The sequence below is a fragment of the Drosophila bipectinata genome, chromosome XR (genome assembly GCF_030179905.1).
Source record: "Drosophila bipectinata strain 14024-0381.07 chromosome XR, DbipHiC1v2, whole genome shotgun sequence".
In the NCBI taxonomy this organism is placed as follows: domain Eukaryota; kingdom Metazoa; phylum Arthropoda; class Insecta; order Diptera; family Drosophilidae; genus Drosophila; species Drosophila bipectinata.
The window spans coordinates 16,068,547-16,179,188 of NC_091735.1; the positions used below are offsets into that span (position 1 = coordinate 16,068,547).

At 34.6% G+C, this 110,642-nt stretch overlaps 2 protein-coding genes across 4 annotated transcripts; one reads left to right on the forward strand and one right to left on the reverse strand.

The window, feature by feature from the left end:
- Window positions 1–3,765: 3,765 nt before the first annotated feature.
- AstA-R1 (allatostatin A receptor 1) lies at window positions 3,766–103,569 on the reverse strand. 3 transcript variants are annotated; one of them, XM_070276401.1, is made up of 11 exons: window positions 103,537–103,569; window positions 56,130–56,244; window positions 41,631–42,241; window positions 19,593–19,782; window positions 19,421–19,516; window positions 18,357–18,507; window positions 9,476–9,594; window positions 7,630–7,705; window positions 4,567–4,722; window positions 4,387–4,495; window positions 3,766–4,112 (listed from the first exon to the last, which is right to left on the reverse strand). In XM_070276401.1, exons 3-10 carry the CDS (start codon window positions 42,031–42,033, stop codon window positions 4,391–4,393), a joined length of 1,296 nt encoding a protein of 431 aa, XP_070132502.1. In that variant the 5' UTR covers window positions 42,034–42,241; window positions 56,130–56,244; window positions 103,537–103,569; the 3' UTR covers window positions 3,766–4,112; window positions 4,387–4,390. The 3 variants fall into 3 exon arrangements, with proteins under 3 accessions (XP_070132502.1, XP_043069059.1, XP_070132503.1); XM_043213124.2 differs by lacking the exon at window positions 103,537–103,569 and having other exon boundaries at window positions 56,130–56,397; XM_070276402.1 differs by lacking the exons at window positions 3,766–4,112; window positions 4,387–4,495; window positions 4,567–4,722; ... (1 more) ...; window positions 9,476–9,594; window positions 103,537–103,569 and adding an exon at window positions 18,052–18,233 and having other exon boundaries at window positions 56,130–56,397.
- On the forward strand, window positions 43,572–44,401 carry LOC138925584 (angiopoietin-4-like). The gene is made up of 3 exons (XM_070276403.1): window positions 43,572–43,629; window positions 43,688–44,186; window positions 44,323–44,401. The coding sequence occupies exons 1-3, from the start codon at window positions 43,575–43,577 to the stop codon at window positions 44,378–44,380; spliced, it is 612 nt and encodes a 203-aa protein (XP_070132504.1). The 5' UTR covers window positions 43,572–43,574; the 3' UTR covers window positions 44,381–44,401.
- Window positions 103,570–110,642: the final 7,073 nt, after the last annotated feature.

A 110,642-nucleotide genomic window follows, 5' to 3' on the forward strand; every position in this document is an offset into this window, starting at 1 on the left:
AAGTTACAGAGTTCAAATTTGACATGAGAGCATTTTTTGGCAAAACATTATGACATGCCAAATTTCATAAGGATCGGCCGACTATATCCTATAGCTGCTATATAACTGAACGATCGGAAATGACCCAACTTTCGTGTTTTTGAAGATAGAAAGGTGGAATTTAGTACAGATTCTATTTTTGGTCAGTTGATCCAACCTACCAAATTTCATTAGGATCGGCCGACTATATCCTATAGCTGCCATATAACTGAACGATCGGAAATGACCCAACTTTTGTGTTTTTGAAGATAGAAGTTTGGGACATTTTTAGGTTTGGTTTTTGTATTATAATAAATTGGGTTATATAATCATATTCTCATAAGGATCGGCCAACTATATCCGATGTTTGCGATATATATCCGGTTTTAACTGCAAGGGTATATAAACTTCGGCTCCGCCCGAAGTTAGCTTTCATTTCTTGTTTTTAGCAATTTTACTAATTAAATAATATAAGATTGGCAAAGGAATGTATTTTCAAAAAAATCCTTATAATCCTTGAAATAATACTTTAAATATTATAAATTTCTAGAAAAAACCACCTATATCCTGATAAAATTTTTTTATTTTTCTCCTAGTGTGGAACTTGTTGCTTGGCTTCTTCTAAACCAACAAAACATCATAAAATTCAGCAAGTTACGCTGTTGTTCCTTTTGTTTGCCTCGTAAAAAGCGCCGACTGCTCAGCACATGTTTTTATTTCGAAGTTGGCATAAATTTTCCAATATTTGCACGAATTTTAATACGGCCCACACGTCAGTAGGCAGTGGGCTTTGATATGATGAAAATTGGAAGCCAATTTAAAAAAAAAGGTCTCTTTTCTTCGTAAGATTTCTATACATGTTTTTTTAATTTTCTCTTACATGCGCCAAAATAAATTTGTTTCATAATAAATGATATAAGTTTCAAAAAGTTGAATAAGTAGTTGAATGGTTTGAGAATCGAAATGTAATTTTTTCAATTACATTATTGTATTTTTGATTCTTTAATGTGACCAACATTTAATGTAAAAAATCATTATGTTATATCAAAGATTATAAAGTACCCGAAAAATTTTAATAAAAAACCATAAAGACGCTATAAGAAAGCATGGGTCTGGGAGAGACAGAGTACCGGATATCATGCAGTTTTTGATAAAAATTATAATTTCCTATTTCAATAGCTATTTAAGGAATCGCTGTTTCATTATCCTGACCCAATGTGCAAATGGTAAAATATAAGCAGACCCACTGACCACCGCCCACCACCAAGCAGGTGAACGCCCACTGGTTACCGCCCCCAACACACACACACGTGGGCAATAGCCTAGCTAAATAATGTCACTGTTTACACATTTGCCTCCAATTTATGTTACACCGTAGCTGGCAACCCTAGCAACCGCATCTAAGTCCTTTTTTCCCGGCATGTTTTCGGAATTTTAGTTCCTGGATGACTTTGTCAGTGGTTGGTTGCCAAGTAGAAAGAGCCCCAACGTAATCCCCATTTTTGTTCAAGTTTAGTGAATTCGATTTAGCCGAAACAAAAGTGTACATAATCGATTAAAAACCATTTACAATTTCAAGCACTTCCACTCCATTTTCTATTTATTTGTTTTGTTGAGCTATCAAAAGCAAACAATCGCAAATCTCAGAGCCAAAAAAACAAATAAAGTGTCAAATTAAATGCAGGCCATTGTAAACATGTCGGCAGGGGCTTCGCTTTAATTAAGTTCAAAATAAATAGTTTAAACTGATTTATTGTGTGATTATTTCATACTTTTATTCCCCGATCCTCGCCGCCCACCCAGAAAAAACAATCGGATTATATTAGTGTACACAGAGTCATCAATTTTATTTAACACAATGAACAAATTTTTGTTTTATTGTACAGAAACATTCATATACAAATACAATAATTTGCAATTTTGCATTCATTTCTTAGACTACGCATTGGAATTTCATTTTTTAGTTTTGCTTCTTGGACAACTAAAAAAAATAATTCATAAACCTCTTAGTTGTTCCTTTTCTTGACTGCAAAGGTGGCTAGGCGACTAGTAAATAACCTACACTTTGTCAAGCGGCCACAAAAAAAAAAGCTTATCATCTAGTCATCTATTTTGAAGTTTGTTCTTTGTTCAATTTTGGTTGTTTCCATGTTCATGTTTCTAAATTCAAATATTGTTCAATTCCACAACTGTGCTAGGAATGCAGTAGGATATACAAATACAATATATATCTATATATAGTTTTTGCATATGCATTTGACACACATATGTAAAAACGCGTAGTATATACTCGCAACTCTATTTCACTAAGATAGTTATTTATTTTTATAGCTTTAATCAATTCATCTTAGGTTACATTTTAATTCGGCAAGGCCGAAGCAAAACGAAAAAAATGATGTTTTAATTTAACAAAAAAGGTTATTTGTTTTCCTTATTAATAGTCAAATATGCAAATTTAATGTAATAATATTTCATTTACATCATTAACTTACGTCATAACAAAAAAACACTTTACACGGCCAACATTTTATAAATAATTTAAAGTTAATTGAGTGGGAGAAGCACACCCAAAAAAAGAAACATTATTTTATCAATTACCTATTTAATATTTTTTAATACAATTAGTGTGATACATTTCCAGTATTTAAGTAATGATAAGGAATTGTTTCGAGTGAATATTGAAAAAAAAGTACTTGACCAGAAGTACCAGGTATCAGTATTTGCAGAGATTGTTGCTCCTGACAGAATATTTTAACTAAAATTCAGAGAACGCTTTTGCAAAAAATTATACAGCTTTTACTATAATTTTTTTTTTGTTGGCAAACCTTTTGTTATTAATATTCACTTGAAACAATTAATTATACATGAAATACTGAAAATTCGGTATCAATTGTCTATTCAGCATATTAGTGCAGCAATCGATTGACTTTTTTAACTTACTTATTAATAAAAAGAGGAAAAAAGGTGACTTATGCATAATTTTCATTTAATGGAGAGGGTTTTATGTTTATGCTATGGAAAGAGCATTTATTAAATCATTTTAAGCCAGCTTACATGCCGAATAATCCAGGGATTACATCGTTTTTGGGGACAGCTTTGAAATTAGCATAATAAAGGGGGACACACGAGATTATGAGGGTTGCCATATACCTATATATTTTTTCATACACGTTCAGTTGAGCTTTACTAGTATGTATTCAAGGATCATTACTAGAGAAATTTGTAATTAGCGCTTAAGTGTTAATATCTAGAATTACAGTTTTTCAATTAGTTTGTAAAAATGTTTCAGTTTGGTTTTCTGCCACGCTTGTGAATGCAATATTTGTATTTTTTCAATTTGCCATTAAAACCATTTCCATTAGTTTTCCAAAATGTTGTCATTTCAACTCTCTGGTGCATCATTGGCCTTATTGTGGCTATTTTTTCCAATTATAAATTTCTGCTATAAATTCTTAATTACTAAATGACACACACATATGCACCGAAAAAACAACACGTACACAGATACAAGCAATTGGTATTTTTGGTTTTAATTATTTTTACTTTGTTCTACACATTGTTACTGGAATTTCCACGTCCATTAACGTGGCTTCACTTAATCCTGATCATTAATTTGTATATCATCCTTTCTGCCGCCAGCCAATCATTAATTTTCTGTCAAATGGAATCATTTTTACTGCCGATTTTTATTTCAAACAATTGTATTGTAAGCTTATTTATTTTTTATACAAAATGCAATTACCTCCTAACACTTAAGTTTTAAATTAATAACTTTTTGCTTGCTTAGGTTTATACGGTGTCTTAGTTTATGATCTCAAAAACTCAAAAACTAAGAAATCGCTCAAAAACCAATTGGGAAAACATAAAATCACATTTCAAAAATTCGGAAAATTATATTCTCCTTTTACACATAAAATTATACATTTTCTTTCTACTTCTTAAGTTAACTTATAAACGTTTTTATGAATACATATTTTTGTTCGATTTTATTATGTTTACTATTTAAATTCACATTTTGCCGTTTTTTTGGGATTTTTCGAAAACCGTCTTCAAAAACGATCCGACGACCTCCAAGTGCAATTCAATTTAATGAGCTGGAAATGAGAGAAAATGGTTTTAGTTTAATGTTTCGATAAAATTTATATATTAAATATCAAAATTCTAATATCTTTAAATTATTTAACTTCTTCAATTTAAGTTAGCATTCAGACTTAAAAACATTCTTCAAAAATTTTAAACAAATTGTTGCTATTTTTCGTCGTCGTAAAAAAATAAATATATTGCTATTGCTATTATATTGTTATTGTTATTTTGCTCAAAAATATTGTTTAAAAGTAACTCAATCAAAATCAAAAAATTATCTCATACCCGCTTAGAGCATTTCAATATTGGACGTTCCATTTCCAGTTGCTGTTCGCGTGGTCTTCGTCACCTGTTGATTGGTCATCAACGGCGGTGGGCTGCCACACCATACCACCTAAAAATGATATTTTAAAATTTTTAAAATAATTCTAGAAAACTTCAAAGCCAATACCAAGAAGTACTAACCTTACGGAACGCTTTGCGAAAGTTGTCGGACAAAAATGCGTAGAGAATGGGATTGATGCAGGAATTGGTGTAGGCCACCACATGAGATATGATCTGGATGATGACCGACAAGTGACTTCCGCCGTACAAATCGAGCGCCTTTAAAACCAGGATGACCTAAATGAGAGAAGGAAAAAAAATATTGAGTTAGAACACCACAGAAACAAAATCTTCTCTTCAAAATTCTTAAAAGTAACGGACTAGAGTTCATGAGTTAAGCCACAACTACTTTAATATATGTATGAAATATATAATTTCTTACATAAAGCTTAGCTTAAAGAAACCTGGAAAAATAATATATTAAATTTATATTTGCAATAGAATAATAATATGTCAAAAACTTTACTTAGAAGATTATATCACTGTTTTGTAAAAATTAATTAATCAAATAATATATTAGTAACTGTATTAAAATAATAATACTGTTAATATCGATAATGAAAAATATTTTTACGATAAGCTTTGTATTAAAATCTTTATATATGTATGTACATATGAATATACATAAACTTAACTTAAGACCTTCCTCAAAAATATTTGTTAATAATTAAAAAAAAAGGTATTGATTGTAAGCCTTTAAGTTTTTAGAATATGTACTTCATTAAAAGAAAATTAACGCTGTGACAAATAACATAAACTTCTATAGTAGTAAATGGTAGTTGTAAAATTGTTTCGAGATATGTTAATGTTGGAAAATACTATCGATAATATTTGTATGATTTTTAAGTTTTCAAGCCTGAACACCTGATTTTCATTTCCTAAAAACAAAACCTATTGGCCCCAAGTTGTTATACAAATAAAATAGCTAAATTTGTATTCCTTAGATTTAAGATATTATATTTATACCTTAAGATAATCACGACTCATTTCTTTGTCAGTGCACTTGGACAGAGCATATGCTGGCATTGATAAATGCAATTTGCACATCTTGCACATTGAGTGTCTGATTGTGTAATTGTAATTTCGTTTGTAATTTGTGAGCACATTGATTTTGTGCAAACACTTTGAGCTTCCAGCTTGAGTTTGAGTTTAAGGAGCTCCAGAAGTAGGGAAAATCAGCAGCAACAGCTGCTGTTCTCATTCCTCTCCCCCCACCGAGTTATTAAACAATTGAGCAAATAAATTCAGATATGGCCAATGGAATCGGAAATGTCAATTTATCGCAACTAGCCGAGAGTGTCTTGGCCACTGTTTGGCCCGATCCGGCCCCCTTTTCGGGACATTTGTCAGCACAGCAGCTGCTGCAGTTGCCAATTTAAGCTGCTGCTCGAGTTGCGAGTAAAACTTTAAGCAAATCGATTATGTCCATAATGCACTTGAAGTCTTAGTTCTCGGTTCTCAGTTTCAGTTGTGAAATTACTTGGAGGTCATTAGTCGGTTATAAAGTCTTTACATTGCTGTGCTTCCTAAGTACGCATGCCGACAGTGTAGCCGCCTTTAATCTGAATTTATAATTGCCATAAAGTGGATTAGGAAACTTTAACAACCGCTCTCATGCACTGGACAAATATGCATACTTTATATACATACATTTGGGATGTACTTTGAAATTATTTTTTTGGTTTTATAAAAGTTTTTGGTCAAATAAAATTAATACTTCAAAAAATCTTAAACACAGAAATATTGTTCTATAAAACTATATTATTACTAATAATAATAATTATTAACTAATTGTTTTGTAGAATATTTTGTAGATATTTCAGAATATTATAAAAAAAATATAAAATACCATACCATTACCACTAATCTGTAAAGTATAATTATTATAAGTTATTATTTAAACTATATTTTAAAAATTAACCAAAGCCCTGAAATATTTTTGTAATTTATTCCCTAAGACAAATGATCTAGAATTTTTTGACTAGAATGGGTTGTATATTACATATAACATGTAATATACATGTATATACATTAACATGTAATTTCTAAAATGTTGTTATACCCTTGCAGAGGGTATTATAATTTTGTCCAAAAGTGTGCAACGCAGTGAAGGAGACATCTCCGACCCTATAAAGTATATATATTCTTGATCAGGATCACCTCCTGAGTTGATATGAGCATGTCCGTCTGTCCGTCTGTCCGTCTGTCCGTCTGTCTGTCTGTCCGTCTGTCTGTTTCTACGCAAACTAGTCTCTCAGTTTTAAAGCTATCGTCTTGAAACTTTGCACACACCCTTCTTTCCTTTGCACGCAGTATATAAGTCGGAACGACCGGGATCGGCCGACTATATCCTATAGCTGCCATATAACTGATTGATCGGAAATGGTATAACTTTGGTGTTTTTAGAGTTAGAGAGTTCAAATTTGACATGAGTGCTATTTTTGGCAAAACATTACGACATGCCAAATTTCATAAGGATCGGCCGACTATATCCTATAGCTGCCATATAACTGAACGATCGGAAATGACCCAACTTTCGTGTTTTTGAAGATAGAAAGCTGGAACTTGGTACAGATTAAATTTTGATCCATCCTACCAAATTTCATAAGGATCGGCCAACTATATCCGATGTTTGCGATATATATCCGGTTTTAGCTGCAAGGGTATATAAACTTCGGCTCCGCCCGAAGTTAGCTTTCCTTTCTTGTTTTTTTTTTAATATTCTAACAGATAATGAATAAAATATTAATATATTTGAAAATTATAATACAAAGGAACATAATTAAACACGATATTCGCAGAGTTAGAGTGTTTTAATGTAATTTTTGTATCTTCTTTTATAAAAACTTTTGAAATATTTCTTCTTAAGTTATGTTCCAAATATTCGACATATGAAAAATAATATCCGAGAAATTTCCGTCCTTTTTGTGACCTTTTCAAAAATATTCCATGCATTTAAATGAAACCATTTTTGCAAAATCGCAATAATTGTTAATAAGAATTGTTCACGGCCATCTGTCAATCGGATGGCGACAAACTAATTAACCAAATTACAAAATTGACAGTAAAGTGAATGTTCATTTATGTTGTGCACTCCTGGAATTTACAAATGAAATATATAAATTAAAATTTTGTCGGACTTACATGAATGGGTAGCCAGCAGATGGCAAATGCCAATACGACGACAACAACCATTCGTGTGACGCGTCGCTTTCCCTTCCTAAAAATACAAACACACAAATATATATATGAGGAAAATAGGAAATCAGAAAATATGAATATCCAGAGTTAGCCAGATATATACACAGAGATAGAGATAGAAGTGGGGGTATATAAATTATGCCGCAGTTCAGTTTCTGAATTTTGCATTGCCTGCTGCTCTTTGATTTATGAACTTTGCGTGCGAATTGCAAACTCGACGCATTGAATTCATTTCGTTTCCAGTTGAATTTTTGGCTTAAAAATTTAAAACAAGAAAGGACGAGTAACCCGATTATATGATACCCAGTACTCTTCGTTTTCATCCACACCCATTCTTTTTATAGTTTATTTTTAATTTAACAATAATTTTACAGAATAAATTAACAAAACATCGATGCACCAAAGCATCCATTATTTTATATTTTCAAAAAATATAGAACTTGGGATTTACAAAATAATATAGAATTTGGGATTGAAAAAAATAAAAGAGGGTGTAACTGCGTACTGAAAGTTCTATTTAAAATATATTTTATTTAGGACTTAGCAATGTATTCAAATCAAGGTGTAAAATCATTATAACCTATTTTAAAAAAATATAAAATGGGATTGGGACAAATTTGATCACAAATTGAAAAATAATAGAAATTTAGCATAGCTTAAAATAATTTAACCTTTTTGAAATTAAACCTCAACCTGAGGTTTTTTTATTTGAAATTCTTTTTTTGAAGGTTTTGAATATGACAACTTCTGTCCTCTCGGGAAGGAATATCCATGAATTTATTAGAATTTTTTAGCTTTCGCAGTTAATCTGTGTTGCATGTGTTCGCATGTATGCATGGCATATGAAACTAAGACGGTCAGAAGGCAGAAAAAATGTTGCCATAAACTTGATCTGTGTAAGTATAATAGGAGTCTACATGCATAATTTTATACCTCTACATTTACATTCCATGAACACAATACACCCTTGTACGCTATGGGTACCGGGTATAAAAATGAGCCGGTATAAATTCTATACATATATGTATAAAGAAATTAGAATATATCAAAGCCATAATACATTTTTATAGGCCATTCGTTTGGTTATAAAATATAAAAGACAGGCACTGCATTGGGTTCGATATTCCATTGTCAGTTTCAATTAAATTACCTTTTAGGAAAGTTTCCTAACATTTTATTTATTTGAAAAGTTTTCCATTACTGACTGAGTAAAATTTAATAGTTTTCTTGTATGATAAAACAAAACAAACTTCTTGAAAGTATTTTCAAAGTTCGGTGGAAAATAAATACGTTCTTTAATCCCTTTCCCCTCGTATAAGTTTAAGTTCAAACTTGAAATTGATGGTTTGCTGACCTCGAACACGTATTGTAAATATAGATTTTGTTGTGGTTACTTTAAAGTATAATTTTTGCGGAATTAAAGAAAGTATATGGCTCAGAGATATGTTTTTTTTTTATATTTTTTGTTTGTCCCCTACAAATTCCTCGAGGGAGCAACGTTCACATTTTTCACTTCAGTTTCAGTTTCGTTGACCCGGTATACTGGCCACTTAAAAATGCATGAGCCAAAGCTCATGAGCTTTTCTCGTTGCCTAATAAAAAGACATTCATCATGGTCCCAAGCAACAAAAAGCAAAAGCAACAGTAGCCGCAGGTGCCACATGGCGTATACGCGATATTGTTCTATGTGTTTGTAGGTGGTTTGTATTTTCTCTTCTTCGTGCTTTCTAAATTTTTATATATATTTCACATATATATATAAAATATACTTATTTATTTTTCTACTCACCGTGACTCAGCGGAAGGTTTGCAGCCAGGAGCACTTTTCCACAGACGAGCCAACATACCCATGTAGAGGAAGCAAATCAGCGTCAAGGGTGCCACATACGATGATAAAAAGAAAGAAACCTGCAAGGAAAAATCAAAAACAGAGACACAAAATAAATAAAAGACAATTTTATTGAACAGTTTCGGTTTGGGTGAAAAAAATCAAAGAAAATTTGTCGGGCGACACCTCACAACGCAAGTTGTAATCTCATTGAATTGGACAAGTAGGATTTTTGATAATTTATCGAATTCATGTAGACAGATCATACTTTAGTTTAAAATATATTTTTACTCCTTAAAATTAAAATGGATTTAATTTTTTTTTTTACAATGAGCTTAGAAATGTTCAATTTGGTATAATCATATTCATTTCTTAGGGAAATTAAAATGTAATTATTATAAAACAAGAAAGGAAAGCTAACTTCGGGCGGAGCCGAAGTTTATATACCCTTGCAGTTAAAACCGGATATATATCGCAAACATCGGATATAGTTGGCCGATCCTTATGGGAATAGGAATATATAATCCAATTTATTACAATACAAAATCTAAAAAAAGTCCCAAACTTCTATCTTCAAAAATACGAAAGTTGATATTTCTACCAAATACCATTTCCGATCGTTCAGTTATATGGCAGCTATGGGATATAGTCGGCCGATCCTAATGAAATTTGGTAGGTTGGATCAACTGACTAAAAATAGAATCTGTATTAAATTCCAGCTTTCTATCTTCAAAAACACGAAAGTTGGGTCATTTCCGATCGTTCAGTTATATGGCAGCTATAGGATATAGTCGGCCGATCCTTATGAAATTTGGTAGGTTGGATCAACTGACCAAAAATAGAATCTGTATTAAATTCCAGCTTTCTAGCTTCAAAAACACGAAAGTTGGGTCATTTCCGATCGTTCAGTTATATGGCAGCTATAGGATATAGTCGGCCGATCCTTATGAAATTTGGCATGACGTAATGTTTTGCCAAAAATAGCTTACATGTCAAATTTGAACTATCTAACTCTAAAAACACCAAAGTTATACCATTTCCGATCAATCAGTTATATGGCAGCTATAGGATATAGTCGGCCGATCCCGGCCGTTCCGACTTATATACTGCGTGCAAAGGAAAGAAGGGTGTGTGCAAAGTTTCAAGACGATAGCTTTAAAACTGAGAGACTAGTTTGCGTAGAAACAGACAGACGGACAGACGGACAGACGGACATGCTTATATCAACTCAGGAGGTGATCCTGATCAAGAATATATATACTTTATAGGGTCGGAGATGTCTCCTTCACTGCGTTGCACACTTTTGGACAAAATTATAATACCCTCTGCAAGGGTATAAAAATAACTATGTATACAAAAAAATTATTTTACAATTGATGAAACAAAATATGAATTTTTTGTATGCCTATTATTTAAGGCAAGCTTATTACCTTAGCTAGTTTTGGTTTAACAAATCAAATAATGTAAGCAATTTGGCTTTCTCTTAAAATTTAAAAAGTTTAAACCTAGTTTAAATATAATTATATTTTATGAAAATGACAGCTAAGACCCACAGGAACTTCCCAGGAAGGCCATTTAATTTTCTTTGAAATGTTCACACCGTTATTATTGAATTAGCCCACAACCACACGAATGTGGCAATTTGCACTTGGTCACTTTGACTTAATTAGAAAGTAGTTGGCCACATTTCAGTTATGCCATTTTGTGGTCAAACTATTATTTAGCGTAGCCGCAAGGTATTTTAGTTGAGTTTATTAAAGAGGCTTAATAAGTTTTACTTAAACAACTAGTTTATTGAAAAGTGAAGGACTTGTTAAGTACTTGAAGGATTTCTACGTAAGTATTTAACCCTTTTGCTTAAGAATATTCTACGATTTTGTTTCCTATTTTTTTTTTTATCTTTTATATATTTTGATACCAGCTCATTTTTTGCTTCTGTTTCTGGTCGAAGGTCTTTCCTCAGCCATCTGCTGCCATGTCAGCGGCTTTTGTTTTTGCATGGAAATTGTCAGAAGCGCTGACCCGTAATGCTGACCAGATACCAGATATGAGTACCAGACACTTTTTCCCCATTTTCCTGCCCATTCAGTCCAGCTTGCTCCACCAGCTGCCGCTTAGCCTTATTCCCAATAGTCAGAAAAAGATATATATGCGAAAATATATACGTATTGGAATTTAGATATCTTTATATATTTATATATTTGCGATGGTTACGCTTGCAAAAAGCTGACAGATAATACTGGTAGTTATGCTGGTACGGCTCTGAATGGTCATCCAATTGCGTGGATATTCGCAAAAGTAACAATATCGGTTTTTAAAAAGTATATCAAGTATAAAGTATATTTTATTACAGCGGCTGAAAATGTACTGATGGAGACTCTCAAGGGTCAAGATTATATAAGACTCGATGGGAGTACCATGGATTTAAAAGTATTTATTTATTTTCAGTTAAGTATGGGCATAATATTTTGATGCAATGTGACCAAGATAACTTAATATTACCTCAGGGTGGTCATGCACTTTATCAAAAATCCTCATTATAAATTCAATAGAAGATATTTATTTTTTTATAAATGCCTTTTCAATAGTTTTATAATTAAGCTTTAATATTCGACTCTATTTTATAAAAAAATGTATTTTCATCTGCGTTTGCCATTTTAAACAAATGCATAGATTCCCAATTAATCAATGAAAATTCAAATATATTTATTTTTAATTTTATGGCTGAATAATTTTTGGAGCATTTTAATCGCTTCGCTGGAAAATGAAAATACCTTCATTTGCAGTAATTTCTGCCTTTCAGAACTTCTGTGAGTTGTTAATCCATTGAGTTCTTTGGACCAAACTTTCAAGAGCCGCTAGCGTTTGGCATTTAAAGTATTCATAGTTCACTTCGCTCTTAGGGTTTCAAGCCATATTTTTTGTTTTTTTAATTTTTTGGTCTGTGCATTCATTTGGGATATCCAATGAGCTGCAGGCTTAAAATTCATTTGGCGGCGCCTCAACTTTCGAGTGGATTCTGTTTTTCTTTGATTGGGTACGGCGGAGTGGTGGGGTAGCGCCGCTAGAGATGGCATTCAGCAGCCAAGTGTAAATGATTAAGGGGCATCCCCGAGCATTTTCCCCAGGTCCGGAAAGCGGAAAACAGGCAATGAAAACAATAAAGCACACGCGGCAAAGCCAAATATGCACAAAGGTGCAAGTCGAAAAAAAATATGTACATATATCAATTGTGAGCCGTGAGCCTTGAAATGAAAGCAATGAAACGGAAACAGGACGAAGAGAATACTGGAAAAAATATTGCAATTGATTTGAGGAATTTTTAACCTCCGGGTATCTTTAAATATTATTTTAGGAATATTATTTTAGTCCTAATACAATTTTATTCAGTATTTACAGTCTTATAGACGTCATTATCTAATCTTATTATTATAATAGTTATTATCAAACCCTAAACATATTTTAATGTTACCAACATTGCTTAAAAATATGTTTACAAGATTTTCGAGAGATATATATATTTAATTTTTCAAGAATTTCAAGCTTTATATTTAGTACATAGGTATTTCATACTATTCAATTAAGTGTGGCCATAGTTATAATTAATTTAAATCTTTCTTGCAATGTGACCAAGCTACAAAATAAATAATTTTTGTTTTAATGTGACCAGGTGCCTAAAAGATATTATTGTATAGGGCCTAACCTCCAAGGTAATATATTAATATGATAATTATAAGGTTAATCGATAGATCGTTTTCCTCAGTGCATCGATGAAATCGCGTATGCCACAATTGTTAATAATCGCTGCCACGCCTTCGGATTCATATTTCAAGGGGCGGCCAAGAAACAAGGGGGCGGGGCAGGGCCCTGAAAATGCCTGACAGCTATGGAATCGAAATCACTTTGTTGGGATTACCCGGCCGTGGCCAATGAACATGTCGTTTGTTATCGACAACGACAACGAAAACAAGGACATAGCAGGGACACAGGACGCGAGGACCGTAGGAGGAGTGACATAATCCGCCATGACACTTCTCCGGATCCGGGTGCGAATGCTCGGAATCTGCTTTCCTTACCCATTAATTTACCCAAATCAAAAGGGAACATCGAATTAATACAACTCCACAAAAATTATAAAAGTATTAAAAAATATATAAGCTATGGTTTTAAAATGTAAATCGTCCCAAAAATAAAATAAACACATCACTATTTATTTTTTCGATAAGTACCATCGATATTTAATGGCTAATTATCTTTCGAATACTTTTGTGCATCCCGGAATAACTATTATTTTATTTGCAAGAGTTAAGCAGTTTACTGAGGCATTAATTAATGCAAGAATCGAAAAGGAAATTACTTGTAGTATCACTCATCGCAGCGTCAGTGATAATAATGGCAATGATATCTCTGGCAAATTCTGCAATTTATGACACATTCGCAAGACAATGGAATTTATGTGTCACCTGTGTTATTAACATCTCCTTATTTTATTCTTTCTCCCATTATCCTGTCATTAGTTGATTGCCACGTTTATTGAAAGGTAAAGTAAAGTGCGAAATTGGTTGATGTTTTTTGTAAGTTATTATTTGGAACACATATACCAAACACATCTTTAAACTAGAAGGTTTTATAGAGAAAGCAGTTTTTCGATAAATTAGGAGCTTTCGAATTTTAATGATTAATCGTATAAAATTTTTAAAAACAAAAAAATATCGATAAATAAGCACTTATTAATCGTTATATATTCTATATAAAAAGATTTTGCTGAACGGAAACCTTTTAAAGTCTAAACTTAAAGCTGTGATTTGCAAAATTTTCTTCATTTAAGTTAACTTTTCTTTCGGCCCAACTGTTTAGGAAAAACTTTTAAAAACTTGTGACCCAAAAACGATCTCATCTGCTTTTAGCAAAATTGCCATTTAAAACTAAAACAATACAAAACTGAAAGTCATTGGTGGACAAAATGATTAGCAAACATTTCAAAATGGCTTTTCTTTAAATTTTTTGTCCAATTGACGAGCCAGAGACTTGAGATGTCAATAAGGCTTGTCGGATGTATGAGCAGACACTCATCCAGAAAGGGAAGCAGAGTTAAGAAACTATAAAGTTTTGGTTATAAAACTTCATTTCACGACTGTCCTCACTTAGGAAATAGGCGGCGATAGAGAAGATACAAAGATACTCCGCCTCGGAATGCAGATACATGGATGGCCATGAAATTTTACAACACAATCGCAACTGAAGGGGCGTGCCATAAATAAAAGTTGCCAAACTTGAGGGAAACAAATTTTTTTTCTTGGATACTTTTTTGTTTTTTTAACTTTATGCGGATCCTAATAAAAAGCCATAAACTGAAGTGTGTGCCATATGATAAATGGTGTGGGGTGTCGGGCACACATATCTCTAATACTCGCCATGACCCAAAAATTGCGCCTGGGATTTGTCCATAAACGCAACTGCGGCGCCTCTTCAGACACTCAGCGAAATTAATCAACTTGCCACAGGCTCTGATGGTCCGCTGATGAGTGCCACTCCTCCGCCGCGACCTCCTCCTCTCTTCGTTTCATAAATTTCCCTCATGTCTTGTGGCAAAAAATAAAAATAATCAAAATAATAACGAGGATTGGAATTATGAATTGGCTTCAAACTGGTAAGATATGGTAAGCCGCAAGGCTGAATGGATAAAGCTTTAATAAAATTGGAGCTTCCAATCTGCCAATTGGCACTCTAAAAAGTATGGAGTATAATATTTGTTGTGAAATTTCTACTAAGCGAGGTAAGCCAAGTTTTAAAAAGTTCTTGGCTATAATTGTTTTCTATTATATTGTGAAAGAAGATGGCTTAAATGGCTAGACTCTTAAAAAATCCAACAGCTCCGTACAAAAACATACAATAAATTATTTATAAGGAAGCTAGAGAGCTAGATTTGTTATTTTACAATAAAATATATACAATAAATTTAATATTAAACCAATTAAATTTAACTTAAACTTAAATTTTATAAAATTCTGTCAGATATTCGCTGTAATATATATTTTTGTGTATTAAAAAACAAAAGGCTTATTACTTATACAGTTATTTTTAATAAATATTAAAAGTGCTACAGTAATAACAAGAAAAAATGCATTCCCTACTAAAGTATCATTAAATTACCAAAAGGTATGAAATAAAATTAAATAAATGTAAAGAAATCTCCCATTAGGCTTTGAAACATATATTTTTAATAAATTTGAAAACAAAAATATTTTCCTTTTACTAATTTATTTTTAATTGGCTGCAAATTATACGAATAGTTTAAGTACCAGCTTTAAATACTTTAAAAAGAGTATTGCATCTCTGCATGGCTTAGGCTGAGAGGTATATTTAAACAAAAAAAGTCAACTACCTGTATCCTAAAGGTTTTGTTTTGGATTGTTTATAAATATATAAAAACTTTAGTTTAACCTCTTGAAGACACTGACTTTTCTCATTTTCAACTCCCTTTTCCAGACTATTTGTTTTATTTTTATGAGTTCTTTACGATGACAACCATTCGGTCGTTAGTTTCGTTGTTCGTTTTGCTTTGATGGATGTGTCGCGTAAGTTTGATCCATTTTTATTTTATTGCCCGACAGGGCTCTAACTAACACAAATATATTTTATCTATATAAATATATATATATTGACCCTGGCAATGGTGATTTTCAGGGGAGGAAAATCAAAATCGCACTAAAACCCGACATGATGGTACGAACACATTTTGCTTTATGGTGAGATGTTTATGCTCTTACTTTTTCTCTTTCGTATAAATAGAAAATCAATTATAAGAAATAAAAATAGGTATTAAGCTTTTTAAGGAACTAATAAAATACGTACTAAATAAAAAATTTCAGCTTTTAAAAATATCATTTAGAAAAGTCCTTTAAAGAGCATTTCCTAATTTGACTTTGTCCTAAGTTGTGGTTTCCATTTCGTGCTTTCCAAAGCGATTTATATGCACAGTCCTGGAGTTTTTTGGGGGGAGGGTTTGTGGGGGACCGGCGAGGACATCCGTATCTGTAGCCGTATCCGAATCCGTATCCGTGTCAGTGTCGCAGAACCGGAGCGATGCGAACCGTGCAATTTGCCGTGCCAGGTGGCTTTTCGAGGGTGTGAGTTCAAAGGAGATGTCACGGGGAAATGGGAGTGGGTGTGAAGAAAGCTGGTTAAAGCAGTGAAAGCGGGAGAAAGCCATCGGAAGAGTGGGGGAACAGGGAAACGAAACTTGAAGGGTGCATATTAGCCAAAGATACCGCACAGCTCTGGGAGTTTCAGAGTCAGTCAGTCATTCAGTCAGCAAGTCACTTACGCACACTGAGAAAAAAAACCGACACAAAAGAAAATATAAATACTAATTATAATACAAAAACCAAGAATAGAAAACTTGTGAAGAATATTGAAAAAAATATTCATTAAAAAAAAAATTATTTATAATATATGAAAACTTTTTAAAAAAATTGACAAACGAATTATTCTTAATTTTCCTAAAGTTTTTAAGCAAGACAGTAAAAAAAAAAAGTTTAAGTTAATTATAACATTACTAAACATAATGAACGTTAAAAATAATTATAACATACATCAACTAAATTATTTCTCCGAGGATTTAAATATTAAGAATTAGTTTCAAAGTTAAAAAAATTTAAAAAGAGTGTCAGATATAAAATTTTATTTTTATTTATAAAAGTTTAATTTCTTATTTATTTAATAAAAAGGCTGTACCCAAAAATTTTCTTTCAGTGCAAATTTACTCATTGGATATCTAACTGTGAATAGACCAGACGACAAAGCTCCCCTGGCCACCCTCCAAAATCCTCACGACAAACAAACTTCCGGCATGAAATTACCCTCTTTTTGAGCAGGGGCGTACTCTACTCGGTCCGGAGAGGGGCTTGCCGAATTGATTAATAGACAAAAGTTCAAGTAATAAACATAACAAACTCGGGTTGGATTCCCTCCAGAAAAAATAAAAAAAAGAATAAAAATGGGAATAAGACAAAAATATGAGCAACTCAAGCGAACGGAAAAACCATTTTGGGATAACTCTGATCTATGAGGATGGAATCGGGCTCATAATGATGATGGAATTGCGTTTGAGTAACCTTTCTCGAAAAAGGGAGAATATAATTGCAAAATACTACACTGGACTATTTAGTAACGAAACGAAGACTTAAATTCGTCTGCAATCAGAGGGCACAGTGTGCCTTTGACTCTTTTCATTCTTTTTTCATTTTGGAATATAATATGGTCTATTCATGGTTTTAGAAATGAGAAAAACTATTAATAAAATAAAAAATTAAAATAATAAAATTTAAATAAAATAGTGTTTTACAACTATAATTTAATTATTACAGTAAATGGATAACAAAATAAAACAAAACTTAATACTTATACGTAGAGTTGGATTAATACTGAAAAATAAGAATGTTTTTAAAAAACGAAATCCACTTTTCTTGCTTTAAAATTATAAAACATAAATATAAAACAAAATTCACCAAAATCGTAAATAATTTTTTAAAGATCTGCCCCAGTGTTCTGCAAAAAGCACACATATACGTAGTCCTTTGGCTGCGCTGATATGTCACTCGTCCTGACAACATGTCCTCGCAGTGGGAAGCGTCCTTGTCCCTGGGTCCCTGCAATAGCTCCTGTGTTAAGTAGCAAATATATTGCAATCTTGGCGGGCAAGTGCTGGAAAATATGACTTGATTTCAACAATAAGAGATCTCCTCAATTTCACTCAAATTTCTCGCACTGGCACTTTGAGTGAATGTTTTCGGGGACTACGGGGTACTATGGGGGAACTCTAGAAAATCAAGGTGCTCACCTGGAAACCGACGAGACTCCATACCTCCTCATCTGTGGAAAAAACGCAAGCGGTGCCAGCGGCTCCGTGGTACTGATAGATTCGCACCGAGTGTGAAAGTGCCACCGGAATTGCAGTCGTCACAATTGTTACCCAAGCGCACATGATGGCCCTGTGAAAAATAGCACAGATATGTATATATTTTTACACAGCCATGTACTAAATGATTAATTTTCTTAATAGGATTTTCTTTGTAGTCCCATCAGCTTATCTTTATGGCTTTTGTCGTTGATTCCTCAAGTTTTTTAATCAGGAAAAGTATCTTATCTTTTCAAGAATGTTTTCTCTTTAATGAAACATTTTTTTTAAAGAGGGTTATGTAACATTAAAGTGATACCTCGAGACACATTTATGCAACAATGCCAGCTAGAAGGTTAAAGTTCACAGGCCAACAAACAAGGAACAAGGCTTGTAGGTAGGCAAAGCAAGCTAATTACACAGCAACGGCAAATTGATGCAATTACTCTACATGATGTGGGCTGTGGGGGTAGCAGCTGCTAGGCACTGACAAAAAATTAAAGTGTTTTTGGGGAAGTTAAGGTTTAGGAAGGTTATGGATTTAGTTATATTTCAGATTCGAAAATTTGCTGATATATTTGTAAATTGTAAATTTGAAAATTTGTAAATTTCAGAAATCGAACTTCCAAGAACCATAGACTTGACATAAAGGGCGGTATTTTTAATTAGGTGTGGCTCGAAGGACCAATTATTGTGCATATTTTTAAAAAAGGCTTTCAAAAATATAGACTTTTCTTAATTCTATGTTTATTCACAACATGGGTAACAGTTTCTAATGGAAAACTATGATTTATGAGAAAATTTAAAGAACCGCTTACTTTATTGAGTTGGCTCGAAGGACCAATTTAATATATACATATATACATAGATTCTTATAAAAAAAAATTCTATCATAACAAAAGAGAAGTTGTAAAACAATTTAGAGCATTATCTTTAATTTTTATTGATTTTTAGAAAATCTTTTTTCCGTGTACTTGGAAGGCAGTCTGGTTAGATGATGCACTTACAATGTGGCATTGCGTTCCGTTCGCAGAGACATGCTCGTCACAGGATGAACTACGGCCAGGAAGCGATCGAAGGACATCAGGACCAATGTGTAAACACTGTTGGAAAATCGTTGTGTGAGAATCAAGTATCTATATAGATATATACATATATATATTTTATATGTAAACCCACCTGCAGTGGCATGTAACCACAATCATGTACTGAACGAACTTGCACCAAATATTGCCAAACGGCCATTCCGGCAATACGTAATCGGTGGCTGTGAACGGAACGCAGAAGATTACGAACAGAATGTCCGATACGGCCAGATTGATAATCAGCAAGTTGGTGGTGGAGCGCATCTGTTGGTTGGCCACAACCACTGTAAGAGCAAGAGATTTAAAGCGTTAATGATGTGTTTATTTTGGGTGATTTCTTCTTATTAAATTTAGGTGTTTAGGTGTTTTAGTATATTATTTTGAATAAAACTAAGTTAGACATTAATAGCTAAATTTTTTTCTGGATCTAAAATGAATTCAAAGTAATTTGATTCTTTCGATTAAAAAAATTATAAAAGCAAGCATGTTTGGCGCTTCATACAATTTTTTTAAAATTTAAATAAGTTTTAATATTCTATTGCATATTCATTACCCAACTTCTATTATTCCCTTGTTATTTTATGAAATATAGTATCAATAAATTTATAAAAATGTAGAAGTTATTCAAAAACTCTTCTGATGCATACTTTAAGGCATATTACATTTTGCATAAAAATAACTTTAAACTATTACATATTGACCTTTTATGATGGAGTGGAATTCCTTCTATGTTTCATAAACTGCATATATTTAAAATCAAGTACACATCTATGAGGACATGTCACGACATGTGCTGCTTTGTGTGCTTCTATTTTTTTGTTGAATGTGTGCATTCAATTGTGAGCTTTTCTTAACCAAAAAGGAAAAATCATAATGTGAAGAATCTGGCCGCCATGGCAACAGTTCAGTTTTTTACTTACTGCTCTGGTTGCAACATCCTGCCCCCCCCCCCCCCCACCGACCCCACCAAACAATTTTCTTCATCCCTCCCCCACGGCCCCCACCGTGGAAAACCTGCACCTTTGCCCTCTGAGCTTTTCTTTTCCACCAATTACGTGGACAAAAGGCAGCAAACAACGAAGACCCCGGACGGATAGGTGGAAGTGGGCAGTGGCGGTACGCAAGGGGTTGCAAAACCACTTCATTAAAAATGTATATTGTATACACACATATCCACACATATGTATACATATATGTATATGTATATCCTCTTGCTTGCTAATTAAATTAGAGCAATTAAAATTAGTAAAGCATTAAGATTTAAAAATTCCCTTTGACGAATTTGACACGCGCCACTGAAGCACTCCATATGTGAGTGGGTGTGAGTGGGGGAGTCAGGGCATGGGCGGGGAATTGAAAATTCTTAAAGGGAGTCTGGCATTGTTACCAGTTCGCCTCTTTGTTCTCGCTTTCCGCTTTCGCTTTCTTCACCCACTTTCTTGCAAGCTTCATGTTTTCTTTTCTTCGCTTTTTTAACAGGGGAGTCCCACTCCCACCCCGCCTGTCGTTTTTTTCTTGGCCAAAGGAGCCACTTGCAATTAGCCAACAATTTATGTTGGTCTATAGAAAAAGCAGCGTGACAAAAGAACAGGAAAAAGCGGACGAGACCAGAAAGTCTGGGAGTCGACGGTGTCGGACTGTAACAAAATGTTCGGAAGATGCGACGAGTCCTTGCCAAGGGATTGATGGCGGGCCCAAGAAGGGAAGCCAAAGGAAATATAAACTCAAAAGACCAACAATCATTTGAGTCAAAAAAACGGAGGAAGTCCTCCCACCTACTCTCCCACAAAAAACATCTCAGGTGGGTAAGTTAAAGAAAGTGGAAAATGTCGCGAATAAAAATAGACTTTAAGAAAAATATAGCATGGATTATTAACTAATATAATGATGTATACATAAAAACTTTCCTTAAAAAAACAAAATTGATTGGAAATCGCAGCTGTATTCTAGTACAAATTTTATAAGTATAAAAATATATACCAAAAAAAATTTTATATGCAAAAATAAATTATATAATCGTTTTAATTTTTGTAGAGTTATTTTAATGTAGTTTAATATTTTCATTATATGGGAAACTCTTCCAAAAAGGATTTGACTCTTAAAAATAATAACCCAAAATTAATTAATAATTAATAATTAATTAAGTGAAGTTTTGATATTTTTTTCCATTATGTTTATCCACTGGCCAATGCATTATGGCCACACAGTTATTTTTTTTATTTTTATTTGTTTTTAAATTTATTTATCATTATAATCAAATATAATATTTCCTTTTTTTTGGATCAAGAAAATGTTAAATTTTAAATAAAGTATCAACAAAAAATATAAAAAGATATTAAAAGTTATTAAATAATAATTGAGCTTAGAAATTAAATTTGAAAATTTTGTGGTATTTAAGCTATGACGTGAAGTCATTATAAAATAATAATATGGTCACATTATCAACCCATATATTATTTAAATTCAAACATGAAATTTAATATATTAGATTAACGTACTCCCGTTTCTCTGAGTGCAACAATTGAAACAGCGAGGCGAGGCCGCAAATCAATTTCCTTTTCAAATATATATTTAGCGCAGGATGTTTCAAGGTAAACAAAAACCGAAACCCCTCCCAAAAAAAATACAAATATATATAATATATAAAAAAGGACCGCAATAGAGTAATAGAAAAATATAAGAATAGAAATGGGAATTGGAATAGGAATACCGATGGAACTCAAAATGCGAATCAATAGTAATGGCAACAGGCGAAGGCCGGCAACAATAATAACAATAAATACCCAGGCACTAACTTTTTTGTTTAGGCTATATAAAAAGTATATACACACATTTACGAAATATACATATACATATATATATAAATATATACATTTATTTTATATATCCGTAAAAGTAGCAGATGTGTCCCAGGCATGAGGTGGCTCAACTGCAAGTAACCCGTGTAAGCCTTTGCCAAAATATTCATTGTTTATTGTCGAATCGGAGACAGCACAGGCTGCTGGATAGTTTTTTGGCAACAGATTGGTAACAAATTTGAGCCATTTTGGCAGCAGAATTTGCATTGGATTATAGCCCGAAGTTGCCAAATATTTTATTCAAAATATTATAGGGTGCGCATTAATCTAATGATGGTAAGAAGTATTCCTTTGAATGAAAGGAGGAAATTGTTTTCAATGTTGAGATTTGATTAGAAATTTCATACACTTTTAAAAGTATTCAGGCACTTCTAAAAATTTATATTTATTAAAAACTTGGCTTTTGAATTTATTTTTTTTTATAACATATACGGTTTTAGTTTTATATCTTTTAAAAAGTCTTTGAACATTTTTTTTGTTATTTTATAACGAACATATTTCAAATAAATAAGTAGAAGTCCATGATAGCCAGTACTATTTTATAAAACTAAACTATTTAGTCTGGCCTTGATTTTGAATAAATAAAAAAAAATCAGATTATTATATTTTTTTATATTATATTTAGTTTAATATTTTTTCCTTTGGAACTTAGTTGAAAAATATACTTGGTTTGTGAGAAATATAAGATTTTATTACAGTAAGAAGTATATAAGTAATATATGTTTTAGTAAAGCTACATACTATCTATTTTTTTACTTTTAATTTTTTTCTAGGTATTTTATGAAAATATGCTTTTCTTTTATGTTAAATATATTTAAGCAACCGAAAAAAGCACCAAAACTACCTTTATAAATCTTGATTCTGCCTTTGACCCAAAAACACGTATTAAACGTATTTATTTGCTACATTTTTCGCTGGCTCTCGTTTTTTGGGTCTTTTGTGGAGGCCTTTCCCCATTTTAAATTGGTTCAGTTGGAAACTTTTGGAGCTTTATCAATTAACAGAAGGCGGCAGCAGCCAGATATTTGTGTTGGTTTATACTTTTATAAATACATACATATACACTAGGCCAGTTGGCTAACCAACTTTTTGTGGGCGCGATGTTGACACACAAGGAGCTTGGCAGGACCAAAAAATAGGGGAAAAAAACGGAAAGGGTCCGAAAAGGGATCTGCGTTGGGGCATTAACTTTTTCCTCGCCATTAAAGAAAAAAGTGTGCCAGTTTTTGTTTCTATTTTTTGTCTGGCTGGCATTTTACAAAATAATAAAGTGTAGCATAATTTATGGGGCATGGCAGAAAAACGAGGCTGTGTGCGAAAAAGTTCTTCAAGCGCAAAAAACGCTTGTTATTTAATGCCAGCAGAAGAAAAAAGTATATCTTATGTATAAATAAAAAAAAAGTTAAAAGCAGGAGGCGTGGTCATGAGCAGCTTACAAATAAACAAATAATCAGGCAACACTCTGGCACATGTGTGTGTCCTAGACAGGATTTCCTGTTCACTCGCATCGGGGGGCATAAATTCACTTTTATTGAACTTTAATGTCACTCTAATGCCTACCCATTTCCTTTACCACGCCCCCCTCCTTGTCAGTCCTGCCTCCCCCTATTTTAACTTTGTTATTGATGCACTTCAAGTATGTGTGCCTGGGTCGACGTGGCGTATACGCAATTTGAGTCCTGATTTAGTGGGAAAAGCTCGAGGAAAGGCTCTTAGGATCCGCATATGTAAGTGAAATTAAGAATTTAAAGCAGTGCTTGCTTTTAATATTTAAAATCAATTTGGATACATTTTTAAATTATTACCTATGGGTGATACGTGGCGTATATTCGAGCTCTGATTTCGTATGAAAATCTGGCGTAAGTTCTTACTTGTTCTCAATTTAATATTCTCATATATTCTAGTAATATATTTTCAAAGAATATAATATAAATTTCCAAAATTTTTTTAAATTAACAACAGTTTTGAAATTAATCAACAAAAAATACGAAAGTTGGGGGATGACAGTTCCATTCGGAACGTTCTGACGGCTGGTCACATATAAGCACTTTGCACTTTTTATACCCTTGCAGAGGGTATTATAATTTTGTCCAAAAGTGTGCAACGCAGTGAAGGAGACATCTCCGACCCTATAAAGTATATATATTCTTGATCAGGATCACCTCCTGAGTTGATATGAGCATGTCCGTCTGTCCGTCTGTCCGTCTGTCTGTCCGTCTGTCTGTCCGTCTGTCTGTTTCTACGCGAACTAGTCTCTCAGTTTTAAAGCTATCGACTTGAAACTTTGCACACACCCTTCTTTCCTTTGCACGCAGTATATAAGTCGGAACGGCCCGGATCGGCCGACTATATCCTATAGCTGCCATATAACTGAACGATCGGAAATGACCCAACTTTCGTGTTTTTGATGATAGAAAGCTGGCACTTGGTACACATTCTATTTTTGGTCAGTTAATCCGACCTACAAAGTTTCATTAGGATCGGTTGACTATATCTTATAGCTGACATATAACTGAACGATCGGAAATGGTATTTGGTAGAAATATTAAATTTCGTATTTTTGAAGATAGAAGCTTGGGACTTTTTTTTAGATTTTTTATTGTAATTAATTGGTTTTATTATGATGTAATCATAAGGATCGGCCAACTATATCCGATGTTTGCGATATATATCCGGTTTTAGCTGCAAGGGTATATCAACTTCGGCTCCGCCCAAAGTTAGCTTTGCTTTCTTGTTTTTTTTTTTTTTTTTTTTTTTCCTAAACTGTCAAAAAAAAAGAGAACTTTCCATTTCAAAAGTTGCAACTTTGCAACATCGAAGAAGATTCTGCATAGCCGGAGGAATTTCAAAATTTCATAAAGGAGTGATTTAATATTATTACAACGGGAGGAAATCCTCTAAAGTCAAAAATGCCCCACTCAGCCAGGGCAATGACCCTGCGCTCTGATGCGGCTAATATTAAAAAAAGAAAAACATCGGATTCAGAAATTTCTCAAAAAGTTCAGGAAGAAATGGACATCTTGGAGTCAGAAGAATCAATGATCAACGAGCAGGATACAAATGTCATCAACATCAACGACAATGACAACGGCGATTCCTCCAAACCACAGCAAGTACCGCTTAGCTATAAAAGCAATCATAAAGGTCCTTATATGGTTTATATTGACAAACTCACTAACGGGGAAAGTAATAGAGAAAATCGTGAACCTATTAATGCGCTTGAATTAAACGCATCCATTTTTAAGCTTAAAATCAAAGATATTTTAAAAGTCAATAAAATAGGCTACGGGCGTTGTAAGGCTGAGTGCAAGACAGCTAAAGCAGCGAATGACTTATTAAATTCTGATTTAAAAAAAGAGGGCTACGACCCAAAAATTCTTAAAAATTTCATTTTTAAGACTGGTATAATCTTTCAAATCCCAACTAAATTTAGTACGGATGACTTAAAAGAATTTATTTTATCCCCAGTGCCCATTCACGAAATTATCCGAATCAATAGAAAAAATGAGAACAAAGAATTTGTCCCCACGTCCAGGGTTAAGATTATTTTTGAAGGCTCCCAGATCCCAGAGGAAATTGACTTCCTTTACACAAAGATTAAAGTGGAACCTTATGTTCCTTTCAGCCAATGTTTTAGGTGTTTCAGATTTGGGCATTTTGCTCAGCACTGTAAGCAGACTGAAGAGAAATGTCGCAATTGTTCCCTTTCTCATCCAAGAGAAGAGACTTGTACGACACTTAAATGCATAAACTGCAACTTCTCCCACACAGCTACCTCCCTTGAATGTCCGGCAAGGAAAAGAGCGTTTGCCATACAGAAATGTATGACATCGCAGAACCTATCTAGAGTGGAAGTTAGAATAAGATATCCGGCTCTCTTTGATAAACTAGCTCCATTCACTTCTGAAATTTTTAATACCTCCGAATTCCCTATACTACAAGCCCCTAAAAATTCTGCAATTCCGGTTTTGCAGGATAACACTATTATTAGCTTCTGAATCTATTCACAAGTATCTACCTTACAACAAAATAGCTAAAAATTATAAAAACAAAACAATCGAAGGAAGAAAATCGCAAGAGACGATGTCCAACTGGAAACAAATTATTAAAGATCACGAAATATCCCTTGAGGAAAGATTTGTCCCCTTGAAAGGGTACAAACAACCGGCTGACTCCGGCTCTATTCCACCTTCAGACAGTCCTTATCAAAACTCAGCCTTGGAAACAGCTGAGAACAGTTTAATTAACATTTCTTCGGAGATTGCCTCCTTCCTCTTAATAAACAATCCGAACGACTCATCTAATACAAGATCTTTTCTCGAATCCTTAAGGGATATTATAGCCAAAGCCAACTCCGAAATCGATATTAAAAAAATGAAATCTTTAATCTCTAATCATGATTAAACATATAAAAATACTTCAATATAATATTCAAAGCTTAACTTTTCAAAATAACAAGCAGTTGTTGGAACTTTTTTTTGTTAATAATAATATTGACATAGCAATTCTTTCTGAAATTTGGGTAGTAGATAATGCGATGTGCAGCCTTGCTAATTTTAATTTTGTATGTAAGCCCCGTAATGACGGTTATGGGGGTGTAGGTATTTATATAAAAAAAAATAATAAGTATAAAATTATTAACTGTGATACGGAAATTGAAACCATTGGAATCTCTACAACACAATATTAATGTTTTCAGTGTATATTCTCCCCCTAGTACCAACATAAATGACTTTGAGAAAGGTTGTAAAGATACACTTATGACGGCAACGGCTCTTGGGGGACTATCTATAGTAGGTGGTAATCTAAATGCTAAGTCGTCTATTTGGGGAAACACTACGCATGATAATAAAGGCCAAATTTTAGAACAGATCCTCATTTCTGCAGGTTTTTCTTGTTTAAATGATGGTTCTCCCACTTATTCTCCCAATCCGTCTTATTTTTCTGCACTTGATTTAACTTTTGCAAACAAAGACAACCTTTCCCTTTAATGGTCTTCATTAAATTCCAAAATTTCCAACAGTAATCATTTCCCAATAATATTAGAATTGTCTAATTTTACTGCTTCTACAAATAGAAATAAGCTGCTACAGTCTAAAATGTTGGATGATTTTTCCAAAATTAAAATTACTTCTTTGAACAATCTCACAAATACAAAAACAGCATTTTAAAAAGAAATACAATTAAAATTAATGAAAATAACAAATATATCCCAAAAAAATACTGGGACGAGAATTGTGAGAGACTTTTTAGACTAAGAAATGCCAGTAGACAAAAATATTACAAGACTAAATTATTATCGGATGCTTTAATTTTTTTTAAATATAACAAAAAACTAAATAACTATTTTTATAAGGTAAGAAAGGAAAATATGGAAAAATTAGCAGATAATTTGACAAACCCAAAGTCAATGAAAGAAATGTGGCAAACTATCAAATCTTTAAAATTTTATAAGCAAATTAAACCCACTAGTAGTCAATATAAGGATTCTGATCACACCGCTTTCCTACATCAGATCTCCTCAGCCCCAGATACCCCAGAATGTATTCAAAAGGAATTTCCCTCTTTTGACATTCAAACCTTAAATAGATTGTACTTTTCGGCATCTGACCTCACTAAATTTTTAAAATCACGTAACCCCAATTCTGCGAAAGGTCTAGACAACATTTTCATATAGCATGCTTTTCTCCTTACCCCCTGACGAAATCCAAAATTTAGTTTTTATGGTTAATGAAATTTTTAACGATGGCATAGTACCTGATTCTTGGCGTAGAATAAAAGTTGTTCCAGTTCCTAAAAAGAACACCGATTCGTCAATAATTACAAATAACCGTCCAATTTGTCTTTTAAGTGTTGTGCTTAAATGCTTAGAAGGTCTTATCAAAGTCAATATGGAGATGCACATAGATAGTTTTAAACTAATTCCAAATCGGTCTTACGCTTTTAGAAAAAATCACTCTACAGCTCACTGCATTAACGACGTCATTAATAATATAGCTAATCTAAAAGCTAAAGGTTTTCATGTCACAGCAGCAGTACTAGATATAAGCAAAGATTATACAGTACATAGATGGGACATCTCATACAAAGAAAAATTTTCTATGGCGGGTTCCAGCAGTGGAACCCGCTGGAACGAGCGGGTTTCATTGCGCGACAAGTTAAGTTTGAGAAATTTTTCGCGCGACAAAGAATGAGGAATAGCCGAGTGGTAGAGTGCTTGGCTACTGTGCAAAGTAAAACGAGTTCAAACCAGGCTCGGGAAGTCCATGTTTTTTTAATTTTAAGTCTATTTATATTATATTTTTATTATTTTAATTTATTTTTCTAAATTTATAATCCAATAAAAAAAAATACAAAATTGTAAAATAACCCTAACATCGTCTCAGTTCGTAGTGGAACCCGCTGTAAAAATGTCTATAAGTGCGGGTTCTACGGCATTTTGGTCATGGAACCCGCTCTCAAATATTTTCATTTTTTCCGTCGTGGAACCCGCTGTAATAATGAAAACATTTGAGAGCGGGTTCCACGACAAACGGCTAGCAGATGAGATAGGGAGAGAGAGAATTCTATTTTTAGATCGTAACATCTTTGGAACGATGAAAGTTTGAAACGTTGTAATCGAACCAATGTAAGAGTAAAGAGATCAGAAATATCTTTTACTATCCTTACTCGTCAACTCTGTTTTTGGTATAGATTCTAGCGCCTCCTTTAACACCAATTTGAAGTATCATAAAATCAACTTCAAGGGTAGCCTAGATGGATAGTGCGTGGTCCTTATTCATAGGGTCCTGGGTTCGACTTCATTAGCGTGCGGTTGTTTCGATTTTGATAAAGTTTTAGTTTTATGATTCTTTTTATATTTACTTTTTTTTTATTATTTTTTTTTTTTACTTTTAATTTTTACGTTATTATTATTATTTTTAATTGCATTCTATAACAATTAAAGTAAAAATAAGTGACGGACGTGTCGGATGACAAAATGCCGGAAGGACTCCCTTGAAATTTTATTAGCCGGACATAATGAAGAACAAAACAATTTTACAATTGTAAAATTAAAGAAAAATATTATAATTAAGGAAAAATAAAAAAAAAATAATTATAAAAGAAAGAAAAAGTTCAATGTCCTTACGAGGATTTGAACACAGAAAAATTACACAAAGAGTAACTACTCTATGCATTACGCTACCATCCTGTCTCGATCTGCGGCGATCAAAAATACTATTTGTTCTACCAACTACCACATCGGCGCATCGAAAACAGAAACGAGAAATTGAAATTGAAATTTGGAAGCCAAAACATTTTTACTACGTCGTGCGAGCAGTCACATATACACACATAGGTTCACATTTTTGTTGACGGATACATGGAAAGAGTTCTAAAAATAGAATCGTATGCATGTGCGTTCCCCCCTCACCAACAAGCTCGACGCAAAAAGTTGACCGTTTTGGGCCCTGATGTCCCATCTATGTACTTTATAATCTTTGATATAAGTAAAGCAATGTGTGTGCAATGTTTCAATTCGATAGCTTTAAAAGTTCATAGAAACAGACAGACAGACGTATCATATCAACTTAGGAGGTGATTCTGATCAAAAATATATACTTTTAAGGGTCAGAGATGTCTCCTTCACTTGCACACTTTAGCACAAATTTATAATTCCCTCTGCAAGGGTATAAAGGACTCTAAATTATTATTGTTGTAGGTCTTTCAGGTATTTTCTTAAACAGCTCAATAATAACTAATAAATATAAGTTTATTTATCTTAAATACTCATATGTACATACTTATTTTTCAAAGATAAAGTTACTTCTACTTACTTATGTGTATATGTATATACATATATAAAATTTCTTGATGCTAACAACTTTTCAGAAATCTTAAAGCTCCTGTAATCAGTTATCAGTGCCAATTTACAGTACATTGACTGCGCTCGCATGAATACTGATCTGCTTATCAGAAACAAAAGCTCGAGCTTAATCTTAAATCCGAGAATGACTTAAAAAGCAGCAGACCTAAGCTTCGAAGCAGCAGTTGCAATTTTTCCAGTGAGTTTTCAAGAAGAAAAGTTGGTCTACAAAAACATACAATTTAAAAAACATGATCCTTCCGGTGGTCGTAATTTCTGTCATTTATTTTATTTCTGCCTCTTTGGGATCGGAAGAAGTAGTAGTCCTTTAAAGTGTGTTTATATACAAAATATATTTATATTAAAATTCCTCAGTCGTGCTACCTATCGGAAGAACAGGAAGACGAGTGTGCTGCTGTCTGTTACCCCATTGTAAAGCCCCTTCTGTGATATTTTGAGAAGAGCCAAGAAAAAGAAGCTCAGGCATCACAGTGCCAAAGAGATTATTTGGAAGTGAAAAATAAATTGCAATCAAAGGATCTTGAAGTGGATAGTTTTAAAGCTGAAATAGACAAGAAAAATTTGCAAATTGATCTATTAAACGATAAAATTGTTGACCTCAAAAAAACAAGTGAACTTAGGGTGCTAACAAATCAATTCCGCGAAGACATTGCAAAATTGAGAGAAATAGTAATAAATGGAGATATTTCAAAGAATCGTGAGAATCAAACTCAAGAAAAATTGGAAGAAAATAAAGTCAAAACTTTAGATGGTCAGACGACCGAAGGTTAGTTTGCAGAACCGACAATTGGCAAAATAAAATTTTGATTTCTAATTTCTTTCAGATCGATGTCCACGAAGCCAAAAAGAAAACAAGGTCGTTCAAGAAATCCGTATCCCAGGTTTAGATCCATTTAAAGTAGTTTGTCTCTCGAACGAGTTAATTGGATCTGGTTGGATGATGGTGTATAATAATTACTTTGGGTTAAATAAATTTAATCGCCAGTATGAGGAATATTCAACTGGATTCGGAGATGCCGGAATGGAGAATGAATTCGTCATCGGTCTCCAAAAGTTGCATCTTCTGACGAATGACAAGCCTCACGATGTCAAGGTATTCTCCAGTGAAGGGCATGAAACTTGCAGAAATTTTGTTGTGGGCAGCCAAAGCGAAGGATATATGGTGAAAAGTATTGACCAGTGTGATGGGTTCTCAAAGCTGGGCCTAAGGCAGGGCTCCAAATTCACCACCTTTTATCAAGATGATGCTGGAAAGCCTTATCGTAATTGGCCGGAGGAAAAACTTTATGGCTGGTGGTTCAATTATAAAAACAGGTGTGTCTTTCTGTGTATTCCTTTTTACGTTTTTTTGTATCTCCAACAGAATTTTTTTCAAATAACTTATATAAAATAATAATTTAAATTTATATTTTCTTTGATAGAACTGATCTCCGTGCTGATGATATTATCTTGAGAATGTATATCAGAAGAATAAATTGAGGTTTGCAAAATTTAATAATTTTGATTTATTTATGTATATTATTTATGTTTTTATATTTTAAATGAAAACAAGAAAGGAAAGCTTGCAGTTAAAATCGGATATATATCGCAAACATCGGATATAGTAGGCCGATCCTTATGATTACATCATAATAAAACCAATTAACTAAAATAAAAAATTTAAAAAAAGTCCCAAACTTCTATCTTCAAAAATACGAAAGTTGATATTTCTACCAAGTACCATTTCCGATCGTTCAGTTATATGGCAGCTATAGGATATAGTCGGTCGATTCTAATGAAATTTGGTAGGTTGGATCAACTGACCCAAAAAATATAATACTATACTAAGTTTCAGCTTTATCTTCAAAAACACGAAAGTTGGGTCATTTTCGATCGTTCAGTTATATGGCAGCTATAAAATATAGTCGGCCGATCCTTATGAAATTGGGCATGTCGTAATGTAGCCAAAAATAGCTTTCGTGTAAAATTTGAACTCTTTAACTCTAAAAACACCAAAGTTATACCATTTCCGATCAATCAGTTATATGGCAGCTATAGGATATAGTCGGCCGATCCGGGTCGTTCCGACTTATATACTGCGTGCAAAGGAAAGAAATTATATTATATAGGAAATTATAGTTTAAACTCATTCGATTAAGATCAAAGAATAAGATTAGATTTTTATCTATGATCTTATGAATCTTTGAACAGGTTCTTTAAAAACTATGGAAAAATATATAAATAAATTTTCAACCCATAAGCATAACAACCTAAGGTTTAAGGAACCTTAGGAGTCTTATGTCGTATCCTAAGAAATTAAGACTCTTATCTAGTCACATTTTTTGTCGATTTACCTTTAGAAAACTTAGAACCATTTTAATGAAATAAGATTTAGAATAATCTCCACAAATATCTTAAATAATTAATAACAAAAAATAATTCTCATCATAAACGTTAATTAATTGCCATTCAAACCAATGGATACGTATATATTTTCTTGATGATTTCTTGGCAACTGAATCACCAGCTTGATTGTTATGAGCCCACTTTTACGCTTCAAACTAAATTACGGATTTTAAGACATAATTAAATCACACTGCCTGATTATTTGTAAATAATTTTAATGACTCTGAATTGAATTCGCAATTAAAATTGGGAGTTACTCGCTGAATTTGAGATTCGGTGGGGTTTTTGTTTTATGATCCAATTAAATTCGGGAGCCGGTTAGGAGCAGTAAGCCTTTCCTGCTTAGGTTCGGACCATTAAGTGCATAAATGATTGCCCTTTGGGGCGCAGGATATGCAGGAATATTTTGGTAATGCAGTAACCTAAAGTACAGTTGCTACACCCATAACTATGGCAATTAATTTAAATTTTAATGCACCAGACAGGACAGGCCCGAGACCGAGAAAGGTAGAGACATCCTGTTTTGGCACATGAATATCCGGTTACAAAGGACCTCACCGGACCGCACCGCACCGTTCCGGACCGGACCGAACAGAGTCCTTTGTCCATTGTCCTTTTCTTGGCCCATTTGCTGGCCGGTCCTGTGCAATCTTTAGACTTTTTTTCGCCCACTCCAGGCCGGCTTCATTATTTTCGTTTCGTTTTGTTTTCATTTCTTTTATTTGTATCATTTGGCAGCCTATACAAATAAATTTTTAATGTCAATGACAAACGCAGGAGCAATCAAAGGAGGGACTGAAAATATTCCTGGAACCGAGAGTTCATACAATACCATAAAATATGGTAACAATTAACAGATAAGATTTTAATTACGTTTTGGAAATGACCGAAAATAATCATTGGAGGTTTGAAATCTCTCATTTGAGAGCCTGTAAGTATACAACGTAAATATTTGTAGCATGCTTTTGGATGCAAACACATTAGAACACATAAATAAATCACATCTCCCTTGCATAAGATGATGACAGGTAATCCGGAAGCTCATTGAATTAATTAATATTTGAAATTCAATTAAATACTCTTATGACCTTAAATAAAATATCTTTGACAAGATGCTTAAATGATATTAAAGGCTTGGCCAGAGACTCGATTGACTGTGAATTAATTTAAATACCTGTGAGTCTGCATGGTTGTATCTACGGTGCACATATTGTATAAGAGGGAGAGGACTCTTCTGTTTAACAATGCCATTTTACCCTTTCAGAACGACAACAATGGCAGCGCCTCCGAAAATCAACATCAACATTAACACAGCCAGCCATCAATGTTGGCGGCCGTATTGGGGCATCATTACCATTGACAAACAAATGTAAATCAATCAGACAGCCAGTCAGCCCGACACAGAAAAATAATATTCGGTTTCTTGAACTACAAGAAGGAATTACCAGGAGACTCGTAATCAACGGCTGGTTTAACGGCTCAATGTTAGCTCGACTTTGTGAATGAAGCTTTGCTTTTTATATTCCAACAAACCTACCAGTATGTAACATTTAAAATAATTTTTCTTCAGTGAGCCGATTTCTTGCGATTCACAAAAAGGGTCTCATCTTGATGGAGCTTATTCCCTTGTTCGTCTCAGCCATGAAGTATTTTAAAGAAATGTTCCGCTCTTTTTAATCTAATTTCTTTCTTTTTGTACTCTAACATTCTTTTGAATGGCGCTGCATTGTTGGATTATTGATGGGATTTGCATCAGGCGGCGGACGGATATAAAATCTATGGCCACTTGGCAAAGGGGGCCGACAGCCCAAGGACACGGGGACTGTTAGGGCTGTTAAGGACACCTGGCCGGCGGTAGCGAGAGGCACATCCATATGGCGAATATGTGTTGACAAGAGGGCGCCACAAGTGTCTAAGGACGATGGAGACATCATCGCCATCGAAGGATACGTCGGGGTCTGGGGGTAGTACAAGGGCGAGGAAATAGGGGAAAAGAATACAGTCGGAGCTTGCTAGGCACACAAACAAGAGAGCTGGCAAATAAAAACTATAGGTGGACGTCAAAAGTTCCATGTTCTTGAAAATATAATAGAAAAGCAAAAATGTTTTGAAGCTGAAAAGTGGGAAGTGTTACTTGCCCTACAAGATTTTTAAACAAGTGTTACATTGTTTTTTATAAAAACAAAAAACTCGTTTTAGAAATTTGTTTAAAAGAAATATTGGAATCTAAAGGAACCGGTAACATATGCCGTGCTGGGTGTTGGAATTTATGCTGGTAACTATGCAAAAAGATATTTTAGTCCGCTATGTTTTATTCCAGGTATTGTGATTCTATAAAGAAGTACAATTTCTATATATTCTATACTATACAATTTTATAATATTGGCAACATTTTGGTTTAAAATTTGTACAAAATAGTAACGATAGTAAAATTTTTGCGCTAGAAAATATGCAATAAAAATGCTTGCTAACTATACATACATATATCTTTAATCTTCTGTTTTAAATTTACGTTTTTATTTTAGAGCCAACTAGTTAAAAACAGTTTAAGTTTGCGACTTGAGTTTAATTTAAATAAATTTAAATTAATTTTGAAGCTTAATTTTTCTTTAAAGTTTTAAAGTAAAATAAAACACTTTAATGTTACTCCAGAAGGTATGATAGTGAAATTTGTATTTGCTTTTATTTAAATCTCAAATGTTCTACAATGATTTCTGTGTTAATTTGTTTGTTTTAAAGATTGTAAAAAAAAAGTTATTTATTTAAAATATACAGGATACTTTCAACGCCTTCCATAGGGTCGGATTATCTGGAACAGCATCGCTGCACGAATATCATCGGGCTGGAGGACAACTGTTGTCTGGCGCTTTCTACCTGCTTGGTTAGCGGCTTTGTTCTCCACCAGCGAAACTGGTTTATTATTACTTTTGTTGTTTTGGGGTCCCAGGCTATGCGGGGTCTGTGGGCGTTGGCCCCGCCCTGTCGCCCACACACATATGCATACGCACAGGCCCCGACAGACATTGCATTGAAAAGTAAAACAATAAAATTGTACATGGCCCATAAAAAAACATAAATATGATGAATGTACCAGAGTGTGAGAAAGAGACAGGTATTGTGGTGTAAAAAGGACGGCAATTGCCTGGGCATTAGTGTGTGTGCTGTGTGTGTGTGGCCCACTTGGGCATTGTTTGTCTGTTCCTGGGTTTGTGTTTCTGTTAGCATTTGTATTGCCTGCTTTTAGGCGCTGTACTCAATGCTGGTTATAAATTTTATCACTATCAACGCTGGATAATAAATTTGTACGCCTTGTGGATTTGTGTAAATTTACCCAACGCACACTCGTACCCCCATGCACCCACACACTCAAACACCCGCACACACCCACACACGCACAAATACTTTCCATATGCTGCTTAAATGCTGTTTCATAGCATACTTTTGTGCGTACGTTTTTACGGGGCAATAGAATGAAGAGAAGAAAAAATACCAAAAATACCCGCATCTGTTCCCTCAAATTGCAACTACGTGCAGCCTGCAACATCCTTCAAGTGTCAGGATAACAAAAAAAAAAAGAATTTATTGGGAGCCAGGACCAAGTTGCTGAAGGGAAAGCTCTTGAAAGATTGAAGCTTATCCAAGGAGTGAAGTGCCCGGCATTCTTCGATAATAAAGTGCTCGACACTGAAAGCTCACAGTCCTGGTCTATTAAACAAGGTTCGAAAAAAGGCAACAGGACCTGGAACAGGTGTATCCTTCAGTTGTACACGTGTATGTTATGCTTCTATTACGAGCACTTTTTCCAAAATCATCAAACAACAACAAAGAAGTGAAAAGAAAATTCTTGCCAAATTGTATCGGAAGGGTTTTCCTTTTTGAATTTGGGCACTCAATATAAGCTTTAAACGAGGAAAGATTTGCATTTTTCTAATTCCTATTCCTATAATAATTTTAATTCCCTGTGTCATTTATCATATACATAAGAATTATCCCTAACCTACCTTTACAAAAACTTTAACTTCAAAATTGATTACATTAAACTAATCGGAGAATCCCCATGGTGATGTTTACCTTCGATTCGCGTGAAAATCACAAATGGGAACCGGAATCGGAATCGGGAATTGGAACAATATGAAAGCAGGAAAAACAGGGAAACACCAAAATGCGGAAATGGGAAATGCATTTTCCAGCGAAAAGCCACAATAACAATTCAAGTGAAAGTGCCAACAATTTATGGACCATATCCCCTCTCACCAGGTGTGCGGTATAGGACATCCATATATATATATATGAAATATATATATTTTTATTGTCACCATGTCCAGCTATCAGCTAGCCCTGTAACCCTTTTCCGGGAGCGATCTGGGTCGCTGGGAAATCGCATTATGCTTTCATCTAAGTTGATTTTGTGGTTCCATCTGTCCTCCGAGCCTTGAATCAAAAGGATACAAGTGCCGAACGGGCCAAAAAAAAAGGCAAAACTGTGTCGAATGTGAAACATGTTTTGGGTTTGGGACCAAATCAAATTTGCCAGCCCTGTCAGGACAGCCACCACAACAGGAGCTGAAGAATAAAAATGGCGAAAAATGTTAACACAAAGTTTGACAAACTGTGGGAGTACCTAGTTTTTTGTTTTGTGTTTATTTCTTTGAGGAAAAAAATCATCCATAAAGAAATCTATAAATTGTAATTAAAAAACTAAATATTTTTAAACTCTGTATATTTTAAAAACAAGACATTAAAAATAAAACTAACAAAAACTAGGAGAATTCAATCAGTTAGTCACATTTTATAAAAATGGCGAGGTACGTTAAACAATTTGGTCTCACTATTATTTAAGATTATCACATTTTTAGGTCGTATATATAGTAAGTTATAAAAACATTTTCATCTCGTACTTTTTTCCATATACCCTTTTCTACAAACTCAGCAGGATACCAAAAAAAAGTGCTACAAAAAAGTGAAAAAAGTACAAGAAAAATAGAGAGAAAGGATTATGCTTCGGGGACGAGTCACGTTCCTGTTTGTCTGGCCAATTACAATTTTATAACAAAATTTTGTCGAAAGCCAAGGGCACATTTTCAGCGAGGATGTTCTCCCAGATATCCTGAGACTGCCTTTTCCAGTCCCCTACTGTCCTGGCGAGCTTAAAACTGTGAATCGAGTGCTGTCAAAGCCGGAAATTTTGACAAAGGCTAATGCAAATTGAAGTGACAATTCGGTTGCCTGGAATATGTATGTATAAACATTCTTGGAACATAAATTATAATTAAGCAGGATTCTGATTGGGATTCGTGTTCTTTGTGTATTTTGTATTTTGCGTATTTTGTTGCGGTTAGTCCCGATGCCCCAGATTTACACAAATTGCTGTTGACAGTCTGTGCCAGAGAGTTGTGAAAACTTATGCATATATTTTGGGGAAAATAGTATCGTGTTGCCGTTTGTTTGACTTTTGGCGAATCGCCTGTCGGATTAGCCAGAGCCAGCCTGGCAAAAACAATATTTAAATTACAAATTCAACAATCGCCCACTCGACGCCAAGGACGACTAGGATGAGACGCCTTCATCTATCAAAATCCATGGAAAATTGACTTGCCAGCCATAAAGTGCAGATAAAATGCACACATACACCTCGCTCCTTGGAGGCGAAAACGATTATGTTCTCATGATCACACTTGGTCTAATCTTTCTTCTCGAAAACCAGAGCCGGCCATGTGTAATGGCATTTTGACAAATTATCCATCCATAAGCCATAAATACACGCCTGCACTTTGCACTCGAGGCAGCTATATCATGTGCTTTAAGTTTTTAAAAAAGGGTGTTTAGGCTTTAAAAAAAATTATTAATTTATTAAATATTTACAAAGGCAAAGTATTTGAAAATATTTATAAACAAGGATTTTAATTTTTTTCTATACAAAAATTCTGTATTGGAATAAAATATACAAAGTATCCACATATCCAAACCACCCTTATGCGAGGATGACTTCTACCGGCCTGACTGAAACTAGGAAGTTATCTCAAGTGCCTCTAATTTTGCCTTCATAATTTGCCATAAAATCCACACGTTCATTTACAAATCATTTATCATAATGCCGCCAACGCAGCTGACAAAGTGGCTTTCCACTTTCCACCCAAGTAGCAGGCACAGGGGCAGCCAAATCGAGGGGGTGTCTCAGATAATACTAGTGTACCAAGAAAAAATATTTTAAGAAAATGGGTCGCAAATGTTTTGTCACACTTTTGAAAAATATTAGAAGAAAGCTATTAGTTTCTTCATTTATTTTCTAAGCTATTTTCTTTCTTTTTTGGTGTGACCAGATTATGTAGAAAACATATAAATCCCTAAAACTTTTTGAATTATCAAGTTATCTTCATATATTGGGTTTTAATTTACTTTTCATTTATAGTGGTTTTTATATAGGACTAAAAAAGTAAATTGTTCCTAGCTTTTTAAAACATATCTAACGCATTGTAAACGATAAAATACTTGAAAAATTTTTCGTATAACCTTTAGAGATGTATTTAGAAAAATATTTTCTGCAATTAAATTAAAATATAAAAATGAGAATTTTCTCCAAGTGTCAGTGGTGTTGCGGATATGTGGGTGTCTGGCAATAGGATGCCTAGTGCCACTTGCGACTTTAATAAAACTTTTCGCTCGGCCTGACAGCCCCGAGAATGGAAAGCGAGTGAGGGAAAACCGACATGAAAAACACTTTTCACGACGCGGAGTGGGCGGGTCCGCCTGCACTCTGGCCTTCTCATTTGTTTCTTGGATAACTTTCAAGGGGGTCCGGGCCGGCTATTTGTCTCCAAGCGAGATTCTTTTCCAACTCGGAAAGGAGACTAAAATAGCTCGGTGTTCCAATTACTTTTCATTCACAGTGTTTCTAACTAAAGTCTATATTATGCGATTATTCAAAGAAAAATAAGCGATTTCTTGGACCTTCTTCATGCAAGCATTTAAGACTGTAATAATAATGTTGTCTTTATAAGACTTTATTAGTTCATTCTGTTCGCAAAAACCAGCGCTTGAGAAAAGTCTTGAACTAAAACTTAGTGGTATGGTGGAAGGGGTCTGGTGGGTAAAGACACTATATTCTTTGTTTTTGACGTTAGCGGCTATTTTTTTGTTACAATCCCTCTATTTTTAGCATGTTTCAGACTTTTTTATCTCATATCTCTTTTGTTTCTGCATTGTTGTTCCGACATATACAAATGCAGCAACAGTCTAAAGTAAGTGTGGCTTGGAGATGGCATAACCTTTTTCTAAAAAAATATTAACAAAAAAAGTCAAACATTTGATTAATTTTTGATCGAAATGATCGGTTATTGTTGGTTTTCATTTAAAAGTTAATAAACTTTTCCCTCTTTTTACTCAGCACAGTTATTATTTATGTTGTGATTTCGATAAGAAATATTTTTGATTTTAGTACTTTTTAATTTATTGATTGTTTTGTTTTCTCGCAGTACACTCTCATCTCTAGTGGCATCTCAGGTGTAATGGCTTCTGAGACTTTCACGCCAAGGTTGCAGAAAAAGGAAACAAAACTGTAGCAAAAAAAGACTGCATGCAAAATGAGTTTGCTGTTGAGATTCAGTCTGCTGGGCTGCTGATAGGGCACACACACAGAGCCACAGTCATCACATGCATTCAAGTGTTTGAGGTAAAATTTCCCCACTTCCTCTTTAACCTTTTTTTTTTGCTAAGCCTCTGGTTGTTTGGGCTGTAGCCTACTTTTTGGGGCAAGGGCAGAGAAATGATTCAATTATTTGCCTTAAATTGGTTGTGCACGAAATCAAGTGTTCTAGAAAAACAGGCGTTTTACTATAAAATAATTGGATTATTTTCCAAGAAAAAGTCCTTCGAATAAAATTATATTCAATGGAAAATAGAAATGTTTATCAACGATATTAGTTATCTTTACACTTTATTTAACTGAAATTCCTTCATTTACTCAATTTATTAATTAGCGACTTATGAATTGCAGCTTAATGTGTATTTTTGCCAGCCTATTAAGCTTTTTTGCAATACTTTCAGAATTGCAATCTTAACGATCTGAGACTCCCCACTTTCCCTGGATTTTGTGCGCTTTTTCCTTCCGTAATGGGATATAAAAAATCAATTAGCTTCCGCTTGAATGCTCAGCTCTTGCAGTCGTTTTTATGTTTTTATGGCCTTCCCCCCAGCACCCGGCTTCATTTGCAATTATTACGCATAATTTGCCAGAGGTCGCTAATGAAAGCGCTGGTCGGATGCGAGTTTGACTTTTTTTTATGGGGAGCGGAGCGCACCGCCCACCAGCCAGGCCTGCTCCCACACAAGAAAATTTTTGCTTAAGCCCAGATCACAGCTTTAATATATTGATGGAGAGCTTCGTTGCTAGTGTATTTGTGTCTGGATTAATTTTGTTTTAGGGCTGTCTTTTATTTCTTAATTAAATATGTGTTTTTGGTTGGTATTTGAATGAGGAAAATAAAATTGTTAAGGTTCTTGCGGAATTAAAATCAATTTGATTTGTGGGCTAAAAAGGAAAGGTGCTTTTTATAGGGACAATTGGAGTGTGACCATGTATTTTCTTTTAAGATAGTGAAAGTGTGAACAGAGAAAATATTGAAAAAATTAAGTTTTAAAAATAAGTTTTAAATAAAATATATTTTTTTTTGGTTGTTTGCAAAGTTTAGGCACTTTGTTTTAGGGGATATTAAAAAGTGTGATCAGGAGTAAACGATATACTTTGCTTTACAAATTATTAAACAATCCAGTAAAAAAATAATAAAATAATAATTACAACCACGGCCAGATTCTATTTCCTAAGTTTAGGTTTTCATCCTTAAAAAATTTCCTAGATAGTTTTTTTGTCATCAATTTTTATTAAGGATGTGATCTATATACATACATATGTATATTATAAAGAATAAACAATTCTAATTTTGGAAAAATGTTCTTAGAGAACCCGTTTAAAATTAAATATGATTTAAATTTATTTTTATATATAGTTTTCTTTTAGTGTACTCACCCAGTATGACCAGCCCGTTGCCAAGTAGTCCAGCGAATCCGATAATGCCGAAAAATACGGGCACTATCGTGGACACAATCCGCTCGAGAGCCACACTCTCCGGATCGTACTCCATCGAATCGTTGGCGTTGTGGTCGGAGGAATATGGGAAATTATTCCCACTACCATTTCCATTGGCACTGCCACTGCCGCTGCTACTGCCAATCCCATTTCCATTTCCATTCGCATTCCCATTTCCATTTCCATTCCCATTGCCACTGCCATTCGCATTGTAATTGTTAGTGTAGTTGCCACCAGTGGCATCCACTGGGCTGCCGTTCTGGCTTGTGGCGGCCAAAGAGGCTCTGGGCCAGCTGCTAATTAGGATGGCCAACAATAGGGCCACCACCCGAAGGTTGCCCATTTTTGGATCGATTCTTTCAATATCTCTATCACTATCTATCTTTGGACAAGTGCGTGGATGGGGCAGGGTGTGGGCTTTTTAATTGGGCCCCTGCCTCCCAAAACGGCTCGCTCTCGCCTTCTAGTTTTATCGATATCCTTTGATTGTATCAAATGCCGGCCACGCCCACCGCATAATTTGCATTTCCGTGAGTTATTTATCCGTCCGCCTGCAAGAGACAAATAGGAGTAGAGCCATAAATAATTTAGATGCAGATACAGATGCCGAGATACGGATACAAAGATGTGCAGATACAGATACGTGGCCATAGAGGCAAGGCAAATAAATCCCCATCTCTATCGGGGTAATAAATGGACGAGAACAGTCAAGGCCAACCTGCCACCCACACCCCCACGACCCACCCCATGTACGTGGGAGGTTGTTTTGGTTTGGTTTTTATGTTTTCAAAGTAAAATATTAGCCACAGTGGGTTAAGTAATGAAAAGTTGGGCTATTTATAATTTATTTATCATTAATTAAGTTTCTTTAAATTGTATTATAATTTAAAAGTTTAATATCCTATAGTTGCTAAAATAAAATAAAGTTTGCCCTTTTTATTAAATTTAAGATTTCAAATTTTTAAAGGGATTCAAAGGCAATAAAAAGATAGATTTTGAAACCACATTTGCAACACTTGGAAAAATTTTAAGAAAAGCAATACAATGTAATATTCAAATAATTATTGAAATAAAACAGAAAAAAATAACTAAAATATAAGGTTATTGAGAAACGACACACTTAAATTTTTGGACTTTTCTTGGCCGGTTAATAATTTAAATGTAATAAACATGTAAAATAAGTCTAGGTCAGTTTTACGTTATTTAAATAATTTAAAAAAAAAAACCATTTTGATAAGTGTACATTCAAATATTCACTAATTAACTAATATTACGGCCATTATATAGCGAAGTCACCAAAAATCATATAAACAATTCTTGTGGCTTATCACTAATTTTTTAACCTTTGACAACACATCCGCATGCGTTCATTTTTGTAGATGCTAGGAACCTAAAATAGAAACTTTTAAGCTCGGAAATTATTTAAAACTCCGAAGCCACAAGTTTCAAAGAATTAATTTAAATGCAATCAGTGGCTCGTAAACACAAAACATAAAACCCTCGTTTCGTTCAATCAAAAAAACAAAAATGATCTGTCCGGTAGTTTTCTTTTTTGGAGTTTTTTTTATTTCTGCCTCCCAGGGAGACGAACACGAAGTAATGACGGCTTAAAGTGTGTTTATTTTTTAAATCTATTTCTAAATTCAAATTCTACAGTCATGCTATATGTCGGATGAGATGGAAGAAAACTGTGCCGCGGTCTGCTATCCTATTGTGAAGCCTATGCTGCGGTATTTTGAGAAGTGTCAGAGCAACGAGGCGAAGTACTCTCAGTTGCAGAATAAATATGCAGAACTTCTGGAAAAAAATTCAAATTTACTGCTTAAACTCAATGAAGTCAGTCGTCAATATGAGGAATCACAATCAAATAACCAAAAAAATGATATGGAACTTGAGCATTTAAAAGCTCAAATAACAAAGTCAACAACTCAAACCGAAGGTATATTGAACAAACCACAAAGTCGAAAATGAAACTATAAATTTTTTAGCTCTTTCAGATCGTTGCCATCCATCACCAAATGAGAAATTTGTCGCCCAAGAGATTCAAATCCCCGATTCTGAGTTTTTCAAAGTGGTTTGTCACACAAAAAAAAGTACTGAATCTGTTTATATGATGGTTTATCGGAAACTTTATAATTCATCAAAGTTTAATCATACATTTGAGGAGTATACAAGGGGATTCGGAAATGTCGGTGTGATGCAAAAAGAAGAGTTCTTTATCGGGTTGGAGAAACTGCACCTTCTGACTGAAAGAAATCCCCATGAGTTATGGATATTCATGTATCCATCGGGGCACCTAAAAGAAATAAGATGCGAAAACTTTGTTTTGGGCAGTCAAAGCGAAGGCTATATGGTGAAAACCCTCAACGGATGTACTGAAGACTCAAGCATTTTGAGTCAGGGCATAAAATTTTCCACCTTTAATCGATATGAGGATGAAAATCCTCTTCAAAATAAGGCAACAAAGTTGGGCCTTGGCTGGTGGTTCGATTCTAGGTGCGTATTCCCATTTCTTTTTACCTTTTACCTTTTCAAATATATCCAAAAGGAAAATTAAAAAAAAAATTCATGAAACATAGTCATATAACTTGTTTTTATAACATATATTTTTATATTTTTTTTCATTTGATAGAGTTAAAAGAAGCACTTTAAATGATGCTATTGTGCTGAAGATCCTAAGGAAAAATTGAAAAAAAAAGAAAACCAAATGGACTTAAGATAATCAAAAATTATTCAAAAACATATCGAAAATTAATATATTAAATTTATAAAGTAAATATTTGGCGTTTTTAATATAATTTTCAAACAAAGTATGTGTGTTTAATATATTATCTACATTTAAATGAGCCCCAAGTATCTTAAAAAATGAATAATCGACTTTTGTTTATTTATAAAGATTATCTCAGTTGTTCAACTGTTTATTGCCTAACAAAAAAAAAAAAATAATAAAAAACGTTCATTAATTTATTATTATTTGTATTATATGAATATTTTACTTTTTTAAACAAACGATTTTTTCAAATTTAAATAAAAAATAAAACTAGAGTAAAATCTATGAAAAGCAGTCCCACAGTGTATGGACCACTGGCCATCATCTGCATGGCCATGTAAAAATTATGCAAAATTAATTTAATTCCATTACATGGTACCACATGGACATGGGAGTGTGTGGGGTTGGGGGCGGACTAGAGTGGACCTTGGAAAACATTCATCACATTTGCATACCTTAATAAATAACATTGATGCCCAAATCACATGGACATCCAGGGAACACATTACGCATACGCCACGTGCTCCGCATCAATTAGTCGACGAAGGATAACACTTGTATACATTTCGTTTCCTGTTTCCGTTTTTGTTTTTGGTTTTTTAGACTTTTTTGTTTGGTTTTGTTTAATGTCTTCACACTCTAACTACTTGGGGTTTGGAGAGGAACGGCAGACAGCCGGACTAATCGAGGAGACATATGTGCTGTCATGTCTGGAACTCAAACTGAAATGGCACGCACCGAACGCTGACAGTTGGCTTAAGCTGTCAATTAACATATTATTAAGCGAGTAACACTCCGACGCAAGCAGGATGAGCCAAAAGGACGACCAGGGGGATTGACAAACGATGAAAACCGACAAAAAAAAATGCATAGGGAAAGGGCAAGGGAACACGAAAGGACGTCGCATAATTGAGGGACACTGAAATTGTGGAACTTGAGTTTTAAGAGTCCTTTCTTCGCAAACCTCGTAGAGACATAAAAAATTAGCCCAAGGTGATGTTCTTTGTTATGCCAAGGCAACAAAAAATAGTTGATGATGTGTGACTAGACCATTACAAAAATTTAAGTTACCCATGAGTCAGTTTTAATGCTAGGGCTTTAGTTTAGGATTAAAAATTTAAAGTTAAGAGACCAAGAAATTGTTATGCATATATTAACTCAGTGAGCCAATACTTTCACATACTTCTCGTAACCTCAAAATAGTCCTTCAATAAATTTTAATTATCTATAATTATCGGTATGATCATATCACTTGTTGAAATAAAAAGTTTTTGAAATTGTTCAAGGTATATACATAATTTATTTAATAAAAGTTTGCCTATTAGCAAAGGATAGCAGTTTGACCAAATTATTAAAGCTCATAGTGTGATGAAGCATGTGTTTAATTGGGACTATTTAATTGGAAAAATATTGAATAAAAGCGAAGATTTCAAAATTTTTTTATTCTAGAATATTTTTGTGGTCAAACACAATTTAATGGAAAAAAATACATAAACATAAAATATGCTCCATGGCATAAAATTTGCATCTGCACAACAAAATTGGAGTCATGATTTGGACAGATTGTATGCATAGAAACTGACAGAGTGACATAATAAAATACCCCTATTTATATATATACACTACATGGAGTATATTCCGCAGATACTGGGGGATATACATAAATTATTCAGATAACATCGACTAGCCCACTCAGCTCAGACGAGTGCTTCTGTCACAAATTTCCACTTAGTTGACAGTGAATTATTTTCATGGCACTTTTAATTAAATCAAGCAATAATTATGAACTGTTTGTCTCTTATTCTTATCGATGGCATTATTATTCATTTTTACAGTATTTATGGACTGGTGGTTAAATGCGACTTAATGGTTTGGGTTTTCTAAACGAAAACGATTTATGTTGAGCATTTTAAGCTGTTTTGATTTACGGCTTCGCCGCTCCAAGCCAAACTGTTTATGGATTAGAGGGGCAAATAAAAAGTGGGGCTCCATTTGAACGACCGGAACTGGCTTGATTTTGCTCCGATTTCAGCCCACTTCCCACTGGCTTTTCCGCCATTTTCCAAAGTCACGAGGGCAAGCGGGCATGAAATTGAATTTGTTAGTTCCTCGAGTGAAAAGTGTCCATCGAGGAGGCCACTTGAGGCCTGAAACACTTCACAACAATGTCGACTTGGCAAGGAGTTGATGGAGAAATCCGATGGGGATGGCCATTCATCCTTCCCTCCTTTTTTCCTTTGTTTGAGTAGCTCGAGAAAGCGGTTGAGAAGTTAAATATATATTATAGGGCAACTGAGTCATTTGACTCTTGGTTTTTGATTTAATTTTTAGACGATGCGTTATTAAATTGAAGGTAAAAACGCAGTTTAATTTACCTAAAAAATTCGATTTCAAATATATATTGGGTGTTGGGGCGAAAGCTATCAAACTCAAACAAAACAGACTGGTTTTGTAGTGAAAATACTAGTGAGGATAATAACTAGCACATACATTTTGTTTATTTTTTTGTTTTTATGTTTATTTCACTTTTAAAAATGATCCTCAATATTGTTCTTTTAAAAAGTAAAGAAATCCTCAATCAGTATTTAATATTCATTAAGTATTAAAGCTTAATGATTGAAGCTTAAGAATAATATATAATAAATATAAAATATAATTTAAATATAAATATTTAAACTCATATTTTTATATTTTATTCATACATTTACAAAAAATAAAGTCTTGTGCTTAAAGTCAGTAAAAAAACCATTTGTAAACATAATATCTTCAATTATAACTACATATCTCAACCATAGTTTATAATATAAACATTGGCTTACATGGAATAAATTGGAATACACCACATATTGGGCAAGGGTAGCATTTCCTTCATATCATTGTAAATTAACAGGATAATCAATGATGTAATTAATCGCATCGACACATCCCCATTTCATTAGCTCAACTGATTTAATGAAGGATGTCCTTGAATGGGACTAAAATCGCTAGTGGAATAGACATCTAATCTACTTAATGCCCATTCACCACAAAATGGTGATGGTAATGGGAATGGGTATCCTTTAATTATGTCCTTTCACTCGATTCAGGACAGCTCAAGCTTTGCATACATATATCGAGGCACAATGCACTCGTTCTATTCAATCGATGCACTGTTCGGAACTTTTATTAAAAATTTAATTCATAATATATATGATAAGATAAAAGAATATCTATGAAAAGCAGTTGAAAAAAAATAGGATTCTTAAGGAACTATATTTTTTCAGTTGCAATTGAAAAATAAACTTTCTTAAAGAATATAAACCAAATTTATCGTATTTTATTATTAAATTCTTGTTTCGTAAGAAGCTCTTACAAAAAATTAGAGTACAAAAAATTGTATTATAATTTAATGAATTTCTCTCAGTGCCTGTAGTCAGTCAATCATTCAGTCAGTTTGGCTTGTTGCTCGCTTGGCAAGATTGCGTATACGCCGCGTTGTCATCTGCATATCCGCCCCCGGCCGCCAGTCGGCCATCCTCTTGCCTCCCCCTACTCCGGCCCCTCGAAATGAGTTTGCCACGGATTGCAACAGAGGACAATGAAATTGTGAATTGTGTCCATGGGCCGTATGAAACCGCAAATGCAAATTTCACCCCAAAGCCCAAACTCAGACTCCATTTCCAAAAGCGAAATTCAACCAGACCAGAGTAATTCCATTTCGCCTGTCACCGAGTCAATTATTTTGAAGGGATGCTGGGTGTGCGCCGTGACACGCCTCCTTCTGGGCTGATTATTTCATTTATTTCAATTAGAAAAGGGGGGCCTCAATGTTGCCGCTCATGTGGCTTTTATGTGTACGTTGTGTTCAATCTAATTGCTTTTTTATGGCCTGAATGCGAATCATAAAAGTCACCCAAGCAGAATGTACATGAAAATCCAAAAAGGAGAAAAAGGCTGCCGGGCTGGCAGGCTGGGACCTCAAGGCATCACATTTTATCCCGTAGAAAATCAACAGCCCACTGGCAACATCTGTTTTGAATTAAATATTAATAATTAATTAACTGCTACACGCCACAAACAAAAACTGGTAAATAGAGAAAAGCACAGAAAACGAAAAATCAAAATAATCACAGTAGAAACATGTTTTTTTAAAGCTTATTTTATATGCAAGTAAAAGGAAGACAATAATTTTCATATAATGATGACTTTTCATTTTGTTTCATCATATAGAACTACTAATATAAAAAAAACCTCTTTTGGGGTAAAATTCCAGTGACGAATATTTAAAGTTTACTTTGAATAAAATAAGTACCGGTTCGGATTTCATGAAAATATAAGCTTCTGATTGGAGCAATGTTAATTCAAAATTAAAAGCAATATGGCAGGGCCGATAAGCTCGATTAAAAATCTGCACTGAGGCAGCTACCTCTTCTATTGACATTCTCTGCAGTTGTTTGCTCTCGATTTCCATGTCGGAAAATCTCCACCATTCTCCTTTCCGCTTTTGCCGTCCGACTCCTTGCCAAACGATTTCCATTAGAGGAAAACGCTGATATGCAGTGCAGTGTGTATATAAATTAAATATGTTTGTCATTGAACTATTTGCATAGCAGCGAAAAGGCTGGCTAAAGGCTGTCAAAAGGCTGGCTACCATAGCGTATACTTGATATCGTTATTATCACTCCTTCCACCACCGAGCCCTTCTGCCTATTCCTTTACAGTTTACTGTCGCAGAAAATTCGCTCTTTATTTGCCTTTTCCGACTACTGTCGAAAAGGCTGCCTCAATCAAATTGGTCATTTGCGGCGAAAGCCACAAAAATGTAATTACAAATTAAAGTCACCGGGCCTCGATATTTGCAATGCAACCGCGGAATCCATTAAAATAACAGAACAAAAATATAATTCAGTTCAAAAAGCACAAATTCTGATTGAGCGCATTTGATAGTTGGGGTTTTTTATAGTCTGGGGAAATGGAACTATGGTTTTGCTTTTATTTTTAAAAATATTTAATGTTCTTTTTCAAATATAAACTGATACATTTTTATAATTATTTAAAACCACTTGATTAATGCCCTTTAAAAATAAAAGCTTAAACGATAATAATGATACGTAGTCAAATGGACATAATATATTTTAATATAAAAACATCTCTCTAATATATTATATAATGGTACTTGTACTGGTACTTTTAGAAGAATAGGGGAAAAAAATTAAAAATGGTGTTGCAAAATCCTATGCAGACGGGTAGCGAAACTATATGTACTATACATATATGTATGTAAATGAAGGCTTCATAATTAAGCTAAGAACGCAATATAAATAAGCTTTAAATTAAACAGGAAACTGATTTTACCCCCATTTTAATTTAAAATCGCTTAACAAAAGTTTGAAAGCAAAAAAGTCAACAGATTTCTTGCCCAATTTAATTTGTTAACCCATTTTGTTTTTCCTTCTTTTTGTTGCAATATGCCTTTTTGATTTTCCCAAAAAAAAAACAAGAAGAAACGAAGGCGAAAACTTTCGACAAACTGTAATTAAAATACAATTTTGTATGTATACAGTATATCATTTTCTTCGCCCTTCTCTTTTTCTTTCCATAAACGTTTCTCTTTCTAAAGGCAGCTTTGGGTTTATTTTTTATATATTTCGTGGTAGAGGCGGGTGTACAACTTTTTAATCAAATATGTGTCAACGCGGATTTATGAAACTAATTGACTTTAAAGGCGACTACACCAAATCCTTGACATCCCCCTGGCCCAGCCCCTGGTAAAAAACCAAGACCGCAGTCACCACCCCGCCAGAGCCCCAGCCCTCTCTCCGGTTGCACGCCCGGCTAGAAAGAATTAATTAAAAAACTTAATCTGCTTTGGCTATGGCAACAAAATTCGAAACGGTCGTTGGCTGTTGGTTTCGTTGGTTTTGATTTTAGGTTTAATCTTTGTCTTGGCCGTGGCCTTAAGCTTGTACTATATATATGTATATACATAGGTTTGAGTTTATAAAAATATTTTTATATAAAAAATAATATTTTTTTTTAGCAATAGTTTTTAGTTGGAAATCGAATTGGGAATTGTATTCAAGCTTAGGTTATTTAAAATAAATTATTCGGTTGGGGATTAAAATTAAATTAATCCATCACTTTTTGATTACGGTTAGCTAAGAAAAACTTATTTATTTTTCTGGTATAATATAGTTACATTTAAAAAACTAAATAGTAAATAAAAAACAAACACTTTCAATGGTAATTTCACTTTTATCGATAAATGCTGCATCCAGGTTGAATAAAGAAGCTTTACCGATTGGAATATTTTATGGACGAAATGTGAAAATTAAAAACGTAATAAGTAAACTACTGAAATACTAAAAATTAAAGCGCAGAAAAAAAATCAATTCTATTGATTTAAATAGTTTCGAGTTTTGTTGGGGCTCTTGCATATTTTTGTTGTTGCTTAGTTTTTGTTCTCAACTCGGTTTCAAAGTTTCAAGCACTTGCATTGATTTTGGCCAATGACTGTGGAAAAGAGCGGACGGGAAATGGCCAGATTTGCTAAAACTCGAAGCCAACATGGCTAATGATCGTTGGTTAAACTTTAAGCCCGGTCAAAAGTTCCCGTTTGTATTTTTTTTATTACAGCTTCTGATGGTTTTTTGTTTTGTTGCAAACACTTTACTCAAGTAATTTCCTAATTGGTTAAAGCGCTGCAGAAAAAACTCCGACTTACACATGGGAAAATGATGGTGAAAAATGCTGGAAAAGTCCAATTGGAAACACTAAGACTTCCGACGTCAGGAGTAAAAACTCCCATTAAAGTGCACAAATTTACACAAGCACTTTGCCTAATTATTTTGATAAAAAGCGGTTCGAGCCCCCAAAGTGACTTTTTCTTTCATGCTTTATCGTTCCTTTTTTTAAGCAAATGCATGTCATAAAGTCAGGACAATTAAGGATAAACCTAATGGTTGTAATGACTTGCTAAGAGTTACTTACAGCTTAGTCAAGCTCTTACCCAGTGTAACTATTTTGATAATTTTGGATTAAAAAGACACGAAGGACTAGGACTATTTTTGTTAAAGACAAATTGTATGTTTATCTTGAGTACTGGACATAGTACAATATATACTGTGAGTATAGAAAATAGCCGCTTGAAGCTTTCCTATAGTATAACCATTATTTCCTAGTTTATGTTTAGCTCAAAGAGAAAATATTCTTCAAAGGAAAATAATTTATTTATCATGAAGTGCAGAGGAAAAATAAACTCCAATGCTCCAAAAGAACTTAATTTTATTCTTGAATATTAAACTTGGCATTTAAGCACTAAATTTAGATGAGCAAGTTAAGCACTAGACGGCCCAAAAGTTGGATGTGAACGTGTCCTGTTTGGGCCCCCTTCACCCCTCTGCCGTTATCAGAAGTCCTTTTGAGGAAAAGTCACTTTCGCCGGCAAACAGAATCAGAAAAGTTAAGGAAAAACGTTGGAGGAAAATAAGGGGGTAGCGGCAGAAATCAAAGTTTCTGGCAGAGTTGCCCCCGTTCCCAGGGTTGTCGTGTGTGCTCAGTCGTGCGTGCCAGGAAGGATGAATGGATGTGGTAGTCCTGCTTGAGTTCCTTTTTTGCACTTATCGCTCGACTTTGCTTGGTCAGCCAAAGGCGGGCAATATCCTTGCCTCTTGCTCCTTAGTCCTTGCTCATTCGATTTTTATGTGGCTTATTCATTTTGAGTGGCCCGCTATACTCAGTTTCATAAAAAACGATTTCGTTTATTGGGCTGCATTTCAATTGGATGCATTTCGGTTAATCGATCGCCAAGATGAGGGCAATTTTCATCGCAAGAAGGCATTTTATTGTGATTGAACATATGTATGTTTGTAAATTATAAACTTCTACTTAGCAAGAATTCTAAGCAGCAATAATATTATAAAATAATAGTATTATATTATAAAATATTTATATTTAATATAAAATATTTATATTTACTATTAATAAACATAGACACCTTTAGATAAGCAGCAAATACTTAAAATTCAAAGTCAATGCATGTCATAAACCAACTCATTCTCGTTTAACTTATATTATAATTACGAATTAAGAAACGTTATATAATAAAACAAAAAACAATACTTTTTATTTATTAAAGTAAAAAGAAAATATGATGAATGACGAACGCACTCTTGGTGCCCTGCTGATATTTTCTTAATATCAAAATTTGAGTTCTTAGGAAAGAATAAAACATGCCTTAACAATTAAGATTGTTAAGAATTTCACTTATTTACTAAAAGTGAGAAAATAACTTCTCCAAAGTGTGCTTGATTTAAAATCAAGAAAATCATTTTACCATGTAAAATACCAGAGATAAAAGCAAAACAATTAACAAAAACACGATTCTTGATAACTAAATTCTTAATAAAAATAAATTAAAATCGGAGGCTTAATTCAACAAATGCAATGCAAAACGAATCGGTAACGAATAAACTTTAAATTAATTTATACAATTTTTATTTATCAAATCTGACGACCAGGTAGTCGTCTATAGAGGTATTATTTTAGCCTTTTATTTCATTTAAACTTAAAGCACTTTATTTGAAGGCTGTTTATGTTTCCTGCAGCAACATGAAATATGTATTCACCAACAAACAAGTCAAAATTGGTTCGCCTTCAGGCTATCGGATGACCAACCAATAATAATTTTTAAAGTTTTCAAATCAATTTGAGCCATTCAGCTGAGCAGACAACTTCATGAGGAAATTTTTAGTTGCAGTATGAAATGTTCAATAAAATTGTTTGCCTGCATGAGAGATGGTGTTTGTCCTTTTATTTTATTTCTTTTTTTGCAGTTCGAAAGAAATGCATTTCAGAGAGAAGGGGAGAGTTTGTTTGACTTTCGGTCTCATGCCTAGACTATCTGCAGTGCAATCGTCCTTTCCATTTGAGAATCCTGGACATCCTGGCATCACATGCAGCTTAGGTTTTGGCGTGCATTTTAATTTGGTTTCACCATTGTCCTTTCTTGGTTCTTATTTTTAGTTCCCATCCAGCCAAACAATGGACCACGAAATGTGCAAAAAAGTAAAAGTCAAGAGGAAGAAGGACGAAAGAGGACCAAATTGTGGCCAAAAGCCGAAAACGTGCAAAGAGTTTTGATTATAAAATGCCATCACACCAACCGATTGCTCATGTCTGAATGTATTTTTTACACTTATACTTTTTGGTCTGTTCTGCCAACTGACCATTGTCCTTTTTGTTGGGCAGGTGCGAGGACTAGAAATTGGCAAATTAACACTAGGACAATGGCAAAAGTCAGACAGAACAATCATCTATATTTCTCTTACAAAATGATTTGCCAAGCAAGAAGCTCGGGTTGAACCTCTGCGAACAAACATTTTTTAAATTTATCTTAAAGACGATTTTCTTAAATTTTACTCAACAAATAACGCCCATAATTGAACTGTCAAATCAATTTCATTTGATTTACGTTCCATGTTAGTTCGATGTCATGTGCCACCCCAAAAAACTGTCAAAAAGTGGTAGTACCCAAAAAAAAATGGAAAAATTTCTGGTGAACTTGCACTTAAACGCTAGATGGCGCTGTAAACACTCAATCAATTGCGACGGAGACGACAAAAACACGGAAAAAACTTTGGCCGGACAACTAGAAATTCTCGGGGCCGGAGATGTAAAAGTTTTCTACTGTCTGCTGACAGTTTTTGTGGTAACCTGTTGAGGGGAAATGGGAGGACTTCTTTAATGGGGTGGACCTTTGCCTCGTACATCCATTGTGTGTCACTCTATATTGGAAAAGTTTTATCTCTTGGTATACCCTTTCAGGCGGGGCTTTATTTAGATCAAAGGGATTATTTTTGTCTCGGGATTCCTACATACATATATATATTCTTAAAGCTAACGCTAACACAAAAAAATTGGAAAAATAAAAAGAGTAATTTGTGTACTTTATTTTTTTCAATGAAGGAAATTCAATATTTTTCAAAGGGCCATCTTTATCTTTTAACTCTTTTTAAATATCCATAAATAGGTCTTAAAAAATCCCAGTGAGGGCGTTCATGCTTCGTCCTTAACTTAATTGATTTCTTTTTTCTTGGGTTTCTTGTGCGCTGCCCCCTTAAATGTTTCTTACAAATCAAATGGCTGCTAAACGAGAGCAGAGACCAGTGGCAGAGTGGTTTGGCGGGAAAAATGTTGCCCTTACCCTGCCCCCACAACAATGCGGAAATAACAAACAAATGGGGCCAAAAAGAGCTAAAAAGAGCCTCCCTATTGAAAGACCTTTGATTTGGTACACTTTAAAAAAAAACAACAAAAATTTAAAGAGTAGTTTAAAATAAGTTTGAAATAACACATCACATAAATAAATAGTAATTATATATTTTAAAAGTCAATTAATGTATAGAAGGACTTTATATACTTTTAAAAGTAACGCCTATTGTTTTTTGTTCTAAAAAATATGAACATGAAAAATATTTTTGCTGGTCTATCTTCCCTACTTTTCCCATTTTATTTCTTTTTCTATCTGCAGTGCTCTTAGTTCTGGTTCCCTGACTTTGGCGCCACACAATTTTGTGGCCACATTGATGTCGCCCACGAAATGCGAAAGTTTTACTTTCATCGCCTTGCCTCTTTCCCTGCATCAGCACCCCTGTCTCCACTCCCCTATTAGCCACATTCTATATCCTTTTTCCAACAAATACTTGGCTGTTTTGCAAAGTTTGTAGTTGTCTGAATATTAACATTACGCATACGCCATATAGTTCATAAGTTCAACACAGATCATTGCCAAAGAGTGAGGGGTGGCGGTGGCAGTCACAAATGGCCTGGGATGGGCGCACAAAGGAAGATGGACAATCAAGTTGATTGAATTTTCGATTACGGCTAAGGGGTTAAATATAAGTGGTCGTAACTTTTCGGTTTCCATAAAAATTTTCCACACAAAATTCGGTGTGAACATTTCCAATTTAATTTTTCTGTTGATTTTTTTTTGTGATTACTTTCTATGGGTCAAGAGTGTGAACACTGCGAGAAATTAATACTACTATTTTATACACAATATTATAATCGGAATAGTGCTATAAGATACTAATAAAATATAAGATAATAATATACGAAATAATAAGTTAATAATATACGAAATAGGTTTAACGCTCAACTTCTCATAAACAGATATAAATTAAAATTAAAAATGTTTTCAACTGTGGCACTGATATGATTTTGATGATTAGTTTGCTTGAACTACATAAATATGTACATTCCTACATATGTAATAAGTTGATTTGATTGGTATCAAGCCACATCATGTTAATCCGTTGATGGATATAACTAATATAAATTAAGAAATAATGGAGAACCAATGTAAGATCTTTGTGGCGGACAAGAAAAGGGTGGCACATTGTAAGTTTCTTAAAAAAAAATGGTATTGCGCCGTTTTTTTTTTAAACTCTGACTCCTGTGAGACCCTATTAAAAAAGCAATGATCGGCCACTCTCTCAGCCTCTTGGTATTGGCATTGCATTCTTATGCACTGTTTGATTCCTATAAGCTCATAAAGGCTCTTCAAGAACACAGCCACTGTACGATAACAGCTGATCTGAACAGCTGTATCGCGCCAATGCCTAATCGCATTGTTTTTTTAGCGAAAAATTTTAGATTTACATGTGTAAAGATATTTTTTTTTGACTTACCTAGAAATAAGACATTAGGCTTTCACAATGCAGCGAATTCCGGCGAGTTCAATGACGATGTTTAAACGCTTTTTCCAAAGAGAAAGTGCCTCAAAGTTATGGTGGTTTGCAAAATCTAAAAAAAATAAAGGTAAGTATGTGTTTTATACAAAATAGAAGCGATACAAAATATTGTAACATAGAAGAGAGGATAAACCGAATAACCACAAGTTATTTTTATGAAGAAGCTTTTTCTACTTCGGCGCATTTTATTACAACTATTCTTCATTGTTTCACCAATTAGAGATGGCAAGCCAGAGATGGCACTATCGATGATATCTTGCACTATCGACAGTTTAAAAGGTATCACGATAATATCACTATCATTTGTCCACTACTTTTTTATTGAATTTTTGCGGTTTAAGCCTAGTACTCAGATCGGCAAAAACTTGTTTTCATCTATGGGAGTGAGCGAGAGGCAGAAAGGTGAAAACTCAGATCGAAAAAGAAAATACCTGAAATATACATGTGGATGCCAGCCTGAATCAATGAACGTTTTTCAGGTCCCCAGCGAAAAGATTAAACATTTAAGTCTTTCATCCGTTCGACAGGGTCAGTGATCGACTTGACAGATATTTTTATAATAGAGTAGTATATTTTATTGTAATAGAGTAATAGAAAAACTTAAATGCTTTCTAAAGTCAAATTTGATTTAAAAAAATTTATAGAAATTCTTCTAGTGATTTTAAATTTGTATGATTATGATAATAGAAGATCTATTTGAATCATTTTTTTCCAATATTGTCTATTTTAAAATTAAAATTAATATAGATTTGTCCACTCGAAAAAAAAAATGTTTTCTAAGGGAGGCCAAACAATTGGCAGATATACTCTTCAAAACTTTAAAAACTCTTTTCAATAACTAATACTTATCAAAAAAAAATGTATTTGATTTTTTTTTTTATTTTTGTTTTTGTATTTATATTTGAAATTTGGTTACATTTGTGGTTTAACCCTGCTATCACGATAGTATCGATAGTTTGCAAAACTACCTGTAAAGAGCAATGCCCTTCCTTTATCATTTTCGTAGTGACTGGTTACACTGGGTATTAATTTCAAACTTTGCAGAGCTTTGGATAAGGAAGGAATTTTAACGATCCTTTTAAAATTAAATTTTTATTTTTACAGAAACGGTCGACCTGTAAAAACGCTAAATAATTGGATTTCTATTCTTGGACTTCTATTGGTCACATAAATTGCAGTGTTTAAGTCCGTTCCTACAATGCAATACCATCGCTCAAGCTTACAATTTATAATTTAATTACAGGTATTATTTATAATTATAATTTTGGTCAAAAGTGTGCAACACAGTAATGGAGACATCTCCGACCCTATAAAGTATACATATTCTTGATCAAGATCACCTCCGTCTGTTGTGCATGTTCGTCTGTTTCTACGCAAAATAGTCTCTTAGTTTTAAAGCTATCGACTTACGCCCTTCTTCTTTGCACGCAGTATATGGTATATGTAAATCGGAAAAGCCGGGATCGGTCGACTATATCCAATAGCTGCCATAAAACTGAACGATCGGAAATAGTATTTGATAAAAAAACAACTAGTATATTTGAAGATAAAAACTTGGGACTTATTTTAGATTTTTTATTGTAATACATTTTTTTATATGATATTCTCATAGGCCAATTATATCTGATGTTTGGGATATTTATCTGGTTTTAACTGCAAGGGTATATCAACTTCGGCTCGACACGCTTGAATTTTCTTTAAATTATTATTGTTATTTAGTTAGACCTATTTTCGTCAATTACATTTAAGTTTTTAATCTTATTTTATTTTAAATGTCATGTCTAAAATTTTGGAAATAAATATTAATAAAGCTTAGTAGCCTGTATTAGAGGCCAAGGTCTTAGGTAGCCAACTTGTTGCTTATCAATTGTTTGTTAACCTTCGACATCACATCCGTATGCATATTTATAGACGTGAACTCATTAGTCCCAATTCCAAAGAAGGCAATCGCATTAAGACTGATTCTGATAAGAAACTCTCGAGCTCAAGCTAGAGGTATAAAAAGCCGGAGCCATGGGCTTCGAAGCATAAGTTAATATTCTTCCATTGGCTCTTAAACACATACGTTTTTTTCAAACACAAAAATAAATCAAAAGATTCTTCTGGTGGTTTTCAATTCTTCTATTTATATTTTCCCTTGGGGACGAGGATGAAGTAATAAAGGTAAAAACCTTTAAGTGTATTCATTTTTGAAATTAATTTAAAATTAAAATTCCCCAGTCGGATACCTATCGGATCAAATGGAGTAAGAGAGTGCCTTGCTTGTTACTCAATTGTGAAGCCCCAACTGAATTTTTGCCGGAAAAAGGATGTCCACAGAAAAAAGTGCCAAGATAATTATACGGAATCACAATTAAGTAACCAAAAAATGTATCTGCAACTGGGGTCCTGGGGCGCTTGAGCAGATTATACGAATGAAGATCCGTAGGAAAGATTGAAGGAAACAAACACATTCAAAAAGCCTGTCAGAATCTGTTTGTTTTCTTCAATCTTTCCTTCGGATTTTCATTCTTATAATGTTCCTTCGCCCAAGAACCCCCTCTTAGCCACTTGAAGAAGATAAAATCCCATATGTAACTATGTTTTGCTCTTTGGACAACATTTCAATTCCATCTGTCAAGAATAAAGTATCACTCATGATACTAGGAATTTAAATATTAGCAATATCTATTTGATTAAATTAATAACAAAAAATGTAATTTACGTACAACTCAAATTAAATATATAAGCCCCGTAAAAAATACGACTCTTGATAATTTTGATGGCATATTTTTGCTTCCTGTCCAATCCCCATTTGCATTTGAAAATATGTGAAATATGAAACCATAAACTATTTTGCCAAAGCAAAACTTTTGTTTGGGAAACTGATTGTCGTTTGCTGTCCTGGCTTCTATCCTGGTGTGTGTGCATGTGTTTGTGTGGGTAAATTCTGGTACGTGATTAGGTTCCTCACATAGGTGTCGTTCAAGAGGGATTGCCTTTTTGTAACTATTCCTTAATATTATTTAATTATCTCAATGAAGTTAATTGGGATTAAGTGAAGCATTCTTGATTATTTTGGGAAGACAACTGCAGAGTCCTTTCCATGGCAACCCCCTTTGGATTAGGCCTCTGAGTCTTCTAAAATATATATGTATTAAGTTGCCTCGGCAGGAGGCGCCTCCAGCTGAGTGTTTTCACCTCTGAAAGTTCGTGGGTCTGGCGCTCAACTTGTCAACGCATATAAATTTTCCAACGCACTAGAAAATGTTGGAAAAGCCACCAGAAAGTGGCCAGGGTTGAAGGTGTAGGTTTAGGGGGGGCTTTTGGTAAGAATTACACCCACACACGTTCATATAGCAGCTGTAAAAACACAAGTCAAAAGTCGGCCAGGGGCGCTCTTTTCTTGGCAACCAAACAGGCAACAATGCGTATCCAGCTTTCGCCCTTACTTCCACCCCCACAGTCCGCAACACCCTTCAATACCTACCCCTGGCCAGGACCCTCTTGAAAGCTCTACCTCTGATGCCCCCGATACCCCTGATATTTTCCGGCTCCCAGGCTCATCTGTCTTTTTTTTTGGTTTTTTTAGTGAGCTACCAAAGTGTACAGTGTCTAATTAATAGTGATTACAAGATGGTTCCATTATTTTAATTAATTATAAAAATATAAAATTTAAGACGCGTGAAATAGAACTATAAATAATCATATATGTATTAAAACAGATATTTTAATTTTTACGAAAAAAAGTTAAGGCGAAAAAGTTTTGTTTTAAAGAACTTTAAAATGGACGTTCACTCAATAAAACTAATATAATAGAATTTATATAATTTATGCACAAATTTCAAAGGATTATAGTCAAAAAATATAGTTAAGCAATTAAGGAAGTGAAGAACTATTAGAAAATTAATTGGATAACTTGATAACTAACTATCTTTAAAAAAAGATTATTATTTAAATTTTAATTATTGTTCAATATGAATAGTACATTTTAAAAAATGTTGGAAGGTTCCGGATTGTCTTTGTTTATTGGAATATAAAATATACAATTGTATATAAAATATACAATCCATTGTTTGGAGACAAATACAATTATGTATTTTCAACCCTATTAACTTAGCTTTAATATTTATAAATCTTTAATATTTAACGTTTTTAACGTAAATTTAATACTTTTAAATCTAAAGCTTAATAATTTATTAATAAAATGTAAACCTAAGCCTTAGCTTCCAAATATCGCAGCTTACGTGAAAATAAAATTTAAAAACTGAGTTAAATGTTACTTTATTTGTATGTAATTAATTTAAATACCAAATGTAAAATTAAGTGAATCTTTAAAAGATTGTTTAATTTTAAAGCAATTAAAAATTTTGTATTTCCAAACCGTTTTAAATATTTTAAACCTGCATTTGGTGGCTTTAAATATACATATAAATTATTGGAAAACAATAAAAATGAAGAGAATTTGAGTTATTTTTAGTGGACCGTGTAACCACTGTGCCGTGGGGGTAGTGTGTTTGTTTTCAATTTCAATTTTACAATAACCGAGGCGAGGTAAACCGAGGCCTTCCTGGTCTAGGCCAAATGGCCAGCATATACATACATATATATATGTATAGCTATATAAAGGTATATATGGTATGTATATCTATCAAAGTATCTGTATATGTATATATAATGAATAACGGTACAATTTCACACTTCCTTTCATTGGAAAATTACAGGAGAGGAGGCATCGACGTTTTGCCGTCTTTTGTTTTGGTGTCTGCGGGCTGAAAGCTTTTTAATAAGGCACCTTGAAATATATACAGAGATGTCTATAAAATCATTTATATATATACATTACGACCTATATCTTTACTGTGTGTTTTTTATAGATCAATTGGATTTGTGTGGCTTTCTCTGGGCCGGCTTACGAACGACTTTTGCGACTTTGCTTCTGCTTGGCCGCATTCAATGTTTAATTTTTCCTCCTTGTTTTCCCACGCAGGACACGTTATCATTATGGGCCTGCAATGGCCAATTCCAGGATGAAGTCAGCCCTCCTCTAAGAAACCAATGACCCATTTGTGTCATCAATAAAGCCAACAGAGTGGGAAAGCATATAAACAATCTCGGGTGGTCGAAAAAAAACATAAAACAAACTAAAATCGACAGAGAAATGGTAAAGACAATATTGTATTTGGGTTAAGGTTATGCCAGTGTAAATTGTAAGTTTATGCCAAGCAAATAAAAAGATTAAAGGAAAGTGAAGAAAGTGTTTCAAGAAATAAAACATTTTCAAGTCGTATTGGATTTTTTTTCGACTTTTGTTCAAGGCGGTCAAGAGTCTTTTTAGAAATTAAATGACTCTATACAAAACTTATATCTTGTATAGCTTTGCGCAGGATTCTCTGAAGGAATGTGTTCTTGTCATCTAATCCAATTTTTTTCTAGCCAAATTTATTTAATAAAATAGGAATCAAAACAAGAACTCATTTTCGAAAATATTTAGTTACACAAAATAAAAGCTAAAAAAATTAGTTTATTTTAAATGGGTGATTAATAATTGAAAGCTTATAAATAAATTTAAACTCACACATTATTATTTTCCCGAAACTAATTTAGTTTATTTAATTTAATGTTCTTTACTTTGGGCTGCAAGTCATAATAAATTCCATTAAATTATGTGCATAAACATCAATCAATTTTAGATTAATCAAGGTTTTTGTTCGAGGCTTTTGATTTCTATTCAGGTGCAAAGCAAATGCACCTTGAACGCTTTCCCCATAAAATATGGAGGGAAAATAAGAAGTGATTGAATAAACCAGTGGACTCGAACATATTTATTCAATTACCATAAACAGCTGGACAAAATAAACACAATAAATAAAAAATAAGGAACATCTGAAAGTGAAGCGTAAATAATAAATGATTCAAAATAACTGAAAAATCGCACAACTCCCATCGAGTTGGGGAAATCAAAAAGATTTCGCGACCTTTGACCAGACCGGCGAAAAAATGGAAAGCAAATAATTTCCGACACAAAGTGTCCTGAAAACGTTGAACCCCCGCCTGTCCCAACCCTCGGAAAAATTCCCCATAGCATCCCCGGGACATACAGACAGGACAGAACAGTTTCCGCTCCCCGTTTCCTGTGAAAATATGCAATCTGGGGAATGGCGGAGATCCAAGGGCGGGGCGAAAAGGATTCAAAAAACTATGAAGGGAGGAAAAGGTAGAGGAATCGAAAAAGGGCATACCTACGGTTGTTTTGGGGAATGTGTAAGATTTTTAGTCATCACATTTATGTTCCATTAAATGTGAAATATTATTTCAAACTATTTAACAATTTAAATGGTTCCAAATATTTCCCTATAATATATGAGATTTTATTAAGTAACTTCCATCCTACTGTAAAGTCAATCTCAAGACTCCGAATTTAATTTTGTATCCAATTTTATAGATTGTGATACTTTTTGAGAAAGTATTTCCTTAGAAGTAGTACCCAAAAATCCATATTCCTTTACCCATTTTCCAGGGTATGAAAACATGCGGTCCTTGTAGGGGGCTCTTCGCATTGGTGGCCTAAGTTGACATGATTTGAGCCGGGTTCAGTTACGGTTACGGCCATGCTAGGCGGCTTATTGGTCGGACATTTCGCAGAGCTTGTCGATGATGTCGATGGTGTTCATGTGGAATGTTCAATGTTCGAAGGACCCTCTTTTTCTCGCATTTTTCCTGCCGCCTGTCTTCAGCTATGGCAAAAGGACTTTATGGTTGTTGTATTTTTGCATCATACAAAGGCATTTACTCTATTCAATGTCAAATGGTAGACGCCCGGCTTTTCCAGAGGTCCTCCTGAGGTCTGGGGTCCTTTCGGTAAACATTTCAAAGCGAGAAATCTGTTTTCGATTTCCAGCAATCATTGAAAACACGAGGGTCAACTCTATTTCTTTTAAATTCTAAAGTCAGGCCAAGATCTAACAATTGTTATTGGTGGGGGTGCCGGAATTTGAAACTAATATTATGGAAAATAAACCTTTCTTGTTTTGTTCTATACCTTATTAAGTCACCTTAATATATATGTATATGTATATCTTAAATATTGAAAGAATTTATTTCTTTAAAATCCATAAGTTTTAGCTACTTATTGTGTATGAAGTTCATTGCACGAAAAAATAAACCATAGTTTTTGGAGTATACCTAGTCTTGTATAATTAGGATTTCAGGATTAGATTTTCTTAGACTTTCCTTCGGGAAAGTGAGGTAAAAACCCGGCTATTATTTATGTATGTTTCCTCGTGTCACGAATCCTGTCTCCTGTCTCCCGTTTTTCGTTTTCTTTGCTTTTATGGCATCGTAAACAGGACATAACACTAAAGAGCCTGCTGAGGGCGGGATCCTTGGCACAATAGAAAAAAAAATAAAATAAATATGCGTATGTAGGAAAAATAGGAAAACAAAGTAGACAAGAAATATAGAAAAATAAAAAGTTTGTGTTCCAGGAAGTGCGTGTATGTGGGCGTCTGGCGAATAATAAAATAGTTTTTTGAGTATCCATTTGCATATTTAAAAGGGGCAACTAAATGTTTGCATCCTGCTGATGTCCCCCTTCTCCCAGTCACTCCATTTCCGTTTCCCCTTTTCAGTGCTAATGGCCTTCCGGTTCTTCCGGCTTGTCCACTTCTGCCATAATAAGTATACAGAATACACACACCGAGTGCCACTTGTCGCACATGCAAAGCATTTTCATTTAATTTTTCATGGGGAACTCATTAAATAATAGGAAAAACCTAATACATGGGAAGCTGCAACAGCTGTTTTCGGGTGGACACTGCAAATACAAGGAAAAAGGGACCACGTCCTGTCGTCGCCGTCGTCCTTTTCTATAGTCCCTTTGGTGGCCAAGTTTATTTAGGGCAAACATTCTTTTATACGAAATCCAAGGAGAGAGCGCTTTCTGGTTTCGATTGGGGAATTCCAGCCACACACCCCACTTACAAAGTATATGTATATATTTCTATATATATCCAAAGTACATATACATACATCTTGAACTGAGTTTTTAATTAAGCGCCAACTTCGACAACTTCTGGCAACGAAGGCAAACTTGTCGCCAAATAAAATCTATATATACCTCCGACTTCAATGAATAATGGATGAAAAGATGGGGTTTTGCGCCAAAGGGATTTATTTGAATATTTTTAACATTTAATATTAGTATCCACCATTCAAAGAATGCCGGGTCTGAGAGCCTTCGCCCCACGTCCTGCTGTATTCTTTATTCTTTTTAAATATTTTCCTTTCATTCCGTCTATTTATATTCCATAATCCGCTGTGGAAAGCTCTCTGACCCTGGCATTGGATTTATTGTGTGTGTCCTCTCTCTGAAAAGCAAAGTTCTACAAAAACGTGAAACGAGGTGCCCTCGAAATACTTTCGCAACTTATTTCTGCGGCAATAAAGTACAAATTTTGCAACAAAAATATAGTATAAAAAGCATGTGCACTTAAAAAAAATAGTATCAAACTTAATTTGTATATCAGATGTTTTTAAATATTTAAAAAATAGTTCCTCGAACCTATTCCCGAACATATAAAATCAAAAAAAAAAAAATAATGGGAAACAAACAAAATACAAGTTTGAGCTTTTTTAAAAACTCTAAATGTTGTATTTAATTTAAAAGATAAAAAGGTATGAAAGTACCTATATAAAACAACAAAAATATAGGTTTCGGATATAAAAAAATTGTATTTAAGATTTAACTTCGTATTGTATTTTTTAGCTTTTTAGCTATTTTTAGCTATTTTTTTTAATATGTAATGTAAATTTTTCAAATTATTTAAAAACTACTTTCTTATTATTATAAATATATTATTATTATTATTATATTATTACCTACCTTTACAATTTTCTACTATGATTGGAATGATTTTTAGTAACAAATATTTCGCACCGTGAAAGCCACGGGTGAAAAGCACAGTTTGAAGTTTACCTGTTTTGACAGAAATGGGATTTGAGGGAGATTAAAAACTCGAGTAAACGTAATTTTGGGTTTTAATGTTGACATTAATGTGGCAACAATGTTGTTTCTGCCACCACCGTCCCCGTGGCGAGGAGCTCGTTGAACGGCCCAACTATTTGCACAGTTTTTGGCTTATTTCAAATGACCACGACAACCAACCGAAAATCTACTTAAAAAAAGTACATGAAAAAAATGAAACTTTTCCACCACAACAAGTGGGAAATATTGTGCGGAAAATGCGAAAAATGTAAACCGGAAAATAATGGGAAGGTCAGCATTTCATATGCAATTCCAGTGTTGATTGCAATTTTTGCGGTTGCGTCGAATGTAATTCGTTTTGATATTTCTATTTGACGGATTTCTGGCTTTGGAGTCCACACAAAATCCGCTTATTATGACGCCATTATACAAAACTGAAAATTTGATTTTCATTTGAGTTTTGTTTTGTTTTAAACTTTTCATTATTTGATTTGGAGCTTGACGCTTTTTGTTCTGGAGGTGATTAAAATAATTTTTTTTCTTCATTAGGAAAGTGATTAAAATAATTTTATTTATTTCATTATAAGTTGACAGTTTATAGATTATTTAGATTGGTTTAAGCCTTGTACATGCACATGGTTCTGGCCAGGCATATTTCGACTTTTAACGTTAGTTTAACTAACTCCCAATTTAGATATCGAAAATTGCTTCCAGGTAATCTCCACAAATTCTATTGTCTTCCGACATGTGCATTTTATTATTGAAAAAAGTCCTTAAAACTGGACAAAACAAAAAGATTTAAAATCCGCACCTTTATACACGCACTTGGTGCCTGGCCAGACCCCTATGTATTTTTTACGGAAACATACGGATTTTACATAGGATATTTGTTTTCATGCATTTCGTCATTATTAACGAGCTTATTGCTTATTCTTTTATTTCTCTTTCTTGTTTTGTTTCTATTTTTGAGTCATTTTGCGATAAAACGCTGAACAAAAAATAACTACTGTTAGAGCTGATAAACTTTTTTTGCTGCAATTTTTCGTGTGCTTTTTTCATTTTTGTCAATCATGAGTGATGAAGTGGAATTCGTCTATAATATGCGATCGCGTTACAAAAATCAAAGTATGGATTTTCACGCACGATTATCAGCGGCGTCGCAAAACTCGCTTTTACTGCAGTAAATGTACGATTCCGGTGTGTCAACAACTTTCAAAAATCGAATATATATGCTTCACATGCCTTCCCCAAAAGACATGAAAAAATTTGATGTTATGTATGTTTCATTACAAAACTCATTACTATTCCATTTCTTTTGTATTAACAACTTTGTTTTGGCTCATAATAAATGATAAAAAAGGACGAAAGAAAAAGTTTTTTTCTCTCACATTCTGGATATTTTTGCAAGTTTATTTTTCCTCACATAGGTACTCTTATCTAAGTCGAAATAAAATAAACAGGTAAGAAATAAAAATATTTACCTATTCAAGATAAAAATTCGACCGCATGCAACTTTAATTCCCATAAAAATGCATGTAAACGTATAGGGGTCTGGCCAGGCACCATGTGCGTGGAATAAGGTTTTAAAATATGTGCGTGTACGAGAGTTAAACGGTTAAAGGTTTGGACATTTTTTTTTCCTGTTTGAAGTTCATTGATAGTTACTTTTCCTGCCATTTTTCAAAAACAGCACTTGAATGTCAGAGTTTCTTTAATATCTATACCCGGTACTATGGACCATTATGATTACTAGTTCTGGAATTATTAATACCCTTGTTTATTATGATTATTTTTACTGATATTTTCAATTTTCTTTTAGTTTTTATTTTAATAATGGATACCCGGTACTTTTGGGTTTTTCAAAAAATTAGTATCTTTACTATAATACATATTCCTCGGAGGCTGCATAGCATACTTGTAGAGAAAGAATTTTCAAAAAAGCACATAAGTATTTAGAGTGAGAAATAGGCAGGAAAATCACTCTAGAGGATCATATACATAGATAATATAGTAACTCGAATAATACCATTCCTTTCTTGTTATATCTTTATAGTATTATTTTTAGCTGTAACCTCGGCAGAGGTCATCGTACCCAAATGAAAAATATCTGCTTACAGCAACTGGTCCTGGTTGTTTCTAGGGGCGTAGGTGACGGGGCGCCGGCCATTGTCATTTATTGGGATTATATGTTGCACATGGTGTCCGTGTCTAATGATGCCACCATGTGGCCCTCCGTCTCGTTTGCACCAGCCCTCGACCTCTCTCTCTCCCCAAACAGGTCACAGGTGTCAATGGCCTATTTCTTTCCCTTTTTGTCTCAGTAGGAGGCTGAGATTCTCGGTCTCTTTTCAGTCGCAATTCCCTGAAGATGCAAGGGGGACTTAAGGCTTAGGTTTCTGAGCCCTGTAAATGGCTATATGCTTTTTTGCTTTAATATTAATTAAAAATATTTGTCTAATTTTTTTTCATACATTTAGTTTTTAAAACTTTAAAATCTATTTCATAAAAACAAAAAGAAGAATTATTTAGTGTTATTATATAATATTCAGAACAAACATATAAAATAATTTAAATATTTTTATTGTCCAGCTATGTACTTTCAGCAAATACTTGGCAACCGAGATTTAAGATCAGAAACCTATACATAGCCTTAAAATTTATATTACACATTAGATTAAATAAATTTCTTAACTTAGACTGGATGTATTTTAATTGAGAGCTTCAAACAGACTAAAAAATGGGCTTCAAATTGAAATATAATATATTAACCGTTAAATATATCGCTTTTAACATTTATACATTAATTTCCATAATTCAAGTAAGCAAAAGAGGGCAAAAACTCATAATTATCGATTCTTTAATAGGATACTTAAAGTTTCGTCGTTAAACTGGTCATCTTGGGCTTGTTTTTATTTTTACGATATTTTTTTTCATGGGCCCCAATGCCGCTTTATTAGCCGGCAGGCCAAATGGTGTCAGTTGCACTGTCTTCTCACTCCGTCTACTCTGACAGAGTGTACCCGCCGCTGTCTCTAAGGTTAGCTGCCTTTCTCTCTCTCTCTAACCCTGTGTCCTTAGTTAGGGACATTAATTTAATCGGCATGTCATTTCATGTTCAAAGTTTTACACCTTTTGCGACAGGAGGCAGGATAACCATAAAATGCCTCTTGGCTTTGTCGTTCGGGCTTGCCGCCCTCCACTTCCTTCACCACCACTGGCAACACTTTTCCAGCTTCATTTCCCCCGCTTGGGCCACCCTTGGTCCGGGCCCTGTTTAATGATCTGGGCCAACAATGGCATTCGTTGCAGAAATCCACATGAATTAAGTTTTTTGCATCCAGCCACTTACCGATTTCTGGGTTTTGGCCAAATTCCAATGCCAAATCGGCCAAAAATTAGAGCCTTTTAGAGCCAACCTGAATCTGTAATCAAAATCAGGCCATTTCCACAATTATAAGCAATTTATTTATTCATAAACCTTTGGGCCAATCAAACATTTACCAGATCGCTGATGAATTCTGTGAAAAATTGATTTTCGTTTAATTGCCTGAAAAGCACACTGAATTTTTCCATCATAATTGATGGTTTCGTGTTGAAAATTTGGCAACAATTAAAAAAAAGGGAAAAAGAGGTGAGATTCATGTGGAAAGTGGTATGGACTTACAGGCTGGTAAATGATTAATTGCCCTCAATATGCATATTTATTTGGAATGGTTTAGGATTATTCATGCACTAATTATTACTAATGTGGGGGGAAAAACGCTTATTACTAAGGATTTGTTTAATGGATTTGAATTAAAGCTTTTTGAGAGGAAATATGTGTTTGTATTAAGAATTTTAAAGCTTAATGATAGTAATAAACAGTCCTGAGAAAAGGATTAGTATTTTCCAAAAGTTTTGGATACTGTTTAAGCTTCGAAGTAATACTAGGTAGAAAATAAAAACAAAATATTTTTTACAAATATTTTTGTGTGAATTTTTATAATAAAAATTAATATATAATAATGAAGGTTAAAATTTAAATGACTTGAAGAATAAGAGATAGAGACATTGCGTTATTTTGCATTTATTTAAATTTTTTGGAAAAAGTCTTAAGAGTTAGAGAATTCTTAGGGAAGCCCCAATAATCCTACCTATTGGGTAGTACTGTGTGTAGGATTGTAAGTATAAAGTAAGGCCTCATCCCAAGCCTTTTTTGTGGGTTCCCTCCTCTTATGTTAAAAACAAATCACAATTAAGCAGAAAATTTAATAATATTTTATCTTTTATGGTGTCTGGCATAAAATTCGGGATTTTCCTGTTTTCGGTTTATCGCATGCTCATTCTTGTACTTATCGTTAAAAATTTGTTTCCTTTTCTAGTGCTTTTGGTCCTTGCCTGATTTTTATGAGCTTTATGACCCAAAAGCACATGTTTCGACAATGCTGTTGTTGTTTGTTTGCTATTTCGCTGTTGTTGTTATTGTTGTAGTTGTTATTGTTGCTGTTAGCAGCTTGTTGTTTATGTTGTTTTCGTTTATATTTTTATTGACAGTTATGACAGCCATTTTGTGATTGTTGTCATTGCATTTGTCTTTTCAGGACAGAAAAAAATGCGTGGGAAAATCAAGGAAAATCTTTCTTCAAGATTCAAGACAAATTTATTTCAATTATTTCATATTTATTGACTGGAATAATACCATTGGGTAAGTTAGATTCTTGTGCAACCTTTGTTTCGAGTTCCTAAGCCCTTATTATAAATTCTGTTTGCTGTAAAGGCGACATTTTGTGTGGTTTTTGTCATTAAAACCTAACTGAAATAATATGAGAATAATGATGAAATAAGCAAGAGCATTTGCCAAAGGGATGTGAAGGCGAATTAAGGGAAACTAAGTCGTCATTAATTGGTGTTGTTGTACCAGGACACAGCAAGAATTTTTGGAATACAGAAAATGTCTAAATATGTATTAAAATCCAGGGTTTTTTATTAGGGTTATATTTTTGAGAAAAACTTGTTTTTTGTTATAAGAAAAACTTGTTATAACTGTGTTTTTAATGAAAAATAGTTCCAATTTTTGTGTTTTTTAGAATCAAGTTATTGTTTTAAAGAAATAAACATACAGAAATTTTTGAAAATACAATGTATTTTGTACATATTTGTACATGTTCATATTAATAGTTGTATAGTTTTCTTAAATATTAAGATTTTTAGATTTTTCTTTAATGTTTCTTTTAAATGTTAAATAAAATTAAATATAGAAATGATTAAAATAAAAGAAACCTTACTTGTAAATTAAGATGAAAATTCAACAACTTACCCATTTAGAATTATGTTGTTTAATACCAAATCATTTTTTTGAAAAATGAGGAAGAAGAATGAATTAAATTTAAAATGGTTTACATGACAAATGGTTTACATAGATCTTAAAACTGATTTACTGATTAAACTACTTAAAATTTTTAAGAAATCCTTAATATTCAGTACTTTTATTTCGGTGATAAAATCACACAAAAATATGCATATTTTTCTTCAAGTGCTTAGCCTATTTTGTGTGTGGCTAGAATCTTGGATTTAACATTTTGTGGCCATGGCAACGATTGTGCAGCTCATTAGAATAGAAAGAGAGGGCGCAATTAAGAAAGATAGAGATAGTGGTGGCCATAGAAGAGAGGGAGCGAGGCACAACGGTTGCAACCGCAAAACGCCATCAACAGATGCAAATGAAATGGCAATTTTCCATGAAGTGTTCGGTGGTCGGTGTTCGTCGTGGGCGTGGGCTTGTGTACCCTGGGGCGGGGCGTGGCTGGTAAGTAGCTACTTCAATTAGGCGGCAAATTCATAATGTACAATCTCCAGGCCATTTGCCACGCCCCTGTCAGCCTCTTCCGCCCCGAGAAAGCCACTCACAATCAAATGAAAAAGGCAAGGAAATGGGAAAAGTTTCGTCTTGGCCAAATATGCAGAGAATGGCCTAAAAGTGTTTTTACTTTTGGACATGACTTGCACTTGCTGCCGCCTTTCAGAATGACTGTATGTTTATGTACACAATGCGAAATACACATATGTTCCCCGGACAAAGTCCAAGGATATACGGAGGTTTCTTTTGCTATGATTAGAATAAAATGTGGCAGCTGTGAGATACGAGGACACGTACCGGAGAAAGTGGAGTGGAAAGTGGAGAAAGTCCTGCCAGCAGGACAAAAATGAATGGCGCACCAAGGGGTGTGGCCAATGCCACTTATATACTCTTACACACTGAACGAAAATTTTAGGCAACAATTGGGACTTTAAAGACTTTACTAATAGAACGTTTTTAGTTGAGTTTTTATACTTTATTTGAAAACTATTATTAATGATTATAGATAAATATATAAATTATATATATCTATCCCTGAATTTGCTTCATTGAAACTTAAGCTAAGGCTGCAACATTTAAATTAGAATACGGTCCTACTAATACTGAAACTAGTGTTGAAATACTTGTTTTAATAAACCAGTGCTGTAAAACTATAATTGAGTTGGCCTTATTTTGTAAACTGTATTTCTCTCAGAAACTCACCGGAAAGAAATTTTGAAATCTTGGGTATTTTCCATTAGAGTACAATTTTATAAGTTTGTTTCCATTGATATCGTTATTTTTTTATATCCTTTCAAACACACACACTTAGCCACCTGCCATTTTATTCCAGTAAGCATTCAAAATATTTAACAGAATATCATCACTTCAAGATTGTGTGATATTTAGAACGGCAAGAAAAACAAGAAAGGAAAGCTAACTTCGGGCGGAGCCGAAGTTTACATACCCTTGCAGTTAAAACCGGATATATATCGCAAACATCGGATATAGTTGGCTGATCCTTATGATTACATCATAATAAAACTAATTAACTAAAATAAAAAATCTAAAAAAAGTCCCAAACTTCTATCTTCAAAAATACGAAAGTTGATATTTCTACCAAGTACCATTTCCGATCGTTCAGCTATATGGAAGCTATAAGATATAGTCGGCCGATCCTTATGAAATTTGGCATGTCGTAATGGTTTGCCAAAAATAGCTCTCGTGTCAAATTTGATCTCTCTAACTCTAAAAACACCGAAGTTATACTATTTCCGATCAATCAGTTATATGGCAGCTATAGGATAAAGTCGGCCGATCCGGGCCGTTCCGACTTATATACTGCGTGCAGAGGAAAGAAGGGTGTGTGCAAAGTTTCAAGTCGATAGCTTTAAAACTGAGAGACTAGTTTGCGTAGAAACAGACAGACGGACAGACAGACAGACGGACAGACGGACAGACGGACATGCTCATATCAACTCAGGAGGTGATCCTGATCAAGAATATATATACTTTATAGGGTCGGAGATGTCTCCTTCACTGCGTTGCACACTTTTGGACAAGATTATAATACCCTCTGCAAGGGTATAAAAATGACTTCTATTTTAATTGAATATACCTTATAGTTCCTGTTAAGCAAAACCAATTCAATCAAGCCTTCAACTTGTTGTGGGACAAAAGCACCTGCCTATTTCTGGCCAAGTCATCAGAAAGTCAAGTTGATTACCAAAAATCAGGCCCGTTGGCCAATAGTTTCATTATTTTTTATGTTGTCACATTTCGAACAGAGTCTGGAAGTCGGTAGTTCAGAGTCCGGACTAATCGAATCAGTCTCTATATATACATATATCTATATTTGAATAATCAAACTGACTGCCAATGGCTGATGAGCCAAGGGAGAGCCAAAAGGAGGGTGATAGGGTGGAAAATGTGTCACAGCCCCCGCATAAGCAACTGCCCCTTCTATTTTTCACCCGATCCACTCTCATTTCATTTCGGTTCGCCTTTTCGCTTCAAGTGCCACTCTCGGGCCACTCAAGTGGGTGAGATCCTGCCTAGAGATGTGCGATGTGTGAATAAATGAGTGGGGTAGACCCTGGAAAGGCCCTATATACACTAAAAAAAATTAAAAATGAAATAATTTATTTGTTTAAAGTTTGGCATTAAAAATGGTATATCTCGATAATTTAGTGAAGAAAGAAAGGGCAAACTATTTAATTTCTATTTACTAAAAAAAAACATTTCCCTAAGCAGGGAAAAATAAATTGTAGTAATATAATATTCTTGAAATAAAGATTTTTTTTTTCAGATATATGGTAACTAGTTTCATTAGCTTAAAATTTATTTGTAAAATAATTAGGTTTTAAAATAATGAATCCGATTTTGTATATAATAAATAAAAGCAAAATATGTATAAAAAGTAAAAAAAACTTGTATATTAAAATCGAATAAATTTGTAAAATTACTTGGTAAAATATTCAATTCCTATTTTAACTATTTTTGATTTTCCAGTGTTACACATTCCCTCGTGTAGGCACTGGCCGGTCGCTCCCATACCACGCCCCAAAGGGTCCAGGGAAGTGCGAAAATCGCGTCGAAAAAGGCAAACGAACCATGGGCGTCCGGGCCGAGGCTGGCAGCGAGACAGACAGAGGGGCTTCAATTGAATATGAATTGACTCTCGGATTAATATCGGTCGTACCCTCCTTTAATTTGTCGCAACAAACTAAACGAAAATGAAATGTAAATTGCCTTCGCAAAGGACAATCTCTCTATCCCGGCCATGTTCTGCCCCTAGCCCGTTTTTATGGCTTTCAATATGCGAACATAACCATAAAATACAAATACCGAAAACCGAAACCCAAATAACCCCGCTCGGATAGAAACAAAAGCAAATCCAGTGGCGACTGCCGTCGGGGGAGGGATAGTTTTTGATATGTGGAGAGCATACATATGTGCCGCTAATGCCCCGCAAACGATGACGCTGCGAGGGGCGGGGGACGGAAAAATCGGGGGATAAGAAAAGTCAACAAAATGTCCTGGCAGCGCAGCGACTTCTGGGTGCTGGGTGTCCTGTGAGTCCTGGAAGTCGACTGGCCCAATGACCTCCCGACGATAAACTTAAATTTAATGGAAATCGAAAATTGTGCAAACTGGCTGTTGAGGAAGTGTTGACGGTTTTTTCTGATTACAAGTTATCAACCAAATTTCAAGGGATTTCAATTTAATAAAATTAAAGTTTATATCCAGAAAGTTGTATTTAAATAAAACTAAGATGTTACAGGCAGAAATAGCAATTCAAAGCGGAAACTTTTTGTGAAATTTTTGACTATTCATTTTTGAAATAAATAGCATTTAAAGATTCAAGGCTCCTAAAATTTGTATTAATATTTTGCCAAGTTCTAAGTATAAAATTTAAAATACTTCTACAAAAATGTACTCTCAGAAGGTAGATGTTTTTTCTTAAGATGTCCCGGCTCTTAAGAAATACTTAAATAATCCGTAACTATAAATAAACTATAAGCTTGAAATAGTTTCTTCGCCAGGTTTTTTATGGACCTCCCCTAATTTAATACAGATCTTGGTCCATAAACTAAAAACCGCTGATTAAGCCGAAATATTTTTATTGACTCTAAAAAGTATGCTATGATTTTTGATGGCTCCGTATACCCGTCTTCAGTATGGTCGAGTATAAAGACAAAGCCAGACAAGTCCTAAAATAGAAAATATATGGCCAATGCAGGACACCAAGTCGGAAAAGCGAAAAGGACAATGTTTTTGGCGAGATAACAGTGGCAGAGACTGGGGTGTGCTTTTGGGGGGTTTTCGCCACAAAAAGCTGACCACAAATAATTACAAAAAAATTGCAATAGCCTTTCTCTATCTCTTTTGGCTTTTTCCCCCAAATCCCAAAGAAACGATAAGCCCTAAAAATGAACAAGTAAACAGACAAAAAAAAGTAAAAACCGAAAAAGCCAAATGGAAAATTGGCAAAAAAAAAATGTATTTTTTGGCCAGACAATGGGAGAAAGATTTTGGTTAGCAATTTAGTGATAAAGTTATTCCTTTTTGAGAAACAATTGCAATTTGCGAAAGTTTATAAGCGAGAGTCGAAGTCGTTTCTATTGAGAGATAATTGGCACAAAATTTAAAAATTGTGTTCATTAAATTTATCGAGTTGAATGAACCAGAAAATGTTTTGGGCCAAATTCTATTTGTTTCCTGTTCTGGCCAGATTCGATTGATTGGCCTGTTTGATGGCTTGATTGATGAGTAACTTGAGCCGGACACGTGCCAGCAACACAAATATCAATTACTTCTATAGTTTACCCCCAAAATTCAAGGAGGCAACCAACTTTGTTTCTTTTTTTCCAGACTATGCCACTTGTTTTTTCTTGATATTTTTGAGCTTGAGCTAACATTTTCAGCTTACTAATTTTTAATTTTTATTATTTTGGAAGATAACATTGGGTATTTGTGTGGAAATATAAGAAAATTGTTAATTTTTTGATTAGTTATTTTTTTGAAGGTTTATTACAACCGCTTGATTACGAACACACTTATAGTAGAAGTACATTTTTTTTAATTCTAAAAATAATTTCAAGGGGTAATTTCTTAAATGAAGATAAATTTTAATTTAAGTCAAAGATTGACTTATTTTTTCACATAAAAGAACAAATTTTAACTTGAAACTTTGATTTTTATGAGAATTTCTTGATTGATATCATCAGCCAGCCAGTCGAGAAAATCATTCCGCGAACGATTTCTTTCCACGAAACTTTCTTTTTGCTTTCTTTCGGTTTGCTGTTGACCTTTCTCCGCGCCAGCCCTCCCGCTCCATCCTCATTAACATGCCACAAGCGAGAGCAAGAGGGGCGAGTCGTAAAGCACTCGACGAAAATGAAAAGCTTACGGCTGCTTAAACCAACTTAAACAGAGTGAAGGACATGCAGGCGGAGGGTCCTTAACAGGGCTGTGAATTACAGGGGCGTCGACCAAGAAGGGGCGTCGATGCCAAAGCTCAGTCACAAAGATAAACAGGCAACAAATTAAAATGAATTAAAATTGTGTAAAGTGTAAAGTTGTGAGGGGCGAGCGCGGGTTAAGCGCTGCCAGGGGCTAAGGTCAGGTGAGGGGAAGGGTGCGGCTATATAATACATAGTGTCCTGGGTATCCTGGCAATGGCTAACTAAGATTAATGAGCCACTGAGTCCAGAAGTCCAGAAAATGTCGACAACTTCGGGGCTAATGCCAATAAATGTGAGCTTCCCCTTTTTTCCAGACCCTTTGTTTATTTTTTCGCTTTCTTTCTTTTTTTTATATTTAATCCGATGATTTATAAATTTTCCTTGTTCACTTTTTTTTTTTAATTCGCCCTAGAAAAGAGTTCAATCGTGAGGAAATGCTGTTTATTTTTTTTCCAGTTACACTTGGGTTTAGGGTTTAAATTTAAGACGAAATACATTTTAAATAATTTTGTTACAAAACAAATTTGCAAGAAATTTTGTGTATATAATATTTTTATTTTTAAACTATTCCATGTTGACTTGAAGTACCGTGTACCACACATTAGTTTTCATTACTTTAATTATTCCTATGTATTTTCATACTTTGCTTTGTTATGTATTTTAAAATAAGTGACAGGTGAATTAACAAATAAATTAAAGATTTTCTTTAAAAAAAAATATTATCAAATAATTATTGTACAAAAAATTATTTTTATAGAATATATATGGGAGTTTGGGGCATCTCGTAAATGAGAACTTGTTCAGTTTTAAAATATATTCTTTAAAATGCTATTGTACTCATCTACGTATTTTTAATAAATTATGAATTATAATAATTTTTATTTCATAGTTATCTCCAAATATATCAACTTTATGGAATATTAATATTTATTTCTCTTTGTGCATCACTTCGATTTCCTTCAAGAGACGCTGTCAACAGCAGTTAAAAAACTGAAGCCATATTTAGTTAGCATTTTGACTAATGTCCTGGGCCAGCTCAAAACTTCACTCAATTAACTCGGCTAACTGGCCAAGTAAATGACTGAATGAGTAAATGACAGACTGATTGACTGACTGACTGATGGATTGAGCGGCTGAGCAATTGGGGCTTGTTGATCGATGGGTTCCCTGGAAAATACTTAACAAAAACAAGTCGAAAATTAAAGCCAATTTAGGCGCCAGCTTGGAGCAAAAACAAAAAAACAACTGGAGCAATCCTTTACAGGCGACTTGGCCAAAAATTTAAGCTTCAGTAGTAATTAGATTTAGGGCAAAAATTTTTAATAAAACTTTAAAAGCAAGTATTTTATTCTAAAACAATTTTGAATACCTACTGCTATAGAGCCTTATAGCTAAGAAAAATATTCAATTTCCAGATATAACTTTTTAATTTGTATCACAAATTCTTAATTATAGAGTACTAGGGTATTTTTTAGTTGTGTGAATGTATGTATGTAACATGGAGAAGGAATCATCTACGACCCCATAAAATATATATAGGGTCAGGCAACAAGCAACTGTTAGGTTTAAAAAATTAATTAATAATGTATGCATTGTTGGTCGCAAGCCGACTCCTTTTCGGTCGCTCGGCTTCAACTTATTCGATATCTCAAGCTAGTGAGCATTCGCTCTTATATATTCTTTATACATATATTTAGAATATGGCAGAATAAGGCATATATTTTGATCAACTGAGTCGATATAGCACTATCCGCCTGTCCGTCTGTCCGGAGACGCACAGGAGATACCTCCACATACGTATGTATAAACGTATAAAAATGTATGTATGTTTCCCATATAAACGGGTTAAAATTTGAACGCGTGAATTTCGAAGACTAAAAGATATACAACTATCTGATTTGGATCTTAGAATCGTTTGTTATTCGCGCAGATCAGGTTTCTGATCAAAACAGAAATCTGGTGTTAGCACCAGTTCGTTAATGTTTTTCTAAAATGTCTTGATGCCAAACCTTTCCAAAAACTAATTTAAAGGTTAGTTAAATTGTGGGTGGAATAGATGAGTACCGGGTAAAATATAGTCGGAATACTCGACTATAGCCTATATTCTTTTTTTAAACTGAATCTGTCAACTTTATGAGGCTTTTAAACGGTCGTGACATGCATCCTGCTCGTCAGTCGTTATGGCTTGATTGTTCAGGTAGGACCCAGACATTAAACTCTTACAACGAAAATTGATAATCATCATTATCCTTGTCGCCAGTCCGCAGCAAAAATAATGGATAATAATTTAATGTGCTGGCGTGGAAAATCGAAAAGTGGCAGGAGTTTTCATAGCTGGGTGGGCGGGTGTGTGGTGATTGAGAGGAGTGTCGATTGGACAGTCACTTTGTCTTTCAACACTTGGCCAATTTAGTCAATTGCAACTCTATCCATCCGCTTCTCTCCTCGGAGCTCGGAGTTTTCCATTTTTGTTCAGAGGGCACGGCACGCGCAGCACTTAATGTGAAAATTCACAGAAATTTCCACACACACACTGGCACTCACAATCGAAAAGGATCAAATGCTAGGATGCTGGATGCTGGATACTGGATGGAAAATTATGGAGAAAAAGTGTGTAAAAAGTGGGCGTGGCCGGCATTTATATGCAGTTTCCGTTAGTGCCCTCGAAAAAGTGTATAATATTATACAAGATATATCCATTTGGAAACTGAAGAGCCAAACTGCAGCAAATTGAATGAGGATTTTACGAAAGGGGGAGAATTCCAAGAACGGGTTGCACCAGTATCTCTGGTACTTAACGCTAAATCCTTTATTTTATATGCAAAGGGGGAGCGGGGCAGCGCGCTTGAAGTGCAAAAATAAAACAGAAATAAAATATACGGAAGAGATAATGGAAACTTGAAGGCAAATTTTGATAGTCCTAAGAGGAATAATATTATTTTTATTTTTTATGAAAATCTAAAAACCTGAGTTAGGTATATCGTAGGTTTTTAATCTTTTAGTTTACTTAAAAACTAACAATGTACTTATATGTTATTTTGGCCCAGAGAAGCCTCTTTCGTAGACTTGCTTTCTTGTTGGATACTTCGGAGAAATCCCGGTACTTTGTATTTAAATTTACATTTAAAAGTTATATATAGGAAGGAATAGGATAAAAAATATAATTTATCTCATTATAGGCGCTGAGACCGCTTGCATACTTTTGGGGAATAATACCCGGTACTGCTAAGCAAAGAAGAGAAAAGCCACGTAGAATGTTAGCATGTAGGAAAAGAAATACTTAAGTCTAACCATCATGATAAATGATTATTGATTTTATAAAATAAACACCAAATTGAAGGCTACAATTTTCAATGAAATTAAATTATTTTATAGCAATTTTCTATGATTTGATCGGCTTTTATTTATATTGCTATTGATTTCTTTGCAGTGCGAAAAATAAAAAGAAAGTGAAAAATGGAAAAGCGGAGAGGCGGCGAAGAACGTTCATTGAAAGCGAAAAGCTTTTAGCATTTTGCACGCACCCTTTTTGCGTTGTCCTGCGGCTGCTGGCAAAGGATCTATCCGCAGGATGCCACTTCGACGCAGTTGTCAGCCGAGAAGTGAATTTAAGTGACAGCTGTCTGCGGCGAGCAGGTGCCTCCAGGTGCCTCTACCCCCTGCCTATATGTACACACTACGCCCCTGGCGTAATTCTTTTCTTTTTTTTCACTGAAGAAATAATAAATAAAAAGAAGGCCCCTGGCTTAACTTTTAAGGTTTTTGAGGGGTAAAAAGAGAAAAGATTTTTGCTAATTTATCCTATGCTTTTAATAAAAATGTAAAAAAAATATTAATTAGCTCTTTTGGTTTTTTTTTTGGCCAGTGTTCTGCGACAGTCATCCATTCTCTCTCATCTTCACCGTTGACGTTGCGCGTGTGCAAGTCAAATTATGTGGAAATGAATTATGACCCTTTCTCCGCTCCCCACTCCGCATCTACCAGGAACCTCTACCCAAAAAAAAAGACGCTCAAACCATCACCATCTGCCCCCGGGGCGAAGCCAAAAGCCACCAAAAATGCCCGAAAAAGCGTTTACGGCAGAAAAAGCCAAGCAAAGTAGAGGAAAGCCATCACAGCAGGCGATGGCAGCGATGAACAGGATGAACGGAGCTTGCACTTGGGCTCATTAGCCCACCAGTCCTGCACAGTGGACCGCAACGAAGTTTCAATGGGTAAAACTAGACATGCAAACAATAGAGAAGGGCTAAGAAAATGATTTGCTTGAATGTGGATTTTATAAAAAGTAAAGCTTTAAAGCTACCAATTTTGTTATTGAGGGATGTTAAGTACTTAGATACTTTTGTTGAAAATTTGTTTTTGCCATTTATCTAAATTGTAGAAATTTATTTTTGGCTTTTATGTACTTATTTTTCCCATATTGCCTTTGCTGAATAAAGTTCTCAACATAAAAGTTCATCCATACTAATATATACTAATATATACTATATACTAATTTTTTATCTAAGCCTATACATGTTAGGTATTAGGAGGCCTAAATATTGTGATTTCCTGAGGACAAACAGTGACATATGGTAAGTATCGGGTATTAATATATGAAAATCTTGTAAAAAACTTTGGCCATACAAATTTTTTTAAAAATTTTCTTTTGAGAACAAAATTGTACAAATTTTGAATGATTCTCCTTTTTGTTTGCCTTTTATGGTAATGAATTCCAACAAAAGCTTAAATTAGCCCACTGTCTGTAACCTTGCTGGTTGTAACAACGAAAACAGATTGCGATGAGGCCAACTCCAGACTATTATTAATACTTTGGCCAACTCCATTGCCTCAATTTGTAAGCGGCTTTCTGTTCTGCTCTGCCCTGCTCTGTTTCGTTATTCTCTTTATTTTGCCCCTTTTTGCCAGTTTTTTCCCCCATTTTTTCCACGGCCTTCTGTTTGGCTTTCATTCACACGTTGCGCATACGCCGCGTGGCCTGCAATGATTTATACTACCAATTATCAGCTACCGGCGTATATATAGAGTTATTGTTATGCCCCGAAAAATGCGAAATCTAATTAAGCAGAAAACACAAAATGGCTAAACAAACGCCAAAGGGCTACCATTCCGCCTTCATAAAATGCAGAAAGGGGGCGTCATTCATGCAAAAAGTTGAAAATTTTGCACTTGTCTGTGGGTAGAGAGGGTTTCGTTTTCGGCTGCCAGGGGTGGGCTATTTTTTTCTTTTTTTTATTATTTTTATTTCGGGGAGATAAGCGACTGTCAGTGCATAAAAATATTCGACCAGGGATCGAGAAACTGCAGGGGGGATCCAAATCTGCACGAAAATGTGTAAAGTACAGCATCAACAGTCGGGGAAAGTTTTCCATATCAAAGTTTTTACTTCTGAGGATGGGCGGGGAGCGGAGTTTTCCAATGGGTTTTCTCGCTTTTTGTTTACTGTTTTCTTTCCCATCCTTGCTGTTGTTTTGTCTGTGGAAAATAACATTGAATAAGTTAGTTGGACAAGATTTGGGTCTGGATTTCTTTCGCCTTTCGCTTGGCCAAGAATATGTTCTTGGCTTACAGATATTTATAGTCGGGTAAGTGACTCACCAGGGAGGGTTTCCAATGTCTAAGCGCTCTTCGTCAAAATTGATTTCAGGTCTTTTTCATTTTAGTTCGTATATCCGTCTGTCCGTTTCGGTGGCTTTTATGGTCACCACTCGCGCAGTTTTAAAATTATGGATCTGATACTTTGTATGCACTCTTAAAATTGTTCCAAGTCCTAAATAAGTTCAAATGACCTGGATGGGTTGGTTATGCCCTATAACTTTCATGCATATATGCCTCCCAAGGATCATCTGAACCCATTTAAACTCCTTTATTTCTTAAATTTACTAACTCTTAACCCTTCCGGTTCATTAGCCATTTGAAATTCTCAAGAAAAGCAAATTGCAGACAAGCTCTCAACGCAAAATGTCAATAAAACAATTTACACCTGAAGGCGCACCTGGTTTTGGATAAAGGGGCCAACAGTAGAGGGCGTTCCTGGGACCTACCAAGTTTTATTTTCCCGCGTCTTTTTTCTTTTTATTTTATTTTATTTTTGTTGTTGTACTGTCAAGTTAAAAGAAAACCACAGGTTACAACAAAATCAAACAGAAGAGAAAAGAAAACTCGGTTGTCAAGCTAATTTGTTACAACAAACACTCGGCGAGTGTGTGTGTGTTTTTTTAAGGAATGGGATTGGGGACTAACACACCCCTTTGACCCTCTGAACCCTCCGCCTTCACACTTTACGGAGTGCAGGCTCCTCACGCTCCAAGGCGATTTGTGAGTGGCGTTTCAGTCTGTTGTGGTTTTTTTTTTAACAAGCAACAAGGTGTTACACATGTCCCTTTGTGTGCGGAGGTGTATTAGTATGTCACACAGTGGAGGTCAGAGTTATAAGGTTTACTTTGTAAGCGTAGAGGAAGAAGTTGTAAGGTATTGGTAATAAAAATAGTATATTATGGAATATAATTTGTTAATATTTAAAAAACCAAAATTTGCATCAAAAATCTTGAAATAAATAGAGTTATGTTGATGAAAAATATTAGGTTAGTTCAACAATCTTTTTTAAATAACTAGCTTTGTGGAATATAATATTGTTCTATTGTACATTTAATTAGAGGTAATATAAATAGTCAAATCAAATAATAAACAAGAAAGAAGCACCGGATATTTAGAGAATATGTATTTATTTGTTTAAAAACCATATTATTTATTTCTTTGAAAGACGCAATAAGTACCGGGTATACCATACATTTTACCAATATATATATTTAAACCTACTTATTTACAAATATAATATTTTAATATGAAACTTAAGTGAAATAAAGTGATATACAAGCTCTTAACCTTTCTGGGCCGGGAATGTATACATAATGTTTATTATTCCTCATTATTTATTACAGGAACTATTATAATATTTATTAATTTCTTATTCATTTTCCTCAAAATAGAAACAAATATTTTTTACATTTATGTAAAATGTGTGGGTATTATTTCTCATTATTTACTGTTAAAACTCAGCTTAATTTTTATAATTTGTAATACTAGGGTAATACTTGCTAAATTAGTATCAAATTTTTTTCATTTAAAATTGAAGACAAACTTAACTTTTTACCCCACACTGTTAATCCCCGCCTGTGTGCTTGTCGGCATATCCTGTCTATATTTAATGGCAGCTTGCTTCTGTGTCATTCGAGTAACTTTGTCCTCGCTTCCGTCCTCAGTCGCTCATGCCCCTTGCCGTTTTGTCGCCTGCCCCGCTCGTGTCCCTGCAACCAAAACTTGTTTCATTTTCCACATACTTGGAGGCATGTTGCCCGTGTGTGAGTGTGTGTCGTATCTCGTTTCACGGCGCACAGAGCATGAAAAGCTCCTTGCCACCGCCATCATCAATCCATCCATCCAACCATCCGTTCCTGCAAAATTCCCTTCATCTGCCACTAAATAAGAGTCCCAAAAAACCGTAGCCGAAAAAATATTTAGTTGTCGACAGTTTCGGTTTTTCTTTGTTTCATTTTTTCCAGAACTTTGGAATGTTTGGGTTTTTTGTAAATGTGTGGCATATTAAAGTGCCTGGCAAATATTTGTATGGAAAAATTGGAAATATTCATACCCGGTACTTATACAATACAAGGGAGTACTATTTTTCACCCATAACAATGGGAAGAGGTATCTCGAGATCAGTCTGTTTATCCCAATACTTTGATTCCTTTATATACTTGCTTTTGAAGTTTTTTTATGAGAAACATTGGAGATATCCATACCGCGTATTTTTTTCAATAAAAATTGTTTTCGGTTAAAAAAATAACCCACAAGGAAATATTTCAAATACATAACAAGAAGTATTCTTGAATTTCCTTCATTTCTTTGCCTTAAAAAGTACACTCCCGAAGTGTGCCTCAGTACCGGGTATCACATATCTTTGACACTCAACTATACCCATTTTTTTCTCTTTCAGGAAGGGGCAAAAAATTGGAATGCGATCAGGTGCCATCAGCCATCGGCACGTAGCTCAATCAATGCGCCAGGCAGTTGGTAAAAAGAGCTCGTACTCCATATCCCGAATTCCATCTATTAAATGTTTCTCCACCGCACTTTTTTCGGTCTTTGCCAAAAACACAAAATGAAGCGAAACTTTTTCTCTCAAAAGAACAAAAAATAAAATAAACAAAAAAAGGGTCGTAAAAATGCCAACAAGGTGCGCAAAAAATTTAAATATTGAGGAAGAACTTTTCAGATTAGTTATATGAAATTTTTTGCGTTACAAAGTTCTTTGATTATTTTTTTAACGAAAACTTGCGAAATATGTGAACTTTATTTTTAACTTTATTTTTTTTTTTAAATATTTAGCAAGTTTTTATTTGGGAAAAGAATAAGGGGAAAATATTTCAAAATTTTAAACAGTTTTGGAAAAGCAAGCTATGATTCTTTTAAAAATTTATAAAAATTGAAGTCCAATTAATTAGAAAAATAGAGAAAACAAATATTTAATTAATTTGTACATAAGTTTCTCTGTTTATAATACAAATTGAAAAGTCTCCTAAAAGGAACAAGTTTCTGGCTGGATTTTATTAAAACAAATTAGAGGTTTTTAGCAAAATTTGAGTTTTAGAATAGATAAAGAGAACTTTTTTAAATAAAATACTAAACTTAATCGACTAAAATTGAGTAAGAAAAGTAGACTGCCAAAATAGAACATAGACAAAATAATATCCCAAAATAATGCCAGATTTAAAATGTTGCTTCAGCAGTAAAGTCCCTGATAATCAAATTCGGATCAGTAAACTTAATTTAGTCTTTAATTCAGCTGGACAAGTCCGACTTCTTGGCATATTTGTTGTGTCCTTTTGGCCTTCTCGGGGGAAAAGGACCTGAGATGAGTCCTGGCGATGGCAAAAGTGTGTGGCTAGGTAGCTGAAGATTGCAGAAAATGGTAGCAAGTACAAATATTTGGCCTGTGGCAGGGATTTCGGGGAGAAAGGCCGACACGAGGTAGAATGACCTGAATCGGCTGGTCAGGATTTCCACTCTGGAGTCCGGAGTCCGTGGTCCGGTCCAGGCGCCATAAAAACATAACACACACACACACATGTTACACAACAATGGCGCTGCGCTTAAGTCCTTTGACTAAATACATATCCTATATGTATATGAATTTATACATGGCTTTATATAAGTTTAACAAGATCCGATGCCACACCTTAACAGGGCCGGAATAATTAAACAAATTAAACACAAAAGCGTTAACAAAAAACCCAAAACAAGTACCCAGCCAGTCTGCTGAAAATGCATCCCAAAAAAGTTACAGAATTTGCGAAAGTTTCCAATGCAAATTCGGCATCATAATAATAATAAACTGAAAATATTTGCAAAAAGTTGAGAGGCAAAAGTTTTCAAAGTTTTTAATTGCACACTTAGAATACGAATTGTAAAATTCAAAATATATTTAAAGACTTTTTTGAAGCAAAGAACGTGTCATGTAGAATTTAATATTTTAAGAAAATCAGATTTATGTAAAAATAATACCAAATATCCTAATCCTCTAACAAATTTTATGATAATTCCATTTTAATTAGCCAACTAATTGCCACTCAATTCCCAAAAAAAAGTATAATCCCCATTAATCAATTTAAATGTAACCAAAATTTCCAACAAAGATTCTTCCCATTCCGCTTGATTCCTTCTTCCTTTTTTTTGTTTCGTTTGTTAATTTCCTTTTTATTATTTTCTGCGAAAAATTAAGCAAAAAGGCGGAATGGAAATTAAATTACATCCTTAATGATTTTTTTTGTTTCTCGTAGTTTGGCGGCTTCTTTACCACTTTTCGGATTTCCGCGGGGTCAGGGGTGAGGGACTAAGGCCGAGAAGGAGGCTGGGACGGGGCCAGGGGCGGAGGGCCTTTTTTGATGAGTGGGAGGGATTAACTTTTGTCTGCCGCAAAACCGGCAAAACCTCAATTATCAACTTACAGCAGACAAAAAGGCGCTTAATTAAGTGAAGCGTCGAACGTGCACCGCCATTTTCAGTTTTCCCTTTTTATCATCGCAGCCTCCACCTACCCCTTCCCACGTTTCAGCCCCGCCCACCGCCGCCCTTGTAATCTTAGACGTGTGTCGTTGTCAGAAGTTTTCTGTTTCTGCGTTTCTCGCTGAGTCAGCTTTGGGGAAATAGCAACGTAATCTATGCACTGTCCATGGGGGTAGTCGGAAGGGGTCTGGGGTTATTGCAAAATGGCGGAGGTCCTGGCTGGGGGCTGTGGGGTCAGGGGCGAGAAACGAGAACTGTCATTTGCCATCGAGTTTAGTTGTTATTACTGTTATTATAGTTTACACACACGCATTTTCCGAATGATACATTGTTTTATATTCATGGCTCAACTACAGGGTATCCAAAAGGTTATGATCGCACCTCAGGAGGATTACCTTACTTACAATTCTATTTCCAGTAGTATTTTTAAATTGTTTTCTGAAATTACCTGAAAAGATAAAAGTGGTAAAGTTTAATCAGAAATTATATCCAGTTTGTATATTAATTATTTTTAGATTATTACAAGCAAGATAAAGCAAGATTTCATGGGGTTTTGACCATTTGAACCTTAATATATCGTAAAAAAAACACTGAAAGATGGTATCGATAGTTTCTAAATAATCGTTATATTTTGCAGCTCTAGAAGTTTGAAAAAAAAGAATCAGAATCGGACCCCATCATAAATTTTTCACTTACATTTGAAACAAGAAGGATTATGTGGAGGTTTGTCTATTAACAACAAACAACCAATAAATTCTTTTAATTTTTTAAAATGTCTTTTCATCTATTTCAACATTTAAGCATTTCTTTATGATAAATGTATAAATACAAAGTTATTTAAGGGGTTATATACAGTTGTACCGCGCAAGAATATGGATTTTTATCGATTTTTTTTTGACACCATAGAAAATATTTATGAAAAATGTTTTAACGACGTTGTTTAGTACATGTTTCTGGGTACTTAATTAAATTTTTTCATAAAAAAATATTACATAACAAAAATGTTAAAGCCGAATTCCCGGATCGTCTTTTTTCGATGGTGTCTTGCGGTGGACATGATTTCTCGAAAACGGTTCATCCGAAATCCAAAATTCAAAAAAGTTTAGTTAGTATATTGTATTGTCTAGTCCGTGAACGAGGGATTTTTAAAAATTTTGATTAAAAAAAAAATGGCGACGTTTTTAACAAAAAATGTACTTTTTCAACGTATAAGATTTTCGTTTTTTGTGCTTTAAAAAAGGAGTTTCCAAAAAAATTGAAAATCCCTCGTTCACGGACTAGCTAATATCATAATAAATAAGTGGTCAAATTTTGGTGTTGATCGGATTAGTAGTTTTTTAGTAATCGTGTCCACCGCAAAGGTAATTTCCCAAAAAAAAGATTCTGAGATAATCGCGTTTAAAGTTTCAAGTTTGTTCAAGTTTTATATGCAGATAGTGCGCTATAAATAGCTACAGCTTCGGTTCTAATGCTCCGATCGTTATGAATTTTTGTGAGAGTATTCCCAATAGAATATACTTAAAGAATATGCAATAAAAAAAAATCGATTTTTTCATATATCACAACTGTATATAACCCCTTAAAGAACTGAAAACACAACAAAATACTTTCACACCAGAAACCCTTTATCTTTTCAAATAAAAAGCCCCTTTGTGATGTGTTTGTTTGGCCAAGTTTTCGGCTCTCCAGATAAAATCTTTTAACCTTTTTTAGAGTATCCCCAGGGTCGATTATTTATGCTGACCATTGGCATCTCTTCCTTTCTGTTCATTTCTGTTGTTGTTTTGTCGCTGTCGCAGTTTCTTCCCCAGTTTTTTTTTTTCATTTTTTTTATCGGAATTATGAATTTGAACAAGCTGAAAGCACTCAGCAGCACACAGGGGCGTGGGTGGCGAAGGGGGTGCCGTATACTTGTATATCTAAACTTGTACAATTTGTTTGACCCCGCCCACCACACTTGGCACATTTACGCTTGGCAGTGATCTGCCTTAAGTGCCTTCAAGTGGATTAAAAACATGGAAAATACACGGGCGCACACGTACAGTGGGGGTCAGGAGCTTAGTGCCCAAGATGACCCACAAAAATGTGGGCCAATATCAACAGTTAGACGACAATAAATAGATAAGTTCATGGGAATGTGTAAAAAATGTCAAGAACCAGAGGTCATAGGAATATGTCTAAGCTATGCTTTAATCTTTTGGTTAAGTTTTTAGATTGTTTTGGGCCTTATTTAAATATACATTTTTTTAAAGTCTTATATTGAATGCATTATATTAAATGGAATAAAGAATCATTTAAACAGTAATAGATTTCATTTAACTTAGTCATGTCATATTTGAATTTTTAAAGAATTTGAGGCACAATTTAAAAAAAGTCTTCTTTTCAAAATGTCTTAGAAAATGGAAATTGGTTTCGAACTCACGTCAGGTCATAGAGAAGTTTTTGAGGCTATATGCTAAAAAATAGTTTTATAATACAATGCCAGTTGCATTTCAGTTACATTGCAGCCATGGAATGTAGTCCACCGATCCAAGTCGTTCCGATTTATGTACATATGTACATACTTTGATGTATACTGTGTCCAACGAAAAGGGTGTGTACTGTACGGACTCCATAGCTTGAAAATGAAGAAACTAGTTGGCGTTGAAATATACAGTCTTATATCGACTCAAAAGGTATAAAAAACATAAAATTAAAATAAAATAGCTTAAAACAGGAACTATAATTTTTTTTATGATTTATTTTTAAAGTAATACTTCCTTTTATCAACCCGAGAACCCCCATTTTTCGCACCTCGCCTGTGTGTGTTTTTTCCCCTGGCATGTGTGTCTGCTAAATGGAAATGTTTTTCACTTGTTTACCGTTTGGAAAAGTGCGTGCTCTCTCTCTCCCCAGCTCTTTCGTTTGCAAAAGCACAACAAATGCAAAAAACCAGGAAAAAAACTACAAAATGAAGGAAATGCAGGGGAAAAGGCATTTGGAAACATTCAAAAGCTGAAAGGACCCAGTTACATCACGCATACGCCGTGTACGCCCACGTCTAGGTGATTCGAAGTTCGAATGCTTCGTTTAATGTACACATTTGCAGTTTTAGCTTGCAATGAAAGTGAGTCATTAAGTTGCCTTATTAACAGAGTTCCGAAAAAGATACTTAACTTAAAAGTGACATGCAAATGCTAAAAATATCAGTTGATTAAAATGTAAAAAGTTTAACACGCATCTAGGATACAGACATCTTAAATTAATTTCTTATTTTTCTTTGTCATCCTTAAACGATAAAGATAAGTTGCTATTTTTGCTGGAAATGTTTTCTTTCCGCATCCATTTGAGCCCTTTCCCTAAGAACCGAAAGCTAATTAAGGCAGAAAAACCTTTTTTTGGCGGAAGGATAACAAAGACAAAGACCAAAAATGATGAACTTTTCGTAAAGCTGCCAAGAATCCAAACAAAATTATTTTTGGCAATGTTTGCCAAAAGACAATCTCAATCTCTGAGTGGGATGGAAAATAAATGGAAGACTTCTGCTTTAGTATACCTTCGGTAATTATGGGGTATGCTACAAAGTATGATTATTTTGGCATAGATAACAAACTTTATTTTACCAATAGCAAATAGCATTATTAAAGCATGCTTTAAATACATACTATAGTATTATATTTTTTGAATGTAGATATGAATATATTAATATGTATATTTAATCTTAAACAAATAAGTCGTTATAAAAAAATATATATGTTTTTGTATATAAATAAGGTATCTTACTTATCATGTAATAGTACTTATAGTTTTGCATATCTTATCAACATTTTAATTTTCCGTAAAAAACAAAAGTTTTTTGATTTTATATGTACAATTAATAATTTAAAGAATTAACATTGTTTCAATAAAACTTTTTTCAAAGTACTATCTTGATTTGTGTCACTGTTTTGATCTTCTTCGGTATCAACTAGTCCCATATCGTCACTGAGAATGCCCTGAGAACGGGGAATCGTTTAATTGGAGGGCTCCTTCCGATTGACCCAAGGCGTCGCTCCCGATCGTTTTCCGCATTAATTGGCAAAGTTTCGGAAACGATTCTCTGGGCTAGGCAATTATTATTGAAATGGCTTGCTTTTCGCAGCTCCCGGTTGCTTTTGTCTGTTTGGCTGTTGGGCTTTGCAGTTAAAGGCCAGAACGCACCTTCAGCCAAGTTTCTATACTGTTCCATCCAAATTGGCTAACCAAGTGTGATTACATTTTGCTTTTAAGCGTTTTTGCTGAAAAACAGAAACTAAACGCGGTTGAGGCCATGAATCCAATCAGTTTTTCTTGTTGACAAATGGCTTATGGCACGTGCCTATGCCACCCCCCCTCTAAGGACGCCACTGACAAAGAGCATTTGCCACTTTTCGAAAAGTTTCAAATACAATTTTTCGAACAAGGAGCAAGGACATCGGCGGCGGGAAAACTTTCCGCGGGCCATAATGGAATCAAGCTGAGTGGTCGGAAAATGAGACACTGGTATATGGAAAATGGGAAATCTTGAATGAAAAATGCGCGAAAAGAAGCTCCTGAAAAGGCAAAAGTAAAGCATAAAATATAGCCGCCCAAAAGCAGGAAAAAAATTATAAAAAATATGAATTTGTGTACAAATTAAGTTGATAAAGTTGGCTTAACCTCTAAGCAGGTTTCCCCGCTTTTCCTCGAAAAAGAAAAACCATCTCACCCCCGGGGGGCATTTTCACGCGCAGTTTGTCAGGAAAAAGCCAGAAGCTGTGTAATTTTTCACCGAAATAAATAAATAAGAAAACTGTCAGGTGTCGCTTCAGTTTTAAGGGATCACCAAAAAAAAGCAAAAACCAAAAAGCAGCAAAAACAAAGAAAAGTTTTAAATAAATCCTAGCAAGTGACCCGCACGCAGCATTTGAAATTTGTTACCAAACAAAAAAAAATATATATGTATATATAAAAATAAATAAAAAATACAGCAGAAAAAAAAAACAAAGGCAAGGGAAAAAAATGTCGCGACATCGTCTAGTCAAATTGCAAGTGATTTGGCTCAGGCTCCAGCAGAGAGCAAGGACTTTGGGAAAGGGGCCAGGGATCGGGGGCAAGGGCCTGAGGGAAGGGGGAGAAAGTGCCAGAGAAAGCGGCAAGTGGGCGGGTGTTGGGTAACAGGGACGGCGGGCCATTGACACATGACAATGGAAAATTTGCACGTTCAAAGTTCAAACAAACAACTCAATTGGCTGGAAAACTGACAAAAAATAGCGACTTTTCCAGCTGGCAGGGAAATGCCAAACACGATTACGTCATAAGCTTAAATCTATTTATTTTTATTTTCAGCAAACAAAAGGTTTGACTTTGAGCGGGTATTTTTTAAAAGGTTTCTTATATACAAATCTCAAACCATAAATAAAGATGTTTTTCAATGATGGCTTTTACTATATTTTTTGACCCTTTTTCATATAAGTAATAAAGGTATTTTTAGCTTAAAAAAACGTATTATTTTCCCTATTTATTTGTAGTCTTTACAGAAACAGTAACAATTTTTTGTTGCTTTTATGTCAAACCATTCTGTTTTCTAAATAACAATTTGATTTGCAATTTTCAACAATTTTATAGTGTCATTAGAACGTAGTAGAAACAAATAATCTAACTTTCATTATTTTTCAACCCAAAAAATACAGATTTTGTTTTTAATTTTCATGCTTAAAATCTCATTATATCATTATATTATATATTACATAATTTAACGAAAGCCTATTATAGCCAGAAATTGTATCAACAATTTTTTTGTGGCCCAAACAAAAAATCGGAAACTCTTGACCAATTTCCTTGGGGTTCTCCCACCAGGGGGCCTCAGGTGCTGGCTTCTATTTTTCTATAGACTTTTAGTTTGTTGGCCTTTTTGCACTTGTGGTATCATGAAAAGTTGGCTCTGCATCTGTTGCCTTGTTCTGGCCTTCTGGCCTTGTGACTTGGCCTAATTGCATTTTCCTGTAGATGGTTTCCTTTGCGTCTTTGTGCTTTTGGCCCTGTCACTTTTGGCCATTGTTCCCTGGTCCGAATACTTACAACTAATGCCAACTTAATTTTCCAATTTACACGTTGTCCAGCAAGGGGGCGTGGCGGGTGGCGCCCAGGGAGGGGGTTGGAAAATCTGCTAGGATTGTAGAAAACAATGGGAAAACAATTCGCAAAACGAAAGTGAAATTTTTGCATAATTTGTTAAACGCAAAAAAGAGAGCGCGAGGTCGGGGGACTGGAATGCTAATTTATTTTAATTTCTCCTGGGTTTTCCCCACCGTTTAAGCACTGTTAAAAAATATTATATGTATATATTAAATTATAAATGCTTATAAAGAGAATTAAAAAAAAATTGTTCAATATAATTTTAGTTTAGGACTTTTTCGTTTAAATCAGATTGCTTCAATTCTTTTTTAGTAATTTGGCCCTTAAAAAATACTCTTGCCACTCTATAAAATACAAAGCCAGGCTTATCTAAAAACACATGAGAACTATATTTTAAAGAAATATTTAAGTTAAATATCTTATGAAAGAGACGCGTGAATGACAAACTCCCTAGAAATGCATATATAACTTTACACCTTTCAACTTACAATTTTTTAGGAAATATTTATTATTTTTGTTCCATATTTTTGTACGCTACTTAAATATTTGAAAATGTGGAAGTTAAAACAAATTGTTTTTATTTTAAAAACCTAAATTATATTTGGAAATACATTTATAAAATAATCTAAAACCTTTTAAAATTATTCAGAATTGAAAGTTCAGAAAAGTTGTAGTTACAATATATATTTTCTAACAATTAGTTAACAATATTAACAATATTTTTTTCAGTAATATTTTTCACAACTGCACGTGACGACTTCCGTCTGCGTTTTTTATTACGACTTTCGCTTTTTTTCCGCCGTGGTTTGTTGCATGCGCCAAAAAGTCGGTAACTGTTTTCTTGTTGCAGCTTTTCTATTGCCACAGTTTTCCCCAGCCACCCACCTCTCACACCCTGATCCTTATATAGAATATACATATATATATATTTTTTTTTTTGGTTTCGGTTACTTTGCAACGTGATTTGAGCCGAGTGCACGCAACTTAGCTTAGCTGCGACAAATTTATTGTTCCTTCTTTTGGGTCCTCCGAGTGCATTACAGTATCCTTCGCCATCCTTGCCACTGCCACTGCCTCTGCCCCTTCTCTGGATGGAAAATTGCCAGCACTTAAATAAATTTATGAAAATATGCAATGTGCGGAGCGTGTTGCAGGCAATTGTCGGACTTTCGACCAAAAGTAGCAAGCCAATGAATATGCTAATGCCAAAAAAAACTACATATATACATATATATATATATATATAAACTACGTATATATAGAATAAAAACAAGAAATAAAAATGAAAGTCTTGAGAATCAGTTAAAGTGCCGGATTAGTCGGTCAGCTGGAGGAACTGGTAGCCCAAGAACTTCCTCCCTCTACAGAATCTGGGTATGAATTTCAATTTTTCCCCGAAACTCGCTTTTGGAAAATAAATGTAATCACAAGAAGAAACACAATATTTTATGCAGAGGCTTCTGGGTGCCCTAAGATTAATTTCAAAAATTGTTAAAGCTATTTCTTTTGAGAATTGAGAGAAACGGAAAAAAGTCGAATGACCTTGATGAAAGTATCCAATTTTTAAGGGGGGCTTCGGATAAAATGTTATTGAAGTTTACATTTTAAAGGTTTAAGCAGCAAGTTAGAATTTAAATACTTCATATAGAGTGATAAATATATAATATTATTTCATAAAATTATATTTAATAGGTTTTTTGAACCTTTTATTTATTTTAACAGATTAGCTTAAATTAAAATTCCTCTCAAAATATCTCAAAAGCAAAGCAAATTATTCTTATAATTATAAAAATAAATATATTTCTTAAAATAATTTGGAATATATTTCCAAACCACTCTTTTGCCAAAAATGTCTTTCCCTTTCTACTTTTAAAGCTGTATTCTCTGACTAATTTAGCCTGAAAGAATTCGAATAAAATGCTGACTTTTATTGCCATTAAAATGTCGCAAAAACGTTTAACACTTTTTATTTATTTCTGTATTTTTTCCCCCGCCAGCTTTTAGAGAATTTTTTTCTGTCATGCGGTTCACTTGCGGCGGCCCATTTTGAGAGGCGGGCGCGGCGTGAAGAACGTTTTCCGGGGAAAACTGCACTTAAGCTGATGCCGCTGCATACTATTTTAATTAGCAGCCGTCTCTCAGCCAGCATGGCTAAAGCATGAAAAAACCATGCTAAAAGCACGAAGCACGGGGGGTGCGCAAGGGGTTCTGAAGACGATGACGATGTTTGGTGGTGACAGCCGCTCTTGCCGGTAGAGTGTCGCCTGCCATCGTCTGCCTGTTCCCTGTCTGCCTGTCTTCATGTCCCTGCTGTTCCAACAACACCACTCTCTCCCCCTTCTCCATCCTCATCCCTGACCACCCATCCCCTTCCATTTTCCCACCACCCCCTACCAGCAAGCTTAGCTTGTTGACGGCCAAAAGCAGCTGCTGGGCTAAAAGTTCAGCTGGACAAGTGACGCTCACAAAAGGGTAAAGGTGCACTGAAAAAAAGGGACACGAAGAACACTACTACAAAATAAAAAATTATGTTTTATAAAATTTATGCCAAAGAAAAAAGGTCATTACGAGAATAACAGTAAGTATCATATATTTTTTCCGAATAAATTGTGATGGAGGACGAGAAGGGAGAGGGTAAACAGAATGGATGTGGGGGAGAGGACCGTCGTAACTCAACCCACTCGACGCGTGACTCTCGCCTAAAAGCATGCTTTCTTCTTGCTTTTGCATGTCACTTAAGCAGGTTGACTCTCTGGCAAACCACACCCGCCCGAATCCGTGGCACGACCTCTCCCCCCGCAGGACCAGCTTGGACCTCCAACAAGGTGCACGTGGCTCGCGTGTCCTGTGACCGAAAAACATTGCCAGTTAGCGTTGGCGGGCGTGGATATTATCGTTAATTAAATTTATGGCCAAGCTTCGACAAAAAGCTACAAAAAATATAGGGAAGCCCCGCTATTTTTTGCAGTGTTTGGAAATACAGCGTTTTTAGTTTTTATTCGGAGTATTCGATTTTAATCGGAATTAAAGCTCAATTAATCAAAAAAAAAAGAATTAATTATTCTTTTTCATGACAATAAAATATATTTTAGTAGAATTTTTTCCAAGCTGACATTTTTCACTCGATGATAGCGAATTTCCAAGAAAACTCATTATGGGTTAAAATTTCTCATCGTCCAAAGTCCAACGCCCATCGTCCAGAAAGTCAACTACTCGCACTCACTACTATCTTAGCTTTTTCATTCCGTATCCGGCTCGGTGGCGTATACGTAATGAGTTTTGTGTGGTAATTAATTTTTCGAGTTGTGAAAAATGGCATTAAAAATAATAGGAGGGATATCACAAATTCAGGAAAACCCAGCCACATAATTCATCATAGAGCGCCGAGGCGCAGATGTACTTTTATCATTATCATTATATGTATTATTATTATTAGTATTATTATCGTTATCATTATAAGGGAATTAGGGTTTCCTTTCGGGGGCATGGCAAGGGTTTCGAAAAACTTTCTGCTAATGGCTGGCTCTCTGGCTTTTTTGGCCAACACATAGACTGAAACGAAAAAGGAGAAGAAAAGGAAGCAGCACCAAAAAAAAAACATAATACCCAAATACTTTCACTTCAATATTTTACAACTAATTAAGGATAATTACCAGCCATTACCCAAAGGGATTTCCTCCACACCCACCAATCCCCCTCACTTGGCATGGCGACAAGTTGGAAGTTCGTTTGTTCCACCCCGCATCCTGCGGTTGGCGGTTGAGGTTGCCGTTATCTTTTTGGCTAAGGCCATGTAATGAACACGAAACAGAGCCCATTATCCTGACGGAGCAAGTGCCCCGGAGACGGCACTCGCTCCGCGCCAGCGCTGGCGAATCCTTTGAGTCTGCAGTCACTTCATATCCCGGCGACTGATTGAAAGTGTCAGCCCAACGGGATCAACTTTAAAGAATCACTGAGCGAAAACACTTATAGCAATAGGGAATAAAAATAGCTTTATTTAAAATCTTAAGTTTTACAATGTGATACCAGACACTATTGAAATAAATTTAGGGTATGTTTATATTTATTATTAGAAACTTAGAAAATGGATTTGTATTCCTGCTTTTTGCAGATTACAAGGATATTCGTTTTATATTCGTTTTAAGGTATGTTAGGAACCCCATAAATAATATACATTCTTCATCCTACATATCAGCATTTTTGGTTGGCTGATGTTGCCCTCAGGACATTGCCCTGGTCGATATGTATGCCCATCCGTCTGTCCTTGGGAGCGAGGATCTCAGACCCCATAAGAGATATAAATAGATGTAAGATTTTGCATTGAATTCCTATCGTCCCTAATAATAGTATCATTCTAAATGTAGATAATGTAATCCCATAAGGGGTTTATGGGAAGTCTTTAAAATTACCTTTAAAAGCTTGGGTCTTCACTGTACCAAAATTATATTTTTCACAAACTTTATCATTTTGACGGACAGTTTCCGGGGATACATTTTAAGGCAGCCCTTTACCGCCCTTCGATTATTTATAGATACTTGAAACTTTCTACACACCCTTCTTGTTTTTGCACGCTGTATATGTATAAGTCGAAACTTTCGGGATCAGCCGACTGTATCCTATAGCTACCATAAACTGATTGATCGGAAATGCCCTCACTTTGGTGTTTTTAGAGTAAGAGAGTTGGCATTTCCTGGGGATTCTAGATAGAAGGTAGAGAGATTCTATTCTGGCTAATTGATCCAAACTACCAAATTTCAAGAAAATCGGCCTTCCTATAGCTGTCATATGTATAATTGAACGATCGGAATGAATTTGTTAAAATTACGAAAAATGGTATTTTTGAAGCATACGATTTTTTAAAATATGTTTTCTAATAAAATAAAAAAATTTATAATAAAATTCTCTTATTGATCGAGCAACTACATATATCCGATCTTTACAGCAAGGGCATATCAACTTCAGCTCCGCCCAAAGCTATCTTATTATTCTTGTTACACTTTTAATAGTTGAACTGGTAACAGCTTCAACATTATCCCCTTAAATGAACGCTGTTCCTTCCATTATTGTGGATTTCTTGAATTGCATTTCTGGCAATTGTGGCAATTATGATTTTAATTTCTTGCGTGCTTGTGAGGTGATTTGAACCGCCGTTGCCTCGGAGAGGCCATTATGCGAACTAACTTGGGCGGCATTTTTAAGTGAGGTGCCCGCAGGTGCAATGAGAAACAGATTACCGACACTCTGGGCTGCCAAGTGAACAATTTGGCAGGAAACTTTGCCCACTTCTGAGGCCTCCGAATTGGGTGAAATGGGCCAGCGCACCCGGAAAAGTTTAACACATTAAATTGGCATTTTCGTCGGCTATTAATCACGAACACACATTCCGCATTTTTCCTTCTCCCAAGGCTGCAAGTGAAATTAGCGTGAACGCATTTTTGTAATATTTTGTTTGGGTTTTCCCAAAAAGAAAAAAATGTGACAAATTGTCCCGAAGCATGCCAGAAAATATTTTATTTATTTCGCAGTTAGGTCACAGTTTATTTCCTTGAAGACCCTGTGCTTAGAGCCAAACAAAGTGCAAACAGCTGATAAGAAATTGGCTTATAGACAGAAATCACTTCTCAGACAAGCGGTGTGACATCCCCGGGATCCCAAGGACCTTCTTAGGAAAGGTGACCCATAAAAACAGCCACCTTGACCTCAAGCGGCTTAAAATTCACGACGTTTCGACATTTTTACGAGTTTACTGCAAAAAAAACCTCGAGAAGCAAAAGCGCAAAATAACAGAACTTAGACTTTGAAAATCATTAAAAAGTATTATTTTTTATGCATGGTTAGAGCTTCTTATTTTTTATGCGTTTTATTATCCAAAATGTATGGTATTCTTAATTATTTTAGATATAAGAAAAAACATTTTAAACTTTCAATAGTTAAAAAAAAATTCAATATAAGATTCAATATTATTGAATATCAAATTTTAAATATTTGTATTTGTGTTAACTTTTTGAGTTATAGAATTTTATAGAGCACATTTTAGCAAAATTTTATGAAAGTTATTTAGTTAATTTACATATTTTTAAACAACTTAGTTACTTAACTAAGATGCCAAGTTACTTAAAAAATCGAATACCCAGCTGATTCCTTATAAATTCCTTATTATTCCGTTCCTAAAAAATAAAAGCAATCCTTAGATGAAAAAAAGTACATCAAGCCAAAACAAATAAATAGCCCAACAAGACCGTAAATTTTACGGCGTAAAAACTCCCAAAAAAATAAGCTTGTTCCTGACAATTTCTGGAATTCGAAAGCTTAATATTAAGCTAAAAAAAATGCTTCAATAATATTGCATTATACAAATTAAATATATATTTTTTTATTTTAAGCCGCTTTCATTTCCACTCGAAAACCCGCCACTCAAAAAATAGATGAAAAACGTATTAAATTTGGTAAGGCCTTGAAGCACACACCAACACACTAGTACACACTCTCGACAGGAACGAAAGCATTTTTGCATAAGCCAAGAAAATTAAATAAAATTTATTAAATTTCTTATTTAACAACAGAAATTCCGTATGTGAAATGGAGGCCTCGTAGGCTCTTGCTTTTTCGCGTTTTTTCAGCTTTTTTTGAAGGCGGAAAAATGGCGTTGCCCGGCCAACGCAACTGGAAAAAAAGCAAATTCAATTAAGACCTTACCTGCCACGCCTACACGCACACGAGCACGCCCAGAAACACGCACAAAGGCGTGGAGCGCGAAAAAAAACCTGCGACGCGTTCAACGTTGCGTATGAGTGATGCGATCCCATGGAGGAACAGTTGCCACTGGGAGAGAGGTGCGGATTGGAATAGGGGTAAGGGTAGTGCTGGGGGCGACCCTTTGAAGCTGCGCCTGTGTGTGCCAGTCTGAGTGTGTCAGTTTGGGTGTGTTGGTGTATGATAAAATTAAAAATCACATTAACCACCACGGAGGGGCAGAAGAGGGCTGGGCGACATTCTAAACAGTCTCGTGGGTGAGAGCGAAAGTTTTTAACTTTATAATTAACAAAAATAAAAACAGAAAACAAATTCAATTTTTAAATAATTTATACCACAAAGGTGTCACTTAAGGGGTTACTTGATTAGGGGGATGAGGCTTTTATTTATGAGTGAAATTATCCTATTTTTATTCGTACGGTCTAAATTGTTTTATATTTAAAATTTTATATTTGTTTTTTATTTATTTTTAAACTGAAAAAATACTACTTTTTTAACAGATCAGCCATCATTAAATTACAGTATTAGTCTTTCGAAAAACATTTTCCACAGGTTTACAGAATCCACAGGTCAAAAAAATTTGACTATAACCGCCCTTACTTGTTTTATAATTAAAATTTCTGAAAAGGTACAAATTAAATATATCTTCTTTCAAATTTCGAATTCAATTATCCGTCAATTGGAATCTTTTTTTTATCCCAATATCTTATTTCATAAGTGATACCCTAAAGTAAAGTACCCTAACAATTCCATTTTTAAGATTAAAAATTAGGTTTTTTTCAATATTTTATTTAACAATTTTAATTTTATTGACAAATTTTTAATATATAAGCATATTTAATTTGTCTAATAAAAATATTAAAGCTAACCTCGTCTGAAAACCTGTGGCCACCATAGCCCCTGTTTCCCTACCCCACCTCTTACGCCACTCCGCCCCCTCTCTCAGTGCCACACCCCCTCGGCAGTCTCCCGTGGCAGCCCCCCTTTGCCCCTGTGGCAGCCCATGCCACTCCCAACGACTTTCATCCTCCACCCTGCATCTTACATCTTCAGTCGCGCCATAGTCCTCATCCTCATCCTCGTCCTCGTCTCGTGCACTTAATTTAATGACCAAAGTTCGCCGCACTGGGCGTTGCCCGAGGAGCGCAAGAAGCCTGAGGAGCGAAAGGGCGAGGAAGCTGGCGGACGAACGTCCTGCAGGATCTGCTGTTGATGTCCCGATGCTGCTGCTGCCACTGCTGCTGATGTCGATGGCAAGCACGACGAAACAAGACGAAGGATGTCTCGGCTCCTTGGGCTGCTTTACATAAGCAGCGACATGTTTATTTACATTTGTGCAAATTGTTATTTAATTAAATTTTAATACGCTTCATTAAAACTTCTGTCTATGCGAGTCCTTCGCTGCCATGTCGCCTCCACACTGGGCTTCTTAGCATTTTTTTGCCTTGCTTCGGCTGGCCGGCCTCACGGATTTAGTCATTTTATTATGCAATGATAATCAGAAATCAATTTATTGTGTACACACACACTCACCCACTGACACAGAGAAATAAAATTATTTATCAAATAAAGAATTGATAAAACTCTTCAAAAGATACATATCTCTCAAAAATATGCCATATTTTAATAAAAGGTGTTTATTAAAAATTGTTGTATTAAAGTATTAAAGCAATGTATTAGCTAATGTATTAAAGCAAGTCAGTAATGTAGAGTATGTATTTGAAATCAGAAAATATAGAAAAGAGTCTTATCAAATAAGTAAAAATATTTTTCTTAGAGTATTTACTTTAAGTTTCTTAGTACCGTAAAAGTAGTAACTCTTCATCTTTATCGAATAATCGGAGAAATCAGTTATGAATTTATTTTGATATTTATTGCATTATTGAAAATAGTTATTATAGACTTTTTTTTCCTTTACTTTCATTATTTAATTCAACAAATTTATATTTTTAAGTTATATATTTATTTCATCGATAACTTTTCGAATTTTTCGATAAATTGTCTCAAAGTGCAGATATATTTAAATATTGTTAATAAATAAATGTATAAAGTAAAAATTCGATGAAAATGAATTACTTCCGCTTTTTTCAGTGCACTCTCACAGACTGGGAAAAATGGTCAGCAAATGAATCGGTGAAGGCGCGGGACGCGAATCAAGTCAATAAAATTCAATTTGCTGCTCATCAGCAGCTGGGACGGCAGGAGTGAGTGGGTGGGAGCACACAGACAGACAGAGAGGGCGAGAAAAATAGAGGCAGAAAGAGACGGCGAGAGAGGGAAAGCAGCCCAGTGAAGTGGGCGCTAATGTGACTCTATGGCAGGACAAAGGCGAAGAAAGCCGGAGAAAGTCGTTTGTGCGTTTAAGTAAATACAAGCACATTAGGCTGCAGTAACAACAACGCCATGCAGAGAAAATCAAGGAGAAACTTGAGAAAAAAATAAAGATTCTCCAGCATTTCTCCCTTTTTTTTCGTCCTCTGTTTATAAGAGGTATGTGGGAAGAAGCTACTTAGACGTCTAGCAAATAGTCGCAAGTGATTTTTCTCAAGCTTTAAAATATATACTCTATTTTAAGTAATAAATACTTTACTTTTTTGTGCAGAATTCAGGCATATTTTGTAAGATTTATTCGAATTTAAAAATGCCAAAAACGCAAAAAGGTTGTGACTTACTCCCTATGCAACAAATCTACCCGCTGGCACACATCGTTTTGTAACTAAAACTCAAAAAGCAGCAAACAAAATGAACTGCCAGAAGGAAGGACACACACACCCAAATAAAACGCCCCAAGAAAAGCCGCTTTTCCGAGCCAAACAAAAAAAAAAGGAAACGAAAAAGAAAAGAATAAATAAATTAGGCAGCAAGAACTAAGTGAGCAAGAAGTGAAGCCAAGCTAAATAGACAAATGCCTTTATTAATTCTTTAAATGCTTTTCCTCAAACAGTCAACACTTTATTGTTGCCAGAAAAATAAAGGACCAATCCGTGGGCTTCACTTTGGTCTTTCGCTTTGATTTTTGTGTGGGAGCTTCTAAGCCAAATGTCAAATTATGTTTGATAATTTGCTAATCGGCTTTCGGCAAATCTGTAATGGAGAAGGGATAGCTGGGAAGAAATAAGCCAAGAGGCAATAAGGTTGGAAAGCAACAAGGGCAGCCACTTTTTGGTTTTTAGTTGACAGAAAGTTGTAATCACAAGTTTTACAGAGAGACACAAAATATACAGATGTATTTTCTGTTACAAACATGTGAAATATCATATTACATACCATATACGACTCCATGCTACAAACAATTTTTCCTTTACATTTTTTTGACAAGAGAAATTTACTGATAGAAGTGAAACGGCTTTTAATTTGTGCAAATAGGCTTAAAGCCTTGCTTTAAATTTTTATTAGATTTTCTTCATTTTTATTTATTAGAAACCAAGAATACATTTTGAGTACTTCAACCTGCTCTCTGATTGTGTTTTCTTTTAATTCACGTATGTTTTTAAAAGATGTCTATTTTGTATGTTCTGTGGTTTAAATAAGTTAGAAAATAGTTTTTTTTTTTTATAAATGAAACCTTTTTTAAATTAGCAATAAAAATTAGTAAGAGCAAATAAAGTATCGGGTAACATTTAGTCGATCCCAAAATGTTAAAAAAAAGGGATTATTTGGAAGGAGTAATTAAAGGACATGACATTCTCAATGCTTCTTTATTTCTGTTTATTAAATGGTAGAGTGTAGCCCACACTCAAGAAGTATCAAAGGTCTCGTATGAAACATATTTGGTTCAATAGAGGAAATATAAAATAATTTGCAAGCTTTATGATTGGTTGGTAATTTGAATACATTATTGCTTTAGTTCTTATCTTTTTATCTCACAAATTAAATATGAATTTGAATATGACAAAGTTAGCAAACTAGGAAAGAATTAATAGAGCTTCCCTCAGCTTCCTTCACTTTTTCGCGATTGTTTATCCATTAAGAGCGAGCGTTTTGAGGCAGCTTAACCTTTGACCAGGCATTGCCTCAAGTCGTCGCCTCCGCGCCGAAGAAATTTCACATCACTGAGCATTAATAAAGCATTTAAACGAGCCGGAAAGCGAAAGAGAAGGGGAGAAATAGTGCAAGCGAGAGATAAATCGGGAGAAAAAAGAGAGAGAGATACAGCTAAGATGGGTATTATTGTCCAGATTTAACGAATTGTGAAAAGGCAATTCCAATGAAAATGAAATATTTATGGCATCACCGTCTCCATCAATTTGGCAAACGTTGTCCGTCTGTCCGTTTGTCCGTTGTCCGTTTGGAGCATATTTTATTCAACAATTTCCACATGCGGCCACGTGGCGTATGAGCAACGTGGCACACATAGGTGGGCCAATTTTGGGGGCCAGCTGAACAGTTTCGGTATCTGGTTCCTTGGAATTCACCGGCTACGATTACCAATCATCATTGATATGTGAGTTATGCGGATTGGAAAACATATGTACAGACATTCAACCATACAATTGGCAGTGTTTTCTCTCTAAATATCCATAGCTTGGTCAAAAATAACCTCTAGGATTCTATATGTATGTCTAACAAAATAGGTCCTCACACTTTATATGATGTATGTATATTAAGTATTATTAAAAAAATTAAAAAAATTAATTATTAAAAAAATTATACTTTAATTACCTTATTAATTTTCTTCAGAAAAGTTGGATCTGAAAACAAAGGAAGCATTTAATAGGTTTAATAATTTTCAATTTAAAGTATTACCAGATATTCAATAAATAATATTACCCTTTTATTGCTGTTCAAGTAAAACCCCCAAAGATCTACCATATCCTTGCTGACGTATTTTTAAGAACGTGTTTCTTTTCCAAAGTAATCTCAACTGAGACATCAATCCGGCAATCTGACAATCTGGCCATAGTCCCGTCAATATAACCAAAAGGAAGGATGTAAGCAGTAAAGGTGTATCCCTGACTCAAAGCAGAGGAGCTCAAAGCAACCTCAAAAAAAGGACTGGAGGGAGACCCGGAGACGGAGTCCTTGTGGGAACCCTTTCTGCGGTTTTTGTGGCTGGCGTCAGGACGACGCCACACAACAGCTGCCCATGCACCGCTCAGGAAAGAAGGGGGAGTGGCGGGTGGCCGGGGTGGTGAAAAAGTTATTATATCAACATATTAATAAACATAATCCAGAAATCATATACGTCGCTCGTCGACTGACGACGATGGGCAACGATGATGATGATGATGGCGAAGGGGCTCATTTTTTCGTACTTGGGGCATATTAAATTCATTTAAAGATTTGAAACTTTTGCTCGTTTGGCGGTCCAAAGTAAATAACAAAAGTAAAGCCCACACGCACATAGGGGAGAAAAACAAAAAAATAAACAAAAAAGAAACAAGGAGCAAGGACGAAAATGTCTGTAAATGAGTAATAAATGCGGCTGCCAAGTACTCCAATAAGCAGCCTTAAAAAAAAACACAGGGACAAGTCTACGGGCTAACCGATACCCGGTACTCGGCACACGACAAATTTATTGGAAACTTTAATCCGGACCTTCTATACCTTCTATGAAAATCATTCGACTTGCGGAAACTTCCATAAATACAATATACCCTTTGTACTACCCACCTACCGGGTATATGTATGTGGAGTGAGGTTTCACTCATATTTCCATGAAAGACCTCACCATGAAATTTGTTTAGGTTCGTTTCGCTGTTTTCCTCCTAGGATAGAATTTTCTGTTTTTCTCCTTCCCGGAGTGGGGGCGGGAAAAGGAAAACAAATATCCAGGACCTCCAAGACCGAAAAAAAGAGCAACATTCAGTGGGCCAGCTGTTTGCTTTTTAAAGTAATTTCTCAATTTGCCCGGCAATCGACCAAGGTTCGAAATTCGAATCCTTACCTTATTCTCCACCCACATTGTATGCTAATTGAATGCATAAATAAATTTGTTGCCTCAATTTTCCGGGCCCGGAAAATGTTAATGGTTAGTGATGGGCGGGATATTCTATTTGGCGAGTAGTGCTTTTTTTCTACTCTTATTTTTCTCTGGTTTTTTTTTGTTGGCTTTGGCGAAACTATTTTGCATGGATTTATGGTAATTGTAATCGATGTTTTTGGCCATTCAGGGCTGTTGTTCCTTTTCTCGGAAAATGTTCGCAGGACTTTTCATTAAAATTATATATTTTATTCACTATCCTATATTCGTTTCCAAATTTATTTTTTTATATATTTAAAAAAAGTTACAAAACAAAGAAGGCATTTTCAATTTTGTATTTCGTTAAGTTTTACCATTCGGAAATGTTTTTGGAAAAATGTTTTGATGCCAAATTGTTCCAAACAATCAATAACTAGCCAAATCGTCTAATTTTTAGAGGAGTTATAGACTTTTTAGTCTGCTTCCCTATTGAATTGTTTTTTTGCCAAAAATATGCAACAAAAGTTTATTGATGAGAATCCATACCTTTAAAGTTTAAACTTTTTTTATTTATTTATTTATTATTATTATTAACAATGAACTGTTATTTCTATATTATTATAACTAAGAGTAAGGATAAATTAAGTTAAAAGATATTCCATAATTTTGGATTTAATTACATCTAGGGATAGTTCAGGGGACATTAAATGGGATAACGAGTTATAATTTTTACAAATAACGCGGAATGGATCGTGTTCCGCAAAATTAGATCTAGAAATTGGTAACCAAAGGGGTCGGAATGATCTAGTTACTCTATTAGGCACAGAAAACATTAATTTTTCAAGAAGTACTTGTGAGTCAACCTGTCCAAGAATAAGCACATGAAGCAGCATAACCCCAGCACAAGTACGGCGCTCTTTTAAAGGAGGTAGGTTTAGTAATTTTAACCGGCAATTATACGACGGGAGGGAAGTGGCAGTGGCAGTAACTTGAAAGGTTACTTAAATTTTGGGTCGAAGAGATAAGTACAGGGTATATAATATAGTCAGTAAACTCGGCTATAGCCGTCCTGTCTTGTTTTTTATGTGCAACGTGAATTCTTCCTGGGATGTGACTCGGAGAGAAAACTATGGGAATCGTTGATCCTTTAACCCTTCTCTCCCCTTTTGTACATAGTTGTACATAATACAAGGATACCGAAAGATGATCTTGTAACATTTTCTTATCTGTTTCTTAAAACCAACCGATCTTGTTTTTTTGTCTGTTAATACACTATACCATAATTAAATACCATAATTCCGCATTGTATTAGTTTTGTTGTAAAGAAATACAATAAATTGTCATCGAGTGACAAAAATATGAATGACTTATCAATTGCCGCCTTGTCGCCGAGTCACCACGCCCATATTTCTGTCGCCATCCGTCAAAGTCTGCAAATCGATGGCAAGGACTTGTAAAGAATATCCTGGACTTAGATACACACGCCCACAGGAGTACAACGATTTATGCATAACATTTGGCAGGATCCCCGGCCAAGCTGCATTTTTTTTCGTTCCACCTTCAGCCACCTGGCTATGTTTGCTTTGGGACCTTTTTTTCGCCGCCGTTTCTTTGTTCTCCAAATTTATTTTCTCCTCTTTTTTTCTGCTTTTTGGCCATTGTCAGGCACAAGAATAAATAAAATGAAATAAAATAAAATAGAAGGCAAGAGGCACATGCAAACTTTCTCAGGCGCGGAGAAAGTGGGCAAGAAAGTTCAATCGGCGACTGGGCATCCGGCAAACACTTTCGAGCAATAAAACGACCCATTTTTACGATTAATGGTGAAATAAAATATCGCTTTGGCCATGCTCCTTTCGGTACAAAGGCCTAAAAAGCAGCCACCTTAACATAACCCACCTCTGGTTGAGGGCACTCAACCAACAATCCAACAAATTTATCTATGTATGTGCATACTTTATATATTTTTTAAATATTTGAAAAGTTTTTAATAGTATTTAAAACTCTTTTATCAATATTTTTTTTCTTTTAAAACAAAAAATTTCTTTAAAAACAAAACAAAACTTAAGAAATTTCTAAAAATTGTATACAACTCATTTCCTCTCTGTGTATTAAATTCTGCGTGTGGAAATTTGATAGGTGGCATAAAAACATGTCGAGAAGCGGAATCCGAAACCAAAGCAAACAAAATCGCAACATTTTCAAAAGCGGAAAACGGGTGTAAAAAAAGGAGGCCCTTGTGGGTAGAGAAGTACAGGAAGGGAACTTGGAAAAAGAATCAGAAGTAGGGTCTTCACTGCTTGCCAGGCTTGGCTTTTAGCAGAGTGTCCTCATCGATGCAGTTGCTCATAAAAATGCCAAATAAAATCGAGAATTAATCAACTTGCGCCACGGCCTGACCTCAAAAAATCCCCTCTTCTTTACGAGGAGTTTGTGACCCTGACCTCTTTGATGATCCCCCAATTGATGTTTTTTTGTGTTACTTTTGGGTTGAGGGGCAACCGAATTTGATGACTTTATGTTGACCAAGATTTGCGCACAAGTTGTTAACCTTATCCACCAAAAAAGCGCCAATTCTCTTCTACTTGGACGGCATTTTAATGAGCCGAGTCTTCTTTGTAATTGAAATTGATACAAATTTATTGGGAGTAATGGGGCAGGCCATCAATCCACTCAATAATTATTATTAGGAAGTTAAGAGATAAAAATATTGAGATCTTTTATCAAAGACTCACTAAGGATATGAGGAAATGCTTCAATTTTGGGAAAAATTAAAATTAAATTAAATTAGATTTAAGATTTAAAGATAAGATTTAAATTAATTTAAAATGGTTTTTAATTTATTTAAGGTAGTTTTAAATCATTTTAATGATTATATGATATTTTATGAAAAAATAAAGCAAGCATTATCCATTTCCCATTTAGAAGGTAAAATAAGTAAATTTTACATTCAGATGATGGGCCAGAATATATTCAGAATATTAAGTATTTGATCCCAATTAGTTCTATTGGGTATTTTATGATATTTACCCATAAAGTCTTTCGAAAATCCAAGCCAAAATATGAAGGTTAACTTTATAAAGTTTCAAACAAAAGATTTATAATTTTTCCTTTATTTTCAAACCCACAAAATATTGACAGCCCATTTAAAAAATATTTTATCTTCATTATAAAAACCCACCAAATTAAAGCCAATCGAGAATTTAAGAGCCCTTATCTCAACCTTCACTCGAAGGCATTTCAATAATTTGTCTTATTTGGGACCAAGTGCGAGAAAGGATGCGGGATTAATAGCATCCTGCTGCTGAAAACTCAAAGAACATAAAAAGAAACATATTCCTCCATTCTTTTTTTTTTTGCAGGATAATTTATGATTCGCGGCTGAGAGGCTGCGTGTATTTCTTATGTTTTTGCTGGCACACGCTCATCATGAAAACAGAATCACAACTTCAATAAAAATTCATAAATTATTGTTGATGCGTATTGAATTAAGCATTTGCCACGCCCATCAAATTTACACATGTCGCCAACACGACATCCTCACGCCCATGGATTCTAGAAAAAAAAACAAACATAAATAAAAAAAGAAACAAGAAGAACTTTTCTGTGATTTTAAATTTATGCAAACGTATGAGGCGAGGGGGAAAAAAACTTTCCTGCCGCTGTCAATATAATTGAAAAAATTTCCTAGCCACGCCCCCACAGGCACACACACATCAGAGGAAAAAATAGGCGCGGGGTGGGGGGCAAGCGGATATGTCAAGTGCACGGCATAAAAAACAAGGACGAATGCCTTTTTGTTATTTATTGTGATTTGTTTACATTTTGTTATTTTTTGTGTTCTTCTGCTTCCTGTCTTTGTCTAACTTGCTCATGCCGTCTCTGTCTTCATCTGCCGGCCAAAGAAATGTCCTGTTATATGTCCTGCGCCCAGGAAGTGCCATCGACTTTTGTTTTTTGCATATTTTTCCCTGACAGGATTCCCGCTGCCTTTCGTCCTGGCTTTATTGAGTGGCAGCATTTTAATATGTGGTACCATGGCATACATTTCCTGTCACTAAAAGGATGTGTGTCCACGTGTGTGTGCCACTGTGAGTGTGTGCGCCACAAAGACGGTGGGCGGAAGAAGACCCAGGACGGAGCCAATGAAAGGGAATGCAAAGCAGAAAAGCCTGGGATAATCTTCCATTTGCAGGAAAATGTATTGGCTCACGGCTGATTTTTATTTCTCACAAAATAAGACTCTCTCGGAAAAAATATTTAAGTCTACGAAAGATATTGTACTTGAAGGATCTATTTCGATTAAGGAAAAATACAAATTTTATTCCAAACACATTGATTTGGGTAATTTTTTAAGGATATATTTTTTCTGCTTCATACGGAATTTTCTCTTGAAGTAGACCGTTTCTGGTTACAACATGGATAATTAGAATACTTTTACCAAGTGTAATAATAAGTCCTTCATATGTTCTGATCAAATTGAATGAAATTCTTTATCTAGTCTCTCAAATTTGAAGCTATCGACATGAAACTTTGCACACAAGAAGGGTCCTTTGCACGAATTATAAAAGTAGAAACTTTTATAAATTATTTGATTGATCGGAAATGCTATAACATTGGTGTTTTTAAAGTTAGATAGACTTTTAAAGTTTTTAAAGTCGGATTTTGCATGAATGTTATTTTTGGCAAAATAATATGTGACGTAATTTTATCAGGATCTGCCGACTTTATATTTACGATATATATCTGGTGTTAACTTGTGAATAGATTTCTTAATAAATAATTTCAAAGGTGCAACAGTTTTTTCATGAGAGAAACGAAGAATCTTATTTACTATAATGTAAATAATAAATATTAGGTTAAAAACTCTCGATTTTTTAGATTGTATTAGGTTAAGAAATCAACAATAAAAGAAAATTAGTTAAATTATCCAGTAACTACCAAAAAGTCCTCACAAAAGTTGGAAAAACTGTACAATAATCTGAACCAATATGAAACCAATAATTTTTTTGAATAATTTTGTTTTCTTTGAAAACAGAAACTTAGTTTAATGAGATTAGTAAGCGCCACTTTTTTTTATCTTTTCCAACATTTTTTTAAATGAAGAGCAATTGGCAGTAACCCTTATCACTCAACAAGGAGCTGTTACAAATTTGTCCCTTCAATCATTTGAAAAGTCTTGCCACCTGAGTTCGACATTTTTCGCCCACTTGTTTTTATATATTTTCGTTGTTTTTGTGTCTTTTTTTGTTATACTTTTTAGGGCCCAAAAACAAAGTTAAATATTTAAAGTTCATAAGCCGCACAAATCCCTCACAAAATTAATTAAAACGAAAAAAGAAGCAGCAGAAAATAACGAAGAAAAAACACAGCGTAGAACCAAAATAAAGTTGGGAAAACATTAGAAATGTTTGTTGTTGCTGCTATCGTGTGATTGACTTGACGAAGGACAACAAGGACGCAGGACGAAGGACGACGGACGAGCTAAATGGCAGAAACGGCGGCTTATGCGTCGCATTAATTAACTTAATACACAACAAAATAAAAATGAGAATCCAAAAAACCAACAAAATCCATGGGGGAGAGGGGTAAGGGAAGGGCAGGGGGATAAATATGCGCATTAAACAAGACCGAATTATGTTTCGAATTGCGTGAGAATGTCAAAAAGGGAGGGTCTCGAAATGAAGACATTAACATAAAGACAAACACTCTGTAAACGCGTCTGAATGTGTGTGTGTATTAGGGGGGTACCCAGAAATATATGTGCCCCCCCCCCCCCCTTGAAAAAAAAAGAGATTAGGGGCCCCGGGCTCCACTACGCCACCCACTCATGCCTCCACAACGCTCACATCAAATATTTAATCTA

Excerpts from the sequence above, each read along its gene's own strand:
- LOC138925584 (XM_070276403.1), top strand. The coding sequence starts at position 43,575 with ATGGAACTTGAGCATTTAAAAGCTCAAATAACAAAGTCAACAACTCAA. Across the intron at positions 43,630-43,687 it reads GTCAACAACTCAAACCGAAG|ATCGTTGCCATCCATCACCA; the intron begins GTATATTGAACA and ends TAGCTCTTTCAG. Across the intron at positions 44,187-44,322 it reads GGCTGGTGGTTCGATTCTAG|AGTTAAAAGAAGCACTTTAA; the intron begins GTGCGTATTCCC and ends TTCATTTGATAG.
- AstA-R1 (XM_070276401.1), bottom strand. The coding sequence starts at position 42,033 with ATGGGCAACCTTCGGGTGGTGGCCCTATTGTTGGCCATCCTAATTAGC. Across the intron at positions 9,595-18,356 it reads GGAGTCTCGTCGGTTTCCAG|GTTTCTTTCTTTTTATCATC; the intron begins GTGAGCACCTTG and ends TTTTCCTTGCAG. Across the intron at positions 7,706-9,475 it reads AAACCTTCCGCTGAGTCACG|GAAGGGAAAGCGACGCGTCA; the intron begins GTGAGTAGAAAA and ends TTGTATTTTTAG.